This window comes from Pecten maximus, chromosome 1, assembly GCF_902652985.1.
Source record: "Pecten maximus chromosome 1, xPecMax1.1, whole genome shotgun sequence".
Taxonomy (NCBI): domain Eukaryota; kingdom Metazoa; phylum Mollusca; class Bivalvia; order Pectinida; family Pectinidae; genus Pecten; species Pecten maximus.
The window spans coordinates 40,533,559-40,677,737 of record NC_047015.1 but is presented as its reverse complement, the minus strand read 5'-3'; the positions used below and the strand labels follow the sequence as shown (position 1 = coordinate 40,677,737).

Sequence of the window (144,179 nt, the reverse complement as noted above, 5' to 3'; positions counted from 1 at the left end):
GTTTAATTTGGAGGAGCGAGATAGGGGCTTCGATTTCCTGGCGCTTGGAAAGTGATGTGACGGGACCTCATACTCCCCACATATCTGGAAACACCACTGATCACTTTGTAAAATTAAAATGTAAAGAAACACAGGGCTAACCTGCAAAACACTCCCAGATAATACAGAAACTTTAAATCGGCGACGTAGCACTCGGGGGATAGCCTCGTGTTGTCATGTGCGGGACCGACATTGAATTCGAAATTGTTATTTTGTTGTTAAAATCATTTTAATGGCGATGCTGTACAGGTTTTGAGTATAGGTGAGACTTGTCGATCAGCATATAGAGAGAAAGCATCAAGTCTTAGTGTGTTCACAGAACCATCATCGTGGTAGTTTCAGGTGTTTGTCCATGTCATAATTTGATTGTTAGTACAGGGAATACTGAAAAAACGTTGTAACGTCTAGACAGCTGTAAAGGAATACTGTAAAAGTGGTTATTTCCACGAGGATTTAATTTCGTGGTTTCTATACGTAAACTATACTAATATTTCTGCGATCGATTACCTTTATTCTTTTGAACATTTTTTTTTATAAATACAACACACTTTACAAATAAAACGCGTGGGTGAATTTGTTACCCGCGCAAAATTTATCGATTTTGAGTTAGAATTACGATTTCGTTTACGAGTCGTTATTACGTCGTTGTGCATGTAAACTCATGTTATTCTTAATAGGGCCTACTTTTCATTCTTGCTAAATGTTTTCCAAAAAAATATCACTTTAAGGAAGAATTCGATTTAAAATGAAAATCGATTTTCTGATGTAACATTAGTATTTTGTTCAAAAATCGATCTAGATAATTAGTTTGAAGCTTGTTCGTTTGTTTCGTTTTTAGGCGTTTAACTTCCTCGCCACAGCCAGTGTCATAAGAGGACGCGACAACTATAGAAGAAAAATACAGCACAGAAAGACAGAGAAGCGAGCAAAGAAATGAAAGATTTATGATCTTGATTGCTGCAATGGGGACAGAAGATCTATTTTGGTCTCTCCAATATACCCTTAATAAAAAGCAAGGAAAACAATTCCCTGATTCTTCAGGGGTGCCACTTTTAGTCGCCTTAAACGATCGACATGCAATGGGATGCACCGGGCCTTAATCTTATTAGAAGTCTGTGGTCTATATCCGTAAGTGACGTACGTCTATCACAGATCTACATCCGTAAGTGGCGTACGTCTATCAGAGATCTGCATCCGTAAGTGGCGTACGTCTATCAAAGATCTACATCCGTAAGTGGTGTACGTCTATCAGAGATCTACATCCGTAAGTGGCGTACGTCCGTCAGAGATATACGTCCGTAAATGGCGTACGTCTAACAGAGATCTACATCCGTAAGTGGCGTACGTCTATCAGAGATCTGCATCCGTAAGTGGCGTACGTCTATCAGAGATCTGCGTCCGTAAGTGGCGTACGTCCGTCAGAGATCTGCATCCGTAAATGACGTACGTCTATCAGAGATCTGCATCCGTAAGTGGCGTACGTCCGTCAGAGATCTACGTCCGTATGTGGCTTACATCCATCACAGATCTACATCAGTAAGTGGAGGACGTCCGTCAGAGAAGAGATGTACGTCTGTCATAGCCGTAAATCCGTCAGAGTTCTACGTTCGTAAATGACGTATGTCCGTCAGAGATCTGCGTCAATAAATGGCGTACGTCCGACAGAGGTCTACGTCCGTAAATGACGTATGTCCGTCAATGATCTGCGTAAATAAATGGCGTACGTCCGACAGAGGTCTACGCCCGTAAGTGGCGTACGTGCGACAGATGACTACATATACCGGAGGTCTTCGTCCCTCAGAGATCTACGTCTGTCAGGAACAGGTCCATCAGAATTTCTGACGTCCGTCCGTCAAATACTTGAATAGACGACGGACATACTATTAATTCGTATATCGGCAACAAATATAAGTACATGTACATGCAAATAAAAAAAAAACAATGCACCACTGAAATAAAAGCTTTCCGGTTAATTAGAATGCAAATAGTCTAAAACGATCGATATAACCGCCCTGTTCATACAGTTACTGGAAATACATTATAGCAGTTGTGGAAATAAAAAATCAATACAATACATATGTACGTCTGAGTAATGATTTAAAACCAGAGAGCAATTTCTAAAATGTCAAGTCGATTTGGAGAATGGTTGGTTGGCTTGTGACCGCAAGGCGTTTTGAGACACCGCTGGGAGCCTGGCAGATAGATGGGAGTATGTTGTATCACCTTTGGAAGTGCTACCAATCATCACAGTCTGGTGCTTACAGGCGCGAGTCATCAGACACCATGACGAACACTGGGCAGATGAAGGAGATGACAAATACGATGACTGTATATGTCTATCGAGATGGATGGAAGAACCCTAGGACGTACAAAGGCATTGATTGATGGGTAGATAGAGGAAAAGTGTACTGTTGGGAAGTCAGGTGAAGAGATAACGCGCCAGTCTCTACATGGTCTATGCATCAAATACATAAGATGGGATAACATTTCCTACATCATATTTCATAAGACATCAGATATTTTAACTATACACTCGTTTCTTTGTTTCTGTCTAATAGAGACAGTGTTGCGTTGTCATTGTTATATCAAAGTCTACCCAGACAGCTCTAAAAACTTAAAGAGAACTGACTGGATATTCAGTTTACTGTGTATAAAGAGACCGCTCTTTGCCATGCAAACGTTCTTTAATTTAAGGAAGTCTCGTGATGTCCGGTTCCATGTGAAATGTTTATATAATCATTTCTAGTAAGTTTACGCTTATTTCTACAGGTAAAACTTGAGAAAAAGGCTGAAATAGGTGTTGTTCAGAAAACAAACATGACTGTATAAAATGGCCGCCGTGGCTGCAGTGCCGAAGTATTACGAGGCCGAAAACATTTTGTCGGCTTCCTTTCCTTAACATCCCCACAAACTATTAGTTCAATGGCAACAGTGGAACTGGAGAAATTCAAAATGTGTTTTTAAGATGGCGGTTACTTTTGACTTCGGACCGACCCGGAAAAAAACCCCAGGGAAAGAACGAGTACGCAATCATGTTACAAAATGGCCGCCGTGGCTACAGTGTCGAAGTTTTGGACCATCTCAGGATCATTTCATGAATGTCTGCGCTGTGTTTCACTGGTGGAAATTGTGTTTGAAATGTGAAACGTTTATGTATGGTACACGACACACAGCGTAGGGCGCACGGGTCACGGTAACGGACGAAACACGATGGTTATAGGTTATCCTGACCCTCGGGTCTACGAGATAACCTAATGACAACAAACACTTATTTAAATATGTCTATTTAAAAACAATTGTTTCAGTTATTCTATTATTGCAATCTCTCAAAGTTTTAAATTTTGACCATCTTTCAAGAAAAAATACATTCCTCCTATCTATATTCGAGTCAATTGCTGAAACCTACAATATTGCGCGTGTTTGCAATACTCGTGCAGGACTGTTGTTTCCCGGAAGCCATGCGAAACACTACTGTTTTATAGAACACAACACCACATCAATCTCTGTCATACCACCCTTTATTAATACATGCAGGTTCCGGTTGCCCATAAACATGACCATGGCGCCGGACAAACGTAGCATCAGTGTTGCCTTTCAATCTACGCCACGTCTACGCCTTTGACCAGCTCCCTTGGGAATCGACAGGGTTCCACATATGAATGAGATGGCATCCATGTTTTTGTCATTAAATGTTGACTTTGATGTATTTGTGGCAGGGTCTTACAAAGGACTCTGAATGCAGACTTTAATGTTTTTACATGTTTTCCTCGTGTTTGCTAACAAAGACTTCCCGCTGTGTTCCATTTGGAGTCTTATGAATATGGTAGCATGCTTTCTAAATATGCACATAATCATGCATGTATAGCCATTCCATCAACACGATTGACTGTAGATAGGCTTACACGCGTTCAAAAGAATGCCTTATCCTGTGACCGCCCAAGGCTGACTAATTCCGTGTCCTTTGACTGGTCCATGTGCATGTTTGTCAATAAACGCTGGCTCTATACCCTACAGACAAGCTGATTACCAGTCTGTAAATGGGCCCATAAACGTTTCAGTCCAAAATGGGTTGATAAAATATTAATGCAACTATCAAAAATGAAGGAACGCCTGTACTGTAACGTACGTTAAATTGGAACCTGTAACCGTTAAAATAGCAGAGTAAAATACTTACAGTAGAGTTCTGCTATGATAAATGAAAATTAGTTCGGCTGTAATATACAAAACTTTGAGACAAAGGATTTTGTTTCTGTAACTATTTAAATGGAAGTTTGGCAAGAAGTAGAATTAGAGCTCTGAAAAGCACAGGCAATAACGATGCGTTTATTAAGAAAGAAATTTCCACTTTCCAGCTGAATGAAAACCGGAATGAATGTAACAAATGGCAACGGGCATCAAGTTTGTATTCGATACAATGAAAACTTGACTCAGTCTGACTTTAGTTATGCCATATACACATTGTAAACACACATTTTCAGCAACCCTGGTCATTCTACCACAGTGGTCAAACACTCGGCAGTATCAGCCTGGTCGCAGTGATGAATTGACTGCCGGTAATATGAGAGTACCATTATACCTATTCACTATGTGTGTATTAGAGGTGTCAGCCCAATGATGAAATTACGAAAGTTACATGTAATTTATCAATCTGATTAAAATACAGATCATCATTATACACCACTGATTAAAATATAGATCATCATTATACACCACTAATTGAAATACAGATCATCATTATACACTACTGATTAAATTATAGATCATCATTATACACTACTGATTAAAATAAAGATCATCATTATACACAACTAATTGAAATACAGATCATCATTATACACTACTGATTAAAATATAGATCATCATTATACACTACTGATTAAAATAAAGATCATCATTATACACAACTAATTGAAATACAGATCATCATTATGCACTAATTAAAATACAGATCATTATTATACACTACTAATTTATATACAGATCATCATTATACACTACTAATTAATATACAGATCATCATTATACACTACTAATTAAAATACAGATCATCATTATACACTACTAATTTATATACAGATCATTATTATACACTAATACTTAATATACAGATCATCATTATACACCACTAATTAATATACAGATCATCAGTATACACTGCTTATTAAGATATAAATCATCATTATACACTACTAATTAATATACAGATCATTACAATGATGATCTGTATTTTAATCAGAAGATCATCATTATATATTAACGTAATGTATAATGACGATCTGTATTTCAACCAGGTTAGGTAATTCATATAGATAAACAGTTGGTATCATTCACATCTATATGTCATTCCGGTTATATAAAGAGAAGACATACATACGATTTAATTCTATGACGTCGGAATAATTCAGTGAGAAAACTTTAGATGAACTAAGCATTGGATTAAGAAATACCATGTGATAGTATACAGTTATCAAATGGGTATGGGGGCGATAGTAAGTTTGTCAGCCCCGAAGCAACAACTGTTGCACGAGGGCTTTAGCCCGAGGGCAACCGTTGTTGAAGAAGGGCTGACAAAATTGCTATCGCCCGAATTACCCCATTTGATAACTGTTTTATTATACCTTTACGTTTTTTTTTCTCTATGTAGATGTTTGTGCTGGTATGAGAATCTGCTATATAGTCCTCTATTAACTTGACAGACGTTTATTTGACCCTTATAGTGTTTTGGCTATCTCTGTCCGTTAATAATTACTCGATCTCTACGTCTGTGGCGTTTTGAAAACTCGTGTGTTGATCCGTGTTTGACAGTTTCGTGAGAGGAAACAAAATGTTAGGCTACCGTCTGCAACAACAAACAATCTGTGTCAATTAAGCGCTTGCATGTCGTTCTGTCTTTCAAACGTTCTGACGACGTTACAGCAGGGGTGTGACAGTTCGCCGTGTGACAGTTTGCCGTGTGACAGTTTTTTCGAACTGTCACACGGTGTGATAGTCCAGGAAACACATGCGCAATCCTCTCGAGGCTGATAGTCAAATTATCATATTACTTTTATATAGAGAAAAAAACGTAAAGGTATAATAATTATAGTTAAAACTGTGTTAAAATGCATCTTTAAGACCAATGAAAATAATCTCGTTCAAAACAGTTCTTCAAATCGAAAATAGTGCGAAGAAATGCCGTAGAATGTGGAATTGGACAATTGCTGTGAAGGGTCGTGAAGGAATGGCCTAGGCATCTCCTGTAAGTATATAAATCCGGATAGATATGTTGTTACTGCTCTAGCGTTTGTCTGTGTAGATTTAATCAGCATGTCACTATCACCATATCGCTTATGTTTCCTGACATAACCAACTCCTCCGCAGCACGAAAACATTTCTACGGCATACTCTACGGTTGGGATCCAGTCCAACATAAGTGTATTCTATGGGACGGATATACAGGGCCTAATAGTAGCTTCTTTTTTTCTTTTAATGTACCTTTTCCAAATTTTCAAACGCAGTATGAATGACATACTTTAGTGATCTTAATTCTGACATTAACATAAAACTTGTACAGATTGAATATCCTTCTCCATGTAATCTTCTTAAAATAGCAATATCTAAAAGTGATTTGTTTCAACAGGTACAACGCAATCTCATTATACCGTCAATGTTCATTATATTACATTTTGCTGCGGTACAAGAGTGTTTCCGGTTTAAATAAATGTTAGAAATTTGTATTTACATGTAGCACATATTACATGTAAAATATAACAAGAGGCCCATGGCCTTAACGGTCACCTGATTTTTGAAATATTTCAGTAAATTTGATTGACACTTTTTGGCATGACCCATCAGTCTAAGGGATCAGCCAGTGCCAACATTTACATACCATTAAGCAGTCATCCCATGCTGATAATGTTAACAAATTTAGAATGAATTTCAAAGCAAATAAAACAAATGATAGTTAAAAATGTGATTTCCCTACAACTATAGTAAAGTGTATCCCCTCCCTTGGGGCAAACATGGTTAGGAAATTCACAATTATGGTAAAGCACCTTAAGACCCTTCCATCTGTGCAGAGTATTTAATTCTACCTTATTTGGGTTGTAAGAAGAAGACTTTTAAAATTTAAGTTAGAATGCATTCCAATAAAAAAATAAAAAAATTATAGCTATAGTCAAAAATTTCCCTTTATAAACTATAGTAAAGTTTACCCCCTCCCCAGGCGCAAACATGAGACCCCAGGGTATATGAAATTCACAATTTTGGTAAAGCACCTTAAGACCCTTCCATCTATGAAAAGTATTTGATTCGACCATATCTGAGAGTAGAGAAGAAGATTTTTGAAATTTCAGTCAATTTGACCCTTTTTGGCCCCGCCCAACAGCCCCTTGGGGTCAACCAGGGCCAACATGTACATACCATCAAACTGTCATCCTATGCTGATAATTTGAACCAAGTTAGAATGAATTCCAACACAAATCCAACAAATAATAGTCAAAAATGTGATTTCCCTATATAAACTATACTAAAGTTTACCCCCTCCCCAGGGCCAAACGTGAGACCCCAGGGTCATGAAATTCACAATTTTGGTAAAGCACCTTAAGACCCTTTCATCTATGAAGAATGTTTGATTCCACCTTACCTGAGAGTAGAGAAGAAGATATTTGAAGTTTTAGTCAATTTGACCCTTTTTGGCCCCGCCCCTCAGGCCCCTGGGGAATGGGGACCATATAATTCACAATTTTGGTTGACCTTTAGCCATAGAAGCTCCCTGCCAAATTTCATTGAATTTGGTTCAGTGGTTTTGGAGAAGAAGTTGAAAATGTAAATTGTTTACGGACGGACGACGCGCGACGCACGACGGACAAAAGGCGATAAGAATAGGTCACTTGAGACTTTGTCTCAGGTGACCTAAAAAGACAAAGGGATACACACTCTTATATGTCCTTTTACCGCAAATATTTCTACACTACAACTGAACGGACAGTGAATTGATCAATCTTTTCACCTTTAATATGTCACTTGGGAAATATGTCAGCAGATTACATACCTTTAAAAAGTGCCGGGTGCTGTTATTTGAAGTATTCTTGCCAATATTATTGTATGTTTTGACTACAACCATTTTGCTATATAGTGTTTTCTTGTCATATTCTAAGATTCTAAGACGCCGCTTCAAAGCTTAGCTGCGGATATCGAGCCGGAATAAGCTAGCTGTAATTACAATCCTCTTCATAGTCGTTATATATTGGATGTAATAGCCTTCCCCGTGTCATATCCGAAAGAACGAGAAATACGCCCGCCAGGAAAACATTCCAAACGTAGAGTTTTTATTGTATATAAGACATAATCGCCGATTTATAATTATATCCTCTGTAAAGAGTGAAACATCGTCAATTAAGCGGGGGATACCAACATGTAAATGAAACATCGTCAATCAAGCGGGGGATACCAACATGTAAATAGCATCATAATTCACACTTTGAATCTATCAAATTACGGCAACAGGAAGCAAATATAGATTTACATGGAGATCATTGAGAAAGTATCGAGAGAACCAGACCATGTGTTCCGGAAGGGTAACATGCAATATTAGGATAAAGAGATCCCTTAAAGAATTGCTGAAACTGAGTTATGGCTTGTTGTCACCACTTTCTTTGTTATCAAAATCATTGTTGTCTGCACAAGTCATATGACAGTTGGTACTGACACGTTCTGAAAATTTACTACAAAGAGCTCCTGTGAATGGTGGGGAAATAAAAGTGAAATACTGAAATTTGAGGAGGAAACCTACTGTACAACGCTACATTTGTCAAAGAGATGAACCCTAGATTTCAACCCTGGTATTTCTCAAAAGATGATGATACAATTAGGACAAAACAGTTCGGCTTAAACTCCATATAGAAATTTTCATACTGTATAGTTGGTAATTTTTGCGGCCATTAAATATAACGCGAAAATTAATACCCAGTGAAAGCTTTATATGTGAACAAATGTATAGAAGTGTTTACTGCACACTTTTTAGGCGTGGTTGCGCGAAATTTAATACCCGCGAACTAGGTCAGATTGGGACAACCGCTAAATTTTAGCCCCGTGAAATTTAACAACTATACAGTAGATTTAGTTGGCCTTAATCATGGCTAACGTATGATGCTATGGGGTTATCCTAATAAGGACAAATTGAAAGAGATATACCCGGTTTTAATTATTCCAAATAATTCATAGCATTTTTTTTTTTTTTAAGATTTTCCGTCATTACGGTTAGATAATGAACTTTCTTAACTTTTTGTTCCACAAAATAGCTGAAAACCCAAATGATAATGAAAAAGAAACTGTTTCAAGTGTATTTACATTGTAACGGACAGCCAAATTGTCTTTTCGGATTATTATCGAAGATCTAAATACAATCGTTACTAAAAATAAATATTTTTGGAGGATTTCCGCAAAAATGTATACAATGAGTTTAAAGGTCTTGGAGTAGACGTTCAGTCCGCTGAAGCATTTCCAAGTGAAGACGCTGCCAGAAAAAGACATGTACTTTGCCCTAGGTCTATATTAAACGTCACACAATATACCTACAAAGAAACAAGAGCAATATTGATAAATTAACGAAATGACAGTTATATAGCATTCTCTAGTACAGAGGTCGAGAGTAACATAACGCTACATGGTGGTGTAGGCTCCGTGTTTGTATGGGAATACCTCATCGTGTCTCCATCTTATCCACTTACCTATACCACATCACTGGTGTGTGTGTGTGTGGTCCCCGATGAGTTTGGCTCACTTCAGAAAACACCTGTTATCAATGTCATAGCCAAGGAAACCAATCCGCAAGGTCAAAGGTTTATAAATTTGTGTAATTAAAGGGCGGTGATGTAAAGGACATGACGGCCGATAGCTGATAAATGAGGAAATACCTGCAATTGTACATGTTGTGGATTTATAATACAAAAAATGGCCGTGTAGATATATACTCTAGATATACTCTAGTAGTATATTGAACAAATTGTTTTATTCATTAAGAACTAATAATATGCGAAACTTTTTAAAAATTATTTACACAATTTGTAATATCGTCTTTGAAATTCTCTCAATTTGGATTCTACAAGTGCCCCTGGCATTCATGGTCAAAATATTTAACATCATATAACATTGAATATGCATACCTGCGCTTCAGTATGACATTAATAGCCATATCCCCAGGTATTGACATTTATTTAGAATTTACTTGACCGATGCGGCATTTAAATATAACTCGGACTTGTGTCGAAGACACTAGAAATCCGTGTCGTGTGGCAGATTTCATGAGTGAACCATTGAGGCCTTATTTTCCTATTTGATCAAATTATTAGATTTTACACATTTTGGAACGAAATGTTGAACAAACTGTTGCTTTTAACGGACCAATTCCAAAGCAACCCAACCAGAACGATCGGATGGAATACAATGAATTAAAATGGTGTTTATTCCCCACGGCAATCAACAGCAAGCTTTAAATATGGTATTCAATCCCATGTAAACATGGATAATTTATAGAGGTCCGGGAATTTACACAGGACATGGAGGGATTGTGAATTGGGTAGTGGAAACAAAAGGACATCATTCTAAAATAAACAATATGATATGTATAGGACTCGTACTAACATTAAATATGTTTGAGAAAGAGGTAGTTGAAAGAAAAAAAATCAAATTAGTCGAAGGATTTTATAAAGACACGCAATATATAAGCCTCTTTCAAAACAAATTGACCGAATTAAAATACATCATAAAGCTGGTTCGTCCTTCTAGGACTAGTCAGTGATGAAAATGGCCTAAAGTGTTGATCAAAGGACAAAACGACAAAAATACTCGAAATAGGTCGAACGAAATGCCAAATTCTTAATGGGGATGTGCAAATAACTGAAGATTTTCACAAACATTACATCTTCTCTTCGTCTATAGAATGTATTACCTTACACACGGCTGTTTCTGTGAAATTATGAAATATGGATACGTGCAAAAGAACGGCCATAGTTTTCATGTCAAAACGAAGATATATGCATCGTTTATCCTGCCTAAAGCAAGTAAACAAAACCCAGCGATATCTGTCACCAGGTGGCGCTATCCCAATCTTCCCCCATTAGAATATGATAAATGACACCCGAAATGACAATTAGACATGTCAAAATCTCACTTGAGCTACTCTCAGAAAAGAAAACGTATTTCATTGGTGTCCAACTGGGACCCAGCCCAGAAAACATTTCTGTATTAGCCTAGAATTCGAAGATATAGAATTTCACACAGATAAAAGGGATATGTGCACATAATGCTTGTGAAGCCTGACAAAATCACTTATTCCCTTCATTCCACGTAATAAAAAATGGTAAATTTGCGCACGACCCTTTTGAACATGTCAATTTCATTTCCTTTACCAGCTGTGCACAACTTCCGACTACGACTAAGTTACAAAGAAAACCACGAATCATTCACGGAGTTGAAACCTAGCAAGCCGATCATAGAAATATGTTTGAAAAAGGGAAATGATAACGAAGGGATTATGAAGGTTGAATCTGTGAATTATGCATGAACAAACATGCATTATCAAATGAAACAGATAATGTTTTGCACAAGAGACATTATAAAAACTTAATTAGCCTTCAAATCATGAGCGCTTCTTGACAGAAGGAAGTGAAAACCAGTGGATAATTCTCAAAATAATTTGCTGTCAATTTTTTTGAAATTGTATTTCCCGGTTTTGACATTTCTGCAAATAAAAAGAAATCACATTTTCAAGGAAATTTTCGTTAAACAATGACATTTGCATCATTGTCACAGCTATCAAAACGAGCTTAATGATTATCCTGCAATAAGAGTTCACAATACAGCAATGTACACCAAAACTGTAATTACTTCAAAAGTTTTATATCAGCCTTCTTGAAAGAATGACAAAATAACCTTAAGTGCCAACTTCCCATGCAACGATGGACAAGAGTCGTATTGGCCACTGTATTGGTGCAAACGGGTTAAAAATGATTCCTAGTTGTTTGTCCATTTTAGGCCATGTCCTGTGTCTGCTGAGTAAAACCCGTAACTGAAACTGTCTGATGACAGTGACAGCACGTGGACCTCGCGAGATTATGTTACCACCTAACAACTACGAGGTATTCAATGATAACAAACCGATGGAAGCCCCAGAAATATCAGTAAAATCCTGACGGATAAACCCTGGAAAACCGAGCCGGCTCAATTTCATTTTGGATATAAATGGCGACAGATGCTTCTGTTACGTACGAAAACGGAAAAGACAGGAGATCCGCGGGAATTATAGGCAACATTAGCTCTTACGGTTACCATAGCAACAGAGTACATTTGTGAAAATAACCATTATTGGTATTAAATGATTGTTCAATATCAATTCGAAACTTATAAATCTTCCTATTATAATATCACTGATCCATCCGTTTTCTGTAGCACTGTGTCACGCTAGGGTGGGTTATGTGGTGTTATATCATCCGAGCTGATATAACATGATGTCAAGTATTTTCTACCTGAATCCATTGACTATATTGTGCATCGATTGAAATTACGCGGATATTAACAATACACGATCAATTAACTTTGTATCCGTCGACACTGTTACAGGACGTGTTCATTACAACTACCGCCAATGTAATTGGGGGTCTTCATATACTCATATTCATTAGCCAAGGTCTCACAGGAAGTTATTACGCCATGTCTAGCTGTCAAAAACTATGCAACGCCAAATATGATAAAGATACAATGACCAAACGTTAAATTACGGCTCAATCGTCATGTTTTACCTGATATGGATGATTTTGCAGATAATTAAATAAGTATTTATACAATAATCCGATTTTTTATGTTAATGACCGTATCGACTAAACAACAACTGTTCTAAATACATATTGACAACATTAGATGATCTGACCACACGGGAACATTGTACGATGTTTACTTGCCGAAATATAAGCAATTTGATTCCAACCAAACCGCCTGACAGCTTCAGGTCGCCATCTTTGTTGAAATCAAAGCATCTTTCAAACGATCTTGTGATCCAAACTTATAAGATTATAATAGAAACAAAATTTTAATTTTGAAATATTTTAATTAGTTATGCTTAAGGTGAGCGAATCATAGCAAGTATTTACAATGAAACTTTAATTTTGTACTCAATACTGATCACAATATTTTTATTTTGACATTTTTTATTTCTTTCATTTCATTCCCTTTAAAAGATTAAATTATATTGGCAGGAAATGACATTTGATGACGTAACCGGCAGCCCACATGCTATTAGAACGTGACCCGGAAATAATGTTCACCTGTTCCCGATAGAAACATGACGATACTAAAAACAGAAGATTATCGAACATTACCGGATTATCTTCGCACTTGTTGTTGAGACAACAAAGTGCGATAACACAACGGAAGGTAACGCTGATTTAGTTCAGGGCTATTGTATCAAGTAAAAAGAACAGTTATTGCGAAAATAGCAGTATTTGCTTCACCTTGTTGGGCTAGACCTTACTTTTGTTTTACAGTTTACGCACATGGTGACATCATGGTCATATAAATGCTTCTTCTTTTCAACCATAGTCGATCTCAATGCTTACTAGTGGGGTTTTTCTATCAAGAATATTTGTTCTTCTTATGTTCAGTGCATCTTCGTTTAAAATTGACTTTGTCTGATCTGGAATTTGACTACATGTATGCTTGACCACAGGGTCACGTTACTATCATATCCTTTTGCAAACAGTTGGTATGTCTGTGTACCCTATGACTCGAGCTCATAACCTGTCTTTTTACTATATGACTCATAAACTGTCACAGGTTTACTGGTTATTGAGTTATAGGGTAAACAGACATATCAAGTGTGTCACAGGCTAAGTCATAGGTAAACAGACATGTAACAGGAGAAAGAGAAAACGTAAAAGCTAGACTGGGGTTCGAAACCAGGACCCTCCGAATTCAAGACGGACACTCTACCACTGAGCTACATGGTTGCCGATGATCGACCCAATCCAGTTCCGCTACATTCCTCCCTCCTTTTTTCAAGTCTTCGCCCCCAAAGACCACAAGTTCCGATATCCCCTTGCTAAGCTTACTCCCAATGCTTGAAACAAATGCAGTTGCCAGACCGGGGTTCGAACCTGGGACCCTCCGAACTCTAGACGGACACTACTGAGCTATCTGGTCTCCGATGATTGCCCTAATCCAATTCCGCTTCAGACTCATCAAGTGTTTACAAAACAATACAACAATGGTGTGGCCCTGTGCCTGACTGACATTACTTAAGACAATGTGCACAGGGGGTATAGTGTTGTCAATAACATTTTTGCACCCCCCCCCCCCCCCCCCCCCCCCCCAGGGGGAACGGACTACACAATCTTAACAAATATTTGCATTACAGGGGGGGGGGGGGGGGGATGCATGCAAGACTTTTTTAAGGGTCACTCGGGTTAGTACAGACAAAGTTTTTATTGTATTTGGCGGATGTCAGATTAGCACATATTTAATTCAAAATTACATGATCTCATCAATAATTAGTCTCTTTGCTTTTCATTTTAAGGTTACCTGACTCAAACAATTTTCTCCTTGTAGTTTTAATCTAATTGTGACAGTTTGTAATAGAGGATATAATTCCTCTGTGGTGGAAAGGAGGGTCAGAAAGGGCATAATTATAGTCCAAGACAACACCCCTGTTAATTTTTTTTTCTTCCGTATGGCTTACTTGATGATCACAATGTTTTCAAACTTGATCTGGGACATTATTTGGCTGGCCTAATTGTTTAAGAAACTTGGGGCACCCTGCTGGCTCCCAGGGAGGGGGGATGGGGCCCAAAAGGACGATTCTACAATTGAAATGCACATTCTATATCTATAGTTATGGTCCCAAATTATGAATGCTACCTGGTTTGTTTGAATGAATGACCTTAACCTTCATTTGCACACTGGAGCCAGACATGCAAAAACCCTGAAAATCTTCAACTCAATAACCTTGAGGCCAAGGTGAAGTGATACAAAATGTGTTTAAAATGAACGACATCGACGTACATTCAAGGTCACAGCAGTCAAACCTGCTTAAATGTCTAAACACTTTTTTCTCAATATGAAAAATGGTCCAGAGAAGCAGGCGATTCATACAGGCCCATATGGCCTCTTGTTTGGTTGCTGCATAATTCCTCAAGTAATCTTTCAGACTCGGATGTCAAAGGACAAGTCACTATTTCTATCAAATGAAAATCAGCTGCTTCGAACACTACATGTAGCTTCAGATTTGAAAGTCAAATGCTAAGATAATGTAAATATATAAAGAAAAAATAATGCACATATCAATAAAAGACCATGCTTTCCCTAGATGAGAAAGTATTAAATGCTAGCTCACACAATTTTTCATATATTCTTCACGCGGATAGATACGGCAGCATTTTAAATACTTTAATATGTAAATACTTATTACTGGTTAGCTTGTAATATTATTAATAATAATATACACCATCATATTATATAGCGCACTATCTAAATTGCAAACTTACTCTAATGCGTTTCACATAACATAATTATATAACCCCCTTCTTGAATTTGGTCAATGTTTTTGACTTCCCTGTAACAGATGGTAAGCTGTTCCACAAAGTGGGCGCTACCTCTCCAAAGCACCCGTTACCATAAGTCACAGTAAGAGAATTTGGAACGAATAACAAAGATACTGTCTCCGATTGTCGTGATCGTGAATGCTTGTACAGAGTGAGAAGTTCTTGTTAATATTCAAGAGCTGTTTCATTCATTGCCTTGTACGTGTACATCAAAATATCTAACTGTGACCTGAAATGCACAGGTAGCCAATGCAATGAATAAAGCACTGGTGTGATGTGCTCCCTCTTTCGATTGCGGGAAACCAGGCGTGTTGCAGTGTTCTGGACCCTCTGTAGGCGGCTATTAGGTGCATCTGATACACCAAGGAGCACAGAATTACCATAGTCTTATCGAGAAGTAACAAGCAAATGTCTTGCATGTATCTGTGGTGATGAACTACCGGATACACCCAATGTTTCTTACAGCTTGGACTGCCTCAATCATTTGGGTACCAACCTTTAGCTAGAGACTTTAAGTGTGCCGACACTTATGGGAAAAGACTTTCAGCTGTGACCTGATAACCAGGTAGATTTGACGACGACCAATTTCCCCGACTGATTTAGCATAAAGACAGTAGTTTCCCTTGAGGAACCCTAAAGTCTAAGGTTTTGTTGTCCGAAACAGTTAATCCAAAAGCCACGCACTGTCGTCGTTCTTTCAGGTAGGATTGGATCCTGCAAAGTGCATCACCAGTCACCCCATAAGAGTACTCTAGACGCTTCGAAAGTATGACATAATCAATGACGTCAGATCAAGCATGATGAGAACTCTTCTACATTGTTTACCAGTGCGGTAGCTATATCACTGTAGACGCGACGTAGGGCCGCCTCAGTGGACTTTACCGTTCGGTATATTGATTGCAAGTGGTCATGAAGACTGCTTGCATGGCGATAATCCTCTAAACGCTGGAACACAATTTCTCCAAGATCTTGGAAAGGAAGATTTGACACTGGACAGTAATTCTTCCGGCTTTGTTAAATCCAGGCTTTTTCAACAGTGGTCTAACATGAGCCTTCTTGAAAAACAATGGGGCCCTAGACTCAGCTTATGATTTGTTCATGATTGAGGTTATCAAGGGGAGCAGTGCTTCAAGACATTGCTTTAGTAAGACTGTGTGAAGTGGATCCAGTTCACAATATTTCGATTGCGAGTTTGAAGTGATCCTGCGCAACTCATCTCTGGTTGTTGGTGTGAACTTTGTCAAAGGCTCGCAATCGAACTGAATGCCAGTCGCCACGACAGAGATATTGGTGTCAGAAGATGAATTCACAACATCAATCTTTAGTCTGATTGTGTGGATTCTTAATCTAGTCCTTCGCCATTGTTTCTCTGCCTTTCCTCATATCTGTTTTGCATCATGAAGTTGTTCGTTGTACCAAGGAACGTTTGGTCTCACAGTATCCACATTTGTCTTAATAGGGGCATGCTTCTCGATCAAAGCGGCAAGAAAGATGTATATGCTTCGACAAGACAGTCAAGACAGACAGGACGTCAGTGGAGGACTGAAGAAGTATGAATGTCTTTGATGAAATCTAGTACGGAAATTTTCTTTGCACGTTTTGGTTTACAACAGGTAAGTGTGGCATGGTGGCAATATGATCACCAGATGGGTTTCCCTTAGCATCACTCAGACACGGATCTGTCACTAAAACTTCTCCGTGAATAACAGAAGTATGTTCTCTTGTGACAACCACATCCAATGTTTGTCCATGTGTATGGGTAGCTCCCGCCAGATGCTGTATGAGCCCCGGGAATCACGTAACCCGGAGAACGGGAATCTACATTAGCTTTATCATCCAAGTGGAAATCTATGCAACCAGTGCAACACTGTATAGATACACCGGGGAAATAGTTTTAACTAAGAAATAGTTCAAATTCACATAAAATACTTTTATGAAAGGTATTTTTGTTTGTTCTCTTAGTTGGCTAATAACATACCAAAAGTTTGCGAAGCCCCCAATTTTGGTCACTTTGTAATAATAATTACATGATGGTACCATCCAAGGTGTGTCCACTTCAGGATTAAAGGTCACCACTACATTGAAGCGTTGTTGCCGGTTTGGTCAACGTTTAGCGGTCTTTTCCCGTATATATCGTGGAAGGTGTGAATACACAGGTTTTTCCAATCATCGAAAATGAAGACTTTTCAAATTACCTAAAATGTATTCAACTTCCTCGTACATGGGATGACACTTGCATATTGTGCACCCTCCCCCATATACCTAATATTTTTATGATATGTATCTTTACACCGATGTTAGTTTATTTCTCTTCGATTGAACAATATATGCTTCTGCGTGGGGTTTATTTGTTATCAACGAAATACGCTGGCTGTAGGTTGAAAGCCTGTAGCAAGGTCAACTGCCACAAACCGGGAAACATAAAAAAGACATTAAAATTGGTTTAATCTTTATACGGCAGTTCAAATGATAAATTGGTAATGAAAACTAGGATGTTTAATCAATTTTCCAGTTTTATTTAAATGTAGAAACGCCTGGAAAGTGGAATTTTATTTTCTTGAAAAACATCATTGAAAATTCCGTTTTAGCTTTATCTTCTTATGTGTATTGGACACAGAATGTCAGAAATGAAATAAATTGGAACAATATAATGAAGTTTCCATTGAAATTCATTATCAGCTTTTGTTTGACCTTGAATTTATTAGTAAAATACTTGCAGCCAAAGCTCACATTGATTGTAGTTATCGCAACGCGTTCATTTCAGGAATCGTCACACCGGGGGAAGGTATGACTGTCAAAGTAGGTGTTATCAAGCAAAAGTGACTATCTAAAGATAATGTGGACCTGTTTTTTAAGTTTTTGTTTTTGTTTTATTATTATTTATTTATTTACTTATTTCGGAACTTCATCTTTCACACAACAGCCCTAGCTGGTTATAAAACATGGATATCTAGGATGACACCAGGGGAAGAAAACGAGCGAGAAAAATACACGCATGTCACCCTAAATATCCTAGGTATAGCCTAGTGCACCACTAAATCACCATGTCGACATTGTACATATTTAAAATATCTTTTATTGATATAAACAATCACCACGCTCGGGGATAACTCCTTCTCGGCTGATACGGTACTGACAGAGTGTAACGAAGGGAAGTAACTCTGATGCATTAGAATAGGATCATAGGAACAGCTGGTGTACAAATTGTCACATATCATGGGCTTTGCACGAATTCCCAACCCAAGCTGCATGGGCTGAGAATATGTGTATCAAGAGTGGGTAATACACAAGTATATTGAACAAGTGCTTCCAGAATTAATTTGTTTACATTTAACGGGTCGTTAATATCACTTTATCTAATATCAACGACTCATGCCGTAGTATTGAGCCAGATACGACATAAATAATTCGAAAAATAGGTAGATTAGTAGGTAGAAAATTGCCTGTCCATTTCATAGGGGCTAGACAACACTGAAAACCGTGTATTTGTACTCATTCCTTCTAAAGCTCTTAAACGTTCTCAAATTCTTAAACCTTGTTAAGATCGGGAAAATCGAGGTATACAGATGTTACAAGGTTTAAGAATGTTCACTAATGTCATAAAATTTTCAAAATATAATGAATGGTAGCCCGGTCACTGATGGGAAGCAAGTTACTCAAGGCAAATACAGTGATAAGGCGTTTGTGGTGCCGTTAAATTAAACACTAGGTCTGTATTATGTTATGTTTTTTAAGTAATAATTGTATTTCAACTTAAACGGTCAGGCCGCATAAATGGAAAAAAAGGTTCTGACCAATCGTGAAAGTTTCTGCATTTACTTCGGCAAGAGAAGACATATTTTCAACCAATCCCGATATCACACATCATTGTGTTCTGTACTGTATGACGTAGCTTTTTTAAATCGATTAAACGGTTTCACAGGAAATTATATTCGACAAACATCAAAATTTAATGGTGAAATCCTATATACAAAATGTATTGATATTTCGAACAGTTTACAAATCTACTCGCCCGCGGGAACTGAAATTTGATCGTAACAGGCAGATATTAAATGGAGCAAATTCGTAGCAAGTCCGCAATAAAAATCTGAATATATAAATATACTCTATTATAGACTTTAAAAAGCATCGTATTCAGTTTCCTTTACGGTTCGTTTCGTGTAATATAATCTGATTTAGGAATATATAACAACTCTTGTTAGCCATAAAAAAAAAAGAGTGCAGCTTCGTTAAAATCGTGTACAAAGTTTTCTTTAAACAAGTAACTCGTTCATATGACAGCATCTATTGCAAAATACTGGAAAGTTGTAACAATTGTACGAAATATCACTTTAACGCGTAAAAATCTAAGTCGCAATTGTCACTTTGGGGCATGGCGTCATTTTCTGAAATATTTATTGAAATCAAATAAAGGTACATAAATGTATAGCAGAGAAATGAGACATTTGTTATTTGTCGATTACTGATAAAAACACCAGCAAGCTCCCACACAGTTTCTTTTTTAATTTCGTCAAGTAGACACTTATTGCGTGTCCTTATCAGTTTCTGCCACTACTAGTAGGTATGGAGCGAAAAATTCCCTCATCGATTCACTGCTTATCATCCTATCCTAGTAGTAAATTGCGTCATATATTTTCTCCGAAATAGCTCTTTTTATTGACACCATGTTTCAGCTGACAACTCAACGTTTAACGACATTTTGGATTTGTTGGCAATGTAAGCAAAGAAAAGTTGAATTCAGGAAACTAAATGAAATGAAAAGTGTTGGAAATTACTTGTGATTCCGAGTTATTTTGCTTGTGTACAGTATTATATTACACATTACAGAATGAAGCCACGGAAATGGTGAAGTTAGTGCGTTCTAGATCGTCACACATACAGCAACAGCTATAATTAAAAGAGTCGATCTGCGTTGATGTTCATCAACCATATGACTGCCATCTTCAACGGTTCGACCATGGTAGGGCTTGTAGTTTTGTTGAAATAAAAATACAAGAACTTTACACGAATCTCCAACCTCGCGCTTCTCATAAACACAACAGACCGTGTATGCAGGAAATTGTGCTAAGTCCCTGTGCGTCCAATTAAATTTTCCTTACAGGTAAATACCACAGGCGCTTTCATAGAAAATGCGATTTTCAACACAAAAAAATTGATATGACAGTGGTATGTGTAATCTGTTAAGCTCATAACAGATTACACATACCACTGTCATATCAAAAAAAAATGAAAATCATATTTTCTATGCAAGCGCCTGTGGTAAATACTGTCGACAAGTTGGTTGACACGTATCCAATGTTCCCAAACATTCAGCGCTATATGACATCGTTGATACACATAACCCCCAATTATTTTGTTTTAGATGTGATTATCTAGGTAGTACAAGACTTCGAAGGTTCGTACCGTGATCTTTATTATCGAATACCTTATAAGACTACGGTATGTGCTGTCCACCAACAGAGCATCACAGCAGTAGGCGTCAATGTCGTTTGGTCATGGAACAATGAACAGTAGTTTTGGGTTACAGAAGAATTCAGTGGAAACCGTTTCTCGCGTAAAGCAAATCATGAAAGGAATCATTGAGAAATCGTAGAAAATGGAAACATCAACATGCATCTAAACGAATCCTGATCGTAACGTTTGATTCCCCGTCCAAAATGTAATGAGATAGCGGACATGTTTGTTTAACAAGCGAAAATCACCGTGCAGGGAACTCTTGTTTTCTTTGCGGATTAAGCCTATTATAGTTTGCGTCAGAGATTTTCTTGGTTTGAAAATACAGGATGATCGCGTTGGGAGAAAAAATGGGTGCTTGATTCAAACCCCTGTAATCAATTTCATTTTGGCGTGTTTTTATTTAACGTGTTTAAAAAGTGCTATGGAACGACTTGTGAAATCTCGATGTGACATGCTATAATTGTAGCTAGAGCACGTCACGTGCCGACCATCTTTGATCCGGTGACAACAAGCGTCTCCTTGATTAGGATATAATAGGTGAGTAATGACAATGAATGAAAGAGGCGAATCGACCGAAAACTCATCAGCTCGGCCGACCCAGATTTAGTAGGCCGTATTGAATAGATTTTTTTAAGATTATCAGTTGTGATAACGAATTATATAAATAGTTCCACTGAATAAAATAAATTGTTGAGATTGTATGGAAATCGCTTTACAATTAAACTCGTAATAACAAGTCGCTTTACGATTAAACCCGAAATAACAAATTGCTGAATTTGTAAGTCAAAGACTGGGGTAGAAGATGGATACCATTTCATATTAATATGTAATATGTACAATTTGCGATGTCGCCTCATTAAAAAACTATTGCCAAAATCCTTCAATGCTAAAATCAATAGTTATTATGTGTAAACAATATCAAAGAATTAAGTCGTCTAGGCTTTATTTTCAAAGCCAATAGGATCCGATCTGTATCGTACTCCACTTTGTATTTGTTTTACTGTTCTCTGCCAATATTATGTATTGTGTTGTTTATAATATGTACTTATGGGCCTTACGGCCCAGTTAATAAAGAAAATTGAAAATTGATACTCACGGTTGATTGCACTACTCTACGCTACTTAAAATAAGTGATAAGTGTAGCGTAGCGTGGTGCAATCAACCGTGGGTATCCGACGATGATAAGTGTAGCGTAGCGTGGTGCAATCAACCGTGGGTATCCGACGATGATAAGTGTAGCGTAGCGTGGCGCAATCAACCGTGGGTATCCGACGATGATAAGTGTAGCGTAGCGTGGCGCAATCAACCGTGGGTATCCGACGATGATAAGTGTAGCGTAGCGTGGCGCAATCAACCGTGGGTATCCGACGATGATAAGTGTAGCGTAGCGTGGTGCTATCAACCGTGGGTATCCGACGATGATAAGTGTAGTGTAGCGTGGTGCAATCAACCGTGGGTATCCGACGATACTGTTGCAATATGATTTCGGTTACTCGTATATATTTGTTTATGGAATAATATAAAACCAACTTCAATAATAAGACCGCGCTCCCTAGTATGGACCTAAATGCTGAGAGAATTTCTATGTCGTTTTGACTAATGCCGTGTTCTACATGTAGTGGTGCTACATTCTACAGTACAATGGCCATCATTAATCAGGGACAAAGTGCTAACTGAATCAAATTAATCTCGCATTCCTTCAACATCAGTAAATTTCAAAGATACTATATATGACGAGAAATTACTTTAAATTATTGAACATGTACAGATTAGATAAACACATTTCAATTCCAATAGTCAAATATAATGATGGCTCTAATAAACTCACATAAGTTAAATTCTTAAATGCGAAATGCCATTACATTAAACAATAAGCCCGCATAATTCGACCAAATTAATTTTAATCGACTGTATTAAGTATGGACTGTCCTGTGTCTGTTATTTCGTTTGGATCCCAACTGCTCGAGACGGATCTCCCATATATTGTTCATTAAGTTGCAACCAGCTACTACGAAGAAAAAATGACCCTGCCTGTTCATGAGGTGATAAACCCAGCAAATAAAACTTGTAGCATCACCAAGTGTTCTCAACGCAACTTTTAATCCAAGGACAAAGTCGACCCGATTGATATGAGTGCGCTATTATCACGACAATGATCGCTTTTTGAAGGAAGTTTAAATACCGAATTTATCTCTTGAAATCATTGTAGGCGTGCGAGTACCATTTGGATCTTAATCAAATAAAACAATATTACATTTTAGCTTTTTAGAACATAATAACACGGAAACAAGATTTCACATCATACCTCAGATTTGCCCTAAAAGCTGCCATATAAAATCTGTTTGAATACTTGATAACTAACCGCCTTAATCTCCACTATCTGTTATTAACTAGGAACTGTAATTAATGTGTCGGGAGGATTCTGTCTCATTATTCGACCCATTTCAAATGCAACTTCATTTAGTTGCTTTTTATTGGATGGTGGACAGTAGAATAAAAATTGAAACATTTTGTTGTTCATAGTTCAGGATTTTAATTGATGTTGTGTTTTCTAAGTGACAGGGTTTCGAGTTTTGCTTCATTACGTTCAATAATGACACAGGACCCAATATTTTTTTTTCTGATTTTACGTTGTTTTATTTCAATTCCTCCTCAATCGCTACTTCGCTCTTTGATTGTGACGACGGGCAATTCCCCGTTACACTACGGAATAACACGGAGGCAATTCTTGCTGACGTCTAATATCGGAGGAGTATCTGGCAGTGACACAATAAACCATTACAAGAAGATAAAATTGATAGCCATCGTCGTTTTTCTCGCGATTTTTTTTTTTTTTTAATTGTTCCTTTTTTCACATTTTCATCGTCGTTATTTTCAGAAACTTAAGCGCCATCGCCTTCAACTACGTTGCTGCTGTAAATGATCATCTTCATGAGTTTTTCTAACACGAATAGAAAAGTTATTTACTCACTTCACTCTTAAATTGCTGTCATTTTCGCTTTCGTCATCATCATGGCGACGTCGCCCTGTCGTCACATCTTCGCATCGTCGTCATCAACCGTATCGCCGTTGTCGTCCTTCCTACAATCGAACTTTCCAAAATTAACACATTCAAAATCAATACGACCAACTAACACATGCTTCCCCAGCTAAGTTCCTACAGATACCGGGATCTCTTACAGCATGCACTGGTACTGTGAATGAATATTCCGTGCAATATTCTCTGAACATTTACGAAATTGAACCCGCATTTAATCATTTCAGGTGTAATGAAAAACTACCGAAATACCAACTTAACTTGTGCACACTTAAAATGACAAATAATTTCAGATGAACGGGTGGCACAATAAGCTATTTTAAAGAAAATGCTACAACGTTTCAGAGTTTTATTGAGTTACATTTGTCATTCGTCATGTTACCATGTTAACGGTTTCTACATATCTAAAATTAGGTCTCGACACTGCCAGATGACAGAAAGGTGTGTGATCACATAATTGCATTACAAATTACAATCAGTAATTAAATTAGCAGTACTGTATGATGTATGTAGACGGAGTTTTGCAACGAGAAAACAAACGTATCGAACGAGTTCTATTGAATTAATGTTCGCTACAGTTACAATTCTCCCGTACGTCTGTAACGGGCATGCTATCTCTCCTGGAATCCAATAACCATTCCTCGCCCTTTTCCTGGTATCTGTATAAGATGATATGCTGGTTCTGTTCCCTCGTAAGTCTAATTTTAACTACAAATATAAATTTTACTTTACTTGAAGTGCTTTTGAGTTTTTTTAACCAAAGTCAGATGAGCCGGATTTATTGTAAATATTTGTATGCATAGTAGCAACGTTGTCGAGTATTTTCTTTATAGATAGTAGCTTTTGTGATATTTATGGGGCAATCATTCCAAATCGAACCAGATTGTAGATTCATATGCCATATCATAATATAAATTTCTTCTTGACATTAAAGTTATATAATGTAAAAATCGCCAGAGTCTTGTGGAAGGCGCAACCCCTTCCCATATAACATTCCAACGCCTATCCTCTCAACTCTATAGAGATTTATTTTACAGATAATTGCTACTGCATTAAAAAATCAATTGGTAGAAAAAGAGATATACGTAACAGGTATCAGTCTTGGTTAAAAATTAATAAATATAAATATGCTTAATCACAGTTCAAACTTTAAACAACAACAAAAAATCAACTCTAATTCATTTGTAATTGGCATCTATTGTCTTTAATATGGAAAACTAAAAGGTCTGATTCAAAGGAAAGAGCTGAAAGATACGGGTTCAATGACGATACATGATGATTATGATTATGATGTTGCTGATAAGGATGAGTATGATACTAATGACGATGCATGATGATGATGATGATGATGATACATGATGATGATGATGTATGATGATGATGATGATGGCAATGACGATGCATGACAACGACGACGACGACGACGTCGTTCAAATTTGAATTCGTCAAAGAATTCGTCAAGGAATTTGTAAAGAAGAACCCAGTTCCTTATGTGGTTCAAAACCACTTGACGGGCGAGAGTTGCATAAACTTGTGTTTGGTAAGGCAAGAAAGACAACTCTCTTTAAAATTTTGGAATACACACTGAAATTGACCGATTGTCGCTCTTCTAACCCAAAACACAGGCGTCTGTTCTGGTTAGTATGACAAAAAAAAACTATAAGCCCCTATTCCTCCATTTTTCTTTCTTTAAAAGCTTATCAGAACAGACGGCTATGCCCAGAGGGCCTTGGCACAAATGACAGCAGTTCGATAAGTTGGAAAACTCATAAATTGTATCTCTATTTTTTTTCTCTGATGACATTATTCAATGAAGATGTTTTTTCACCATGTTACATATCAAAATAAAAATTCAAAATTTTCCATTCAAACTACTGAACAAATCTGTTTTCGTGCTTGAAAGTGTAAACAAACACAGTAACCAACGAAGAGGAAACGAGCGGGAAAAATGGACATGAATAGCATATTCCTAATACGTCTCAATCATTGGAATAAAATAGTGATATATGCTATGTTTAAGAATAAAGATCTCGTTTTTCAGTAGGCTACATGATCAATTTCTCCCTATTTCAAGATCCAATTTACCTTGTCCCCAGTTTAATGCACTTAACCATTGTATTCACAGTCTGCTACTACGACACGCACAAAGATCTGCTATAGATCTATAATAATGTCTCTTTTGAGATTCTGGTTATGGTTACTGTTAAAATATAATTCATCCTTGCAAGATGTTGTTGTTGTTGTTTCGTTTTATTTACAAGTATGTATCAAGGAAAATATGTACGACAACAGTTCACATTTAACCCCATCACCGGTAGTGAATTGTCGTCAAGACTCCGAGATTTGCACTCTTTTATGCCTTTACAGAATACAGATCTGTATTGGGTATTGTAGTGAATATTAGTATATACTAATGAGTGTGCTGCTAAGCTCCCAAACCGGACAGCACAGTGGTTAATTATATACTCACAGTTACGATGCACGTGCATACGGTTCGGTAGACAGGATGTGAGGCACTTTCCCGCCAATCGATGGAGACCGCATCACGAGCTCATGCGAGAACAGAGTTCCAACAAAGAGAGATAACTCGCCCTCCCTTCCCCCCATTTTCACCAGAGTATTTTATTATGTTGATTGAACAGCTGCCTGACTCAAATTGTGGGTACGGGGTTATATTTTCAATGTACCGCGTTCTTTCAAAGACTTTTAACTGAATAGAGTTTAGGCTTTTTAAACTTTGCGAATACTGTTTTGTTGACAAATTAAAATAAAACAGTCATGATGGGTATTGCTAAAGCGACACATGTCCCCTACCGACACACACACCTCCCCCGGGCTGTCACTAACACCACTCATACCTGAGCCACCAATAACACACCAATCATACCTGGGCCGTCAATAACCTACCAACCAGGTCTGGGCCGACAATAACCTACCAACCAGGTCTGGACTGTCAATAACACACCAATCATACCTGAGTCACCAATAACCTGCCAACCAGGTCTGGACTGTCAATAACCTACTAATCAGATCTGGGCCGTCAATAACCTACAACCAGAGATCTAGGCCGTTAATAACACATCAATCATACCTGGGCCACCAATAACACACCAATCATACCTGGGCCGTCAATGAACTACCAATCATACCTGGGCCGTCAATGAACTACCAATCATACCTGGGCCGTCAATAACACACCAATCATACCGGGGCAACCAATAACCTACTAATCAGATCTGGGCCGTCAATAACCTACAACCAGAGATCTAGGCCGTTAATAACACATCAATCATACCTGGGCCACCAATAACACGTCAATCATACCTGGGCCACCAATAACCTACCAATCATACCTGGGCCGTCAATGAACTACCAATCATACCTGGGCCGTCAATAACACACCAATCATACCGGGGCAACCAATGACCTACCAATCATACCTGGGCCACCGATGACCTACCAATCATACCTGGGCCACCAATAACCTACCAATCATACCTGGGCCACCAATGACCTACCAATCATACCTGGGCCGTCAATAACCTACCAATCAGATCTGGGCCACCAATAACCTACCAACCACGTCTGGACCGTCAATAACACACCAATCAGATCTGGGCCACCAATAACCTATCAACCAGGTCTGGGCCACCAATAACCTACCAACCACGTCTGGACCGTCAATAACCTACCAATCATACCTGGGCCACCAATAACCTACCAATCATACCTGGACCACCAATAACCTACCAACGAGGTATGGGCCGTCAATAACACACCAATCATACCTGGACCACCAATAACCTACCAACCAAATCTGGGCCGTCAATAACCTACCAACCAGGTCTGGACTGTCAATAACCTACCAACCAGGTCTGGGCCGTCAATAACACACCAATCATACCTGGGCCACCAATGACGCACCAAACAGGTCTGGGCCGTCAATAACACACCAATCAGATCTGGGCAGCCAATAACCTACCAACCAGGTCTGGGCCACCAATAACCTATCAACCAGGTCTGGGCCACCAATAACCTACCAACCACGTCTGGACCGTCAATAACCAATAACCCAGGTCTGGACTGTCAATAACCTACTAATCAGATCTGGGCCGTCAATAACCTACAACCAGAGATCTAGGCCGTTAATAACACATCAATCATACCTGGGCCACCAATAACACACCAATCATACCTGGGCCACCAATAACCTACCAATCATACCTGGGCCACCAATGACCTACCAATCATACCTGGGCCACCAATAACCTACCAATCATACCTGGGCCGTCAATGAACTACCAATCATACCTGGGCCGTCAATAACACACCAATCATATCCGGGGCAACCAATGACCTACCAATCATACCTGGGCCACCGATGACCTACCAATCATACCTGGGCCACCAATAACCTACCAATCATACCTGGGCCACCAATGACCTACCAATCATACCTGGGCCGTCAATAACCTACCAATCAGATCTGGGCCACCAATAACCTACCAACCACGTCTGGACCGTCAATAACACACCAATCAGATCTGGGCCACCAATAACCTATCAACCAGGTCTGGGCCACCAATAACCTACCAACCACGTCTGGACCGTCAATAACCTACCAATCATACCTGGGCCACCAATAACCTACCAATCATACCTGGACCACCAATAACCTACCAACGAGGTATGGGCCGTCAATAACACACCAATCATACCTGGACCACCAATAACCTACCAACCAAATCTGGGCCGTCAATAACCTATCAACCAGGTCTGGACTGTCAATAACCTACCAACCAGGTCTGGGCCGTCAATAACACACCAATCATACCTGGACCACCAATAACCTACAACCAGGTATGGGCCACCAATAACCTACAACCAGGTCTGGGCCGTCAATAACACACTAATCATACCTGAGTCACCAATAACCTACCAACCAGGTCTGGGCCGTCAATAACCTACCAATCACACCTGGGCCACCAATAACCTACCAACCGGGTCTGAGCTGTCAATAACCTACCAACCAGGTCAGGGCCACCAATAACCTACCAACCGGGTCTGGACTGTCAGTAACCTACCAATCATACCTGGGCCACCAATAACCTACAACCAGGTCTGGGCCACCAATAACCTACCAATCATACCCGGGCCACCAATGACCTACCAACCAGGTCTGGGCCGTCAATAACACACCAATCATACCTGGGCCGTCAATAACACACCAATCATACCTGGGCCACCAATAACCTACCAACCAGGTCTGGGCCGACAATAACCTACAACAAGGTCTGGGCGTCAATAACACATCAATCATACCTTGGCCACCAATAACCTACAAATCATACCTGGGTCACCAATGACCTACTAACCAGGTCTGGGCCGTCAATAACACATCAATCATACCTTGGCCACCAATAACCTACAAATCATACCTGGGTCACCAATGACCTACCAATCATACCTGGGCTGTCAATAACCTACCAACCATACCTGGGCCACCAATAACACATCAATTATACCTGAGCCACCAATGACCCACTAACCAGGTCTGGGCCCTCAATCAATCAGATAAGGGAGATCAATGACACCAATAGTAAGTCTGGGTCGTCAATGACCCAACCAAACCATTCTGGATTGCCATTGGTACTGGATTCAGGTCTGAAATGTCAATGACCCCACTAGTCAGATCTGGACCGGAAGTGACCCAACTTTCTTGTTTATGCAGCCAATGACCTGGATCAGGTCGTCAATGAAGTCTGGGCCGTCAACGACACTACAATCACTGTCAATGGCCAACCAATCGGGTCTGGACTGTCAATAATCAATCAAATAGGTCTGATAATTTTAATTGCCCACTTATCAGGTCTGGACTGTTAATTACCCACCAATCTGAACTGGACCGTCACTACCCCACCATTCAGCCCCAGGCTGTCAAAGGCCCACAAATCGGGCCTTAGTCGTCAATGACCCCAGTAATGATCCCACCTATCAGGTGTGGGTGTCAATGACCGACCAGTCATGTCCGAGAGGTACAGAGAAACGAGAAACTAGGGGGATGAAGGAGACCCTATAATGGTATTCACATCCTACATCCCTGTGTCAGCTGTTTTATGCTGCCTCCATTTCCTCGTTATGCACCATAACTCCCAAGAGCTGGGTCCACTGGCACCCCTTACCCCTACCTGACCAAATCACAGGGACTTGGCACAATTTATTTCAAATTCCTTTAAAGTTTTATATCCCATTCCCATTCAGAACCTACGTGACATCTCGATGTAACCCACATATTGACTCCATAAGACTATGCCCTTCATTGCAAACATATAACAAACAAAAAAATAAATTCAAATAGTTTTCATGTTTTATTCATTGAGAGATTCAACATGTCTAAAATTATGAATACGTTGATATCTATACATCAATAAATTCATATTTTTACAGTGTTGTTTTAACAAAGGGTAACAAGAACTTGACACAATTTTCAATGTGAAATTTATAACGTATTTAATATTAACTTAAATGATTCTTTAACAATAAGCATGGTCATTTATCTTACAAGTTGATTTTAAATGAGGATGAAAGATGAAGATCTAATGATGATGATATTTGTGAACAAACAGAAGATAAATTAAATGAAGATGAAAATTTGATGATTTAATGCTATAAATAACAACCTCTTGCACAAAGTCACATAGTGTGTACATTACCTAGTACTTCAACATCACAGAATAACACAAAATATTCCCATATTATTTCAAATAATTAATATTCAATTTTTATTTATCAGCAATCTTTTGCAAATATTTTGTGCACTAATTACCATTAAATTTAATAACAGATACTCCATTATCATATTAAAACAAGTCTCACTCCTACTTCTTTTTCCACATTTATCACCAAACGTCCTACCTTTCACTATCCATGTCAATAGGCAAAAACCCTTACTTTCATTTTCAGCGTTTATACTCAAATCTCCTACTTTCATTTTCTATATACTTTATACCAACCCATATACTTTCATTTTCTAGAATGATATACAAACCTATTTAACCAACCCCCTTATTTTCCATCTAGTTATTGCACACATAAGTAACTTTGAACAGATTAAATGGTGATATATACCTGGTAATAACATTAACAAATACAAATGAAAACAAAAATAATCTTACATCACATCCACATGGAAGGACTTATCTGTTGTTTGCCATTTTTAAATTAATAGTTATAAAAAAATTAACTCAATAACAGTTTATTTTCAGCAATAAATTGATATTGTGTAAAATATAAATCTATCTTTAATTGACTACATAGTAGCATGTCGTTAGATGTATCCTCGGATGGACTGGAGTCTCGTACCCTGATCAAACACATAATTTACATGAAGGATATAATTTTCTTAAAATGAAATCATGACGAAGAAGTTCCGAAAGTGGAATAGTTGAAGAATCATAGAGACAAAAAAGTCACTGGTCAGACAGACAACATAGAACTTTGATACAGACTGTATTTCATCCTATCATCCCAGAAATGTATACCATTTGGAATAGTATGTATGAATGGGACATTCCTTATTAAGTTTCAGGGGAGGTAGGATGAATTCTACAAAAGCCCAAATAAATACAAAGTCAGGAGGAAGATAAACTCCTTTCATCGTTCTGGAGCAGAATACATTATTAATTCTCAACAACATCAACCAGATAGCAGGCAATATTATTTGCAGATCTAATAAAATTTAGAAGATTAAGTTTGTGTCTAAATTTCTCCTAAACAATACTACGTATTTACATTATCTACAAATATGTACTAGTTTTCATTTGTTATTAAGCTATAAGTCTGTTATATAACAAAACTAGAAATGTATTTATCTTCTACTGCCAAAGGATTCACTGCAGTTTTTGTAAGATTATGAGATGTTGTTGGAGAACTACACTAAGGGGAGACAATTATACATGACAAGAAAGATTACTTACACCTGGACAACAATAGACAACACAAAAGTTAAAAATGAGAGATCTGGATGATAAATGCATAAGATATGACAATCTTTTCAGCACCAGTTTCATTCTTCTCACACTATCACAATGAGTATTGTATCATTTATCTGTTCTATATAAATTATATATACTGGTGTACAATTTTGTCTTTTACAATTTTCATCATCAAAAAAAAGAAATTCATTAAATGAACCTTGTTTTGAGATTTTTAAGTTATGTTTATAATTTCAAAATTATTATTAATCTTTTATATCTTAAAAATATATGAGCAATTATTAGATCCGTTCCACATTAAAATTATTTGTTATTATTTGAACATTTTGGGCTGGTAGCTACATTTCAGAACAAAACCAAATACTTTCATATATTAATCATTTGCTCTTAAATTAGATTAAAAAAAATGTATAATACAATGCATTTTAGGATTCCATTTCAAAATCAATTTTTAAATATTAAGGACTGGGGAGACCTAACTTAACTGACACCTGACTTAAACAACTTTGTATCACATCTGAAATATTTGTATGCCCCAAAATATCACTTTTGGCTGTCTAACCCCAATTAACCTTATCAAATGACTAAATTATCAACCCTTACCCTAATTGGAAGTGCCAGGTGCCAATGAATATGTTTTCTAAGCTTTAATAATGAAATATAAATATACTCTGCATATTTTTCTATCTCTCTGTGTGCCCACCATACATATAAATATAACGATTCTCTCACACACACATACTCCACATGGTATACTGGCTACGTCCATCCTCCTGATCTGTGACCAGTAATATCAGTCTGTTCCGGGATATAAATACATGATAAGTAGCACTTTAGGTTTTCCTGGAACGATTTCTGAGACACAGGATCAAGTCCGGATGACCAGGATGCCAAACATCCTGGATACCACACTCTGGAATGTCCATTCATATCTTGACCAGCAAGATAAGTTATCTCACAGAGACTTATAACAAATGAGTTTACTGAACACAACTCTGGATTGCAGTACACTCCCTCCCGAAGTCGAAAGACTGATATTTGTAATTTTTTGTGTCCTTTCACATTTCACAACTGTCTTTTGTTCATTTCCTACGCTTGGATTTCCTGTGTAAGACAGGGTTCTGGACTAGTCATAATCCAACCTGTGCTCTGAAAAGACAAAACAGATGACATATTAAATTATATTTAATAATTTTGCAGTGAACATGTGTTTTATGATGTATATATATAAAACACTAATTAAATCTGTAATACGCCAAGGAAAGGGGGCTAACAAGTAAATTTGCTTTCAAAATCAGAGGTGGGCTGTTTGCTAGACAAGGAAGTAGCATTTATTAGCCATTGTATTAGAAATAGAAAGTCTATCACAGTGGACCAGACAGGGACTTATTGTCAGATCATTTTTCAGTAATCATCAACTTAAATATAAACCTATTGATGAATCAAATATTCATTGTAAAAATATCATTATTTCAAATATTTGGTAATTTGAGGAAAATGCAACAGGATTTTATATGAACAACTTACAAAAAGACCAAAAATAAAGTTAAAATTAATAAAGGAGAAATGTATTTATTATCATCAAAAGATACATACTTAAGCTTTTTGTGGCGTTCCTTGTCAAAGCTGGTTTCTGGGGCTTCACATTCATAAGATGCCAGGGAGAGAGCTGTAAGGTCAGAGAATTATATTAAAATACAACACACAAAACAGACGATACAAATCAGGTTAGTCCTATAACCATCGACAGTCTAGAATTTGCTTTTTTTTGGCCTTACAACACCAAATAAACAAACTTGCATTGCAACAGATATGACGAGACCATGAATGCACTGGTTCTCCCTCAGTAACACTATTCTGACAATAGCCTAACAATCAGTAACACTATTCTGACAATAGCCTGACAATCAGTAACACTATTCTGACAATAGCCTGACAATCAGTAACACTATTCTGACAATAGCCTAACAATCAGTAACACTATTCTGACAATAGCCTAACAATCAGTAACACTATTCTGACAATGGCCTAACAATCAGTAACACTATTCTGACAATGGCCTAACAATCAGTAACACTATTCTGACAATAGCCTAACAATCGGTAACACTATTCTGACAATAGCCTAACAATCAGTAACACTATTCTGACGATAGCCTAACAATCAGTAACACTATTCTGACAATAGCCTAACAATCAGTAACACTATTCTGACAATAGCCTAACAATCAGTAACACTATTCTGACAATAGCCTAACAATCAGAAACACTATTCTGACAATAGCCTAACAATCAGTAACACTATTCTGACAATAGCCTAACAATCAGTAACACTATTCTGACAATAGCCTAACAATCCGTAACACTATTCTGACAATAGCCTAACAATCGGTAACACTATTCTGACAATAGCCTGACAATCCTTCTTCTATTTTCAAAACAATATTGTGTTACTTTAAACAATAATCCATAATACTTTCAACAATTTAGGTGTAAACTGCAAACATCTGAGAGGATGACCAATTTGATTTCAAATCAGATTAATAAAAGCTATAGACTGCCATTTTTGAGAAGAGGATGGATAAGTCAAGAAATGGTTAACAAGTATCTGAATACAAACATCTTTTGACCAGATTTTGAATACCTTAAAAAAATTATTGATCACATCTAATATAAACTGATAAACAAAACTTACTTGATTCAGAGAAAACTGTCGTGGTGAGAATGTAGCTGAGGACATCGCCTGATCTCTGGAATGGACACTCGACCTGTTGCCAGCTGATAAAGTCGGAGATATGCTTTGCCAGCTGCCAAAACTTCTCAAAGTTGATGTTCCCATTGGCTAACCTTTAAAACAAAATAAACTATATTTACAAACCATAATCAAACATCAAAAATCATCAAAATCTGGAGGAAGACATCTACCGAAAGAAGAAATATTTACAGATATCTATACAGCTATTAACTTTTTCAATATAAGGCACAGAATATTATAGTCCAATTCAAATGAGGGTTGTCTCCCCTGGACTGAATTACGTCGATATATAAAAATATTCAAGTCTACTTACTTGCTATTGCATCCCTCATTGAGGAAATATATGTCTTTGACAAACAGACTGAAGAAAGGAATGACAATCTAAAAAAAGACAATAATACATTGTAAACAATTTATAATGTACATTACACAGATCAATATTTTCATTTTCAACAAATGATATAACAATTTTAAGACCATTCACGGTTTCTCATAGATCTTGAAAAATTTCAATTAACTAATAAATAAAACATAAGACAAAAGCAATTAGAATAAATTATATTATGTTATATTATATTATTATCATATTAGGAATATAATGTTAAATATATTCCAAATACATCGTATTTCAATAACCTAACATTTCAATTGAAGATAGAGAACAATGGTTAAATTCTTCCAATGAGAAAAGAACAATCAAATACCTTTTCTCTATCAGTGGCAGCACTATCCGATCTCCACATCGCAGCCTTCAAACACGACCTATAACTACCAAAGTTGTTGGAAGGGTCCATTTGGTGCTGTAGGTAGAAAATCAGAACAATATAATCAGCTGACTAACAAAATGTTTGTTTCCATGCTGAGAAACCAAGGAATTTAATTGTGTTTAATTATATCAACAAAATCTAATCAAAGGTTTTTCACTTTCAATATTATCTGACACGGATGATATAAAATATAACTTACCTCTAAGATGTCAAACTTTGACGTGTTCACCTTTGCCCACTGTAGGAGAAAAAAAAAACAGATGATTAAATTGATCATTAGAAATCAGGAAAATTACTGAAACGATTTTCTGATGCAGATTAAATACAAAGTACGTTAAACCACATACTGAAAATTATGTCATCATTGTTTAAATGTTCCTAAAATGTTTTAATACATGTACAATGTATTTTGAATAAAAATCAGTTTCAAATAATCTCGAGAATAGCCTTTATTTCATTTTTCTAAAAATCATGAAAATAACAAAAGCAAAATTTGATGATTTATAATACATGTAGTTATCCTAATGTGTAATATTTACACAATTAGTGAAGGATAACTTACCGTTTTCTTTAACCGTGCGACAGGACTCATGTTCATACCAGCTGTAACGATAAAATATAGTTTAATTAAAAGTTACAAAATAACCAATTGGGTCCTGTCTAAAATAAAACAAACTATTTTTTTGATCTTAAAATATCTTGATATGATATCAGCAATAAAGTTTATAGTTTATTTAAATACTTACCAATAATAGCCATTAATGAGTTAAAGTTGCCAATGTTGATACACTCTTTAGCGACATCTGTGAAATATTCTATCATTTTCACTCGGTTCTTCTTTTTTAAATGCTGAAAAAAGAAAGATTTTAGGTTTATAGTGGAGTTATTAACACATTCGATTTTTATTGAATAAGGTCTGTTTTCAAAATGTTATGAGTTAGCTCCCTTTACTTAATATCTCGCTACATCTAAGACTGAAGATTCAAAAGAGATTCAAACAATGTAGGAAATAAAATACAGATACATAGTGTATTTGATTCTTTTTCTGTGGACAAGAGGTCATTGATGTGTTGACCATTAGGTGGTCATCATCAGGATGTCAGGAGGTCCTAGTTGACCACTAGGTGGTCATCGTCAGGATGTCAGGAAGTGCTATTGAACACTCACTATATTAGTATACTCATTTTTATACTTACTGAGCAAATTTCTGTAGCTACAAAGTAACTGAGCCTGTTAAACCACTGGACATAGGCTTCTAAATTGGACGTTTTCTTCACATCTCTGTACGTCGTCTGTGTAAAGAGAAAACAATCCAGTTATGGGTTGTGACTTCACAGTCAAGGATAGAACATGATGTCTCCATCTTTTTGTTAGAGTTGAAATACTTTAATAGTTTTTAAGATATTGCACACTATGTAATTTATACATACGTTTTCCATATTAAGGTGGTAGAATTTTCATGTTTGATTAATTCATTATGAATGGAGAGATCGAATAATGTCAATTGATTTTTATCAATATTTAATGATAGGGACCACTTTAATGCATCTAGTCAGCTAGTAATTACCTCAGCACTATGAGATTCTTTGGAAAATGCTTGAACAAATTCTTCTGGTCCGATGTACCGTAACCGCTCCAATTCTATGTGTGTGAGTTGTTGAGCAAATTCTAAAGGATTACCACATACCTCTGTTATGTCCGTCTGTAAAATACAAAACAAATCTTTCTACTATCTTCTGCCCTGGTCTATAAGACATTTTCTTGGTTTTAATATAAGTTCCAATAGTTTATTAAAAACTTCACATACATTTGTATCTCTTTTCTTAAAGATATTTTATTGGATAGAATTTCAAAAAAGTCATCTGATGATAATTTCCTGAATATTTGTGTTAATAGGGAAAAATCATCATTGAAGAGCTTAATAGATATCTTGAAAGACAATTATTTTTCTTGCATTCAAAAACCAGCTATGGTTAACCTGTTAAACTGCACCAAACATTTACTAGATGACCAGGAAACAGATAGGTTTTAATTACCGTGGGCACCTCCTGTGATTTGGATTTTTCTAGAGCTTGATCACTCCATTTGGACAATTCTTCCTCATACTTCTGTAAGCCTGCCAACTGTAAATAGAGAGTGGAGTCTAAGATTTATTGTCTACCGGAGAGGTTACAGCACCATCTGCTGAGAAGTTAAAACTGCTAATGGAGAATTGTTTAGTTTAACAGCCAGCTTTCTGTGGCTACATCTGCTGGTATGGGAAGTGGTGCCTGGAAACATGTACAGCTAGTAACACACGGGCGCCTACACAGATACATAATCTTAGGCAGGATCCATTAAATGATTGGCATTTTAATTATGAAACTAGATTTCTTAGCACCGATTCACTCTACAACGGAGCAGTTATTACGAAAGTTTAGAGAGTACAGAGGCAGGACGAGAAATCTATATAAAAACTCAACTTTCTGACCCAATGATTGTGTCAAATTCCTAAAAAATATACATGTATACGCAGTCTAAAAATAGCTTACAACATCATGAAATTTTTTAAGACCTTCTGATTACGTTTGAGTTAAGGCTCAAATTTCCAAGTCACTCCCTCCTATCTAGAATGTTTTCCTCTCCTCCCCAAACCCTTTTATCTGAATCTTTTATTCTCTCCATGTAGCCACATGACTAGAATTTTTGGTAACTCCTTTTTTACAAAAGATTAATGTATCTTTATTTCAGAGTATAGATAATAGCTGCAAAATGTTTATCTCAGACCCATCATACAAGCTTTTCATGATCAACTATGACAGTTCTGTCACCCAAGACTGTCCATACCCATTGGATCTCCCTTATCTGACAGCCACCCCCACGATTTCTTGCCTCCCATGACCTTTCTGACCCTTTATCCTGGACCACTCCCCCTTACAAACATTGCTCCTACGTTCCTCTAATTAGCCTTCACCATTTAAAGTGACTTGGACCTTGCTTTGCCAGACTTTAAATTATACACCTTATTTTTATCTTTAAAACTATATAGCTCAAAGAAAATCCCATCAAATTGGGTTGTCTAAAAAACATTTTGAAAATCACATCTGTGATTTTCAGGAAGTTCCCATTTTGAACACTATCAGTTGTCAAAAAAAAAGAACAATGATGAAATTATCAGCCTTATAAACCACATGGCTGGTGTGAGGTAGATACTGGCCAGCCTTATCAGAAGTCATGACATATCCCTATTAACCTCAGATAGCCACAATTATATAGTGTTATAAATCCAGGGTGGTGACCATCCTAATCACTAAGGTCAAGGTCAAAGGTCATTCTCAATCACCAAGGTCAACATCAGACACAATCTGATATTGAGGTGTTGAAACTAATTACAAGGTCATTGTTAAGGATTAACTGAAACATATCGGAGGTGGCAAAATCGTATACCTACCCTGTTCATTAGGTTGTGTTTGATGTTTGTGACATCGGTACGTAATTCGGGATAAATAGCTACAATTCGTTGTGTGATTTCTTTCAGTTGGTTCATCATCCTATCATCTCGGAAATCGTAAGGAAACATTTCGGCCCACTCACTGTTCAAAGAAACGTAGAGAATGTAAACTATTTGTGCCAATTGCATTACACCTGTATCTGAATGTACAGTGAGGAATCATTTAGATCTCAAACAGGAATACCAGACCCACGCTTTAGTGGAGTCTGGCAGGAGTTCAGTCATCTCTAACATCTATCAGCAAAACGATTGCCTTACAGTGAACAAACGGTGGAGATCATTAAAGCGTTACCTCTACCTGCCAAATGTAACTTAATCAACAGGTGAATTCCAAAGTTATAGCTGAGTGTACTTTGATGGCAATTACTGGTGTTTATGTTGCCTGCTATCCTCGTTCACTAACGAGCGTTCCTCCAAAATATACCAGGAAACTGTTTTTACCAATCTGAATCCCTGACATTTCGGTATTTTTTCCTCTCTAGAAATTCCGACAACAAAATACCTGTGTGTGCCATCATTTTGGTATGTACATATTCTTACTGCGGAGAATGGAATGACAAAGCTTTGTTTTCTTCACAATCTTAGTGCCAAAATAATTCCTCTTAACATGTCTCCAACACTAAATATCTCGTTTGTAAACAACACTAATGCTCTGAAATGTTAATCTTTGACATTTTCTCAGCGAGTGACCTATGGGGAGTTAATTAGGCCCTTCCTTCATCTCCTTGTAGAAATTACCTTAATAACTGGACGATGTTGGGACCAAACTTTCCTAAGTGTTCCCTGTTAGTGTTTGCCTCAGAGAGGTTTTGTTGAAGGCTGCATACCTGTAAGATTAGAAAATTCTTGTTACAACATGCTTCAGGAATTACCTCACAATTTTACTTATCAAATCTATAAAACAAAAAAGGATCTATAAAATAAATGCAAAAATAAAGGTCAAAGTTGTTGTATTCAGAAATATTTAAGACATTAATTCTTGATATTACATTAACACTTTTATAGATTTTAAGTTGTTTATTCTGCAGAAATTCCAGTAAAATATGTTTTTGCTATCAGCAGAATTTATGGCTCTGTGATAAGAGAAGGAAAAGATATATAAGCTTTTTACCTGACAGACTTCGCCTAGCAGGCTGTGTGGACGAATGTAGAGCCGGGAACTCAACAGGAAGGCAAAAACATAGGTTCTCTGGAAAAAAAAACAAAAACAGAACTGTACAGAACAGTGGGATACCAGAATGTCAAGTCAAACTGGCATGGAACATCATTAACACTTCAGCCTCCACCCTAAATGATTCTTCTTTTTTAAATTAAATGTTTGAAAAATTATGACAAATTCTCTGAATACAGAGCTTCCCTGTTAAATGATAATTAAGTTGCACGATGTTTCCTCCAGAGTTGAACTCTGTTTGCCATCAGGATGACAAAAATATTGGCAAGTAGAATATGGTTCTAATTCAGGGAAATAGGTAAATGACTTCTCTACAGGGTACACAAATACATAATCTCCAGGGAACTCCTCAGGAACCCAATCTCCAGGGGAACTCGTCTCGGGACCCCTGATCAGCCCCTACTCCCCTTCATCACCTACTAAATGGCAGACAACTTCATCATGTGCCATCCTCTTAATACTGAAGACATTTTATATTCCTGATTGCTATGCCCTTCTTGGCACACACGTTACCCTAAGCCATTTAAATGCTGATCTCCTACTCAAAGCATCTCCAATATTCAAGGGTTCCACTCTTATAATACTTAACTGTACAATTACGTCATGATGATCGAGATTGAGGGCTTTTTTCAATTAGCAATTTGGTTGTCCTTTAGACAGAGCCTTCAGTTTTGTCACAACACATGTAATCCATGGGACTGGAACCCTTGGATTTGGTAGGTGTACTAAAATTACTTTACTTTGTAATCAAATGCCCTATGCACATACTTAACCACTAGTAAATGGAACATCAATTTTTGAAGTGTCTTTTAATTTTGGAGTATTTGAAGAGGCCTTATACTGGGTCAGCAGACTATCAGAAAACAGGATTATAGATCAATACAACTTCAAACGCTCAGTAAACTGTTTGTGATAAAGATTAAAATCTATGATGGCACAGACTTGTATCCATGGAAACAATAGCTATCAGGCATGTATTGTTATTTAATCTCAGCATCACTTGGACAAATGCCAACAAATATCTTTACTTTAACTATTTATAGTTTTTTTGGGAATTGTTTTACAAAAACAAACGTAGTAGAATTTAACTGAAAGTCATTATAGTATGGCTTTGTAATAAACTTCTACACAAAAGTTCTAATATTAGTGTTTTTCAATGATATAACTGTTTCAGTCATACCACTGTAAACAATTTGGTATATCTCTGCCAAATAACGACCTTGATGTTTACCTACTTGGTAATTTATAAGAAGAAATAAAGCATGACAAGAAAATCAGAAAAACAACCCAAATCTAAAAAAGATTTCTGACTTCTTGCCAGCAGGGCCTTTAGTTTCTCCTTTCTTAATACTCTGCCACTGTAGGCATCATTATCTAAGTTTGACCAGCTTCACAATAAGCTACATAAATCTTTATCAGATATATATCTTGAAAATTTATAATTGAACTTCAAAAGGCGTATGTGTCTTGGATGTAAAATGGTCACTATAATGTAGGAGTTATATAAATAGCCAATATCCTTAAAACATAATTTAAATGCAAAACATTCCGTGAATGCTTGGTTAAGCTTGTCATGCTCGGTGAGGATTTCCGCGCCAGGTCTTTTGATATAGCTCCAGAAGAGATCTGACATATTGTGTTTGTTTACAAAACATCTAAACATTCTGGTCCAGATTCTGGCTCTGTTTATGCTCATAACCTTGTGAATGGGTCAGTAATAGTTTGTGGAGGAGGAGAAATGACAGGCTGGGGAGTTCCAGTATCACGATCTCCTGATCATTTGGGGATACATTTCGACTAGCTTCAGTATGACTGTACTTGTACTGGTTATTTCACAATCGGTAGAAAGTTTGGGTCACCACTTTTAATTGATTATGGTTCAATATTATCTTCAATCACATATGATCGTTATTTTAGAAAGAAAATTATAGCCTTTTAATTGCAACTTCTGAAGAAAATACACCCGCTCTGGTTCAAATTTGGTAAAACCTAGAAAATTTAATTTGAGTCATTGATAAACAAAACCTTATTTAACAATAAACCTATGGTATTCAATATCTTTTAAAGAAATTTTGAAATATATGTCTACATTTACAAGATTTATGCTGGGTACTCCCAGTAGATCCTTAAAACAATTAATTGAGCTACAGATATATATGTCTATTGTAGGTAATGTCACAGTGAACAAAAATAACCACTATCAACCACAACACAGGAAACCATTACCAAATTCTAGCATAGGTGCAGCACAATATTGAACTTTGATCATCAAAAGCATGCATCTGTAACCAGTTATATCTTACCCACACAGATAACCATCAAGTCTGTATTATCCTACTACCACATCCCCTTCAATCCCCCAAAAGCAACCAGGTCGAAAATACCTTGATGTGGTTTGGTTCTAAAGCTGTTCTACACTCAGAAGTGTATAATTTTCCCGATAAAAGGCAGTGAGATAGATATCAGATCTCTATTGTTTAGTAATTCTAAAAACATGGTTTCACATACTATATATATATACATACACTACAAAAATAATAATTGTAAGATAAAATTCTTTCAAATGTCTTGTCAGTAAAAAACATACATCAAATGTTAAGATACCTTAATTTTCCCAAGATTTAGAGAGAAATACAGAAAATCTTCTAATGAATTTTAAATTAAAATGGACAGACAATTTAGATGTGAAATGGATATGTTTACACATACACAAGGCCGACTAATTGGTTTAAACGAGCTGTGTAATATAACCAGATTCAATCTGCTGTGTAGTTCTGCTTCGGGTAATTAATTTTGGAGACTTGGTACTTCAGAGAGCAGACACTTGGATACCAAACCTATAGAAACCAGCCCCCTGGTTCATGTCTATTAACTTGACATGTTTAGATATTGCTGATCGTAATTGGCATCATGTGTAAACAATTCAGATAGCCTACCATTACGTAAACTAATCTAGGTTTTGCTCATCTAATATAAATTTGATGTTATGCATGTCAGTTTAAATTTGTAGCATGTCATACATTTTTACATTTGCTGGCAGCAGGCAAGAATGTCTTAAAACCAACAAATTCTTACATAAGCTTGGCCTAAATGTAATCTGCATCCTAATGAATGGCTAATCAGAAATCAACACAAGACACTAATGCATTAGTCTTGGTAATGAAAAATAACAGATGGCCGCTAAGAATGATCAAGAAAGGAATTCTATGGCTCGAGCTCTTCGTAAATAATTCAGAAGTTTTGATAAAATTATCTAACAGATTATTCCCCCTTATATCCGTACCTGTCCACCAGCCCACTACCTTGAAGGAGTTTCCCTACTTTTTACTTCAAATTATTGCATTAAAATTTTAAATAATTTCTAAATAATGTCTTTATCTTGTTTCAAGATGAAAGGCAAATAACAGGTTTTAAAGACATTTTAACTCCCAACCCCCTCGATCCCCCCAACCCCCCCAACCCCCCAACCCCCTCAATCCCCACATCAACACACTTTCCCCTACATTTCACATTTAAATTTAAGTAATTCGTGGGTGTTGTTGTGTACCATAAACTTGACACAAGATCCTGTTATCCCACGACTATAAACTCAATCCATTTTAATAATCGTCAACTCATTTTAACAACATTTTGAACTTCATAAAAACAATACAATGATGAGTTGGACTATAAACAATATGTCACATTAACCATGATTCACCTACCTGGCATTTAATTTTGAATGTTTCAACAAATCATTCTTTACCTTGTGATATAAATGATTGATATGTATATATTATATAAATATAAATTAATTCTGAAAATCAGTAGGAAGATATTTTATCAATTTCTGATTAAACTTATCATTATTAGAATAGATTTTGTTTTCAGAAACTATTCAAAATGAAAAATAAAATAAAGCAAGCAAACTCAAAATTTCTTACAATATTCCAACATTGTATTGATTTTGGTCTTAAAAAAATATTTATTTATCGAAAAACAAAATCATCAAAGACAGTGGACAGTCAGTGTCAATACTTACATCAGGGTGATAACTTGTGGTTGGCACCAGGTGCTGGATTAGAGCCTCAATAGACCCGGCCATCAGATTGCCGTCTCGGAAAATCAAAGCCTACGATAAGAATGAAACAGGTATTTTTAAGTCAGTAAAATCCAAATGTCAATCCATATTCGTGTATCCCAGGTAAACACAACCACAGTCGTCACCACACATCAGATAATGGCATAACATGTCCGTTAACAGCACCTAAATTTAAATAGTGCCTTGTTTTGATTGGCTAAGTGTATTTTGTTACTCACGGAAGTCCCACATTATAAATATAGAGCCTATGTCCTCGTTTATATATATATATATACAGCCAATTAACGACAGGAAACTTAAAATTGGGTAATACACATTTTGTGATGGTATCCCGTTCCCTCCCAAACTCGTTAAAGAAAATAGGAAAAACAATTTAATGAATTGGTTTGCATAAATATATTAAATGTCATGAAAACAAACTCTGACACATGTCAGAAGCAATATTTCAATAGACCTCAATCATGCAAAAACACAATCAATGTTATTTAAATTCTTCAAGAAAAAAGTCACAAACAAGTTAATTTATATTCCATGTAAATAGTCCATTAAAGTAAACAAGTTGTAAAACCAGCGATACAAATAACAATAAAATAAAGCTTTATAAATACCACAACAAGAGTCCTAACATACCTGTATGAAGGTAGATATTAATATGCTCTCAATCAATAGGTGTATAATCCGTTTTTCTTAGAAAGCACAAAAACACAGTTTAAAACCTCAGTAGAGAAGCAAATCCTTCTCATCGTTTCAACTTTCAGAATAGAAATAACCAGAAACTCCACAACACTGGTTGAGAGTTGAATCACGCGCTGGCTCACTCGACAGGCTGCGCACTTACACAACAGGCCTCAAGCAATATGGCCGTGACTCACTCCAGCAACATGGAGTTTACAGCATCAAGGCTACAATGCTTAGTAATTAGCATCAAGGAAATAATCAATACTGAACCCTATTGTATGACCTCACAAATGATCGTTATTTTAAACCAGTAGATTTTAATAGTGCTTGTATAATTATCACCTGAAAACATCCAAGATCTCACATACCCGTAAATTTTTTTTTTTTTAAGCAGCACGTTTAACGTTTATTTAAAGTTTCTTTCATTAATATATATTGTAATATGTTTTGTAATCAGTTCTCGGAAATTACTATTTTATTGAACTAAATCCAATCATTAACATATTTTCAAATTTGGCATTTAATTTTTGAATGTCAGTCATATTAATTAATATGCATTTCTTTAAATACATAAATCAGTTTTTAATTCTGATATTTAATCAAGGTATTTCCTTTTTAATAAACATTTAATGTTATAAAAATCACATACAACATCTAAATTTAACCTAGTGTGTAATAAATTACTGCAGAGACGTATCTTAACCAATGACCTTTGTAAGGTCAACAGGTAAATGACCCAGGAACAACTGGTGTCTATAAATCTTCTGCTTTCTACATCATTTTGAATTCCATCATGGCCCACAGGGATTTCTGAGAATGCTGGACTGTATTTTGGAAAAATTTTCCCTGAGTCAATGAACCATTGTGTGATGGCAAAACCTTCAACCACTCTACCTTATCTCAAAAACATTTCCAGCCTTATCGCTACCATTCTTTCTCTGACGTAAGAAGACTAGCACCATGTGATAGGCCAACAGTGGAAGGATTATGCGAATATTTGTTTTTTCGATATGTTGATACTGAACAACTACGCAATCATAATCAGTGAGGAAAAGTGGCAGGAAAGTTTCTCTGGCAATGACCTTGACATTTTGCCAAATCATTTTATCCATAAGGATACAATTAAACATTTGTGTATATAAATATGTATGATAACCACAAACAATCTGTAGGTCTTTTTCTTTTTTATCACAGACGAAACTTTTCCAAAGTAGAAAATGACAAATATTCTGTCAAGAGCATTAACATTGGGGAATGTAAACTACTGAGGTCTCGACTACATGAGGCCATGGAAACCTGAATGAATATCTGAGGTTTCACTGAGGGCTCTCAACAATGAAGGCATTTTAGTTTTTTATCACAGTTGATAAGTTATCTACCTCTCACCCCATATTATCACGAGACTGACGTACCACACCGACGTCTGTGGTTAACACTTGTACATTCATTAACCAGGCATAATACTCTGTTGTGTGTATTACAGATTTCTTCTTGTCATCCAAGAAAAGTACTTCAATTGCAAGGAAAAGACAGCCTGCATTCATTGATTATATCTGTATTCAATTCTAAGTAAACAAACTCTATTTTTACTTGTACTTTTCAGCTAATTCACAATTAATCCAAGTAAAATTTAGATGCATGGATATTTGGTTATGTCATTTTTTTTTTAAATTTTTCACATTAGATAAACACATACATCTTTGTTCTGTATTTATTGAGAGGAGAATTGCAAGCCTAGCATGTTAAATATTTCTGAAATAAGCTCGTTCATTGCCTTCTTGGATACCTTAACCTTGGCTAGATACATTCAGTTGAAAAACTTAAAAGTTTATCATGAAATTCTGTTTAGATCACATGATAAAGTTTGGCAATAGTCTCCTATGATTAACCTCATAATACAGTGTAGTTAGTAACGTACAGCAGTGACTACATTCTGAACATCTACATAAATAACACTCTAGCCAGAAAACTCTAACCATATTTAGAGCATGAGGCCAAACAGTTGGGTTTTTCTTTTTTTTTTAAGTATTCAATATTTGACACTCACCTCGTTCTGAGAGAAGCGACCATCTACTTTAGCACTGTAGCCAGCTAGCCGGTGGTCAAACATCTGTGACAGACTGATCATCTGTGGCCCAACACTTTTCTACAAAAAAAAAAAAAAAAAATTAATTAATATTTGCTGATTATAAATACAATTCCTGAGTGGTATCATTTCTAATGCTATTTCTTGACCAGTCTAATGATTACCTTAATTTGACTTCTAACAAGGCTCTCAAATCTCATATGAAGTAAAAGATGAGACACAATGTTGTCATAGCACTATGAATGTAATTTCTTCTGGTAGAGATCATATGTATCATACTGGGAAACCTGAGTTATATATATAAGTCAAAATAATTATCTACATGATCAACACTGCATGTCTTAATAAGTTAGTCTATGTAGACAGCAATAATAGAGCGACTTTCTATCTCCATATACTGGCACAAAGTTAGCATTAACTATAACCTCAACACAACACATCTGTTTTCTTCATACCAAGTCACAATAAAGTATATAAGATTTGTCAGGAACTGACATCTTTTTTCCTTCATATGACAAACTAAACCGTACAAGATTTGCTGGCAAATTTTTACACAAGACATCCTTAACAGTCATCCTTTTGTTCTACAGAGGTCACAAAATAGCATACAAGATTCACCCACATAAGTTTTAATCAGCATCATTAAGATAAATTAGCCAGCACAGTCAGAGTATTATGTAACACTATTTCATTACTACAGTACCTCGAGTCAACTGAAGTTACATAAATATGATACCTTCAAATATCACTGAACTGTCACAAGCTATGGGTGAATGGCTGATTATACTAAAACAGTTTTTTATGCATTATATATAAAGAGTTTTAACTGTTTAAAATTACACTTAATACGTCATGTTTAAAAATGTTTAAAAATAGATTCGATTTTTACCCAGAAAAATACCATAATTAGTTCCCTTTGTGACGTAATGGGAAGTAAGATAAGATTTGAGCACATGAAGCTATTTATACATGTATATACACAGTGCTGAATGAAACTTGTCATTTCCGTGGAAACTCCAGATCACCTCGTGGTGATCACGTCAACATTAACCTTGACCCCAATACTGAAAACAAACTTTACAAAATTCTTTCTGAAAGTATCACTTTTCCCATCCTGGTAAACCCAGATAAATTTAGATCTGTGACAAATTTCTATCAAATCTGTCAAGTGGAAGCAGGCAGAATACATTATAAGACAAGAAATAATATACTACATGGAAAGGGGTACTATTACCAGGGCTTTATACCGAGGGCTTTTAGGGGTCATTAATTGGCCCCATTCCTAGTTGAAATTATTTCATACTTGAGCCAAATTTCCAAAATTTACAGTTAACTCCAGAAAAAATCTTTCCCAATTCACCAATTCTCTTCCCAAAATGAGACAAAAAGGCCCCATCCCAAACCTGTGTAAGTGAGAAAAAAAGGAATTAGTTATGCAAGACCAATATTCAGGCATACAATCAAATATATGCCTTCCTAAAGTTGACTTGCTGAAAGAAAATTCCTAGTTTAATATTTTATTAATAAATGTATTATAAATTTTATGAAATTTTGGTACACGTACTGACAAAAACAATTGGTTGACATTTTGTTCAATGATATCACACAGATATTGTACCAGGTGAATACACATGGATGGTCCAATTCTTCCTTGTTGAAGTGGGTAAAAACCAGGTTTACCTTTGTCCAAGCTGAACATTTACTGCTTTGTAAATAAATCCCTATGTATAGAGACCATTTTCTTCCTGTTTTTTATTTTCAGTTTTTTTAGCATTGTTATAATGTAATGATATCTTTCTAAGTGTTGAGTACCTGAGTAACACTAGCTGTACGAAGGAATGTTCGAATGTTCGTGCGATTGTCGGATAACTTGTATTCAATCTTACTTACAGCACAGCCACACCTACAGAATAGTCCAAAACCTCTTAATGCTCTTTATGAAATGAGCAACTTCACTGAAAATTCCATGCCTAATTGACTTTGGGAATTTGATAAAATTGACATTTGGTCAAATCTTATCATAATAGTGCATGCAAAATTCATCATTTATATGCTACTTCATGACGATGAATCCATTATCTAAATTTACAACATCATTGTGAAATGTACATACTCTAAGTGTACCTATATAGTCATACCGTAAACAGGTTGTTTCTAGATCTCTTTGTAATGTCCTAGATGTGAATGACCTTATACAACAACAGGAATAGGGGACAAAATGTTCAATTAATATACCGAAAACATCTTATGGTACTTGATGTACAATAAGGTTTGGCACCAGACAGGATCACTTCAATAGAAAACTGATACTGTATAAGAACTTAAGCCTCTTTTTAAAGTGAGGTTAAAGGTCATTTGCATATATTCAAATTAGCCTCCTACTATATTGTTTACCAGGAATTCTGTATAACACCATAGAGATTGGATCCACTTCAGTTTAAACATTCCACATCATAACAGGATGTCACTCGGAACCCCTTTCCACTAATCATACTCTCATTTCACTGAATTCACCCTACTACTGTATCTAACTACATGAGCTACTCAACGCTCCTTTGTGCCATGATGTCAGTGCATTATAACAAATACTAGTTTTTTGGAATTGATTTTTTTGTGGACTGATTACAGTTATGAAAGATTTTTTTAACTGTTATTACGTCAAGCAAAGAATAACTTGGTTCCGATTTTTAAAAAAAAACCTATATATTATCTTCTAATTTTTTGATAATTCTTAACTATTTCACTATCAGTACTTGGCACCAATATATCGATATAGTGGTATCATCCCAATCCATCCTTAAACACACCTCAAATACGCAATACACTATCAGTCAATAATCATAGAAACAAAGATTAAAACCTACAACACTGAGGGCAATGAAAAACAACCAAACGAACAAGCCAAAATTAGAGACTAGACGAACAAGCCAAAACTAGAATGAAACTAGACCTCCACGACTGAGGAACATCGTGAAGAAAATCGGCCTAATATTCAGCCAATGTGTCTGTTTCCAAAGCCAAAATCAGTGATATAAACAAGAAAGAATTGTGTTTCCAGGGCCAAAATCATGTCCACTCCTTTATAAACATAGAAAACATTCACCTGCAGCAGCGGAAACCATGTTTACTGTAGGTCACGATTATCTATTAGTGTACGGCCATATGTTTATCATGGCCATGTGGAGACCTCGAGTCTACAGAACACTGGGCCAAGGACCTTCAGGACCAGGAACTGGGTAAAATATCAAAGTGTTATGAGGAGGGAAAACATGACCAATGAAATAAAATACGATCGGGAATTAGGGGTGGAATTTGAAAAAGTTATAATGAGGGTATAGAGAAAAGGATCTCAAAAATTTTCACCTAAAAGTTAGCTCTGACCAGACAATGAAAATAATAAATAATGACAAATAAGTGAAGAAAAAAAATCTAGCAAACAATTGCTTTCCAGGAAATATGAGGTACAAGGTTTTGTAAAAGATTAGAATAAGACTAAATGATATCAAATTGTCAAACTCACCCATGTGGTTTTCACACCTCTGGTAGAAACATCCATTGCCAATATTCTAAATTCTCTCAGGTAGGCCATTCTGACAAAATATTGTCTAGGGAAGAGGAGGGGGCACGGTTAACATAGGGTGTAGGTATAAAAGGATAGGTGTGGAATGTTTCCTTAATTTGACCATCATCACCTTCCATGCTGAAGACATAAATACAGTTGTACCTAGGTATACATACAAACTATCCAACACCCACTCTATGGTCACTATGTGGTCAATTAGTGATATGTGTGGAATAGGGAGTGACATCCAGGTAATCTGGGCAAAACCAACATAGTGTTCATTTGATAATTACCTACTACGGAAAGGTCATTCATTTGCACAGAGTTATGCCATTCTTGTTGACCAAATTTATATATACTTGGGTCCCTGCCTCTCCCACATCCTGGCATTCCAAGAGTCTTAGAGAAACATTCTGGCCAATGATAATGAACAGTAGTAGGAACCCTTGGCCACTCCCACCTGTTCTACCGCAGGAATCACTGGAATTGGTGAGGATGAATGAATGGAGGTGTACTAGAAATTAATGTTATCCTGGGATGGAGAGAGATACCGGATATGTTTCAATACAACTATTTAGGCCAAAGATATATTTAGGTAGGTATAGATATATGTGTACATTGATCTATCATAACAGCTTCCCCCCATCCTCTCAACAGGTGAATGGTGTTTTTGAACTTCATATAGAACTTTAAAGTGTTAGAGATATAGAATATAGATAAAGATACAGGGGGGTAGGAATGAGGGAGAAGACAGGGGCACTGGGGGGGGGGGGGGGGGGCAATAGGGAGAAGAATATGAAGATACTGTTTTGATAATGTGTGTGTGAGGTGGATGTGGGAAGAAGATGAGGGGCACTCAGGGGGATGTTATGGGGGGGGGGGGGGGGGGGGGGGGGTCAAGGACAGGTGCACAATATATATGACACACATGTTTTGGTAACGTTTAATGGGAGGGGGGAAAAAGACAGGGGCACTGTATGGCATGGACTGTGGGGCACTGACTGTGGGGAACTGTGTGACACTGACTGTGGGGCACTGTGGGGCAGTGTGGGGCACTGACTGTGGGGAGCTGTGGGGCACTGACTGTGGGGTAGTGTGGGGCACTGACTGTGGGGAACTGTGGGGCACTGACTGTGGGGAACTGTGTGGCACTGACTGTGGGGCACTGTGGGGCACTGACTGTGGGGTAGTGTGGGGCACTGACTGTGGGGAACTGTGGGGCACTGACTGTGGGGAGCTGTGGGGCACTGACTGTGGGGTAGTGTGGGGCACTGACTGTGGGGAACTGTGGGGCACTGACTGTGGGGAACTGTGTGGCACTGACTGTGGGGCAGTGTGGGGCACTGACTGTGGGGAGCTGTGGGGCACTGACTGTGGGGCAGTGTGGGGCACTGACTGTGGGGAACTGTGGGGCACTGACTGTGGGGCAGTGTGGGGCACTGACTGTGGGGCACTGTGGGGCACTGACTGTGGGGTAGTGTGGGGCACTGACTGTGGGGAACTGTGGGGCACTGACTGTGGGGAACTGTGGGGCACTGACTGTGGGGCAGTGTGGGGCACTGACTGTAGGGAACTGTGTGGCATGGACTGTGGGGAACTGTGGGGCACTGACTGTGGGGAACTGTGTGGCACTGACTGTGGGGCAGTGTGGGGCACTGACTGTGGGGAGCTGTGGGGCACTGACTGTGGGGCAGTGTGGGGCACTGACTGTGGGGAACTGTGGGGCACTGACTGTGGGGCAGTGTGGGGCACTGACTGTGGGGCACTGTTGGGCACTGACTGTGGGGTAGTGTGGGGCACTGACTGTGGGGAACTGTGGGCACTGACTGTGGGGAACTGTGGGGCACTGACTGTGGGGCAGTGTGGGGCACTGACTGTAGGGAGCTGTGGGGCACTGACTGTGGGGAACTGTGGGGCACTGACTGTGGGGCAGTGTGGGGCACTGACTGTGGGGAACTGTGGGGCACTGACTGTGGGGAACTGTGGGGCACTGACTGTGGGGAGCTGTGGGGCACTGACTGTGGGGAACTGTGGGGCACTGACTGTGGGGAACTGTGGGGCACTGACTGTGGGGAACTGTGTGGCATGGACTATGGGGAACTGTGTGGCATGGACTATGGGGAACTGTGGGGCACTTTGTATGGATAGAAGGTTACAGGTACAATCAAAAGAAAAATTGTATGAAATGTAAATACTGTAGAAGCTATATAGTTTTTGCATGATGTTTGAAGGGAACATGTACATGAACATATCATTAAAGTCAGTAAAGGCAGTATACCACATAACAGTATAACATTTGGGGAGAGGGTATATATATACCAGACTGTAGGAGACTAGACAGAAAAAGCTGAGATGTATCTAGATAGGCTAAAGAGAGATGGCACCAGTCAGACCTCGTTATGTCCGATACACATCTTATATAACACCTGAGGTAAAACTGCTACCTGTTTTAAGATGGCTGACGCACAGAGCCTGCTACCATCAATATGTCAGCTCATGAAAATGCCAATTAAAGTCCTAAAAGTTTCCATATATCAATGAACATCTGGATTCCAATACAGCCAAACAGGTTGTTCTTTATGCTGGATTTTTCTGACGTGTTGTAAAACAAGTATACAGGGTATTGTTGAATGGGTAGTGCTAAAGCAATAAATGCCAACCCCCCCCCCCCCCCTTCCGCTAAAAAATGAAAAAAATAGTATCAGTGCATGACCTTGACTTAGACCCTGCAAACCTTGCAACTCAAACCTTAGGTCCCCCAAGTATAATGAAGTTGACATCTTAAGTTACAGAAGTGAGATAATATAATATTTATACCATAAGGACAAAATATATTAAATTATCATTAAATTTGTATTCCTTGTCACATCTGTAAAACATCCATATTAAGTAATACATGAGCATGGGCGGGAACATTTTTCATTCAAGTGCAAGCAAAAGACAATGAGATGAAGTGAGGATTTCCGGTTTCAAAACAAGAGGTTATTTCCTATCAAGGCCCCAATAAACAGTGTTACTCTACATATGTGGGGCGGAAACAAAAATTGTAGAGTAGGCGTAATTAATTCACAGCCGAATTAGCTATGGTTACTGAATGTATCATATATTGAAAATCCTAATTTTTCTTGCAGAAAATTTTGTAATTTCCAGTAATAAACTTTTAAACAGAAAAAGCGAGCATGAAATACATCTGTATATGCAGGTACACCATTGTTTATCGTCAGATCAGTTGATACAGATTTTTTCAAAAATTATAATTCTAGAAATTAAAAAGACAGATATGTCATCTTGAAACAGCCGTACCAAAAACACAGGAGTTTTCTATACCCACGATACATACAATAGATAAGTTTTGCTTGAAATTTTCAATTCCTGATTGAAAACAGACGAAAAAAAAATAAAAAATTCCTTTATGTTATAATCAATGATAACTCATTTACATCATCTCGACTATGAAAGACTTTCTCCCACTAATTAAATTCATTAATCAAATAGATGGAAAAGAATGCTGTTAAGGGTAAAATAGTGCTAGCCTAGAGGCCTCCATAAAGTTGGTCTACCACTTGTGTGAAGGTTGGGTAATCACTTCCATGCTATAAACATGCAAACAATGAGACCATTTATAATGCCAAATCTACTGGAATATTTCAGGAGATAAAATCTTGGCACGCATTATCTATGTTTCCTCCCATCCCAAAGAAACATCTAATTCTTTGTACCTTTTATAATATCCTCCTTCAGCTTGTACATAAAATCTCCATGACTACAAACAATACAAAGCTATTTTATCAAACCTCTTAAGAATTCTAGTGTTTGGCATGCTCCAACTATATTTCAATGTCAAGAATATTATATTTTCTTTAAAAAAAAAACTTTGGAAGTTCTCCATTTAATATATAAAAATCAGTTTATCTACCAGTGTATCCCGACACCATCTCATCTAACATCTTGGGATACTCAAACCAAATTTCTTGCAACTCACAGGGATAAAACATAAATCGTTAAACATGAGAATGTTAACACCTATAAAAAGACTCCATCAAGTACATATATTTTTTTCTTTAAATGAACTTATACACTGGTTGCACTTTCTGAAACAATTTCAACTTGAGAAAAAAAGTTTCAGCCATAGGAATGAAGTTTAAAAAATAATGACCCCCGATATATATGCTCACCCCAACTTTATCTACACAGGCAGCAGTGACATTTAACAAATGAGAAAGAAAACAAAAACTTGAGATGTATGTGAAGGCTTAGTGATGGACTGACTTGGGAACTGTAGTATTTATACAAATCCTTACAGAAACTCTCTAAACAGCCTCATAAACAACTCAAACACTTACTGGTACGTGTGTAATTGTTTTTCAACAAAATTGCCATCAACTGTTTTCCCCGATGCTGATAATTGAAGTAACAAAACAGGCACTTTTCCTAGATCAGGAGGGAAGATACAGACTAGCTTTACTGGTAAAATTAAATTATAAGAATAGATGTATCTTTCGTATAAGGGAGGTAACCAAATTACTTCTGTACAGATATTCATTGTATCAGACACTTAATTAGATTAGGGGCATTGTCAATGGGCTAGAACTTGGCACATGAGGCCTAAACAAGGACACATGGTAAGAGTTAGGGGCCCTGTGTCTCTCCTTAGAGTTTTATCTTGTGAGGTCCTATGACCTGATGACCCTGTAATTATACCCTATGTAGGTCACATCAATGTGAGGTCCCCTTGTTTTAGTGTTTGGGGATTCGATTTGAGGCTATAACAAAAATCTGAGAAATATACATAGGAATTTTCAGAGGTTTAAATAGGAATATTACATCAGTAAAACATATATTATATATCATTGTGAAGGGTGTCACTTCCAGTGCTGAAATTCTGCATTTGAACACGATTCAATCACTAAACCTCCTTATTTTGGTGGAAACTCAAGATTTTTTACCCAATATTTAGATTCAAAACCATATATAGGCAAACATTATGCAGATCATGTGACCTCATATATAGGTTGATATAGGCAGATCATATGACATCATATATAGGTTGATATAGGCAGATCATGTGACATATAGGTTGATATAGGCAGATCATGTGACATATAGGTTGATATAGGCAGATCATGTGACATCATACATAGGTTGATATAAGGCAGATCATGTGACATCATATATATGCTAACATAGGCTGATCATGTGATCATGACCTCATATTATAGAAGCCACAGCAAGCCATGTTTATATGTATATCACCTAATCATAAAAAGCAATGATCTAATGAAATATTTCCACACACAAAAAAAATGTAAATACCAGACCCAACCGATGAAAATTTTGGTAAAAAACATTTGGCCGAAAACCATGAAAAGCCCTCATGTCTTTAGAAGCACCAGCTTGCTTTAATACATTGTAAAATGTGTTGAGTGTTCATCTAAAAATATCTGAACTTGTAACCAACTAATAACGTTATGTTATCTAAACATCCTCTCTAGTAATTACCTTTCCACACTGTCCATCTGGTGAACACAAACATCCTCACCACAACACTAATCTCATTCTCAACTGAGTACATAATCTCAAATTATCTCCCCTTGATTGCCCTCCAGGGCCCCCTTATACCCAGGATCAGTGCATTATACAGCCATGTATGGATGTCCTTTGTTGTCATGGCTACAACCCCTATAAGGCATCCATCTCCCATCATCACCTTGTTCCAAACCCACAGAAAAGAAAAGATTACAACAGATTGCTAATTAATTATTTAGCGTTAAATGAATCTTGAACCTACACCTAGCTAATTAGGATAGATTTGTAGTCACTGATATTTCATATTTCAGTCAATCACCACGGCCACTACTGGGTACACTCCACAAGTCAAATAAAATATCTTGTTGTTGCACACACAGCATAGGGTGCATATATTTATTGAATGGGTGAAAATATCAGATTTTGCCAAAATTTAACACAGACATATATGGGTTGTTGTTTTTTTCTAAAATACTGAATTGTGAATATTAATACTGAGAACTTCCTATATTATAACATGATTCTCTGGTTGATAATTTAATCCCTCTTATGAATATGGCATCAGAAATGTCATATGAAATCCTCTAAATCTGGAGACGAGAAATTGTCACTCCACTGACCTGGTCTGTCAGTCTCTCCAAAATAATAACTATACATTGGGTATATTGGCAGACTAGTGTCTGTGTATATTGTTGACTAAAGTCGGACATTTCTTCATGTTGTACTTAGAAAGAATCCTTCAGTCTGGAGCCAAACCAATTAATTAGCCGCCTCAAAATCATATCGGATCAAACTAACTGTTTTGCTAAATGCAAATTGAGTGTAACACTCTAATTTTCTGTATTTTTCGGGGCATACAGTACAAGTAACAAACAGTTTTACTGACATGCCTAGACAACCACTTGTACATCATAATGCGATTCACAGAATCACACTCCAGACCTCACTCAGAATATCATAACATCAATTATCATACTCAATGAACTTTGGATGATTTTTTCATACTTCTTAGGAGTTTCTTGATAAAATTCCAAGAAGAAATGTGAGAGAGCCTTTCACCTACGAATAAAATATTCTATGAACATCCTTTATATTCTGAGCACTCTACAGTAACTTGAAGCATTAATCATGAACATCCATATTTTTATGAAAGCATACATTTGGTCTGTTAAGTATAATTTCCTTTAACATACAGCATTGCCAAAGAGAGAGGAACCTACTTCAGTGGCAATGTATTATAGCACTGGAGCTAGGCAGTGAAATCCAGTAACATTGAGAAGAAAGTCAATATATTCCTATCTAGATATGAATAACGAAGCTCTATGGTAAAGAAATCAATTGTCACTTACCACCCTGGAATCTTCCTGGGCCGTTTTCTCTTTCGCAATAGTTCCAAATATTGTTGGCTGAAAAATCAAACAAACGTTTCTGATAAATTGCCAGGACTTCTTAACATAATGGTGTTGGTGTCGAGTCATGTAAATCCAAGGAACAATTTGGACACACAAAAGAATGTGGACTAATAATTCGGCAATATATGACACCTATGAAGTCTCTCATTGTCTGTACACAGCAGTAGATTCCAGTACAATAGTCTCTACATAGCCCCTATAATAAACATCTACATAGCTGGCTGTCAGGCTGTCAATGACCAATGCATATTGACATACTTTATCTTTATTCAGCAATTAACACTCAATAACACTGACTAGTAAGGTCCAGTATATATAGGCCAGAGAGCTACACACCTCAAGTGTCCACTTGTCAATCCAAAGCCTCAGAACTGAGGGGCAGTTTATGACCCTTTGTATAACCAATGGATTAGGTAGGTAGGACAGCAGTGATGCAGGGTTAATACACTGAACTGACCACCACAGGTTTAACATACTGAGCTGACCATCACAGGTTTAATACACTGAACTGACCACCACAGGTTTAATATACTCAGATGACCACCACAGGTTTAATACACTCAGCTGACCACCAGCAAAATGTATATATAATACAATTGTTATTATCAGAGATATATCTCATTACTTATATGAGATTTTGAAAGAAATCTTCATATAATGTCAACACCTTTTAAAACTCTATAAATGAATCTAAATACCCAGAGGGAAAATATGGCTATCTCCTGATCTGTGTATATAGCAGGTCACTGTGCAATCTTTAAAATGTCAACAACACTTGAGATTAAGAATTCTGTAAATGACCAGTCCATTCTGACCAGAGGACAAATAAGTAGATCTAGATAGTTATCTATAATGAGTTTATAGGACTCAGTAGAGTAGTGACAGGTCTGTTATAGATATATATATTCACAAACAGGTTCTGTGTCAAAACTGGGTCATAACTGACAACCAGCATTTCATCTCCTGTCAAAATATTGAAATTTTATCCAAACAAACCTGCAGAAGTTAAAATAACTATTATTTTTTATCTATAAATATTTTCATTGCTAAGTTCACACAGGCTTTTTCTTGGTAGTTTATATGCCCATTAATCTACTGTTCATAATGATATATAACATATATTATAGGGGGCATGCAATGTATGTTAATTTTTTTTTAATTTCAAAATGTAGATCAAAGCTTTCAGCTTGAAATGAGTTTTTAATAAGCTATCTGATTGAAATGCTCAAAAGAAATGTGATTTTATGATGTATGACAAATATTTATCTAAAATTTAATCATACAATATTACTACTGTACAGGTGTACAATATTTAATTGTTATCAAATCACATTGTATTACTGTTGTACAGGTACACAATATCTTACTTTTATTCAATCAAATTGTATTACTGTTAATTGTATAGGTATACAATATTGAATTGTTATTCAATCAAATTGTATTACTGTTAATTGTATAGGTATACAATATTGAATTGTTATTCAATCAAATTGTATTACTGTTGTACAGGTATACAATATCTTATTGTTATCAAATCACATTGTATTACTGTTGTACAGGTACACACTATCTTATTGTTATCCAATCAAACTGTACTACTGTTGAACAGGTGTACAATATCTAAATGTTCCAATCACATTGTATTACTGTTGTACAGGTGTACAATATCTAAATGTTCCAATCACATTGTATTACTGTTGTATATAAGTGTGCACTAATTGTTATTTAATCATTGTTTCAGTATATACCCTACTGTTACTGGTGATCATGACCCCATCAACAGAACACTTACCTTAAACACTGACAAGACTTGAGTTATCATTGGTAAGGATTACAGCAACACACAATACACTCCAATCAATAAACAACCACCACTTGACTATACACAGTACAAACTGCAGCATTAATCACAGTGCAATAAACAGCAAGAATTATCCTGGAAATATCCTTTATTATAACACCCCACCAAAGTTATCTGTCATGGAAGGAAGGAATCATTTCCAAACCATTTTCCTGACAGTACTAAAGCTATGGTGGGATATATAGTAGTAGAAGCAATACTGTTGTAGCTCCCAGTTCAAAATCTCAACACTGCTGCTGTAAAGTTCCATTTGGCAGCAGGATGTGGGGGAGATTTCCCAGGCTCATATAGTGGTGGGGGAAAATCTGATGTATTTACATAGGACTAGTCCATTGGCTGTGGGAGGGGGTAAGGGGAGGGATGAAAGGCTAGCAGTGGAGGGAAACTTAGAATGTATTTAGATAGGAGGGGGCCAGAGAGGTCTGATTAGGGCACAAGGTGTCAACCCTATAGGGCACAGTGGTAGTTGGGAAACACTGGGTCAGGAATGTAGGTCATTTAAAAGACAGGTAAAAATTTGGAACTTAAATTTACCTGTACAATCACTTACAGGTATGATATATATTCATGAATAAGCATATAAAGCATCTTTGCAATGGTACCTGTGTTAAGACTATTATCACAGAATAAAATTCTCTGGTTCATGCATCGATCACCTGGCCATGCAGGTCAACGACTGTAATGTTGTGTAATAAACATGTCACATACGTGATTGACATGGATGAAGACTGTCTGGTAGTGTTACACAGTTAATTGTATTACCTATGTATACTATAGAGACTGGCAAGTGAAGACTAAACAGAATTACTGGCCGTCTATACTTTTATAGGAGATAAATTTTAGATAACAGGATTATCTAGTGATTATAGACTGTCTTACGCAATGTACTATTCACCAAATCCTATTTTTAGGCAATATCAACTCAAAATGATTCATACTGAAATGAATCACCAAGTCACACCTTGTCAATACTATACCCCTTATCTCAACCCTACCCTTCCAAGGTCCACAGTACACCTCTGTGTGCATTCACTTACAATCCCTAATGGGTAAAATTAAACAAAATATCTTTATACCAGGTACATTTTTTGCATTATGAAAATATTTTGTTCTAAAGAATTTAATTTCACTATCATATTTATTTATTGTTTTTTATTTAGATTTTTTTTAAACAATTAAACCCTTAATTATTACATGTAAAAAAAAATTAAATGTAAAGTATACAAAATTAACAAATCTCAAAAAAAAATCAATTATCATGAATTACAAATATCAAATGTATGGATTGGTGAAATATAAAAGATGAGAAACAGTACTGATTGTGATTTGCTTTGCTTTGCCTAACCAAACTGTCACCATTGACACATGAAGCCTCTATCACTTTGGGTGCTATAAGTTCGTGAATTATAATCAATGCAGGATAAAGACAAAAGAAAAAAAAAATCAATCTCTCCGTCTTGGGTTTTTACACTGGTGTCACTATCTGGTACAGGAGATGGACAACAAGGCAAGTGGTTGTCCTGATTATCGGAGGAAGAAGATGTAAGGGGATTCACAGAGAAACCAGGAGAAGATGGGATTGATGGAGAAACAGGATTAAAATTAGCTCAGTAATGACACATGTATCCACTCGCTCTATCTCCACACAGATGAAAGATTATACATGTAGAATAAGTAATATCACTTCACAGTTTACTTAACATCCTTAGAAAAATGATTAATTTTTCATTTGAAAAAAATCAGCAGAAAGCAAAGAAGTTGATTTTATGCTTTGTTTTCGGTGATTATGTAATAAAATGATTAATATTCTAACAGAACTTATAAATACAAAAAATAGGAGCATGCAATATTATATACTTGCTTTGTCAACCTTGGAAGTAAAAAATTAGATATTCGTATATTGGAATGTTCGTATTTTGAACTAGTATATGCATATGACATTGACCTTTATTTCTATGACCTTTGTGTTAACCTTTGACATATGACCTTGATTCTTGTATCTTGTTACTATATTCCATCGAATGTCACTCACAACAATTGATAAAGAATTTGAAAACATGAAGCTTGGGAATCAGCTAGGAAATGCACATGTACTTTACTGAGTAATCGGCCGGGACAAATCAACTCTTATGAGAATGGATCTAAAATTAACTCAGCCATGCATCTCTCCGAGGAATCTACCTAATTAAATTTATAAAATGCAATTCAACCTATTTAGTACGATATTGAAAATAGATACAGACGAAGCATCTCCCAGGAATTTTGGTATGCAATTCAATTTGCACAAAATATTCTTGTTTAAGTCTGTATAATAGTGGCGTTATCAGATAATCAGAGTGTCGGGAGGAGGAGGGCTGATAGATACACACTACGCAACAGTTGGCTTGACATCTCAACAGGAAGTGGTGCCAAGCTTCCCTGCTAACACAAAATCTTGAAGTCTTTAAATAGTATATGGCCAAATTGTGTTTATCAGATGGCTGTAAGTATAGAGAAAGACTGGCACACTTCCTTTTAATTGTCGGAACACAGAATAAAAAGAGTATAGATTCAGATGCCAAAATTAACTACAAAAAAGCTTAAGATAGTATCTAGGTCTCTGAGAGAGCAATAAAGAGATTAATTCAGTTCCTTCAAAAAAACAGTATCAAATTTATAAACAAGTTTTACGGCACTACTACAGTACACAAGATAAAAACGAGGAAACATTTTTATATTCCTTATCAGCTGATCTGAACTGTCAGTGGTAAGAAAACAGTATATTAATTCATTCATAGAAACACCACAGACAGCAAATATCACAGAGATTTATTTTATATGTATCAAACCACAGTACAGGAAATGGTATCCCAGGAGTAATGTCTGTTTCATGGTTTCTCTATAGAAACACTACTGATCAAGGCACACACCTGTAGTGTACTGACCTCTCAGATATACACACTGACAGGTTTATAGATATACAAACATCTATTTTATTGTTAACTGACAAAATCTGTTTATTCCACTAAACCTAGCTTAAGTAATAAAGAAAACTTTATCTCAAATGCATTATATAAATATAAACTTGTTTTTTTCAGAATTTTTATAACCAAAATTTCTTAATCAAAAAGTTTAAACCTTGTTCCTGTTTAAACATTAAAAGCTGGCATGAACCTATGTGTTTACAATGTGTAATATTAGTAAATTATGTTACCAGTGACAATAAATACAGCATGTATTTTCACCAGACAGAAATATTTAATATTTTACAAAATCAGATAAAAATCAATCTACATACCCATTTTTTAATTTTGAAGTGTGGATGCAGCATCATAATAGCAACATTTGTTTGTTTAAATCCTCACAGATCCACATGTGTTTAACATCTCAGACTTTTTTAGACTAAAAATGTTATATTTTCCTGTACATGACACTGAGCAGGCCCAACACCCAGAAAACATATAACACTGACAGCAAGCATCCTTGTGTTTGGCAAAGATAGCTTGTTATATGTGTGTTAGGGGGAGGTTCACCTCTCAGCATGAAACATGTACATGTATTTAACATGTACAGGTATACTCTACACAGGTAAGAATCACATATATATTGTGGATATAGCTGCAGGTATGACAGTGACCAAAACATCCCTGGCATAGACCAATGACTTTACCTTGCTATAATCTGTATTTAACCTGTAATGTCAAACTACTTCTCTTTTTATCTTACCTGGATAATTGAGTAAATCCTTAACTTCATCCAGATAATCTATGTGTATGTTGCAGATTTCCGCCTTAAGTCTTGTATCAACTAACAACCTCCATCTACTATGTCTTACATGTACACCTGTTAGGTAAAACTGAGATAGCTAATGTTGCTAGTTTATTAAGGCTTACCTGTGATTGTAAATCCCCCCAGCATGGGGCCTTGTTGAAACCTCACATACATACAAACCATCTTATAGACACATAGGTAGGGGGCCAGGTATGACAAATGTTCATTAGAGCTGTGTGTGTCAAGTTATCAAAACAGGTGAGAACAGGTAAATAAAATTTGTTTTGACAAATACTAAACAAACAAACACACATAGATATATATAGGTGAGAAGTGTTTAAAAGAGGTTCTAATTAGGTGTAAGTGTCATTAATTCAGTTGTTAATTAATTATACAACCATGCACTTACATGGTTTCTTGACTACATTTTCCCCTTTCTCTTAACAATATACAGAAGACATACCTATAATTGTTTGTGTTTTAATCTTTTCCAGAGTAAGTAATTAAAAGTTGGGAATTGATGTAAAATCAAATATCATGCAGTATACAATAACTGTATGTGTTGTATCTGGTGTGATATTTAATCTGTCAGAAAACATATCTATTTCAATATATGTTACATTCAGAGATATTCAATTTCATTTTAAGAGATAAACACAATACAGTATCTATATCTTTCATGTTCGGGAATGTAAACACAATGTGCTGATACATATCTTTGGCAATATATATACTGACAGACAATATAACACATATGTTTAGGTTATATCTTTTATCATTAGGTGTATTTAGCATACAGGCGACTCAATATCTTATTTTCATATTTAAAACTATTAAGCTGTGACACTATAAATTCCCTTCATCCATCCAGACCGACACATATCATAAATCACCTTATTGTAATTCAGGAACAACATAAACTTACTTTTTGTAAAGTGGAATTTTACCTGTAAACCACATATAAGTTTGTTAACAGTGTCACTATCGATCTTTTCAGTTCGAGATTATCAGAAGATCTTGAGTATATTAATTTTCTCTACAGCTACATACAACTGTACCCTCACCAATAACGAGAAATGAAGACATATCAACTGAAAAGGTCAAAATATTCTAACTGACCAGGGAGCTCTATATAGTAACAGTACAGAGGTACTCAACGATGTTACTCGCCGAGCCTGAATAAAATCCTGAATATATTATTCAGTCTAAATACAATCTGTGTGTAGGCAGAGAAGTTTATGGAGATCACTGGCTCTCTTTTTATAAGCAGACATAATGCAAATCCGAACTTTTAGTATAATCTGTCAAACCGCCCGGAAAACTACCATTAAGTGCATTGTGCACACCCATCAATAACAAACGCTCAGAGGACACTGATCAGGAGCAACCATTGGCAGCAATGGATCCAAATACATTTTCACAAGTTATCATCAGTTCCAATTATCCAAATACCTGAACACAAACTTAACTGTACAATTTTCAGATATTTTCAAGTTTCAAGTTTTATTCAAACGTATACATAATGTGTTTAATGTTGCAGACACCTTTACGAAAGAAATTAAATTACCATATTTTTTAGTTTATAATCAGATAAAATTTACCAAAAACAGTGAATACAACTTTTAGGTCTGCAGTCTCAGATGACCTATTGCGACCACCTCTAGTCCGTCGTGGGTCATCCTTCCATAAACAATTTACATTTTTTTCCCGACCTCTTCTCAAGGCCAAGGGGCATGATATTGGGCCAATAGCATGCTAGTATGAAGAGCTACCAAGTTTGTTCAAGTGAACGACATTGGTCTACTTTCAAGGTCATAGGGGACATATATCTTAAAATCTTTTAAACAACTTCTCAATTACCAAGAGACCTGGAGTCATGGTTTTGGGTCAGTAATTAACATATTTCACTCAAATGAATTAATTTAACCTTCTTGCAAGGTCACAGAAGTCAAATGTGTTAAAATCTTTGACTTCTTCTCAATAACCAGGGTCATGATATTGAGCAAAAAGCATGCTGGGATGAAGGGCTACCAAGTTTGTTTGTTCAAATGAATGACCTTGACTTACTTTCAAAGGTCATAGTGCTTACTCTCAAAGGTCATAGTGCTGAGATTTGTTTGATGTTGGTTTATAAGCAAATCATAATCAGAGTACACATCAGTAGTCAGGTAACCGTTAAGGCCCATGGGCCTCTTGTTTTCTTCTGCAGATATACATAAATATTTCATCTTCAATTAAAATTTTCTGATCTTAAGACTATCTAACTTATATTAGTCAAGACTAAGTAAAATGTACAATCAGCAACTTACCCGAGACTTTGGGGTTTGCTTCAGGCCAATGGCTGGTTGACTTCTGGAAGACTACAAAAGAAATAAAAACTAGATTGGTTCATCTTGTCAACAGTCTCGTAATATTAAGGTACAAGGGAAACATGTGAATCTATGTACACAGATTAATTAACCTACTAAAATATACCCTGGTATTCCTCATATATACCAAAGGTCACACATACACATATATCGGTGGGGAGATAAAGTCTCCATGTGCCTTTCCCTTGTGGGACACTGATTCTATACATAACAGGAAAGGAGGCAGCACAACACTGAAACTTAATTATTTTCAAATTGTGTGTAAACAATGATCCTTCACTGAAGATGGAATGTAATGAACATGAGTAAATTGGTTGATTTTACATTGAAAAGATGGCCACCTGGACATTTATAAAACAATTAGTCATGCAGACAATATATTTGATCCTTAAGAATGCTATAGAGGTTCTCTAAAGAATAGATGTTAGGCATGCAAATACTTGTGTAGCTTTTGAATGTTTGTAACTTAGGCGGCTTTCCTCTTAGCTTTCATTGTCGGGTGACAAGCTTGTTATTCACCAAGACCAAACAAATCTCTTCTTTTTCATATTTACTACAGAACATTGAAATGTATAGCTTTACAGAACACCTGGGTTACAGCTAGTCCTATAAACATTGTATACGATACCCCCCAGCAATAACGTAACTTAGGTTAATGGGAAATCTTGCAGATTGAAACTTTTCTTTATAAAAAAAAGATAATATAAATGTAATGTATTAGCTAAAATGTGATGCACCTAAAAAAAATTTCTTCTGTATTTCATTACCAACTGTGCTTTAAAAGATATTATATACTGTATATCATATAACCAAATTGGATACGATTAGGAATCATGACTAGTCGTTTCACTTTCTCTGGATTCTGATCTGACGATAAAGAACCCGCTCAGGCTTTCACTACCTAATAAATTGTGTTTCTATTCAGCATCAAAAGTAAATCGCTTCCATCCAATTTTCTCCATTTTCATAAAGATTGAATTTAAATGTCAATAAGTTGAGTGACCAGTATTTGTGAAGGACTGACTAGCGAGTTAGCAGGTCAGATAATTCAGCCATTCAGGCCCAAGGAAAAGTAAACATAGCTACATCATGAGAAACCAAATAAATCTTCATAAAACAAATTTAATCATACACAGATCAAAGATCAGCTTCAGATTATAATCAGCACTGACCACCGATCTTATTGACATTATGCTCATACATAATGCTGACGGTGCCTAGCTTCTCAATAATATCGCATTTATGTGACAATTACCACCGATAGATCGACAATACCCGTCCTACCTGAAGGTCAGTTTTGAGGTGAATAAGGTCACCTGAATACCAAGTATCATTGTAGGTAAACAACTTCTCAGCGACTGAGTCAACAATTGAGATGATTTTAGTCCTATAATGAAGATTCCATGGGAAAAAGACATTTCTGAACGACCTATTCAAATCAAAGGTTTTGTGGTCCCATATTTACTGGGTGGTCAAAAAGCTTGTTACTGACAGTCAGACGTCGCTAGGTTTTATGCTTTATAAAAAGAAATATGCATAAGCAGATGTATTATAATCTGGTGCGTATCTAGGAGACATTTACACACATATATGTATCAGAACTTATCTGTCTTCAAGGGAATATCAATTTAATTTTTCTGAATACATCAATGCTGATCAAGTACAAAACTATCAAGAAAGTCTATACATGAAAATTGTTCTTGTAGAAAAATACATGTAAGTAATCGTATATGAAGATAATTTGTTTCCATGACCTCACTTTAAAAGAGTTAAAACTTATGTAAAAATGATTCAATCATTTCAGGCATTTGTAGTTAATAATAAGACTTTAAATCACACCATCTGAGAAAGATATTATTTTGTTTCTTAGTAATGTATTTCTAAGTGCACAAAAATTCCCATGGATGAAAACCTAACATCAATTTCTCATTTAGGTGAATATCTTTTAAAATGTCAATGCTAGCGGGGTTCCACCGAATAAGACAAAACATTCCAACAGTTTAAAATGCATTCAACTTTCTGTTGCTTAGGGACTAATAAGTGGGTTGTACACTTTTTAATGATACCACAGAGCACATACATTTACATATCTTTACATAATTAAAGTGCCACACGGCCAAGACAGCAAATATTTGAAATACTTTAAAACACTTTAAACCTATTGTCATTCAAATATCTATAAAATGGGTTCAATGACATTTTATAAAAGTATACATTTTTTTTGTATCTGTAAAATTAAATGAACAAAATGGATAAAAAACAAGTGGGTAAAAAGCATTGAGAAGGTATATCCAACAAAAAAATACCCCAAAAAGAACACTTTCTTTACCAAAATATTGTAGAATGCTATATATAGGTCTGAATAAATGCCACATATCCCCTATTTCAATTATCTAAACTATCCTAAAGCAGTTACATGGTATATTATATACAACTAGGTAGTGGTATATTGGGAAGAATAGCAATTTCTCGAGACACAATGGCAATTTGCATTTTGCTAAAACATCAATCACATTATTTGAGTCCAGAAATAGCATCTATATCTATTTATCTACAACATGCATTAATAATTCATACACACTTATATGCCTTAATGTCTGATATTGATCACTCAGAGATTTCCAAATGTCTATAGCTATAACAGTTTAATAATTAAACAGATATTTATGTTCAGGCCTGCACCTATAAAGTCACAGTTCTGGTGTAGTAGGCTTTCTACAGCAACAAATCCTGTTACTTGTGCAATGTTATATACCGGTAAATATCACAGTCAAATTATCTGTTAGCCTTCTCGTGTACTCTAAATGGTTGTTTTCTGGATGAGATTCTAAATATAATACATACTGATATTTCCAATCAAAATAACAATTACACATTGATGAAAGCTAGACTTCATTGAGAACAAATACACCATTTTACCTTGTATCGGCTGTATTTTCTTTCTTGATGTAAACAGGCTTAGCACTCTTAACGATTTTTACCTGTGGAACGATTTTTACCTGTACTCTTACATGAAATTATGAATTTTTAACAATCGTTCTTGTGACATATGGGACAAAATCAATACTAGAGCTATGATGTATGAGTTAACTGCCAAGCAACATGACGCAACAAAACAATCAAAGATCCGTACACACCTGCAATCAGCACTATTAAAAATCCTATCAGACGTCAATACTACACGGTTTCAGCTGATGAATATCCAACAGGCTGCATGCATGCACATGTATTGCACATGTCACAGGTCCCTAGGGAACAGCACTGATAGGTAATCCCAAAAATCAATAGTTATGTTTCACAGGGTTCACACTTTTTCTTCAAAGGATTTCAAAATCGATAAAACGAATTATCATTTCCGTAGATCTTCCTCTTTCATCAATGCAGCGTTTGAGAAAAAAAGCTTAATATATCAAAATTGTGTATAAATTTTCGTGTGGGAACTTCTGCGGACTAGGGAAGACACACATTGATACGTCACCATGGCGACATTCCAGGTATTCACTCTCTTGTGACAGGCCCTTACCTGTGTATCCTCCGAAATTTATTCATGAAAATATCCATCATGATCGAGTATAGCCTATTTCAAAATTGTGCCCCAACTTTCAATTTCTGTATTGAGGGGTTTACTGAATGGCAATGAATTGCCGACTCCAACAACTTTGCAATAAAATACGGATTAAAGAATTACTGCTACTGATTGAAAATGTTTACAATACAAAATGGAAGATGAAAGAAATTTCATTTTACAGAACTCTTAAGTTAGTAAGGCTCATCAATCATTGGAAAAGTTAGAACTTTTAAACCCCAGAATCACCCTGTTTTTATCTATCAAATCAGACTTTGATCCACTTTTGTACCAAGGACTTAAAAAACAATTGTTTCAAGAGTGAAATGATCATGAGCCCTATTCGTAGCATTATAACACTTTGGTATGCTCTATAGGATCAATATTGCTATCATTTACAACGATACAAGAAACATGTTGGTAAAAAATATTTAGTTGTTCAGGAAATAAAAGCAAACATATATTGACATCAAAGCTGGAATAATTTCTAAATATATTATGAAAATACATACCGTTTTAAAAATCCAATGTTTTACATTTTCAAGAAATTTGAAAATATGCACTCTCAATTCACAATAGATGTACTCCCTGTGTAGTCCTGGGCATATTTGAATTCCGTGGCATGCGGTTAGACATTTAAGTGAGGTATTGTGTGAACGTCCCTCCTACCCCTAAATGTCGCTCACAATGGCGACCTCATTACACCCCAAGTACACCCCAGGTACAGAGAATATGGGATTCCTCACTGATCATTATCTATACATGAAAAAGACGGGCGTTGATAAGTCAACCGCCACACAACACAAGAATTTGTCTCCATAGAAATGAAATTTTGTCACATAAATATGTGGTGGAATTTTTTCACTGTTTATGTACCATGAAGTAAATTAGATCTCAGAAGATAGCTCTACTGGAGAGACAGATATTAAATCGCTGGGATGAACTGTATCTCAGGGTAATAAACTACACATCAGTTCAAAAGCAACTCCACTTAAATGTTAGAAGTTTTATATCAATGCTCGGCTATGAATAAATGCCAAGAATAAAAATCTAATTGTGAGAAAATTTATTTGTGCAGTTAATAAAAATGAAAGGCAATAAAATATGTTTAGATAAAAATATTAAATATGTGATAGTTGGTAGCTGCATATCTTTTGACTCTAAATAGCCGGTATATAGTGTAGTCAATGCGTGGGTAGGTAATCCTAGTCCAATTTTACGGTAATCCTAGTACAATGTTACGTCATTGTTAACTCGAATTCTCGGTAGCTCATGACTCAGTTATTATCTGTACAACACTAACAAACAGGTTAAAATTCTCAGCCAAAATCAAGGACAAATCATGTATTCATTGAAAAAAACGATAAAAAATATCACAAATCCAGTGACCTTGAAATTCTTTCGACCTTACCATAGAAAGCCTTTGTGCTTATGACACTGATACTATCCGACACGTAACACTTTTTCCTAACACTTATTCTGACACGTAAAGGAATAAAAAATTTCAGTCGTGTCGAGTACTACCTCGCTACAATATGCACCATTCTGGTAATGTATACAAAACACAGTGAGGCTCTATTCTGTACATTTTGATAAACAAGATATAAATCAAACATTGGATCAAATTTGACAACAGTGGCATTTTTTAAATCTCAAGAAAAATGCATGTAACTCAAATGCACATTTTACGAAACCATGTATTAGATTGCACGAAATTATAGTAAATGAGATAAACATCAATTGTTTACGTCATATGAGGGTGGGAGTTGGGACTTAAGGTACATTATAGGAAGATGTCATCAACAACACAGAGAGTTAAATCAACATCAACAGGAGGAGATCATGGTCGGGGGGGGGGGGGGGGGGGGGATAACATTTATGTGAGGATAGTAAAATTGACAATGTGAAGTGGGCGTAGGACAATGGTGAGGGTGAGGTGGGTTTAGGACAATTGCGAGGTGGGGTTGGACAAGGGCGAGGTGGGGTTGGACAATGGCAAGGTTGGGTTGGACAATGGCGAGGTGGGGTTGGACAATGGCGCGGTGGGTTTAGGACAATGGTGAGGTGGGTGTAGGACAATGGTGAGGTGGGTGAAGGACAATGGTGAGGTGGGTTTGGACAATGGCGAGGTGGGGTTAAGGACAATGGTGAGGTGGGGTTAGGACAATGGCACGGTGGGTTGTAGGACAATGGTGAGGTGGGTTTAGGACAATGGCGAGGTGGGTGAAGGACAATGGTGAGGTGGGTGAAGGACAATGGCGAGGTGGGGTTGGACAATGGCGAGGTGGGTGTAGGATAATGGCGAGGTGGGTCTAGGACAATGGTGAGGTGGGTGAAGGACAATGGTGAGGTGGGTGTAGGACAATGGTGAGGTGGGTGGAGGATAATGGTGAGGTGGGTGCAGTTGGGAAGGGGTAGTTACGAGTATCATATACATATTACACAGCATGGATGGAGTAGGTCGGAGATGGAGGGAAAAGATCACATTTTTGATTAGGTAAAAAGAACACCTGAATTAAAGGTCCGTTATACAAAGCTAACTGACATGTAAATTGAGACCATTGCCCTTATCAACCTTTTACAAAATGCACTGAAATTGTTCACTCATTTTTTCTTTTCTTTTTTTTTCTTAGATTTGCAGTAAAATTGTCAAAACACATGATAACAGATATCGCCAATCGATCAGTAAGCTGGAGTACATTTAGTGCAAATTTTCCCCAGGCAGCTGGCAAAACTGCATACACTAGAGACATAACACATGCCATCAAAAATCCTGCGACATATAGATACTACAGCTACTTCTGTCCGTGGATGGATCTAAATAAAACACAGACTCTTCCTCATCCTAATGGCTCTCACAGATGCTGTCATTTTGTGGTTCGTACTGCTGAGAAATTAATGAAGTTATACCGAATGTAATGTCATTTGATAAGGTAATTAATGCAGGATTGTATCGTTTATAGACCGAGATAAAGACTAACAGAAACATAGTGTACAGAATATCATACAGCCAAGATTTGTACAAGGAATGCCTTATGTAAGGTCTACATTACTTTCTCCACAGAAACTCATGTCAATATTGTACACAAAAACGTGTGTTCTCAATTGATCTGCCATGCCAAAATAAATTTCAGATATATATACTCGGAAGTAGTACAAGAGAAACCTCTATTTATACAAACTATTAACACCAATTTCACATTTTAATGTGAAATGTCACTCGATCATGCATAATATATCACAGATTGGTAGCATTATACAAGGCCTATCGCACTCCTATGTAATGTCAGTATGGTAAGTAATCATCTAGTTGCTGTTCAGACAGACAAGGTGGGAATCTTAAACATCAATGCATTATGGGATTTATAAACATTTCCGCATGCAATTTCAGAACTTCATTTCCAAAGTTGTCAGTTGCCGTGAATACAAATTGAAGAAACATTATAGAGCCAAAGAACACATTTTAATCAGCACAGATTGTCAAAGTATAATTCTACAAACATAGAATTTGTACTGTTGATTGTACATAGATTCAAGTACAACGAAATTTGCTTCATAATATCATGGTAAAAATAATATTTGAAGCAATTAACCAAGTTTTAGAATGAGATTGGATGATGTCTTTACGATATTAATATTTTTATAGAGTACATGATGATCTATATTGCCAATCTCTGGGTACCTGTCAGAGCCAGTGTACTGTTAATGGCCTGTAGTCTGGGAGGAATACAGCAGGCTGTCACAGACCTTTTGTATAGTAAACTTGTATTAAGCATCCTCAACTTCAAAGTTACACTTAAACTGATGCAAGGGATAAGTTTAAGATTTTGAATGGTTCAATAAAATTCTCAAAAGTTAAAACAATGAAATTCCTAAAGAGATGAAATCAAAACAGAAAATTTACTTAAATTCAAAATGAGTAATTGATGTACTGGAAAAAGTCTATCATTATTGTTTTATCAAGCTGTTATAATCTATCCAAAATTTAAAGAAATGTCATAAATCAGCTATATAGCTAAATGGGCGCTGCATGGTGCTTTAAATGAAAATTTTATTTGAAAATCTATTACCATATAATATATATTTACTTAATTGAAGAAAACTATATATATATACTGGTTTCAACCCGGACCCCAAATATTTACCTTCAATCTGATTCACATCAGCTATATGTCAACAAATTTGTATCTGGTGAACACTCCAGTAGAATACCAGATCATTAAAATCAAACAATGATAAAAGTACTTATATTAGAATAGGTATTGGGCATATGGAATGATATGGATGGAATTTCAGGACATTATCAGGGACGCATAGGGGACATTTGGTGTTTTATTGAAGGAGGGATGATCTAGCTTTGGGCTTCTTAATTAATAACCAAACAGAATCTGTTTTTATCTGGGGAGGAGGGGGCAGACCCTTGTTTTTATTGGGGGAGGAGTGGGGTGGGGCAGACCCTTGTTTTTATTGGGGGAGGAGTACCATGGGGGGTGGCAGACCCTTGTTTTTATAGGGGAGGAGTGGGGGGGGGGGGGGGGGGGGGCAGACCCTTGTTTTCATTGGGGGAGGAAGGGGGGGCAGACCCTTATTTTTATTGGGGGAGGAGTGGGGGGGAGGGAGTGAACCCTTGTTTTTATAGGGGGGGAGGGAGTGAACCCGTGTTATTATTTGGGGAGTGTAAAACAGGTACCTGGTATTAGTGATTAACACAGGAAGAAACAGCTTCCCCTCCATTATTTTATCACTCCTTTATCAGAAATTGATATGGATTTTCTATTGTAAACCTGAATCCCCTCACCCTCTATAACAATAGTTTTGTGGTTGTTTGTAGGATTTTTCAGGTCCATCAACACTGTAAGTGCTCACTGATCCAGGCGATACCCTTTATAACTGTTATTGATAAATTGTTTAATCCTTCAGCCGCAAAATTGCAAATGATCACCCCTTTGACAGGAAACCTGGTCGCACAGTACTGATCAGTTTCCCTGTATTACGGCCAATTAAACCTCATTTTTTAGAACTATCACCAGAAAAGATCAGTAGATCTGTATTTTCTTAATGTTACATATCTCAACACAATTTTAAGTATCTAAAGGGATCAGAAAGGATCGTAGGTATTTAACTCGATGGTCGGGCTCACAATGATTGATAATTATTGAGGTCTTTATCCAACACAACAAATCTTTATAACAAATCTCTGGTCAAGCTACGGACATAGCCATTTATACCACTGACAAAAGGTCGTGAACTCTCCTTTCAATGAACTTTAACCCCCTTGGGAATTCATCTGTGAAATTTTGACAAAAGTCAACATTCAAAGCAGACCAAATTGACACAATGGCCCCTGGGTACAAACGTCAGGTATTCTTCCATACCTGTTCAATGTCAGAGGCTTTTATCTCCAGTCCGCCCATCAAACAAAGACCTCCCTCCTACTCCATGAGGTACATGTCCGATATCAATAAGGCTTGTCTGTCAGATTTTGACACAAACCAACTTTATTTCCAAAACTTTCCATTTCAGATCACTTGTAGCCACAGGGATCTTCTAATAGTTATTTTTGAGTCAAATAAAAACCACATTCACTCAATAAATGTGACTGAAAATGATTTAAATGGACAATATGGTGAACAAGATAGCTATTTGAAGATGACACTGTGCCCTTTGTTCACTGAAAGCATATCACATTTCTACAATTTTAAAATGATGGCTATTTGAGATAAAGTTCCGAGGTAACAAACTTTAAAACAGCATTTATTTCCTTTTAAATTGTCCATATATCATTTTTCAAACTGACTGGTCCTATACTATGGTTCTGTATCTTTTATTTTCACATGGCAAACCAGCAGGAATACAGGACAGTGCTCTAAATCAACTTACTTAGAAAAAGACTTCTACAACTGAATGGATGAAAAAATCTTCAACCCTACATGAAAAAGAAATCAATTAGTTGTTTTTTTCTACATATTCTACTTATTTTATGACCTTTGATAACTTCCTGAATCCATTTCCATGTGGTGAGTTGATAAAAAAAGCCTTGTTATTTATTTATTTATTTATCAAAGTTTTCCATTTTGGCAGCAGACATCTTACTGTAGGTATTGAACAAAACATCATAACCCAGATTACATACAATCATACTATCTATGTTGTATATTGTGAGTCAAAAATATGAAATAAACATTTTCCCCAATATCGCTTGAACTGCAGTAGTCTGAGTGCATCTGTAGGTTTCTGTCAATATGGTAATACATTACACAGAATGCAATGAATCAGACAAAGATGTAAAAAGAAAAAACTAGTACAAACATGGGTGTAAATAAATGTTCCCAGGCCATTTAATGTATGTCAGCATCCCAAGAATGTGACAGTATATAGGCCCAGCCTACTATAAGATGTTCCTTCAAGTATCCAATCTCAAGTGACCAGCTAGCTCCTTATTTTGGCTCTTTAAATCTCACGATTATGTATATCTCCATACACATGAATTAAGATTAGATACACTCTCCTGTCAATTAACAAGCACTTAAGACTTTGTCCATCTTTCAATGGGATATGGTATATTTTTTGTGTCATTTTAGAATTGTAACTGCAGTACCTGGTATTTCAATCTCAATAATTGATCCCTAGCAACAGTTAATGTTCCTATCCCTAATTCCCAGCGGGGTCAATCCTGATGGTCCTGTCCTATTTCCCAGCGGGGTCAATCCTGATGGTCCTGTCCTGATTCCCAGCGGGGTCAATCCTGATGGTCCTGTCCCAATTCCCAGCGGGGTCAATCCTGATGGTCCTGTCCTAATTCCCAGCGGGGTCAATCCTGATGGTCCTGTCCTAATTCCCAGCGGGGTCAATCCTGTTGGTCCTGTACTAATTTCCAGCGGGGTCAATCCTGATGGTCCTGTCCTAATTCCCAGTGGGGTCAATCCTGATGGTCCTGTCCTGATTCCCTGCGGGGTCAATCCTGATGGTCCTGTCCTGATTCCCAGCGGGGTCAATCCTGATGGTCCTGTCCTATTTCCCAGCGGGGTCAATCCTGATGGTCCTGTCCTTATTCCCAGCAAGGTCTATCCTAATGGTCCTGTCCTGATTCCCAGCGGGGTCAATCCTGATGGTCCTGTCCTAATTCCCAGCAGGGTCAATCCTGATGGTCCTGTCCTGATTCCCAGTGGGGTCAATCCTGATGGTCCTGTCCTAATTCCCAGCAGGGTCAATCCTGATGGTCCTGTCCTAATTCCCAGCAGGGTCAATCCTGATGGTCCTGTCCTGATTCCCAGCGGGGTCAATCCTGATGGTCCTGTCCTGATTCCCAGCGGGGTCAATCCTGATGGTCCTGTCCTAATTCCCAGCGGGGTCTATCCTAATGGTCCTGTCCTAATTCCCAGTGAGGTCAATCCTGATGGTCCTGTCCTAATTTCCAGTAAGGTCAATCCTGATGGTCCTGTCCTAATTCCCAGTGAGGTCAATCCTGCAAGTTTTTTTTCTCATATTAGACTTATTAGACTTTTGAACCAAGTCAGGTTTAACATTGACCTTTGACTTACTGTCTGTAGTTAAAGTTGAACTTTGACATGGTTACTATATTTCATTAACAAAAAAATTGGTATACCTTATATGATAGCAATTGTAAACAGCCGTTTGACTGCGGTGATCCAGTCCTCCTAAAATGAACACTTCTTAATGCAAAATTATCACATTTGAGGCAAGACTCTAAAGACTTATAAACTCAATTTTATTAAAAGTTTTAATATTCTTGAGACGAGAGCCAGTCTTAGAGTGAGGCACCAGAGTGATGCCAAAGTTGATGCTAAATGACTACATTTATGCCTGGAAATTTGGCTGAATCATTATCTTTTATCATTTGAGTTACACATAAATACCTTTTATAAGTCTGTATGTAATAATGACAGAAAAAATCTTTATGTTATGAAATTAAAGTCCTTCAAATATGAAAACATTACTTTTTCATGACCTGATAACCAAACACAAAAGCATTTGTATCATTCTTGTAACATATTTATATTGTACGTGTGGGGTTCCTTCATATCTGTCTAAACTTTCAATACCTTAATACATCTTTACCTGGCCTAAGTGAAACGAACTGGAACTGATGGCCATACCTGGGCATTCAACACCATAAATAGGGCAATCTAAATCATAAAATATTCTTTCAGATTAAAAAAATGACATACATGATCGCCGAACCATATAAATAGAACAACTTAACATGTTTTACTTTACTGGCATTTTGAAATTGAGCATAACATATAGCATATATATCACTGATAAAACAGTTTTTTTTTTTTTAAATTAACATATAAGCCAGACAACACAATTAAAAATTTTGCTGTAGAAACAATACCTCCCAATAAAGGACTTAGTTTCTTCAAATTATTAATGATGGGCAATAAAAGCTTGTCCTTAGAATATTCTATCACCAACAATAAATATCACTGCGATGTAGGAATCAAAAGACATTTCTAGACACCTTCAAGTCTGGCAAATCTCATTTTAATTTGTCAAGAGAACATCGTTCGCGCCTTTATTACATTTCATTTCAGGCCGATTTATTTGAACATCAGGAAGCTGCGGGAGAAAAAAACTATCTGTGCTGCAGAATTCCAATTGCACTGATCAAAGACACTCGGCGTGAGTCATCACATCTTTTCCTTCAATCTATCAAACTGGGAAGTAACCCTGACAATTTATAAATTTCACCACACTGAGACCTGGCTTCATTGGCGTACACAAACACACTAGTAGCCATCCTCACATTGAATATAGCTACCTTGGAGTAATTGTCTGCCAAGCCATTCAACATCCAGTCACCAAATATAGAACTAGTATAGGAACCAACATGGACATAACCAATAACACCAAGACGTTTTCATATCTGTTTTTTTTCATTACTGTCAGTGACTGAATCAAACATAAGAAACTGATTTGTAACTGTCACACCTGTCAAGTCTCCAGTCTAAGAACTTGAGTCTAATTCAGTAAACATTGATCGCCAGTACAAAATTTTACACTTAATTTTAAGAGTTTTTTAATGTGAAATTGATAATTTCCTTTAGATGAGATGTTTTCCCTTTGAGATATATTGATTACAGTATATATATGTACATGGTTTGATTTTTAAGCCTGAAAAATGACAATTTTTTTTAGGAAAAAATCCACTGATTTCCAGTTTTGAAAACTTGATCGTCAAATTTGAAACATGTCTAGCTGCCCAGTTTTGACCCCTAAATTAACAGGGATGAATGCCAGAAGATTAACCTATACACAGGTTATCTGGTTTAACTGTACAATAATGCGCAATATGTCTACCAAAGTTCGAGGTGCCATTACTAAATCATTGACATGTATATAACGGATATGAAAGGCATTGTTTTATGATATTGTAGAATATATGCCTTAATTATCTTTAATTAAATCAATTTATAAAGATTGATTGAAGATTTTTAACACATTTCTTGGCAAATCTCCTACAAATTTCAAGCTTCCTTATATTTGTTTTATTGAAGAACAAGGGAGATAATCCAATTAAACAATGAGTCGATACCATGAATGACTAACACGATATGACTCATCGCTAGCATGTGATCACCGATAAATTGACAACAAAACATGAAAATCACCACCTTTCACTTTCGTTTCCTATTATAGGGCAAACGAGGAAGTGAAAAGCATGGTATTCATATAGTGATGAAGACATTTGGATTAAAAATTGATGCTGGATGATGGTGAACTTCCCACAGCAGCCTTTTATAGGAGCCAAGGGAGTCAAATGTGCATACATTATTGATTTCAGGATCTGTCAATTTTTCCCCCCATTACATTTTTCAGAAGACTTGTTTGTTATGTAACACATAAATACATTGTCTTTGTAAATAAGAAATTCAAACAATGTTTAATTATAAACAATACATTCATACATTGTATTTGTGTGTATTACAGTGATATTTTGTATTAATTTGTATGTATAACACATCTATACATTATATTTGTATTAGTAGCATAATGCATTAATAAACCAAATTTGAATATATTCATACATTGTATCTGTATGTATAATGCATTCATACATTGTATCTGTATGTATAATGCATTCATACATTGTATCTGTATGTATAATGCATTCATACATTGTATCTGTATGTATAATGCATTCATACACTGTATCTGTATGTATAATGCATTCATACATTGTATCTGTATGTATAATGCATTCATACAGTACTTGTATTATAATGCGTTCATACATTGTATAATGCATTCATACATTGTATCTGTATGTATAATGCATTCATACATTGTATCTGTACGTATAATGCATTCATACATTGTATCTGTATGCATAATACATTCCTACATTGTATGTATGTATAATGTATTCATACAGTGTATTTATATGTATAATGTATTCCTTTATTGTTTGTGTGTATAATGCATTCATACAATGTTCTTGTATGTATAGCACATACACATATTGTATAAAATTTGCAGTGTAACATATGCATACATTATATTTGTAATATATATCTCACATACAATGTATCTATAACTACCACATTTTTAACTCCTACCTTGTAACATGCCCCAAAACAATATAATTTTACACAGAAGGTAATGTAAGATTAAAAAAAAAAACTCTGAGAAGAAAAACATCAACAGTTTCGTTTGTAAATATTGCATCAGCTTTGGGCCAATAGGAGCCGAGCCAATTAATCGATGGACCAGCATTTCTGACATTTTATTTTCATTTTATTGCCAGTTCCAAGCCTCTATTGTTACAATGGTGAGTCAATTTCCACTAAGTCTGGAAAACAATTGAATAACAAACGAGAGTAAAAAACAAAACCTTGTTATTTTATCCACCAGTATAACAATGTCTTGGTCAAATAATGATCAGAATCGAAAGATACCATAGGCCTTCCGAAAACTCCTTACGTTAGTCATCAATGTGGATCGATTGAGATAAAGTAAACAACACAGTGCTAGTCAAGCCTTAACCGTTTTTTATTCACCTGTTTGTATTCTGTACAAAAATCTTTCGCTCATAAATGATAGTGGCAGGTTTGTATTTACAAAGTGAATGTTCATTTGTAAGTCTTGATAATAATAATTTGGTGTTTTCTTTTATATTTTCCAATTTTGGGGTTGTCAATGAACTCATTTACCGTGAAACCTTCATTTGCCTAGTCAAATATTAAGTCTAGTCATGAATGACACAGAGCTAATTAGGTAATTAATAGGTAATTACTAGTACAAATGGTATGATGGTTTATAAAACGTCTGCTGCTATGCATAGAAAAAAACACTTTTCCTCAAAAGGTGAAAGTCAAAAAGCAGCCACTACTTCCTAGTATACAGGCAGGGCTTTTCCTCACTGGTTTGGGATGGAGCCTTTTTGGGAAGAAAATTCATTACATTTTGGGAATTTGGCTTAAATATGATATGATTTCTATTGGGAATCGGGCCAATTAATGGCCAAAAAATGCCCTCAGAAAAAGCCCTGGCAGGTGACCCTTCATTCCCGGGTCATCATTTTCAAGTTCAAAGGAAACAAAACTACTTAAATGAAGCAGATGCTGTTAACTGCCTAACCATATGTGACAACCTGTCCCCGATGACAACTGGAATCATATATTCTGCCTACCTTATATTTTGCTTACCTGTACATATAAGGTCAACAGGTGTGCAAGGACCGTGACTTATGGTATATGTCATACCAGTGGTTTTTTCTTCTTTTATGATTAAATACACACATGTACAGTACACAACATATCATTAGATCTAAAACAAATCATTTCAATTTGTATCTGTATCATTGATATCTAAACAAAATTCAATTTCAATCAAATTTCATTTTAATTAAATTTTGAAGCAATTTTTAACTGTCTAGAGAATTTTATCTTCCAATGTTTGAAATGTCATCATGAACATCCTTGGTGACATCGCTCACATCTCCCTATTATAAACATCCTTGGTGACACCGCTCACGTCTCCCTATTATAAACATCCTTGGTGACACAGCTCACATGTTTCCCTATTATAAACAATCTACCACTGGTAACATGTGACTACTCATGTATTGCTGATGTTAAATTCATAACCAGGATTCTGGACTCAAAGTGGTAGAGGTAAAAGTATACAAGAAGTCATCCCTTGACACACGGCATACGACACATGACACATGACACGCGACGTTGGTGTGTGGGACAACAGAATCACAACACTCTCCAACAGCTGCTTACATTTATATAATATGTCCAAGCCTTTCTTGACTCAAATTTGTCTAGGTGTTTTAAGAAATATAGGTACATGTTTATATCTGACAATCAATGAAATCTAGCTTATAATTCCCTACAGACTGTCTATATATATTGTATCTCTATATTTGAGCTGTGTCATAGCAGAGCGTCGATATCTACCTTAACGGCCTACTGTATAAAAGTGTGTCGCAATAAAAACACCATCATAATAGTGACAGTGATTACATTCAAACTTACCTGTGTAAAGAATTTGAGATTTTTCGGTTGAAAAAGTCTCGGCAAACATGCACACGTAAAATCCCTCCACTCGCAAAACATTGTCAAGAATTGGAAACAAGTGTCAATTCACATGGTATGGCATTAAATAGCACCTCCACCTACACACAAATCGCTCTGTTAAATTTTCAAGTTGTTGTATGAACTAAACTGTTGTATCATCGTCCCATTGTTCATCCTGTCATTCAAATCTTAGCCAGATAAAAGACCCTTCAACTCAAAACAAACATGGATCTTCCAGCGGCTCATACCTAATGTCATGTATCCAGATCAATAGGCTACCAAAATTTGAAAAGTCCGCCTGCCGGGCAGGAGAATGCTTATATTGATCCCCGATCACAGCCGCCGATCGGGGTGCCCAAAGGGAGGATAATTAACTCCAGCTATTTATTATTCATCGCTAGAAAAGCCATAACAGCTAAGAATAAAGTTTTCACAAGAAACACAAGTTTTCAATTTCTAGCACAACAATTTCAGTTCTGAACAAACTTTCATTTCTGTATGTCAGTATCCTTCTCTATGTAATTTTCTTTTGAATTTGAGGTACCAAACAGGGAAATATAATAAAGGTACATCATTTATAATTAATAGACCCCACAGTAACATCTACGCTGACTTGTGTAATTTCACACTTGAACTAACCACAGAGATAAATACTGTTTGTTGCGAGATCTACAAGGCCTCAACACAACTGTTTTATTAAACGGAATCTATAAACCTCCTACATGTAATCAACTTACTTCATGTGTTTTATTCCAGGAACGTCCGTCATTCGATAATAATTTAATATTTTGTATCCAGTATCTTCCTGTTCTATCTCGCATCTTCAGTTGAGTAATATTTCAGCTACAGTTACCAAGCATATGTCACCAAGTAAAACCTGTTCCCTTATTCCTGCCATATGTGCAGTTGAAACTTTAAACAATTTGGTACTTTCAGAGATTTCTATTATTCTCGGATGATTGACAGGTACAAGGTGTACGTTTCCAACTGACCTAGGGCTGTTTCACTCTCTATAATCTAGCCACTTGATTGGCTATATCTCGCTTCCCAAAGGCAAAACCATGGAAATCACTGCTATCGGCCAGTCTAGAATAGTTACTGATTAGGACCAAAGGCTCCAGTATGAATTGTCTTTAATCATCCGTATATTTCATGACAAAAATTTCATGCCCTTCTTTTGTCCCGGATATTGTTTTTTTAAGCTTGCCTGAACCTTACCAATTATGAGTAAGGCAGGCCAATGACCTAATAATGACTCTATGACAGATTTAATGGGCCTTTCTTTCTCTATGATGAACTTTTCACCCATTAATTATATCTTTCATTGAATCGCGCCTGAAACAAAACCTAATTCACCCTAAAATAGTAACTACAAAATGTACAGCAGATTTAATGAACTAATCTTTTTTCAATTCCACAGATTTAATGGACTTTTTCTCTTTCTATAGCTACTAGAGAAAATTTAATGGACTGTTATCTTAATTTTCTGATCTATTTTATTGTACTGAGTGTAATTTGTGCCAGAGTTTAAGGCTACATGCTAAACATTTTTAAATTCTAAAATTTTATTTTGAGTTAAGGTTATATATTTTTTACACAGGTTTTTTTTCTGAACTTTTATCTTAACTTAAGGCTTTATGCTACTTGTACAGAATTGTTTCTTTTTTTTTTATATTGATTTAAGGTTATATACAAGCTTTACTAAATTTTATATTGAGTTAAGGCTACACGCTACCTTTACACATAATTTTCTGAATTACATACTGAGTTAATAACTTAGGCTATATGCTACCTAACTTACACAGGTATTTTTCTGAATTTTATATTGAGTTAAGGCTATATGCTACATAACCTACACAGGTATTTTTCTGAATTTCATATTGAGTTAAGGCTATATGCTACATAACCTACACAGGTATTTTTCTGAATTTCATATTGAGTTAAGGCTATATGCTACCAAAGTTACATAGGTTTTTCTGAATTTTATACTGAGTACCTTTAACAGTTTTCCTAAAACATGCATTTAGATTTATGATTTTTTAAATCTTTCTTTTCTTAAATTTTTGTTACAGATACCACATGGTACATTTTACATAAACAATGAAACTTAGTCAATTACTTTGACTTTATATGACGTAAATCTAACTAACATATTACAATAATAAGCCATACTTGTGGTGAAGCGTGACTTGTGTCAACAAAAACAAAACAATTCATCATCTTGGTCTGAAATTTGAATGAGTATAAGATCATCAAGTAAATAAATTGTTTCAATAGTTACAAAAAGACATAAATTATATGGTAGTGATTTTATTGTTTAACACGATGTACATTTTCCTCACAGAGTATTTTATTTTTCTGCTGAGTGCAGCTGATAATACTATTTGTATCACAGATGAAGGTCTAAGTAACATCCACAATCAAAAAAACTTCCACATTTAATAAACACAATTAAACACCAGTGATCGGTCTGTTACGTCAATCATGTTCCTGTATATTCCTTTAGTTAGTCAGTACAGCTTGCCCTTATGTCATACAGTGGCTGGCCAAATGTGTATTATTTTTTAAGTTCAGGGTGAGTCAAATTTTCTTTTTCCTACACTGGAGATACTTGAGGATATATCATCATCATGATTTAAGGTCATTTCGAGAGCAGCTGAATTGCATTAAATCCAATTGAATTTGAGTCCCAGATGAGGCTATGACTCAACCTCATGTGAAATAGACACTTGTGGAAAAGGAGAAATTCTGAAATAGACATCACGTAACATTACATGTTACTATATAAAGAATCTCCCCATTAATTTCCCTAGTGACATATGTGTGTATAGATTTATCCTCAGACACCGCCTGGTCTGGATCCTTATAAGGATTTTTTCTCTCTTAACCCACCAATTCAAGTCACATAAACAACAAGAAAGCTAAATATGGCCTATACGTATAACAAATGTGTCGATGGATAGATATTTTTCATTTAATCAATTAATGTTTTCATGAAATCAAATATTGTTATTTTTTATAGACAAGAGGCCATCAAGGGTGCTGTACCTGGACAGTGTAACAATTATGACCAAATATTCTTATTTAAGATTTTATACTGTTATTACAATTTCCTTTTTTATTTTCTTCTAATGTCATTCATCGAGTCCTGCCAGCATTCCCAAATTAACCTCTGACCTGAATAAACCAACAGCAGATGAAAAATTTCAAGTTTTAAACAGATATGATCTGCAAAATTGAAAACAGATAAAGCTTATAATGTCATTTACATGATGAAGTTTTATATCACATACCCCCTTCCAGCAGTTGACATGACCCTGACAAGAAGCTGATAAAACCAAAATTTCTTAAAGTCCAAATTTACCCTTTGAACTTCGTTATTGTTCAAAGTTGACCTTTGAACTTTGACCTAAACACAGTAAAACAAAACCAGAAAAAATGATTCAACTGCAGGCCTTAATATATATACATATATATGTATCCAAGTACCATTACTGTAGATCATAGGATCTTCAATAATCGAAGTTTGATGTTTTTAACATATACCATCCATGTGACCTTGAAAATAATTAAGTCAGGGCCATTTATATGTCAAAACTACAGCTTTCCTATGAGCTGAACACACCAAAACAATATGTCACTCCTCAAAGTTGATACATACCACAAAGTAAGGATGGGACATTTATATCAGTCAATCAATTCTGTATAAAACCTCTATTGTAATGAGCATTTAAACTTGTGTTGGTGTGATATGGTGATCATAAAACTAGAAAGTCTCCCACATGCTGGGGAGCAATCTTGAATGTCTCCGTGGAAACAACCCCTGGGGAAACACCTATGAATCCTATTTCTACTTACAATATCAACTTTATTACCATTCAATAAGTTTAAACCAATTTACAAATTTGTTAACTTTGTTTATGTCACAGGATATTTATAGGGCGATCTACAAATTACCGCAACCACTAGATAAACGCTACCTCGATAAGTATCATTAGTTCTCAACTTCCTGCTCCGCCTTCCACCCACACTCTGATCTGTTTCCTCATGCAGTGACTCAACCGTTACCCATTCAAACATACAGGGTAAACCACAAAACAGATATGCTGTTACCCATTCAAACATACAGGGTAAACCACAAAACAGATATGCTATCTTCTTCAAGTTTCTGAAATTAAAGCTATCAACTTTACATCTGATCATCTGCTAAGTCTGAGAACACTTTATCAAATTAAATAATAGATTCATTTTTCAAATGAGATTTTAACAGAAAATTTTCTGAGCCAAAACTACATCATAGAGTACTATATGAATGAAAAAAGGCAGACACATTCCTGCTGAATTCTGCAACAAGTCTCAAGTGAGAAAATAAGTGGAAGAAGCAATGCTCCATCAGCTGAGTGACAGAGACCATATTTAACCTACATGTACTATAAAGGAATCTTACCCTGGTCTCCGGTGGGATAATCCATGGCTCTCCCAACGGAGCTACAGAAGCATTGTCCACCAGCTGAGAGACACAAGCCACTCCAACCCATTCCCATTTATAAATATTCTTTTACAATGTCCGTGATTGATTCTATTTGATCACCAAACATTGTTACTGTGAGAGGATATATATGTAGCTGTATGTAACATTTATTACTGTACAAATAAAGGCTAATATATTCTAAAATCTGTTTAATGTATACATATCAAAAGCAACCACTAAAACACCAATAATTTTAATGCACTGTCACTCACAAGCAATCTACAAGGTATATATAGAAAATCATAAAATCAATTCAAAATTTGCACAATAGATTAGAAATTCAAAGCAAATAATAAAAAAATTCATTTGAAATCTCCTCTATATGCAGTACATTTTCTATGATTGCTATTTGTCCCTGCGAGACAAAATATTCAACTTATGATTGGCATGAGATTTACCTCCCCTGAAAAATTCAAGTCCATTAAATAACCATTTGAATTTTACCAATTAATAAAATCAATTCAAAACATCCTCCAAATAAGATCCTTTACAAACTTTTAAGTGAAGAGCTCTTTAGGAAAGGAGGTAGAAAAGTGCCACCAAGGCAGCATACAACATTAAAGTGTTGATGACATCACTCCTGATGCTGATTTGATATCTGAATCATTGCTACTTCAAACCTTTGATAATGTCAGTACACACACTTAGAAACTCTGCCATCTAGTTAAGAAAGATGGGTCATTGATTAAGGCTCTTTTGATATCTAACTAGCAAATTCAATTGCAATAAATAATTTTTTCTAGTTTTTCTATTCGAAAATTATAAAAAAAAAAATCATTTGAAAACATATTTTCATCTTCCCAGTACATTTGAAATATCTATCTGAACAGTGCCAAGATAAATATGACATTTCAAATGTAGTCATATTAGCTTGCTAATTATGAAATGCAATTAAAGTCCAAATGTAAGCAGATTCACCATCTATACACATCTATGTATATGTACAGCAGGTTAAAAATCATCAAAAATAGTGATTCCTCTTATTTTGATTCAACCAGACAAAGAGAATTAAAATAAGATAAAAAAAGAACTTCATTAAAAGCTGAATTTTTATATCGAGAAGCAATAAATTCAAAAGAGAAAATATTTGTTCACCTTTTTAAGATGTACCTTGGCGCGGTGGGTACATGGCTTAGGCTTTGGAGTATGTCTAAAATTTCTAAAACAATTTACTAAGCTCATAATTTATGTTGTCGATGTCCACCACTGACTAAATACTGGACACCAATATGACAGGACCATCTTCTATAACCATAAATCTCTCAGCCCTATCCAAACTCGGCTCAGATCCATTCTGTATCCTTCTGTCTAAAACACTACTATTACTACAAAAACGGCCAAGTCGTGCCAACACAGTATGACAGACTACAGATGATTAACATGATCATCGATTCGCATGTTTTTTATGGCATCGGCACCAGAGGGTTTTAGATACATGCTGCAACTGTTGGGAAGTGTTTTCCATACAGACTGCAATTGCATACCAAATCAGATTGCTATGCCTGGCCAGCACGTGTCACGAGAACCATCGGTGACACCACAACCAAACAAAGCCATTGGCCGAGTCCCCCTCCTCTGGAACAACCAGCTCCCCTGAGCTCTGATGATATCACCCAGAAAAACACACTGATGTCAAATGAAATGCATAAATTCTGTCGAAGTTCCATTCCGTGATAACAAAAGACTGTAAATCATGCAAGTCATTCGACACAATGCTAGCTACGATACCAGAACACATAAACCGAGCAGACAATGCAATCATTTCCTAGAAATATTGAATGAGGGACTGGATATTACCTTGAAAAGAGAGCACCTGTTATATTTCTACTGGTTACCTTGGCGACAGTTGTAAGGCAATACCTGTATCACAGGTAAAGTGATACCTTCGTCACATAAAAACAAATATTACATAAACACCTGATTTCAGTCTGTCGCTGACACATGCACACCTGCAGAATTTATATTGAATATTTAATTTAAAGCAGCTTCTGTCATTAAAACGACCAGAAACGACAGAATCAATCTTACAGAATTATTTATACAAATGGCCAAAAAGGCCTGTATCACTCACCTGGTATCCATTGGCTTTGGTAATTTTAGGCATTCAGTAATCAGAAGACATTATATAGAGTTGTCTTAGAAGGATGATTCCTGAGCATGAATCAATTCAAAGGGCACAACTAGGGACTAAGGGTAACCTATATTATGATATCATGTTTGAGAAAAATTCATGCAATACTTCTCCAGAAATAATAACAGAGAGTTTTTACAGGTAAACGATTCAGAATTACACCAAATGTAGCAAGACCACCAACATTTAAAGCTAGTAATGCTGAGAAAACTTATGGTAATATTCCAGACCAAGCAATATTCTCTTTTTGACCAAAAACATTTCAGATTACAGTGAGTTATGTATCCTTCGGGAAATGTACCTCAGTTTCAGAATACATTCAAATTCTATCCATTATCAAACTAAAAAAGTATCTACCTTCAAATCTATAATGTTCATCTGCTTTCTTCCCCTGTTCCACCTTTGTATGTTTTCTGACATTTTCATATTGTATAAAGCTTTATAAAATTCTTTGCCGGAGAACAATATGGTTTCCCAAGTGACGTTTCATCTTAACCTGTAAGTCTTATGTCAGGCGGCTAAGCCTTGCTGGCAAACAGGGTTTGGCAGGGAAACCTTCGCCGTCTAAAATCAATAGTATTGTTTTATTAAAGGTGTATTGGGAGTCTAGGAAACAGTCTTCTTTACTGAGTCACTTTTCTCATGTAGCACAAGTCTTGACATTACATCATGGAATATAGTGGGATAAACGATTCCACCGCGTCAGCGTTACGTGATGTGATGAATGCACTTAACGGTATACAGAGAAACGTAATCTAGTAAACATAGTTCCGGGGACAATACAAAACACTATTACATAGGTAAGGATAGATCGCCGGAGACGAAACTTACAAGTAATGATATATGGCTTTTGAAAACTAGCAAACAAATTCAATTCACCTCACCCTGCTTAAATCCAAAAAAAATGGACTCTCTAACTATACATACCTTAGGAAGGGATGCAACAATCAGCATCCTAAGCATATCTCTGTGACGACAAATTTTCCATGCAAAAAAAGTTTAAGGAGCCTTCAGAAGGGGTATATTTAGTACGTCCTGTTGATCTGATTTGTCCTAGGACTAGGAACACATTTACCAGTATAGCCTATATATAGGTTCAACGTATATATATAATGTTTACTCTATCACAGATATACATATATACTACAATGGTATCAGTAATTCCATGTAAAATACAGTGTTTACAAAAAACTTGAGCTTAGCTATACAAACAAAATCTATTGAATACAATATTTACTTAATAAACATGGTAGATGAAATCGGAACGACTACTAGCACATCTAGCACTTCCTGTAGTATGATACCCCAGGGGTAGGAGTAAGCAGGTGGAAAATATAATCTGAATTTTTTAAACTTGTACAAATAAAGAATAGTTTGTGAGGGATTTACAAAATGTAGTTATGACAGGTTTTGGGAGGAATCACAGTTGTTCTCTAGCTTTGTGCTGGAGGTAATTTCCCCTTATGGCCATTGGTAGGGATGTATAGGCTGGGCATTAAGATAGGGGTTGCTGGTTTAATCCCTATTTAGTCAGAGAATATAAAAACCATACAAGTCCCTACTCACACTTTAATATAATGGAACTAAACACCAAGTCTGATATTAATTTTATCCTATAGATTCTTGCTAAAAAAATACAGAAATTTGAAAATCCAACATTTCATAAATATCACAGCGATATTTACCCTCGACCCTGATTCTAAATATATCATTGGGTTTTATCTGTTTATAAAATGGGGAAACAGAGGGCCAGGCTTGATTATACTCCCTGGCACAACTTTCTTTTAATCTTGCCAACAATACATTTTGTTATGTGATTCAATATGACCTTGACCTCTGACCCCTTGGCTCTGAAAATCAACTGTGTTCTATGTATCATGATCAGGAAACTGTGAGTATGCCAACTTTGACTATCCTCAATGTCATGGTATTCTCCAAATGGTGATGATGACTAATTTTATTAATGTTCCTAGACTAAGTAAGCGTGCCCTTGACATTTGACTCCTGAATCTATAAATTTATAAATATTACCTGGTATGTGGTTCATCATTACTAAAAGTGAACTAGTAGGCTCAGTTTGATTATCAGCACAATGGCTGTACTTAGGTACTTTCTTTCAATCCTGATTGCAACCGATTTTGTTACATCAGGTTAAGTGACCTTGACCTTTTTCTCTTTGGCTCTATTAAAATCAAATTAATTTAACCTCGCCTGAATCTGCCGTAGCATTTTTTTTTCAATCACTGATGCACATGAGTCCTCCTCTCTATGACTTCGATAGTAGTTAAGGTTTCATTTTTATCAAATCACATTTACTCCTTAATATACCTCTGTTTGTAGGACAGCTGATAAGTATCATGACTGAAGCCAGGGGTCAGTGACCTTGAAGCCAGGGGTCAGTGACCTTGAAGTCAGGGGTCAGTGACCTTGAAGCTAGGGGTCAGTGACCTTGAAGCTAGTGGTCAGTGACCTTGAAGCCAGGGTCAGTGACCTTGAAGCCAGGGGTCTGTGACCTTGATGCCAGGGGTCAGTGACCATTCTTTCAGGTTACACAATGATAATGGATGTTTGGACATGATTTGAGCAATACTTCCAGACACTTACTGATTGGTGGAATGCTGTTTATAAATGTTAAACTGATTTACAAATCAATCATAACAGTGATGTAAAAGATAACTGGACAGAAAAGGAATGGGAAAAGGAATGGGAAAAAGATCTGGATGAAGGGTTATGAATGTATGTAAATAAATCTCTTACAATAAACAAACAAGCCCAGGTGTTTACCGAGCTGTTTACATCAACATGCTCCGGCAGGTTTTGTATTTCAACACAAACTACATAATGACTAGGGACAGGTGATGTAGGGGTGGGAAGGAGGATCATAAACAGGGGTGGGAAGGAGGATCATATATATAAACACTAAGTCATTATTTGTCCAACAAAACGAAAGTTGAGCAAGGTCATGGTAAGATCACAGGGACTTGACGCAAATTCTGAATGACTGGTCGATATGTTCATATATATACTGTATAGACCATTGGTTGAAAATCTGTGCCTAATCCCTGAGGGTAAGATACAACTGTAGTATTGGATGGTGGCCTTCAAATGAAGGGTTCTATGACAGTTTTGCTACATAAACACACCCATAGGCATTCTTCCAACTCGATCATCATCTACAACATTCCGTAGGACAAGTGGATGGTGAAACAAGGTCGTCTAGAAAATGTTTTGTTAGGTACATTTAACACCGAAAAGAGTAAACAACTCTTGTCAAGGGTTCCTCCTATTGTTCAAGGGGGCCAACCTAAATAGATATCTCTTACGACTTGTGTTTGGGTCAGAGGACACAAAAAAACAGAGATCTTCCCAACATCTCAAAATGAACAGATCGATGAGGACATCAAGTGATGTGAAGATTTGTTTTATTGTGTGTAACATGGATCAATAATACAAATTGTCAGAAGCTACAGAAAAATATCCTGGAAGGAAACTAACTGCAGGAGAAAAAACTTCCAAAAATTAATAGACAGATGGACAGGGTAATATGCCAAATCACTGGACCGGAAAATCTGTTCATTTCTGTGTTAATGACCCATGAACCTTTATAACAACACTTCCCACATAAACAGGACACATTTATTGACCAGGGGACACATACTGGCTGTAATAAGATGCTATAAATCAAATTCCCATTTTTGCGGTGTTTACTAGGACACTAATGTCACCAAAAAGGTCAAAGAAATCATCTGTACCGTAGAACTCTGACAGTTAGGAACTTATCCTTCACCTTTACATCCTCATTAGCATAAATGACCTAGTTACAGCACTGTATGCTATATACAGTCAACACAGTGATGTTTTTATAAAAACTTCATCAGAAAATATAGGTCATGATACTGATATAGTGACCTATATTTTCAAGTGCATATAAAAAAAGTAACATTGACCTATATTTTTTTTTTATGTTAGTTTGATATTCGACTTTTCTCAAGAATTTATGCATTTTGAATTTACGATTGTTAAAGATTTTATTGAACTCAATCAAGAATTTAAGTTGACGAAAATGCTTTGGACAAAGATAGTTTAAGCTTATTGACAAAATAATATTGACCTATAATTGCAACATACATAATTAGAATTCAGCTCAGTTTGAAAATGTAATTAAAGCATAAGAATTGTAAATTTTATCAAACCTCATTATGTACAGAGTTAATTCTACCTGATAGTAGTTCCAAGATGATAATAGAACAAACCAAAATACAGTAAGTAATCTTAATGTTATCACTGCATGATTCGCAATTAGCCTTTAAAAACAGTTATCCCCAAAACTTAAACAATTTCAAATTGTTTGCTTGTTTGGATTTGTGAACAGCCAACATCATTTTGAGGCTGGGTCTACTTGTAGTAGCTGGTGGCTTTCTCACTGAACAACAAATGCAATTAGGGTAAAGTGTCTTGCCCCAGGAAACAATAGGACATCACAGACAAGCTTTTTCTCAGCTTCCCAAGAAACACAGATGCAACAGGAGTAGGGAGCATCAAACCATACCTCTCAGATATTCACGGTAAGCCTTAAAAGACATCTCAACATTAAAATTATTATCAAGCCCAGATGCTGACACCAACACCAATATATATAGGAATTCAATAGTTACAGAGAAGTAAAGACAAGCTAACAAGAAAACGTTATAGTCACATCATCTTTGCGTTTCCTTTAATATTTAATCACGGGAAATGTGAACAGCACATCGCCAATGTATCTGCTGAGCCACACCCATTTTTAAATTTCTCGATTTGCTCCTGAGAGGAGCATTACAACTATGGCTTCCAATGTAATTACCTCTTTTACTGAAACAAAGTGTCAGTTTCTGTGATGTTTTGTGTGTCAACTGTAAGATGGAAAGTGCCTCCCTCAAGATCTATACAGCTTCGTTTTAAAAGCTGAAGTGTACTACAGTTCGGAGTCATTTCCTAATAAAACCAATATCAGTTTCGTGGAGATGAGCCCTAAAACTCTACTTATCCAAGTCTATATATTTGATCCTCTATTATCAACTTACTGGGTTATAATAGCTTTCCTTGGGTATTGACAGGTTTAATTTAGGCCTGTGACATCTAGAAGCTCAACTTTGTAAAAAAAAAAAAAAAAAATTGCTTTCTCTATTTAATTATTTTGGGTAGTGCTCTTTCATCTAGGTTTGTCAGCTTTACGGACAATATTACTACAAGGTGTACTATATTTGCAGCACAAGAATCAGTCTTTTTATTAGTTATTGGAATACAAAATATTTAATTAGTATACTGTATATTTAAAAATATCACCTTGACTTTTTATCTATCTTTCTAATAAACAACTCATTCATTCTGATAATAACACAAAATTAATACCCTGTGCACAATTTCAAGGCATTTGAATTGTTTTGTTACTTGCCAGAAAAATACTGATAGTAAAGTATTTTTAATTTCTCCTCAGATCAACAGCAAAAACATTTCTCCCGTCCAGATACCCGATAGGATAATGGAAATGTCTAAGACTTATCTCCCTTGAATAATATTTTCTTGTGACATAAGAAATGAATCATAATACCTTAACATCAAGTGAAACATTTGATTAACAACGAAGAAGGTCACATTTGTAAAATTCCCTAATACTGCCACCAATGCCAGACAACGCTATACTAGACAGATGTTACAAAGTAGGGTTAACTCATGGGACAGATAACATTCCAGGCATTTTTTATGATAAAATACCTCAGCATAACTGATTGGATTGTGTGCATCAAAATGGAAGCTCAATTGGTTTAAGCATTGTCAAAAGTTTAGAGGTTCTGGGTTCAAATCCTGTTCCTCCCACATTGCATTTCTCCCTTTAGTTTACAGTGACCAATCCTTGTCTTAAGTACTGTAAACGTGAACATTTTAACACTTGTATCTTATTTTCGAACTTTTGTCCTGAATTAAGGCTGTACTAATTACATTTCATTACCATTTCTTAAGCAACTAACATTACTGCACTAATTCATCATTACACTGATCTGTTTTTGAAAATGTAGTAAAATTTTGGTACACTAAAATTTGTACATATATACATTGTAACATGTGGCATGCACTTGGCAATTAGATATATACAAACCTGGACATTAATTACTGATGCCTTTGGGGTCAAGATTCAGAAAATGTAGATCAAACATCCTAGGTTTTTTAATCAAAGCCCGGCCCTGCATACTTGTCAACTTCTTAGAATGTCCATGGGGATATTGTGCAATTTTTCAATTTTTTTCAGTCTAATGAAATGTACATTTGTATACCTCCTTTTGACAAACTGTCACTCTGAATCCACATACCTAAAGCTGCTCATTGCTACAATTATGAACAATAAAAAAGTTTAACTGATCATTTACGAAAAATTTAGGGTCCAAAATTGAGAGTGTCTATTCCAAATAAGGCCAGTTGGGCTGTATGCTTTAAGTCCTGCTTTACCATCAAAAACACTTGGCTGCCTTTGTCCTAAATTACAACAAAGAATGCAGTATTCCCTTAACTCTTTTTGAACGGTAAACCTGTCTCAATTTCGCAACTTGCCTCAATTTCATCAATCTGTATCAATGTTAATAAACCTCTCTCAATTTTATAAATCTGTACAAACTTCATAAACCTCTCTCATTATGGTTTTACATGATAAAGACAGAACTTCAAGCTATGATCATCAATAATATTTTTCCTGTAGTAAACAACACAAGACATATGAACCAATTCAAGCCCATGAAATAATCAGAGCCAAGATAAATGTTTGTTAGGAAGAGGAAATAAATACATTCTAGCTTCACTCACTCAGCCTTACTGTTTGAACTTAAACAACAAATAAAGATGGATGGTGACCATTTTGTAAAACACTTGACTGAATTGATGAATGGTGACCCTTCAACTAATCAATAAAAAAACGGGACCACAAAGGACTATTAACTCTCACCACAAACCTTTATTTTAGTCAGATTTATGGAGATTTATTTACACTGAAATCATTTAATCAAAATTCCCTTTTTCTTTCTTATAGACATCAATAAACATATGGCATGGCAATCCTTTGACAGAAACATTACATATAAACCTGAGAATGATGAGATATATTCAGAGGATGACAGACAATTTTTTATAGCACAATTGCATTATTTTCCTATAGAGAATTTGAGTTTAGGTATGGTTTTAGGCCTATCAATTTTCACTTTGAATTTACCAAGAAAAAAAACGAGAAGGATGCATACTGATTTCTACATTTAAAGAAGAGTTTCTTGAAGAAAGACTGTCTCCAGAACCCAAAGTCTACCAGACAGGGGCTGGCGAGGTCAGACAAGACTGCATCCATATCAATACCTAAATTATCCACAGACACAAGGAGTTGTATTGTAACTAGAGTTCATTATACCACAACTACCTGCCACACAGTACAGACAACACTCTGATAATTATACTTAGGCAGACACATCCTGACCCAGACAGTTCCCTACAGAACAGGACAGCTTTGTCATAGAAAATGGAACAAGTCACTGTAGCAGATTTGTTAAGTTTTCGGTTTTCAGTGCTTTGTAAAATATCTCTCCCAATGGGCCATACATATATTATCTATGGTCTGGCTGACAGTCTATTTTCCCAAACCTAACTACTGACTATTTCAGACTGTCCACATCAATGATATATTCTCCCAGCCCCCCAACACTACCCACAAATCAATCTGACATTGTTGTAGAGTTTATTTTGAAGGAAAGATTCTATCATGATAATACATACATTGGAACCAATCCTCTACTTCTTTGCTGTCGTCTTGATATGATAAACAACAATATCACCCTTCACCTAGACGACAGGTTAATGGTAGCTGTTATAGATCGGGAGGACCCAGGAGAATTTTACTGAAGCCTGTCAACCCCAGACATTTGGTATAAAATACCAGATCTTAAGGAAACTGGATCATTGGTGATATAGATAAGTTATTTCATTACAGCTTAATGGTTAATTTTATAGATCTGTGTTGATCCCGAATCAATTTCTAATCAATAATTCATTTCTTTTATTTAAAAAGCTCTTAGCAATGATATTTCCAGTCTCTCTCGTTAAGCCAATAGTACAAAGGGAAATAACTCTATGTTCTATGAAATCTGGAGACTATTACAACGATGGAGTTTTTATCAGCTAAATAAGTACAGACAGATAATATAAAACTCTGACTCATTAATTCAATACTCACCCGCTTCTTGTTTGACTTTCGTTTGATGGCCCCCATTGCTGCTGTTTTGTATTCTTGCTCTAACTGAATATACTGCTGTTGGATTCGGCTGAAATAGGAAAAAGGTGCCTACCAGTCTCTTTAAATAATTCATTTCAATATTGCATTGGAAAGTAAATACCCTAATAGACAACACATCAAACAATTTTGGTTAAGCTGAAAATAAAGAAAGAAAGTTGAGAACAATGAGCAGGCCAAAAACAAGCCATCGGTAAATCACATGTAAAAATAATAGGAATTAGTCTATTACTGGAATATATATTCCATGTTTTGATGAGGCCGGAAAAAAAATGTGATTTTTAAATTTAATAAGGTAAATTTATTGAAAAACTAATTAAGTATGTTGTATGATAAATGTGCAAAAAATGAAAAGAGATGAAAACTGAAGCATCATCAAACTAAAATATTACCTGAAAATTTCAATATGTAAATGATCCAACCTTAAGATTTAGAACCTCTGCTAATTTACACCAAAGTACTAATTTACCATACTCTATTATCACCACAGTTTGATATGGTCTCCAAATGCAGACATTTGCTAACCATCAAGTTCAATGTATGCTTGCTAACCCTTTCTTTGTAGTTTCATTTTAAGTTAATATCTTATCAAGATGTCTTATATTTCCCTTGTCTTGAGACCAGTAAATTATTTCATTCTGAAAGTAAGTCACCAAGAAAATTCACCATTTCTTCTAAAATCAAATATCACAACATTCATAAACCGACACAGCTAGGAATCATTTGTACCGAACAAGATGTTACCCATGGAAATGATATAGTAACTTAACAGGTGAAGGGGGTCCATCATCTTCAACATTTACTCAGTAATATAGACTCAACATTTACTCAATAATATAGACTTAACATTTACTCTGTAATATAGACTCAACATTGACTCTGTAATATAGACTCAACATTTACTCCATACTGTAGACTCAACATTTACTCAGTAATGTAGACTTAACATTTACTCAGTAATATAGACTCAACATTTACTCTATAATATAGACTCAACATTTACTCCATAATGTAGACTCAACATTTACTCAGTAACATAGACTCAACATTTACTCAGTAATATAGACTCAACATTGACTCAGTAATGTAGACTCAACATTGACTCAGTAATATAGACTCAACATTTACTGAGTAATATAGACTCAACATTGACTCAGTAATATAGACTCAACATTTACTCTGTAATATAGACTCAACATTTACTCCATAATGTCTGGGACATACATGTTCCTGGTAATGTAGACTCAACATTGACTCTGTAATGTAGACTCAACATTTACTCAGTAATATAGACTCAACATTTACTCCTTAATGTATATATCCCCTTACCTCACATTCATTTCCAGCTGTTGAACTGCTTTCTTCTAAAATGAAAAAAATACATACAAGTTATTATTTTAAACACAAACATATTAAACATACTGACTGAATTTATTCCAATTTTTTTTTTTTTATTTAAATAGGGGTATGTTGTTTACGTCTAGTAGGAGGGGTCTCCTTTACTCATTAAACAGTATTTTGAAGTATAGAAACGTGGGGGTGGGGCGTTATTGGGGGGAGGGAGGAGGTATACTGACTTTACACAAATACCCGTCCCACGGTCCAATATGAATGGCGGTGACAACTTACCCTACGTATCCCCATGTTAGAGTTGTCATGGCTGAGCGTACTGCTAAGTTCTCTCTGCCAAACTTCCAACTTCCGCTTTTCTGCTTCCAACAGTTTGAGAGTGACCTGTAACAGACAAGCACACGTTTTGATGACGAGCCAACAGCCGCGATATCTTTATAATTAAAAGGGGGCTTAGAACATGTGAATTTCAAACTTTGAAAAGAAAATAGAATTATTCTTTGTCACGATTTATAAAACCAACGGCTTTAGGGTAGGCCTACAGGACGTTCGTTTTAGACTTTCCTCTAGGACTAGGTCTAACAGTTAAGTTGCACTCGAGATGATAAAACCACAATCAAAATCCTACGCTTCATAAAAAGTCTACTAGAACACATTTTATGTTACCAGAAATGGATCGATTACCACTGATCTAACGGTAAAAGTCTGGTTCTGTCGACGTAATTGTGTGTATAGAGCATGGCCTTTTCGCGCTCGCAACATCAGGTTAAAGGGGAATAACTCCAGCAATCTTATAACCAAATAAATACGACCAGAATACTAACCCCAGCCACTCTGCTCTGATGGCGAAGTTTTGGTCTGATGACGAAGTTTTGGTATCACGTATTGTAGAATCGTTCACATTATATCAAAGTACCTCAAATAAAGTATTCTCCATCTAATGAAGAATTTTCTTTATGCTAACACTGGTTCATAAGCATTCAGTTTAAATTTTAAAGTAACGATAGGATGATTAATAGTTCAGGTACTAGATTCTGAATGTCCCTTGTCTCATGGGTAGGCAGTTCTCTATGTAAATACGTATTCATAAATTTTCATTACAGGACAACATCTTAAAGCAAGAATAAACTCTGCAATGCTTGCAGTGTATTTATAAGATAAGCTTCGGCAAGATATCGAACGATTAATTTCCATCTAATTAGAGGTACTCCAATCTAAACGACCCGGCCCTTATTACGTCTGACTAGACCGGGAACATAAACAAGCCCGTCATCATCATTAGGGACAACTCGTAACTCTCCAGATCAGCGGCCTGGGTCTGGACCAATAGTTATGGGCAGTGATTGTGTAGGTATATAAGATATATCAGAGGATTCGTACAAGGCTAATTAAGGGCTTTCTGGTAGTCTAGCAGGAACAGCATTGCCAGCTATATATTACTTTTTACTTTTTCTTTCATTTATTCATTCATTCATTTCAAACATATTTTATTGACATAACGAGACAGGGTAAAGAGGATCATTCATATTTATATAAACGGATTATTTATTTATTTATCAATTCTTTTCTATATCTAATCCCATTTTTTAGAAACCATTGACTCTTCCCGTAAGTAAAAGATTCTGACCAGTATAGCCATAGTTTCAGTGATTGATTACCGCGAAACCTTACCGTTCCGCCCATTAAGGTTTCGCCCATGTCATATACGGTACAAAACGATGCCAATACTTTCACACAAAACCACTATAATACACAGTATCGACAAAGATATTATAGGAAACTCGTCCATAGAAAATAGTAATTTTTGCAAACTGTTACTACATGTATACAAGGGGCCCAGAGGGCCTGTATCACTCACTGGATATTTCATTTATCATGGCAGAATACCCTCATAAAAATCATCATTGCAAATATTTTTCTACGTTTTGATCTACCTCTCCCAACAATGGTTAAACCAATTGTGGACGAAATCCTGTCAATCTTAAAGAGAAAGGATTTTAAAGAATTTGCTTTAATTCCCGTACTCGGTCCCACCTCTCTGACCCCAGGGTATAGACACTTCGCATTTATACAACATTGGATCTCATTTGCCCAATAACGCTCCTGACCAAATTTCATCAAAATCTATTCAGTCGTTCAGGATTAGTAGCGATTTCAAGGATTTAGCTCTAATTCCCTATAGGCCCAACTCTACCACCCAGGGGGGAGCCACACCTTCCGTTTAATTAAGTATCATTATAAATACAATGTATTTGGAATTCTCAAGGGATTAAAGACGAATTGAATAACGAATTCAATTTGTGTAGGATGATAACTTTCCAAAAAAGCAGTTTGATACTTAATTGGATCTCCTTTGTCGAAAAATGTTTCTGGCCAAATTTCATCAAAATCCATTCAGTCGTACTGGACTTATAGCGATTTAACCTATATTTCCCCTATTGGCCCCACCTCTCCGGCCCCAGGGGAGCCACATCCTCTGTTTATACAACATCGGATCCCCTTTGCCCAATAATACTCAAGACCATATTTCACCAAAAGGATCGTTTAGTCCTAGTAGCGATAGAAATGTTGACGGATGACAGGTGGACAACGGACGACAGACGTTGCGTCATTAGCCTAAGCTCATCGGCCCTTCGGGAAATTACCCAGTAACAAACTTTACTTGATTAAGTAAACTGAACATTTGTATAAGCCAAGATTTAATTTCTTGACCTCGATCCGGTCTGAATTTTCATACTTTTGGCCGCTAGCAATACTGCAATACAGCTTAACGACACAGTTTGATATTCGTTATTCGATATTTGCTTTATTGATAATTCCTGCCAAAAGACGTCAGTCACTTGCGTGCATTTTCAACAAACCTTTTAAAATAAATGCATTTGAGGACGTAATGCAAAATGTTTTCATTTCAAATACCGTACGAATGACAATATCAGAAGTCTGCATGATTTTCTATGTTCGGTCTATGTACTTCAAGACTCGGGCACCGCAGGCCACAATGATTTAATTATACCAAATCCTCGTACCTATTAAAGTGTTATGGTGAATTATCTGCGGTATGTTTAGATAGAGGCGTCGGGGCAGCATGAAAACCAGAAACATCTGTTATTGATATATCGATGAGTTCCTTTGAATGCAATTGGGGTTCGCCTGTGAAATGGTTTGCTATATAAAAAAAGTATATAAGTATACCCGTATAATTGGATTTCATTTCTATTTAAGTAGCAATGATCTTGAACGCCGAAGAACCATATCCAAAAACGCTTGTCTTTTTTAATATATATTTTATGTATCAATGTCATTGTGCGACATAATATGTTTTCTATAAACAATGACATTGACCCTCTAAGAACCAAACCAATAAGAGCAAGGTATTTTCATGGGAGCTCAAAATACCAGATATAAGTGACCTTGACCTTCCGGTAGCCAAGTCAAAAATCAAAGATTTTTTTTCATACGGTTAAATATACCAGATTTGAGCTTTATGTCATTCCATTGTTCTGGAAATACTAGGAAAGATTATTTGCATATAGATGAAATTCAAATCTTACTAAATGACCTTGACATTTAAATACTCAGTAGTACTTCTCTTCCCCCAAGGCACGTTCATAACGACTCAAGAGTTTTATGCAAATATTTGGACAGTCAGGACAGATTTCGTTTATTTGTTTGTTGTTGATCTTAAATTATGTTTTAACAAAATAAACAAGCTAGTGTTTAAATATGTCGTGTATAATGACTAGGTGTCTTGATGGATTGTCGTACCTACATACCGTGTCACACCCCTATCGTGTCGTGACGTAAAACGCCCTCTGTCGTGTCGTCACTTAAAACGCCCTCTGTCGTGTCGTCACGTAAAACGCCCTCTATCGTATCGTCACGTATACCGCCCTCTATCGTGTGGTCACGTAAAACGCCCTCTATCGTGTCGTCACGTATAACGCCCTCTATCGTGTCGTCACATATACCGCCCTCTATCGTGTCGTAACGTATAACGCCCTCTGTCGTGTCGTCACGTATAATGCCCTCTATCGTGTCGTGACGTAAAACGCCCTCTGTCGTGTCGTCACGTAAAACGCCTTCTGTCGTGTCGTCACGTATAACGCCCTATATCGTGTCGTCACGTAAAACGCCCTCTATCGTGTCGTCACGTAAAACGCCCTCTATCGTGTCGTCACGTATAACGCCCTCTATCGTGTCGTCACGTATAAACGCCCTCTATCGTGTCGTCACGTAAAACGCCCTCTATCGTGTCGTCACGTAAAACGCCCTCTATCGTGTCGTCACGTAAAACGCCCTCTATCGTGTCGTCACGTAAAATGCCTTCTGTCGTGTCGTCACGTAAAACGCCCTCTATCGTGTCGTCACGTAAAACGTCCTCTATCGTGTCGTCACGTAAAACGCTCTCTGTCGTGTCGTCACGTATAACGTCCTCTATCGTGTCGTCACGTATAATGCCCTCTATCGTGTCGTGACGTAAAACGCTCCCTATCGTGTCGTCACGGAAAACGCCCTCTATCGTGTCGTCACGTAAAACGCCCTCTATCGTGTCGTCATGTAAAACGCCCGCTATCGTGTCGTCACGTATAATGTCCTCTTTCATGTCGTCACGTAAAACGCCCTCTATCGTGTCGTCACGTATAACGCCCTCTATCGTGTCGTGACGTAAAACGCCCTCTGTCGTGTCGTCACGTATAACGCCCTCTATCGTGTCGTCACGTAAAACGCCTTCTGTCGTGTTGTCACGTAAAAGGCCCTCTATCGTGTCGTCACGTAAAACGCCCTCTGTCGTGTCGTCACGTTAAACGCCCTGTATCGTGTCGTAACGTAAAACGCCCTCTATCGTGTCGTCACGTATAACGCCCTCTATCGTGTCGTCAAGCAAACGCACTCTATCGTGTCGTCACGTATAACGACCTCTATCGTGTCGTCACATCAGACCGTCAGGGGGTGATAGGTTATCATCACCGACACGGGTCCATGTCTCCACGACATGTTTCCTTACAGCGGAAATCAATTAGCTAGGATTTACTTATAAATAACAGCCAGACTCGATCGACACTTTGGTGGGTGTAATTTGTCTACGATTCCTTTTACTCTTATATTTAGATTTCATTTAGAGTGTAAAATCAAGGGAGGTAACCGTTATAACATTGGAAGAATCGGTAAATTGACGAATATTGTCAGTTTGATTGAGAAAGACACTAAAATCTTCCTTGTGCCATCAAGTTAGGTCTGGGTGTTATTTGATTTCTCTCGATTAAACTCATATCTACAGCTTGGCGTTACTTTTATTTCGCTCGGGAAAACACATTGGTTGCTAGACTTATTCAATGAAGTTCTTCGGCAAGCCAAAGTGAATCTGACGTCCCGTAGGTGTATCGTTTATGACATTTTACTAATGGCTCCTGGGAATTGAAATGCATTTCATAACTCCATTACCTCAAAAGTCGATGTTTGGTATTCATTTGGAATTATTTTACATGAGTTTTGATAGAATCTTACTTGGATGTTAACTCAAATGATTTTCGCTTTTTCTTTATTTTATTGATTCTATACGCGTATTTTACAAGCCATTACAAGTGTTCTTTGAATAGATGGCGATTTCAAGAGTATTTCGAAAGTTTCATGCCTCCGATATTAAAATTAAAATGATAGAATGATCATTAGAAGTAGCCTAAAGGAAGTTACAGGCGTGGACAGCGAGCGGGAACATTACTACTAGAAATAAGTACGATCATATATCGAATGGCTGAGGAAGCATATATACCTAATCCGATGTTCCTGGAGTGTTTTTGCACACGTGATCCCACAAGCCATAATCTACACCAGGCTAGTTTATCTGAAAGTCTATATGTCAATGTATATTTAGGGTTTTAGACAACTTACTGCCGCTAACGTAGCAAAAATGGCTAATCCTAATGGATTGCGCAATTTAAGGCGAGAAAATCTTCAGCTCGAGGGGATTTCACATCACAGCCGAGGCCAAAAACGGAATTATCCCACAGCTCAGAATAATATATCCATCCCGTTCTTAATGGGAACATTACAAATCGATAAGGAACTATACAAGTGTCTTGTCGATCAAATCAGGTCAAGTTCTTCTGAGTTCGATTATTTATGTATGGTTATCGATCTGATACATTACAGCATTGCCCAGAGAATAAAGGGCTCAATTGACTGCACTTTCAACACGTTCAAATATCGAATTTATATGCAATATCAGTCATCATGACTTCAATTCACCAAACAATATCGTTTCGGTTTCAAATTGTGCATACGGTAGCCTTTATGATATTGCCCGTGTAGCTATAGTGTGCTATATAATCTACTATCTAATGTGTGCTCTCTCTCTACTCCCTCCAATCCATGTAGAATATTTTAAAAGAACATTAATTGGTGAAACCATGGATATAACTGATGATCACAAAGTGTTGAGTATAGGTCATCTTACTAGCTCAAACTAGCGGGAATTTCCCTTAAGCCAAGTGGTAGGATGCTAGTTCGAGCCCAGCGCGGCGGGCAGGGTATTTTTCACTACTTCTTATTACAACTCTACAGATTCGTCTATTCGTAAAACGTACTTTTAATATTTCCAATATCGATACTTTTTAAGACGAATGAAATAATGGCGATTTCGATTTCATAATAAATATTTTTACATGTTCGGAATGACACGAGTTCATGATGACAATCAAATTTCGACATCACAATAACAACGAAGGATTTAAGAGTCTGAGATGTAAGTTTGTGAATTTACGGAAAGGCTGCTACGATCACAGCATGGTCTTATTGGTAAACATTCTGGTTTTGTTCGGACTAGCCATGTTCTTATTGTGGGCACGTTGTATTATATGGAGTTGACAATGTTTGCACGGTACTATTTCGAAGGAACTCCAGACGCTTAACCGCCGGAACACCTGGTCTTGTTATCATCATAATCCTTCATATGTTATAGCAGTATTACTTTGGTCTGGCTAAATGATACGTGTTCTGAACAGGTAACTATATCTACATCTGTTACTTGCACCAGGATGCATGTAATCGGTTTAAATGTAATCGAAGTACATCTTTTATGTAAAACTTCTTGTTGTCTACCAAATGCTGATCATAGATATTCCAATGCCAGTTAAGACACTGAGTTGATGTTAAGGCCATGTTTTGTGTCCCACATTGACAGAGAAATCTCGAGCCTGATGGGTGACTTTCGTGGTTGACTAACCGAGACTCTGCCAGGTGTGCCACCCCGAGGGGTGGATATTTCTCAAGTCCTCAATGTAATGGATGATTATTCTTTAAATTATACTATTTTATTTACGCAAGGCCAAGTTGTTCAAATATCAAACAGATGTTGTAATGCAACACAGTGTTGTCGTAACGTCATTGCATTGCTGTCAGCGCATGTTATTTGTCATACAACAGAGAAACCACACCCTACGGGGTAGAAATCTTAAATATACAAAACAACTCGAGGATGTGATAGAGAAATCTCCAATTTGAGGAACGATATCCTAGTTCGTCTAACCAGAGGCTCTCCCGAGAGTTGGAGATATTTCTATCACGTCCTCAAGGAATTGGATGCTTATTTTTCCCCTTCAGATAACAGATCTTTTTAATAACGAAGAATATTGATGTTGGATTGTCGCCGTGACGTCATTGAATTGTTTGTTGCCGTGACGTCATTGTATAGTCTAGGAGTTGACAAAGGTATCACACCTCAGGGGGTGACAGAGAAATCTTGAACAAGTAAAACGGGAAACAAGCCTGTTAATGATGGGAGAATAGTTATCATGAACCATTTCAAGAGTTCTCAGATTCGTTTTTGTTGATATCATATTTTTATATATTTTGAAAACATCACTGTTTCTACAAAACACGTTATCACAGCAATCTTTAGGAGAAACTAAATGTACGTTTACTTTCCGATACAGCAGGCCGGGGATGTTGATCACGTGATGTACCCTATAGGGGTTACTATGATAATACACTACAACAGTACAAAGCCATTATCGTCGAGCTTTGGCAGTGCATGTCGACATGTCTTTCAGCAAACATTTTTTTATTATCAGAAATGTTCAATAACGGCATCTACACTTAAACATCAGACGGATTCAATTCCAACACGAGGTTTTATTTCTTCCTTATTTTTCTGAATCGCCAGGTTCTGTAGATGTAGTTCACAGAATGGTGTACAGTAGAAAGGGGCATGGATTGAAAGGGGAACGCATCTACTATGACAGTTACTTTATTGAAGCGTAACGGTCACAATTCACTGAGTTTTCAAAAGAGTAACCGGATATGTCCTGTTGTACCAATTAAGAGTACATGACATGTTACAATATGAGTAGGTAAAGGTATAGGGATGGGGAGTTTTTCCAAGTCCCTGTGTGAACGCCTGTATGATGTGGGTCGGAGCTTACATATGACGATATATTTTTATGCCTAGTTTAATTTTCTCTCGTAAGAATGAGCTCGCCTTTAGACTAGCCACTAGACAGTTGTTGATGTTTTTTGACACGCTTCATTAATATCATCACTGATAATGGTTTAGACAACACACATCATTGATTTCTGAGACATCCGATATATCACAAGCGCGTGGTGACATATCCTGAAGTGATGGGAAACCATCTATCTAGACTGACCAATGGTAATTCGAGTTACAAAACGCTCACAACGTTAACTAACCCATAGACGATGAACAGATTTCTGATTGGTCGCCCTCGGTACACAATATTAGGCAATACTAACAGGTGGAAATGTCTGATTATTTATCTCTGTCAAAAAAACAACAACACGGAAAACGATAGTTGTTTACAAACTTGTTCTTCCGCCAGGAGCAAATTGGCTATAATATGATATAAATTGACTACATCAATCATGTTTTAACGCTATCATCACCTGTCTAGGTGAACAGATCCGAAGGACGGTTAGATAGCCAGAGGATAGCTAGACCGACACTCAATGTTATCGGGATCGGCTGATAACACTGATACAAGGAGCGCCATTTTAGATAGTCTCGATGAATCAGTGAAATCTCAATGGCTGAATGGTAACATTGTATACCAGAAATGAGGTTATCACTATCTAACGATTATCAATTGTCATTGTATCGTACAGTGTACGGGTCACCTATTTGATGATGCATTAGCTTTGTGAATTTGTTAGTCAATCACATGTTAATCATTTGATGGCAAGTTCAAATGAAATTACACAAACGAAAGTAAATTGTAAATACATGCTTTGAAAACCAACCCTTTTCGCCTCTAGACGTGGTTAAATGAATAAGGAGTATAAAATTCGCTTGTTAAAGAACAGAACAGCGGCCTGATTTCAGAAATTGATATTTATTATCTTTGAATTTCGTGTTATTTCTGTTGAAGAAATCGGTTCTGCCATGTTGATTTCAAGGACATTTGAGGAAGCGACAACATCACAGGCTTTGGGAAGGCTTAGCTTCAATGTTCCTAGAATATTGGGATCGGCCTCTTTATTGCGGTTTTTTGACAAATGTCAAACTGTTTGAGATTCGAGATGGTCGAGATAGCTTCGGTGGATTTTATACTCTAGCTTATTATACGAGGTTTGCCGTACTCCGAATGCCAAGCTTTGATTCATTTGAATAGTGAAACCGTTCAGAATACATGCACACGTGCTTGACGTTCGACTGAAATTCAATATTGAAAAATATTAAATCTATTGCATTATTAGGCTTTGGACCTCTCAATCCAGAATTTGAAATTTCCTTCGACCCATTATGGAGTTTCCTCAGTTTCTTATCATCACTGATGAGTTCATCTTCGGTAACCCACTGTCCTGACGCTCAAGGACAGAGACTGTGTGACGATGGGTAGAGTGAATCTCGTTTCGGCTCTAAAATAGCAACCAATTAAATACCGCCATACATTTTAAACTTCAGAACTCTTTTGTGTGAAACATTTTTGGGGGATTCTCGTCATGGGGGCCGCCATCAAACATGCAACATGCCTTTGATTTACCTGTATCTGGTTATATGTAAATGGATGTTTTTCCACAAGTGTCCTGCCTCACAGTAGTAGACTTTTTCTGGCTGTCCAAAATCGCCGGTTTATATTAAAACAAGACACTGTGATTAAAATGCAGGCATTTTTTTTTGAAAAGAGAACAGCTCATTATAAATTGGAGGCTACATGAAGCTGTATAAACTTAGGACAATATGATTAACTTATCAGTTTGATTTTTCTTTAAACGGGGAAAATTCCTCTCTGTCGGTAGACAGGTTGTAAACATTACCATTACATATAGATCTAAACTTTCTCTAAGCGTAAGGCATAGAACACCATGTTTGTGGTAAGATTCTTGATCTACTTCGGCAAAGCTGTCTCTGTCACGGGAGCATTGTCAGTTTAAATATCATTTTGAATACCATTTCCTATCCCACTATGACCAACAGATGCCTTAGTATTGAAAATAAATTTTGCAAAATAACCATACTTCTACTGATCCATGACATACTCGTGTTGTATCAGGTTGAATTTAGCGAAAGTTTTTATTCTAAATAGATTATCTTCGACCTCAATAACTGCAGCAACTTGTCTTCAATTCATGTTGATATTTCTTTATAAATAATTATAGCGACATTGTGAGCGGGACGTATCAATAGCCGCCATTTCTGAGAGGCAGGAAGTTATGTAATGTTTCCACTTCCTGCTTCAGATATAGTATACACAAAACCCACAAAACCTCTATAACGGCTGGGAACAAAGCTTCCTGACGTTAAAAACACAAATGACAAAGGAAGAATATGTCCGACTCGTGCCCTGACAGGACCTCGAACATACGAACCACTAAGCCAAGACGAAATCGGCAGAACCAAAACTAAATCAAATATCTTATATAGATGCAGTCATCTGGTGCAAAACTTTCGGCGTTTCATGTTTACCTATTTATCTTTTTGAGAACTCGATACATGAATTCTCACGGAGGATAAGAAGACAGACAGAAACCCGAACTACGGACATACATATTACTAATGGCGACGGAGCCATTACCTTGTGTCGAATGCATACGATATGCATCTGATGTGCACCATCTGATGTGCACCACATAATTGGAGCACCCGTTCATGATTTCTTTATAATAGCCTTTGTTTATTGTTAGTTTGTGAATAACAGCTCATTAGGAACACATCTATTTGATATCTGCGATTCATGTTGTTATGTTTACTATGACTGCTTTTCGAATACCGGTACATGCATAAAAGCGTTCGGCAAATAAAACAATAGCTACATCTCCATTGGAATCACAATTAATTAACGCCGACATTGCACCGTAGGTTAGATAGCTATTGTATTGGGTGTAATGTGTATTTCGTCCTGACGTTCATGGGCACATAAACTTCAGGTTGGCACCAGTTCAGTGACCATCCAAAGCATCACATACTCGCTCAGACCACACAAACACACACATCGTATATAACATGTGTGCCTTGTTATATACATATGAGAAACAAATAATAAGGATCTCAAATTCAGAATGTTAAATATAGCTCTGTCTAACGATCGAAATCAAGGGCTATAACTCCGGACCGTCGAAAACGCACAAAACAGAACTGTCAAACTCACAAATACAAAACCAGCAGTCATCGCATTGAAGGATATTAATTTCGGATGCTAATCCGTCTACACATTCCACAATCAGTGATTTTTTTTGTAAACTTGTTTTTTACACCAACATAGACCCTGTAACATTTTCCTATCCACACTCATTAACATTATTTAATTTGTCAATTTTCCAACTGAATTTAAATTCATCTTTACTTATTAGCCCCCCTTGACTCAACTTGATTAATATTTTGAGAGTTAACAAGTTCTAACAAAACAGATCGACAGGAAAACGATACTAGGATGTGCCGTATTATAGTTATACAATGTGATTATACAGAAGCTTTATCGAGTGAATGGGCTTGTTAGAATAATGACCCAGTCTGTCCCAGGCCTATTGTCTCGAGTGCCATATTAAAAGGACAAGGTCTTCCATAAAACCCGCCCTGTAATAGATCTAGTACGGTTATTGTCAGTCCAGCTTGTTGTGACGTACGCCAGTAATTAGCAGTAACAAATATTTTACTAAAACTACAAAGGAAATTAAACTATAACGTTACTGCATTGATAAAATTTTATAAATCATGTTTTTATGTAAGTCCATTTATGGTTCGTCGTTAACTGGCTGCCGCGTTGACAGTTCACGTGACGTACTAGTCGCGTGCAACCGGTCATTAGCCACGGAGGTAAGTACAGAATGTATTTATACGTATCGACGAAATTATTCGTCGTAAAGAAAAAGATCTTTATCAGACAAAGGAGAGTTCCATCAAACCGAAATCTAAGGCTTTAATCTAACATAGGGGAGTTCCATCAAACCGAAATCTAAGGCTTTAATCTAACATAGGAGAGTTCCATCAAACCGAAATCTAAGGCTTTATCCTAACATAGGAGAGTTCCATCACACCGAAATCTAAGGCTTTAATATAACATATGAGAGTTCCATCACACCGAAATCTAAGGCTTTAATCTAACTAGGAGAGTACCATCAAACCGAAAACTAAGGCTTTAATCTTACATAGGAGAGTTCCATCAAATCGAAAACTAAGGCTTTAATCTTACATAGGAGAGTTCCGTCACACCGAAAACTAGGCTTTAATCAAACATAGGAGAGTTCCATCACACCGAAAACTAAGGTTTTCACCCGACACGGGAAATATTCGTCATATCGAAACCTAATGCTTTAATCGGACATGAGAGAGTTTCATCACACCGAAACCCAATGCTTTAATCCGATATGGGAGATGGCCAAAGTCTTAGGCCTGACGTATTTACATGAACCTCATCAGACACGTATAATGGACAGAGATTTACGAATCATCGACCACAACACATATGTCGAGACGGAAACACTTAATTCGTTTCCCGTCCTATTCCCAATTTTCGCGCATTACTTCGTTGTTGATTCATAGAGGTCCATTAAGAACCTTGTTGAAGACAACCACACAGGTCATGGGTTCCAAACCTTATCTAAACTCACTTACATCGACTAGTCCACTAAAGACTGGCAGACATAGACAAATACTAATCAGTGATAATTTCCTAAATGGACGGTTTGTTTTAAATCTGAATATTACGTATTATTTGAAATTGTGACAAAATTCGTATCGTAGTACACTTATTATGTAACTGAATTAAGAAGTATTTTACGTGACTGCTGCATCTGGACAGTCGGATTGAGGACAGCAGGACGGGGGCAGTTGGGAGAGCTACAATGGAGATGTTCCATAGAAAGTGCTTTAGGGTGCAACAGGCAGTAAATCTTTAACAATTTCCTTGTTGTAAGTTGTTTGTGATCGGATAGGGGGCAATATTGACTCGGTGTTTCTAAAGATATAATGCCCTGCAGGTAGGGCGTAATAATTGTACCTGCTGTCCCCATTGCATGATCGTAAAAGGCGACTAAATTTGTGATCTTATCTTTTCTCTTCTTTCTGAACAACTTTCTTCTTCCAAATGTCTCCCTTGACAATGCCTCACTTTTGGGGAAGGCTTTTGGTTCTGTCCCCTAGCCGAGACATACCAGCGTCTTTAAAAATGGTAGTTGCTGCTCCTGCTTAGCGCTCAGCATATTTGGAGTGGAACGACTGGTTCGCCTGTTGTCACTATAATGTGACCGGGTGTCCTGCTGGGGGTCTTCGGCAGTATGCTTCAGTGAGGTAGCACTATAAAGTCGGCATCAGTTCCACGCTATCACAAGGAGACAGACTCAAAATTTAATTATCAGTCGCCTCTTGCTTATCATTACTACCCCCACCCCCTCCCCTTTAATGATCTATCAAAATGACCATGATATCCTGTACAATGTATATATTTTAATATTTTATAGCCCGCCGATCCTTTATTGCCCTTTATTGATATTTCCTCACTGGTAAATCTAGAAAACATATGGATATGTCTCGGTTACGTATGTGCAATGTTTACCTGTCGTTGACAGATGCCGTGATGTTCGCCAGTCGATGTTCCTTGTGTTGACAAAGATGGCGACAGCCTGCGGTCTCATGTGAGTCCCTTTGATCTAGTGACGGAGATGCCTACACGTAAACATGGGACGGGGCTTGGGCTTCAACGTCCCAACACACTAATAGTTTCGACATGTGTTCTACTGATAAGAACTTGTATCGATTTTCATGTTTTGTTAATCCTGGTAGTACTCGATGTATGTGGTACAAATTAATGAATTATATCAAAACCATTTGAACAATCCCATGATAATGATGTAGCTCGATCAAACGAAAAATAGGAAGGCCACAAAAGATAGCTTCTTAAATGTAGGATGATTGGTTTGGTTTATTGACGTCCTATTAACAGCCAGGGTTATTTAAGGACCTGCCAGGTTTTGGAGGTGGAGGAAAGCCAGAGTACCCGGAGAAAAACCACCGACCTACGGCCAGTACCATGGCAACTGCTCCACATGGGTTTCGAACTCGCAACCCAAAGGTGGAGGGCTAGTGATAAAGTGTCGGGACACCTTAACCACTCGGCCACCGCGGCCCCTAAATATAGGATGGTCTGTCAACACAATTCCAGCTTTATTTTGACTTTACTGTAATGACCCCTTTAAACTAGTACGTTATCACTTTTGTTTCGTGTATACTCCGTGATACATATATATAAGTATATTATTATTACGCCACGGATGCTTTTCTCGAATACCTTCCAAGTTATCTATCCATACCGGTATCACCTATATAATGTACACGGATGTCGGCAGTTTCAAGTTTTTCTGATAAGGCCATTAGGATCATTTGATGTGTTTAACATTAAACATTGGATACATCGGTTTTTTCCCTTTAAAAGGTCAGCAAATTGTCTAATGGTGTATATTTCAGAAAAGATCCACAGCAACCAATTCTACGTCGGATCATTGAAATATTCGACCGATTTTGCGTTTTCGCTTTGATATCATAGGAGTTATTCCATTGTCAACCTTGATTGTAGATTGAGTAGGTACGTTTGTTAATATATTTCAGTAAAGACTTTACTTCAGATGTTTAAGATACATTTGTCGAAGTACAAACTCTTCAGAGCTTATGTTACCCATTGCCATGTTCGACGTGAAATAAAGCTTCTTGTATCTTGTATCTTGCATACATACATCACTTGGCAAAACACATGAGAAATAAAATGTATTGTGTAACAAGTTAAAAAATAAAGGTTTGGTTTAGTGTCGTTTAATGGTCATATCAACCGTCATATAAGGACGGCTTCTACTGTGACGAGATACGTACGTGTGGTGAATGTGACGAGCTACATACGTGTGGTGAATGTGACGAGCTACATACGTGTGGTGAGTGTGACGAGATACATACGTGTGGTGAATGTGACGAGCTACATACGTGTGGTGAATGTGACGAGCTACATACGTGTGGTGAATGTGACGAGATACATACGTGTGGTGAATGTGACGAGATACATACGTGTGGTGAATGTGACGAGATAACGTGTGGTGAATGTGACGTGCTACATACGTGTGATGAAGGTGCGTGTGTTTTGGGAGGCTGTGGTATGTTCGTGTTTGTCTCCTTGTGATAGCCCGGAACTTGGCCGACTTATAGTGCTACCTCACTGAAGCATACCGCAGGACATCCTACCCGGTGACATCATACTGCCAATGGACCAAGCAGTTGTCCCACTCCCAAAAAGAAATGCTGATCGTTAAGCAACTACCATTTCAAATGACATGGTATGTCTCGACCAAGGAACACAGCCTTCCTCACAAGGGCGAACGCTCAATTGAAGGCCAAAAGTGAGGCATTGTCTAGGGAGACATAAGGAAGGAGAAAGTTGTTAAGAAAGAAGAGAAAAGATAATATCCTAAACTTAGTCACCTCTTACCACCACTTACGCTCCACCCCTAGAGCAGTTAAAAATGGTATGTGGACGCTTTTTAATGTTGTATGTATCATGGTAATCACAGTAAAAAAACCAATGTTCAATATTGCGATAATAAAGGGATAATACAGTACATACATTGGAAAATCTTATATTTGTTTATTTCAATAATATTTTTACGAATACATTTCCATGGAGCCATGAACTGTCTTTTTTAATTAAACAGATCGAATTATAACGCCACAAAAATCGCTTAAACCCTAAATAATTTGTGATGTGAAAGGTTCATTTCGCAAAAGTGATATTTATTATCCATGAACTACAGAAGTGATTCAATCAGCAGACGATATCCCATACAATTATTATTTTTCATTTTTTTTTTTAAATTTATAGCCCTGTTCATTATATTGTCATCCAACACATGTTATTAATGTGAAAAAGTCCAACCCTGCGAATACATCTTCGTCTTATTTATACACGTGATTGCCTTCTGGGAAGAAATCGAAATCCTAATATTAATGGACGGCAACAGCTCGTTAGCCAAACTGTTGCCGAAGGCTGGAAAGTGAGGACACTTATTTGTCCGATAGTTCAAAGAAGTATATTGACCAGAATCCCGATAGACAATGATTTTTTGTTTTGTTTAAGCGTTCATCCACTCAACCGTTATGATGACCAAAATAACACTGCGTGTTCAAAACTACACGCTTAGGCCTTCAATCTTTAATGTTAATGAAAATTCTGTGCAATGATGCTTAATAAGAATGAACTCAAATCGATAAATTGACAATAACATCAGAGAATACCAACATAATAACGAAACCGTAATTTCTGACTTAAAATCGATGAAACGAGGCCAAAGTGCGAAGAAAAATATAGATTTGCATGTAAACATTTGAAAAAAATACAATAAGAATAAGACAAGGCGTTCCGAGAGAGTAAGCGCCCTCCACTGTATCGACCACACCCACCATGTAAAGTCAAATCCGGGTCAAGTCACCTCATCAGAATAGATACCAGAGTGCAGCAAAGGAACCAATAAACACATCTCACACAATTAATAACCAAGATTTTCTTAAGACGTTTCAATTAACAACAAAATAAATCTCTTGTCGGGTGATTGTTTACGAAGATATTTGTTTGCGAACGTTGGCCTTTGTATGTCAATGAGACAGAAGACGTGTGTAAATAGTCCCACCGAACAGCTGTGAGTCTTGTGTTAGATCTATGAATTATTAAACATATAAGGTATATTTCGTAGGTATTAAATCATACTAGAATTTTTTCTATTTGTTCTCTACCGCCATTGTTTGTTTATCGCCCGTAAGTAGCCAAGGCCATTTTGAGACGGGGTCTCTTTGTAGTAGTTGGTGACTACCTCACTCAACAACATACAGGGACCCGTCGCATGCCATCCAGTGCACTAGGGGTAAAGTGTCTTGCCCAAGGACACAACCACGACAGCACAGACCGGCCAATTTATCGGCTTCCCGAGAAACCAAACCAACACAGTCACGGACGTCGAACCACCTCAGTTATCGCTAGAGGGTTGGCTAATTATTACCGATTTCACCAAAGAATAAAACTGAGCATAGTGACCATGTAATTCTGTCCTATCTTTGTATTTTGTAATGTCCATCTACTGATGGGCATTACGGTTGGAAGTGAAATGAACCACGGTATCTCGTTATCACATTACATAAACGACATGCTTTCTGTACCTAGACGATATCAAATGTGTCAGTTGACTAACTTTTCCCTGGAGTAACTTTGGGGACATTTTTATGTATACATTTTGTAAAGGGACGGGAGAGGCGTGGAGATCCATTACTTTATTAAATATTTCTGAGTGGTATACAATGAAATAATGACACCAAGGTTAACCTATAGTTTCGATATTAATGGATTCTACATACAGACATGTATAAATTGGTCCCCGTCCTCACTGAAATGTAATAAGTCACGTAATCCAAATCAAATCAGTTCGTTCTAAAAAGAATCTTCGATTACTGGATCCAACTTTGATATATGAAGATATCAGCCTCTTTTATCAAGGTTCAAATTGTTCTGGTACAACAGAGTCAGCGTCAATATTTGTCACGAGTCAATATCTGGTAGCATCTGCAAGCCATTCCCGAGTTTCATCAGCTTTTGACCGACATTACAGTATCACTATTTCTCAGTCATAACCTGCCTGGGGATACGGCCGTCTTTTTATAGAATACATGTACATGCTGTATACAATCAACATTAGACGGAAGAAACTTGCTATCGTAACGAAGGTCCTATCACTAAGAGAATTGAAAATGTTTGTTATCAGCACGATTAAGACCGCGAACGTACACCAGGAAGATAGGTAACGTCCATGCTATTGAGACAATGACTGGTAACGAAATCACACACGGAAGTTTCCCAGTAAGATATACAGAAAAAAATCTCTCTACTGTGGTGCCAAGCTCGGATATAGTTCATTTACCACCTCGGCTATTTGTCTATAAGAAAATGGCCCAATTTATTTCTCTGTGCAATTGATAATTTCAAAATAAAACAATTGAACTGTGGTGTACATGTCAATGACCATATTTGACCTTGACATTTTGTCCACACTTCAACATGTACTTTTTTAATAATACTGTTTCCAACTACCTAGCCCGAGTTTCCTCTGGCCCTGACACCATGTGTGGTGTCAGGGCCAGAGGAAACTCGGGCTACCAACTACCATCCCCACAACACCCATATATATCTATACATCGTTTATATACGACATACAGGCTCAACCCCAAGATCCCATATATTGTTGTTTTCTTGAATTATCTCTAAAAGAAGACAATATATATTCATTATCGCGCCACAATCTTCCTGTACCACTCAATCACTCTGGTCGACCCTTAGCTAAAACTGCCGTACTTCGTTCTAACCAAACACGTGATAGCTAATTTTCAGCTTCCTCGTTTCAAAGTCTTATATCGATCAAAAGTTCCGGGGTTAACATTTGAGCATATTCACTAAGGTTGAGTAGATTTGATGCTTTAAGACAAATATAATCTGTAGAAATCTTTGTCTCCTTTTACAAAGAGTCATACATGTATTTCCGTGATCACATCACTGACGGTTCATCACTATGGGGCATTCAGTGCCAAGGTCAAAATTGTGATACGCTTGGACCAAAAGCAATATTTGCCGAGTTCTTCAACGTTCGCGCCTACAGAATTCCAGTATAAATTCGTTGCTTAGCTTAAACTGTATATAAAAGTAAACAGTGATAATTGATCGTAATGGTGCATTACTAGAAAGTGCATTCTCTACGGGGATATAATCGTCATCACAGTGTGCAGTACTTGTCACTGTATATCGATATTTAAATTGCTCCGACCGACATGAAATCAAGTCGTATTTACAATGGGCCGAGTCGGAGCCAGTACGAATTCCCTACCGAAGGTCAGAGACATGCTCTGTGTGTGTGTGTGTGTGTGTGTGTGCATAAGGCTGAAAGATGCGCGAGAGATTACAGTATAGCTTCCTTTTAGATGGGTTTCCAGACCAAAATGTTTAAAAATATATTTGTAGAAAATACGACATGTGCCATTCCCCTTGCATGCGGTGTGAACTTCAATTATGTCAGATAGGTCCGAGTTCGTTACCATTCGTATCCTCAATGCAGAATACAATTACTGCCTCACGTATGGTATTGGTGTAGTGAACTGACGGAGTATCGAATTGGTTGTCTCTGGCATGGCATTTCAGTGGGGTAGCGTTATAATATTTTTCATTTCCATGCTGTCGCAAGGAGATAAATACAACCATGTACGGCTGAAGCATACACTACATTACCAATATGAAAAGCACAGCAGCGTTGCTCTTTTAAACTAAAATGACAACGAAAGATAAGAATTTCAGCAGAATTTGACAAATCCAAAACGCGTATATGCAACAAAAAAAGAGAGACCCCTTATGACCTTTATAGTGTTGATTGGCCGTTAAGCACTTTAACTAACTACAAAATGTAACTACTTGAGTTTGGATACCATGATCACGTAATGGCCACCATACATTAATCAAATTCTGGATTTCCAGTTCAGGACCGCGGAAGCTTCCCGTCTGTGTTCGCGGAAGTTACCGGAAGTCTCGTAGACTTCGGACGTGTCATGCAAGACGATAGTAAAATCTGTCAGCACTTAACACCATCGGAGAATGGAGTCCCCAGACATACGTGTGTGTTACGAAGCTTGGGCAACGGCTTCTGTTGCTCAAAACAGGAAGATTTAACAGATAATTCTAAAATCAATTTAAAGTAAAAAAAATAAATTAAATTAAAAAAACGAGGGGGAGGGTTGGGGGGGGGGGGGGGGGGCAATTCTAACTTGATGTCCATTCTGGTCATGGAACCGACGATGACCTTGATCAATCTAGTTGTTCTTGCTCGATATATCGGCCGCCGCAGTAATGTAATAACTGACAGTGTTAAGTTTAAGTTGCCTTCACAGAAAGTGTTTCCCGACGGATATAACCATTCTGACCAGCGCTCGCAAACTATGATGGTCAGACAGAATACAATACTCGTCGAATTTAGCCATGCGAATGGAATACTAATACCCTCATGGTGATGTCTACGGGAGATGAGTCTCCTACTGGAGAACAGTCTGGGGAGAAAAAGAGATAATAAAATATAATCCAATTGTGTCTGTCGGCCATCTGTATCACGATTCATTGTAAAAAAAGATATCTATATATATAAATGTGTGTGCACTTCGGACGAAGGTCACTATTACAAACGATTGGCGGTTGCAGACTGAGATATTGGCTTCACTGAGGGTCAGACGGTTCGTTATTTTGAAAGCTTATTTTTAGGGTCAAATCTATCCGGATGGAGCACGGGTTGGTGTCTGGTCACGTTAAAGACGTTCGTTATAATTTGTACAAAATCAGAACTCAATACAGTACAACTGAAGACCCGAGACATTGTCTCAGAAATACAAACATCTCTATCATCACAGTACAACTGAAGACAGAAATACAAACGTCTCTATCATCACAGTACAACTGAAGACAGACATTGTCTTAGAAATACAAACCTCTCTATCATCACAGTACAACTGAAGACAGACACATTGTCTCAGAAATACAAACATCTCTGTCATCACAGTACAACTGAAGACAGAAATACAAACATCTCTATCATCACAGTACAACTGAAGACAGAAATACAAACATCTCTATCATCACGGTACAACTGAAGACAGACACATTGTCTCAGAAATACAAACATCTCTGTCATCACAGTACAACTGAAGACAGACATTGTCTCAGAAATACAAACATCTCTATCATCACAGTACAACTGAAGACAGACATTGTCTCAGAAATACAAACATCTCTATCATCACAGTACAACTGAAGACAGACACATTGTCTCAGAAATACAAACATCTCTATCATCACAGTACAACTGAAGACAGACATTGTCTCAGAAATACAAACATCTCTGTCATCACAGTACAACTGAAGACCCCAGACATTGTCTCAGAAATACAAACATCTCTATCATCACAGTACAACTGAAGACAGACATTGTCTCAGAAATACAAACATCTCTATCATCACAGTACAACTGTAGACAGACATACAAACATCTCTATCATCACAGTACAACTGAAGACCCGAGACATTGTCTCAGAAATACAAGCATCTCTATCATCACAGTACAACTGAAGACAGACATTGTCTCAGAAATACAAACCTCTCTATCATCACAGTACAACTGAAGACAGAAATACAAACATCTCTATCATCACAGTACAACTGAAGACAGACACATTGTCTCAGAAATACAAACCTCTCTATCATCACAGTACAACTGAAGACAGACATTGTCTCAGAAATACAAACCTCTCTATCATCACAGTACAACTGTAGACAGAAATACAAACATCTCTATCATCACAGTACAACTGAAGACAGAAATACAAACATCTCTATCATCACAGTACAACTGTAGACAGAAATACAAACATATCTATCATCACAGTACAACTGTAGACAGAAATACAAACATCTCTATCATCACAGTACAACTGTAGACAGAAATACAAACATCTCTATCATCACAGTACAACTGTAGACAGAAATACAAACATCTCTATCATCACAGTACAGCTGAAGACAGACACATTGTCTCAGAAATACAAACCTCTCTATCATCACAGTACAACTGAAGACAGAAATACAAACCTCTCTATCATCACAGTACAACTGAAGACAGACACATTGTCTCAGAAATACAAACATCTCTATCATCACAGTACAACTGTAGACAGAAATACAAACATCTCTATCATCACAGTACAACTGTAGACAGAAATACAAACATCTCTATCATCACAGTACAACTGTAGACAGAAATACAAACATCTCTATCATCACAGTACAACTGTAGACAGAAATACAAACATCTCTATCATCACAGTACAGCTGAAGACAGACACATAGTCTCAGAAATACAAACCTCTCTATCATCACAGTACAACTGAAGACAGAAATACAAACCTCTCTATCATCACAGTACAACTGAAGACAGACACATTGTCTCAGAAATACAAACCTCTCTATCATCACAGTACAACTGAAGACAGAAATACAAACATCTCTATCATCACAGTACAACTGAAGACAGAGGCATTGTCTCAGAAATACAAACATCTCTATCATCACAGTACAACTGTAGACAGAAATACAAACATCTCTATCATCACAGTACAACTGTAGACAGAAATACAAACATCTCTATCAACACAGTACAACTGTAGACCGAAACATTGTCTCAGAAATACAAACATCTCTGTCATCACAGTACAACTGAAGACCCGAGACATTGTCTCAGAAATACAAACATCTCTATCATCACAGTACAACTGAAGACCCGAGACATTGTCTCAGAAATACAAACATCTCTGTCAAAAGCCCGCATATGAGAAGGCAATATATCTATTCAGGAAATGGTGTGTATGTACTCAATAATTACATCCAGACTAATCCTAATTAAAAGATAATGAGATGGAATTAATACGGTTTCCAGGAAATATATAACTTTCCAGCTTATTTCCTTGATGAAAAGGAGAAGAAACCTTTTAACACGTAGTCAATCTTCGTCTGTACGGTTCAGCCGTCCTGGCAGGAAGAACTTTAATCTTTGAAATCATATGATTTAGACTCTGATTATCTTCCGGAAACTGGTATTTATACAGTACCAATATACTAAATACACGTGCTTAGATACTAAATACACGTGCTTAGATACTAAATACAGTACCAATATACTAAATACACGTGCTTCGCTCGTTTAAGAGACAATTAGCAATTACACAGCTTCTTTAATCAAGTCTTTGAGAAAACAAAAGTATAAGGAACTGATCATAGACTAGTTTGTTTGTTTGTTTTTGTTTAAAGTCCTATTAACAGCCAGGGTCATTTAAGGACGTGCCAGGTTTTGGAGGAGGAGGAAAGCCGGAGTACCTGGAGAAAAACCAACGGCCTACGGTCAGTACCTGGCAACTGCCACACGTAGGTTTCGAACTCGCAACCCAGAGGTGGAGGGCTAGTGTTAAAGTGTCGGGACACCTTAACCACTCGGCCACCGCGGCCCCTATGATCATAGACAATGCTCGGATGACTTAATTATTCTATTGTAGAAGTCTTGGTGTAACGACACTTTGATATGATATATTGACAGTTTAACCGTTGTCTTTACATAATTTGTCCTCCATAAGTTATGGTAAAGCAGTGCTGTATCAGCCACAGATGCAATTATAAAATACAAGAGGTCCATGGGCCTTAACGGTCGTCCGACTCTAAAGACCTTTGTTCCATTGTAGTATACATACTTAGTAGCTAGTATAGTGGTACTGTTGGCCATGGCAGCTATCTTGGGTTTTGGACCGACCCGAAAAATAACGACACTTGGTCAGGACCATCACGATTATTCCAGGCAAGTTTCAGCTCAATCCCACATGTGGAACTTGAGAAGAAGTTTGAAATGAGAAAAGTTTACGCACGTCGCATGACGGACGACGGCGGACGAAGCACGATGACTATAGGTCATCCTGTCCCTTCGGGTCAGTTGACCTAAAAACCTATACCTCAGTTTAAAGATGTCTTTGTTTTAAGACTGCGATGTTTTGAAGTCATGTTTAATTTGTATTATTAAAGGGAAATCGCCATACCTCAACCAACAAACTACATGTACGTATACGTAAGTGGCTGTTGATAACACGTGCTCTGGACTGTACACAATTCATCAAAGGCTATATGTTATAGAATTTTTAAGGATAACTGCCATTTAAAAAAAAATTAAATACTTTAACTGACAAAGATACGAGAGTAGAGTCATTTTTGCTAATTTCGCACAACTAATCATAAATTTATTGTTGAAACTGGCAGATGGCACCAGATTGAGTATAAGGAAAGAAAATGTTCACATTGTAATAGTCAACAAATTGGTGATGAATTTCATTATTTACTTGAATGTACAGCATTATCTGCTTATAGAATTTTATATAAAGACAACTATTATTGGTCAAAACTAAATATTAGTACGTTTAACGAACTAATGGATATAACTAATGTTAAAACACTAATTAAAATGTGTATTTTTATCAGAATAATTAATAACATGATCTGTCCTCCTTGATAAAAATGAAAATGATTTGTTGTGAAACAGTGCTGTGTATCAACTACGAACACTACTATAATTGTACATATTATATTGTACATATGTCGTTCTCTATACATGGTGTCAGTATGTGAAAGAGAATAAAATGAATTTGAATTTGAACTGTTATGAGTACATGTGTTACATACATACGTAAGTACCGTATTACGCAATATTTGTCCTACTGGGATCGTCCCTGCTGATTTTCCAATGTCATGAACTATGTCAATTTGTTTGATGTTGGTTTGTTGACGGATGTCTATCACCATGTCCTCACTATTGACATACCCCTTTTCCGACCGTGCCCAAACTCATTATAACCCTTCACATAATTTACTTGAGCTAGGAATTTTAAGTTAAAATTCAAACACTCCCCCGGCTTCCCGTGAGTGCGAAGACGTTAACCTCTTTTATTATGACAATGACACGGATTTTATTCTCATAAACTTATATATACAGGACATACACATACATTGTATATACATACATTTAATAACCAAGGGTACTACTTACACAGAGTTAAGTCGATTACTTATTTGCTCTATGAACTTCACAAGTGAAACCAATTCTTCATGTACTACAAAATTGAAAAGATTATTGAATTTAAAAGCACCGGGTTTCATAACTAGAATCTCGACAACCCGTGTAAATTATTCAGAACAACAGTAACGGAATCGTGGTAAAACAACAATGTGTTTCTGGTAGACCAATGAAAAGGTTGTCTTGTAAGGGCAATGTATATGCCAAAGGGTGTCATCCTGTTTCTCCCAAAACTGAAAAATATATATCCTGTTTCTCCCAAAAACTTATGTAAACAATATAGGGGGAGTGTTGTTTTAACAGTTAAGTTAGCTGCTACCTGTACAGGTAAATCAACGTTCCTGTTACCTGTACAGGTAAATTAAGGTGTCTATTACTGAATTTATCAGTTGACAAATAAATAAAATAAAAGATTTATCCATATATTCACAGATGGTTTGAATTTAAAAATAAAACGTGTAATTTAATAAGAAATAAATAGATAAAAATAAAAAGTTATGTATGTATACATGTATATTTATGATAAATTTATAGAAGTGATTATAATTGACTTCTTTTAGATTTATTCATATATTCATAGATGCTTTGGATTTTAAAATAAACTCGGAATTTAATAAGAAATAAATAAATGAACAATTATGTATATAATTTATAATAAATGTATTGAAGTGATTATAAATGACTTCTTTTAGATTTATCCATATATTCATAGATGGTTTGGATTTTAAAATAAACTCGGAATTTAATAAGAAATAAATAAATGAAAAATTATGTATATAATTTATAATAAATGTATTGAAGTGATTATAAATGACTTCTTTTAGATTTATCCATATATTCATAAATGGTTTGAATTTAAAAATAAAACGTGTAATTTAATAAGATGATAAATTAATTTTTACATTTTTCATATAATTGACTAATTTTTATATGTATCCCCATATTATAAATTATCAACTTCAGGAAAGGTGTCACTATGATTCAGGAGAGATTTTATCTGTACCAATTAAGCTATTCGTTCAACCTCAGAAGAGTATGGTGGCAGGACTCTACTCCAGGTTGGATACCGGGTACATGGTGAAGAACAACTACAGAGACACTACCTACTGGAGATGCTGTAATAAAGACTGCCCTGCAACCATCAACACTACCAAAGACATATATATATCTGTATATATGTCTCTGACACTACCAAGGATATTCCTGTAAAATTCGGTCATCAACACAACCATCCACCTAACCATTTCCAGGGGGAAGTTCAGAAGATAATGAACAGCATCAAGAAGAGGTGTAGGAAGGAACTCAAACCAATACCCGCCAACTACGACGAAGAAGTATCCAAACTATACAGACACAGGACTGGGCAGCTGACAGACCACTACAACGGCGACATCGACTACATCAACTATGGCGACCGAGCAACATATTTATTACATATGGAGTGAAAAACAACATACAAGTACTACATATATGTAGTTACATAAAGTTCTGTTAACAATGTATCATCCTTGCTATAAATTCAACTTTTGTTATACAGTACAAATATTATACAGAGAAAGTAAACTATTGGTTTATTTATGATATAAATAGTGTTCATTGGTAATGTATGTATGTATGTATATATGGTGGTTATTACAGTGTATTTTGAAGATAATATAGTGCTTATTAGTTATCCATTGTATAAGTATCATATCACCAGTAAAAAGTACATATATGTGTGTAATACATTATTTTTAACTTTTTAAAGTTTAGAATATGTTTGAAATATACATGTATATTCACATATATATGATTTTGTCAATGAAATAATATGTAATTTCATATCTCAAAGTATAACATTAAATTGACATTTTTGTAGTTCTAACACCTATCTACCTGTATTTACCTGTATTTACCTGGATTTTGCAATAAATGAATGAGAGAGATAATTACCTTCCGTGTTTACTAAATAATTAGACCCCTGTGTAAACAAATCCAGTCTCTCCCAAACATTTTTTACCTAGATTTTCAGTTTTGGGAGAAACAGGATTAAACCTGCCATAGAAAACACAACGAAATGCGTCTTTGTGGTTTTGTACTAAAACAAGAATCGTGGTAAGTTTGGTTTGGTTTGTTTTTGTCCTATTAACATCCAGGGTCGTGGTAAGAACGTGGCCGTTATATTTCACTATATGTTTTAATGGGGACTAACAGTGTCGGCCTCCAACAGGTCCAGGGGTGGTTTCTCCTATGTCCTCAGCTTAGGGGATATCATACAGACAGCAGACACAAGACCTACTGTATCCCACTGTATGATTGGTAGCAAGTGACTAAATTGATAAAAAAAACACGAGGATAAACTGAAGACACAAGGTCAAACATGTACACACGTAAAGAAGGGAACTTCTATGTTTGTAGTCAGAAGGTATATCTTGTCATTTTCTTCAAAAAGTTCTTCATTGTTATAAAAAAAACGTTTGTAAGGGTTCATCTTGATTATACAAATACTGTACGACATCCCTTGAGCATGTCGATATGATTGAGGGAGTATAACGGACAGCAGCGATACAGATACTAGGATTTTATCATATCTAGATCGACTGCAGAAACTCAAAATACTCTGGGCTACCGAAGAGGGAACATGATTTCCTATGAAAGTATTTCCACAACATTCAAGACTATGATATTCGAAAGAACTACTTTGCCTTTTGAAGTGTAAGAATATGGAGTAATCTTCCGGAAAACGTTGTATAATCACCGAATGTAAGTTTATATATGTTAAAAAAAACCAGAAAGTCCTTTATAATTATAGATCTGAGATAAGTTAATGATTCAAATAATGTCACTACCACTATTCTGTAAGTAAATATTTCAATGAAATTAATGAGTTTGATGCCGGTAAAGAGGATCTTTACAGATCCTGTTCTGTAAATAAACTTAAGGTATATGTATAACGTATTTGTTATGTGTACATTACATATACACCACGTCCACTCAGCCCGGGGGTAACGGTCCACACGTGACGTGCAGATCAAACTATGTTTTCGCTTACTAATTTAACATGCTGGCATGCATGGGTCCGGATAGAGATTTCATACCACATGAAATAGAAATCTGAGCGCCTTTAACAACCCGAGCAGTGTTGTTTGGTTCCAATTAGACAGTTAAGTAGAGTGTAAAAATTGTGTAATTTTCAAACTAGTAAAACATGGAACGGAAGATGAGTTTGGGAGATACGATCAGATTCCTAATTATAAAGAGTGGTTTCACATGTACATTAAACTGAAATTTATACTAATTAAATTCTAAAACATGGACACCGTATATTACGGCTCTGCTCTTCAGTAATGAACCATGAAACCCTTAAGGAACGAGGTAAGTGCTGTTAAACTTCAATGTTTATTCAGATAAGATAATCTCGTTCTCCATTGGCGTCAACGATGCTCATTGGGAGCGCTTCCAATATACTCGGAAATAGAGGAGAAACCTTATTACGATGTTTAGTAGAATAATTGCAAAATGTACACCACAAATAAACCTAATTTATCGCCAAGGATATCGAGTCCAAAACGATACGGCAAGTAAGCAACTCCATTTTCCTAAAATTTTCGCATGTATATGCGCATGCGTGTTGCAACATGCTATAATGACACAATTACCGACATATCTTATGCCGCAGTAATATTGAAATTATGTCTCTAAAAATAGATAGAATCAAGAAAGTTCTAGGTGCATGATTTTTTTATTTCTTAGTCTTTCTCTAAATTTCGATATCAGCCCGAAGGTTTGGAAGCCCGATGCTGATATGGTTCGAGGGTTGATGTGAATTGGATATTTGGGATAAAAAAAACTACACTTCCATTTATATTCCTATATAAACCATCTTTAAACTAAATGTACTGGATGTAGAATGGACGTGTTATGTAGAGCACCTATACTGATTAATATATTGTTCGACAGACATACAACCAGTAAATAGTTATCCCATAAGTCGGGTCCAAATTACGGTTTTCGTAACTCATACACAGGCAAAAATGTCTTGAAGTTAACATGGACATGGGACAAATATTGACCTGAAATTGAACTGAAATTGACTTGAAGACATTTTGCCTGTGTATGCGAAATCAAAGTATTTAACGGGATTATGTGGTCAGTGCACAAATCCTGGAGTCAAAGAGAGAGGAGATGTAAAAGGCACAAGGAAAAGCGTCAAAATGACACTGATCCCATCCTTTTCGGCGTTTTCAAACGCATTACTGAACCTGTAACGGAGATGTAAAGTGTCATTTTAAATGTCAGCGATCCGCTGGAGTTTACAACTTCTCTTTACGTGCGAATATCTATATACATACATGTAGATGGGGCTTTGCGGCATCAATCCGTAAATGTCAATATGTAGGATTTTAAAGTGAAGTTACGCTATAACAGTGATATCAAAGCCGGGCTATCAAGTGTAAATCTTTAGTTTGAACTGATTCATGGATAAATGAGTATACTAGAAATCTACTGTGAAAACCTGGGTATAACGGCCTGGACTATCATGTGAAAATATATCATCTGAATGTGTATACTTGATACATTTGTACTTGTTATAACGACTACAGTTAATGCTTGTAAATATTTTAGTTGTTAGAGTTTACGTAAACAAACTTATTTATAGATAGATAAATGAATAATTCTATCTTTATAAAACGATCGGGATTATACAGATAAAATATACTACATAACTGACCTGTATATAACGGCCGGGAAAATCAAGTGTGGATTAGTTTAGTTCGTAACCTGTATAGAACGGCCACGGTTGACGTATTCGTCGACAGATTTCATACAACTCATCCATCGGTATCAATCGAAACAAATCAGTAACGACACATTGCTATTCTACGTCCTGATATATATAAAAATCACATCAATATGAAAATCTAGAGGAACCAGGCGTTCCATACTACAACTATAAACGAAGCAAGATACTCCAAAACCTCGTTTATTCTACAACCACTGAGAAATCCTTCCTAACTTTAACTGTTGCAAACGGACCTAAGTCAGATGGTTTGCACTAAGTCGTGCGTTCTGCACTTGAACCGGCAAAAAACAGAGTCAGACGACCAATACGTAAACCGAAAGTAGAGCCAGGAGTTCCTAACTATGACCGACCAAGACAGAGCCAGTCGTTCGTCAATCCAACCGTCCGATACTGGACCAGGCGTTCTTCACTGCGACCGCCAGAGATAGAACCAGGCGTTCCGCATTTCAAACGTCCGAGAAAGAACCGGGCGTTCTGTCCTAAGACCACCAGAAATAAAGCCAGACGTTCCGCACTACAAACGTCCGAGAAAGAACCAAGTGTTCCGCACTACAAACGTCCGAGAAAGAACCCGGTGTTCTGCCTTGCGACAATCAGGGACAGAACAAGGCGATCCGCACTGCAACATTCCGAGACAGAACCAAGCATTCCGCAATGAAACTTCCGAGGCGGAACCAGGCGTTCCGCACTACAAACGTTCGAGATACAAACCAGGCGTTCCGTACACCAACCGTTCGGAACAGAGACAGGCGTTCCGCACTACAAACATTAGAGACAGAGTCTGGCGTTCCGCAATACAACCGTCGGAAACAGAGCCAGACGTTTCAGACTAAAAACGCCTGAGGCAGAGTAAGACGCTCAACATTAAAATCGGAAGCATGACAGGCCATCTAAATTAAATCGTCAGAGGGCAGAGCTAGAGACAGACCAAGAACCAGAAATTAACCCGGAAGCGGAATCAGACGTTCCTCACTCAAACCGGATGTAATGTCGGGCATTTCGTTTCCGGCATCATATGTGGCGCAGTCGATACCAGAAGGTTAGGTTTGGGCAGTAGCTGTATTGCTGACCAGTATACCGAGTCATTGACCACTGTGGCTATGTCCAGTAGTCTTTCCAATTATCATTTTCCTTGAATCTGACACCTTATGACGTGTGTAATGAATACTTTAGACAATAGACATACTGACACCACATTATACAGATCAACAGCTATAGGCTGTATTTCATTCAATGCTCCAAAATTAATTAAATCTATATTACGTAATACAGGTGTAAGTTGAGTCTTACCACATTGGACATGTGTTTTGTAAAATAGCATTTTAGAATAATGAAAGTCTGTGTCGTCATGGCCTTACATCTTAAAGAGGTTCAGTGACTCATGTACAGGTGCGAAAGTGTCATGTAGATATGAGTGTCTGATCAACAGGTAAGTAATATATGCGATGGAGATTTTAATCTTATCAGTGCAGTCAATAGTGGTTCATCAGCGATGTAATATATTTCCTCGTCAATTACATTTCCTGTGACATTTTTAAAGGCCACGTTGTCTGGTCACTACATGATCGTGCACAGGGGTTCGGTTTCAGAATTTTGAGTATTTTATGACATTAATTCATAATCTCAAAACTATAAATCCCCGGTATTTTAAACCTTGTATAAGTCGGGGGTATAAACAATTGTTTTAGAAGATCTATAAATACTGAATTTGGAAACTAGGTCCCATGATCATGTGTAACTACCCATTGTATTCTACCGACTTTTTTCTTCGTGTTGTGATTGATGTCATATATTACCCGACATCTCAAAACCAAACCCCTGTGATAATGTGTAACATTTTTCTTCGTTTGACCTCGCACGTGACAGTCTACTTACATACGGCCACAGCACTGTGCTATCTCGACATCAATGACAACTGCCTTTTACGTAAGGCTCACTAGGCCCTTTGATAACATTGTAAGTTCGTACATTGAAATGTTATTAATAAGACGAGACCGTGACATTTTCAAATGGTAGCGAGCCATTGAGGACATTGTAAACGACTGGAGTTTAACCAGATGGCGTTTTAACAATTTTAACCAGATGGTAGATCTACAGACATAAATCATTATTAACCAGTTAATAGTTAATAATCTTCACCTGGAAGGCAGTTACCTGTCAACGCTGTGGTCAGACATGCATCATGTCATAATAGAGTTATTATAATGTCTATATACAACATAGGTTACAAGGCAACTGGCGACCGTCTATACGTACATGTACCTATAATGTACATCTGACTGGGTCCTACCTCAGATCGAGTGTCAACCGACCCTATCGTTTTGTACTATAGATTGCATACCAGTCTTTGTCTGTATTGACGGTCGCTATTTTTATGTTAAGGAAAACAATGAAAAGACACTGAAATATATATAACTCCAATTCTTACAGTATATTTTTGTACCAATAACGTATACTACCATAAGTTATAGCCGTAAGGTTTTTACCTTTATTACCTATATAGATATACAATGATATACATACAGGAACTACACATAAAGTTATCTGTGTGTATTGATCATATCATGCATATAGTACCTATATACGATGTCGTGCGTTTCTTACCCGAGATTAACTTTGTCAAATTAACACAGAGATAGCGGTAGACTATCCCAGACGAGATCAATACAGGTGTATAGAACGATCAGTGTATATTTGTACTACGTAGATCGCGTATCACACACGAAGATTTGATTTAAATAATCTTTACCTGGCGATTAAATTTAATTACAGGTAATTGTACATACCTCTAGTTGAACTCCAAATAAATCTGCATTAGACTCATACTTCATAGCATGGTCGGTTTCACATGCATCACAAATAATCTCCTTTTCTTCCATATCTTCTCATTTCACTTTCAACGCACAGTAACAATGTAACTCCAAGAAACAACTGATACACGAATAGATGATTTACCTCTTTGAAGATTGTTTGCTGATCCAGGTAATGAGTCAATAACTAGCAAACACACACAACAGTAATGAAACGTTAGGTTACGTCAGTAACGGTTGTATTTGAATCAATATAAAACACAAGATTGTTACATTCCAATATACACAGTGATGGAAACATTCTGACGTTTTACCGCACAGCATCGTAGAGGAGATATACAATAGATCTATGTTGAACGCAGAGGGATTCCGTTTGACATATACAGCAGAATAACTCGAACGGTTCCGCTGCCTAACTCGTCTGCTTGTTGAAGAGCAACGGCAGCTGTTGGCTCCATCCAACGTGTGTTGTATAAAAGGATGCACGTTAACATTGAACTGACGGCCGATTAGGCCGCTGGAGATAAAACAAATTATGTTGTCCGTATATGTCTCGTCAGACGGGGTGTTTTGACTGTACACAACCTCAATATTGATACACAGCAATCATAATAGATCACCGAATACCACCGCCTTTGTTCGTCCCTCGCAACTCAAATGCTGTCACCTTTTGTTTACAACCAAGGTAGTTGACTATTTAGAGGGAAGCGTGCAACTCTTTCAGTTCGTGTAACGCCGACACCTCGCTCCTCTATAACGTGTACTTTTAGTATAGCGGGCAGTGTAATACACACTTCATCTAAACTCGCCGGTCTTGTCAAAAGAGCAGTTACACGTTAAAGAGAATGTGTTATTTATGGCACACACTTATGAAGACATCGATAATGCATATATCTATAAATTATCAACAGAATGCATTATCAGACGTACGGGTCCTAGGCTATAGGCCAATCAATAGACAACACACGCGAGGTGCCCTATCACACACGCGAGTCGCTAGACCTTTTGTACCGGGTGTTCGTTTTAATCTTTTTAACCAGTTGTGAGAGTTCAAAGGAGAAAATGTAATTAGATTGCTAAGAATACACTATGTATCTGACACCTTCCATTTACAGCGTTCGTCATAACGGTGCTATTTGAAGAAGTACAAAAATAACGTACGCTCAGAGGTTTTTTTTCAAAGTAGATCTTGTTTACGTTATAGTTGATTTTCTAATACCCAATGAGTTTTAGAAATAATAGTATTTAATGAAAGAGCAATGTCTTTAATCATAACAAACGACTATGTACCAGCCTTAAACAAAGATTGATTGCTTTAATGCGTATTTTCAACAACAGGTGTTTGGCAAATATGGGGCGCCGTTTTATTCCCATTTGGTGATATCACCTTTTCAAATAGGTGATATCACTCATTCGAATAGGTGATATCACTCATTCGAATAGGTGATATCACTTATTGAAACGAATAGGTGATATCACCAATTCGAATAGGTGATATCACTTAAGAATATTTTTAAGTGGTATCACCTATTCCAATTGGTGATATCACCTATTCGAATGAGTGATATCACCTATTCGAATGAGTGATATCACTTATTTGAAAAATGAATTGGTGATATCACTGATTGAATAGGTGATATCACCAAATGGGAATAAATAGTAAAACGGCGCCCCGTAGGCAAAACATATGGACCTAGAGTTGTCCAAAAAAGGATTGACCAATTAAAGACCATGTCCAGTGTCATGGTGGTACGACTCCCAACCAGCTTCCAATGGGGACGCCAGACAGAGTTTCATTTCTCACGTGATCCCAAGTATTCCAATGGGGACGCCAGACAGAGTTTCGTTTCTCACGTGATCCCAAGTATTCCAATGGGGACGCCAGACAGAGTTTCGTTTCTCACGTGATCCCAAGTATTCCAATGGGGACGCCAGACAGAGTTTCGTTTCTCACGTGATCCCAAGTATTCCAATGGGGACGCCAGACAGAGTTTCGTTTCTCACGTGATCCCGAGTATTCCAATGGGGACGCCAGACAGAGTTTCATTTCTCACGTGATCCCGAGTATTCCAATGGGGACGCCAGACAGAGTTTCGTTTCTCACGTGATCCCGAGTATTCCAATGGGGACGCCAGACAGAGTTTCGTTTCTCACGTGATCCCAAGTATTCCAATGGGGACGCCAGACAGAGTTTCATTTCTCACGTGATCCCGAGTATTCCAATGGGGACGCCAGACAGAGTTTCATTTCTCACGTGATCCCAAGTATTCCAATGGGGACGTCAGACAGAGTTTCATTCTCACGTGATCCCATGTATTCCAATGGGGACGCCGCACAGAGTTTCATTTCTCACGTGATCCCAAGTATTCCCATGGGAACGCCAGACAGAGTTTCATTTCTCACGTGATCCCAAGTATTCCAATGGGGACGCCAGACAGAGTTTCATTTCTCACGTGATCCCAAGTATTCCGATGGGGACGTCAGACAGAGTTTCATTCTCACGTGATCCCAAGTATTCCAATGGGGACGCCAGACAGAGTTTCGTTTCTCATTTGATCCCAAAAAGGGCGAACGGAAGACCTCAATAACACAGTCGACGCTCTGACGTCATTAGAGTGGGTATATCATGCTCCGGAATTTCGTTCTGAAATACAAGGAGTTATGTAATTAAATATCGATTTGTATCAATTATAATATTGAATTAATATAGGATAGAATAATATGTGATATTGATCCGTAAAGGTTTATGGTAAGACAAGATTTTGTAGTATACACTATAATCAAAATTCTTATTTATTTTATATCGTACGGTGTAATAAAGACCGATAATTTAGGACAGAATTTACATGTATATTGCTTGGATTGTACGATATCTATTTTATATATAGAACATAATTATATATCGATTTTATAGGTTGAGCATAATTAGATATCGATTTTATTGGTAGAACGTAATTTGATATCGATTTTATTATCAAATATTGATTTTATAGATAGAACACAATAATTGTTTGCTTGGTTTAACTCCCCAGCTGTTGGTGTCTCCATGGCATCCTTCTCCTTGACACGCGTCCTTATATGGCCCTAGCTGATGCTGTCTCCATGACATCCGTCCTCATATGACCATGGCTGTTAGGTGTCTCCTTGACACCCGTCCTCATGTGACCATGGCTGTTGGTGTCTCCTTGACACCCGTCCTCATATGATCCTAGCTGTTGGTGTCTCCATGACATCCGTCCTGATATGATCCTGGCTGTTGGTGTCTCCTTGACACCCGTCCTTATATGACTCTGGCTGTTAGTGTCTCCTTGACACCCGTCCTTATATGGCCATGGCTGTTGGTGTCTCCATGACACCCGTCCTTATATGGCCATGGCTGTTGGTGTCTCCCTGACACCCGTCCTTATATGGCCCTGGCTGTTAGTGTCTCCCTGACACCCGTCCTCATATGGCCATGGCTGTTGGTGTCTCCCTGACACCCGTCCTTATATGGCCATGGCTGTTGGTGTCTCCCTGACACCCGTCCTTATATGACCCTGGCTGTTGGTGTCTCCATGACACCCGTCCTTATATGGCCATGGCTGTTGGTATCTCCCTGACACCCGTCCTCATATGACCCTGGCTGTTGGTGTCTCCCTGACACCCGTCCTTATATACTGCGAGAGCCAGTGAAGAAATGAAATTTAAAAAAAAGTTATCTGAATTCGTGAGAGTGATTTGGGGCAATGTAGGAGGGTATATATGTATATTGTAAATGTTATATCCGTTTCCAATTACATTTAGCACTGGTTTGTAAAACTTCTAATACCAGGATTGAAGTCGGAGACAGCGAGCGCTAAAACTACAAACGTGAAATGATTTCCAAATAGGCAGGGAAAAATAATGTTACCACGCTGGTTTGTGATATTGTTTGCTCAATAAATGAAGCTGAGACAAGACAAGAGAAAAACAAAAAATAAACTGATGTTTTCTTTAATCGCAATGTAATTCCCACAAACGGTACATTCGGTGACAGAGAAGTGGTCACTACGACCGCACGAGCTATCCTTTCGACTCAATATCGGTCTACTGGCCAAAACGTATTAGGGTTGTACTTCATGGAACATCTGTTTAAATTCTAATAAATCTCTATTCGAATGGAAAACAACTTTTCATGCAGACTGGGTTTATCAAGATGTTTTGTTGATGTGACGCCTGCATTGATATCGACTGTCTGACACGAGCACAAAATGAAATGCAAATATCAATGAAGAGAGTATTTCGATCTGTTTTCTATTGACAAACAACAGCAGCAGTAACACCTGGTTCCGCATGGTAGGTCTATTGGTGCAAGTTGTTGCTGCCAATGGCTACCAGATAAATGGATGGCAGATTTTATCGTGTCGTCGTCGTCGTCGTAGTAGTAGTAGTAGTAGTAGTAGTAGTAGTAGTAGTGGTAGTAGTAGTAGTGGTAGTAGTGGTAGTGGTAGTAGTGGTGGTGGTAGTAGTAGTAGTAGTAGTAGTGGTAGTAGTGGTAGTGGTAGTAGTGGTGGTGGTAGTAGTGGTGGTGGTAGTAGTGGTAGTAGTAGTGGTAGTAGTGGTAGTGGTAGTAGTGGTGGTAGTGGTGGTAGTGGTAGTAGTGGTGGTGGTGGTAGTAGTAGTGGTAGTAGTGGTAGTAGTAGTGGTAGTAGTAGTGGTAGTGGTGGTAGTGGTAGTAGTGGTGGGGGGTTAGGTAGTAGTAGTCGAGTGTTCGTGCTTGTAGTAGGGTAAGTAGTGGTCGTCGTCGTGGTCGGTGGTGGTGGTAGTAGTGGTAGTGGTAGTGGTAGTAGTGGTAGTAGTGGTAGTGGTAGTGGTAGTAGTAGTAGTAGTAGTAGTAGTGGTGGTGGGTAGTAGTAGTAGTGGTAGTAGTGGTAGTAGTAGTAGTAGTAGTAGTAGTAGTAGTGGTAGTAGTGGTAGTAGTAGTAGTAGTAGTAGTAGTAGTAGTAGTGGTAGTAGTGGTAGTAGTAGTAGTAGTAGTAGTAGTAGTAGAAGTAGTAGTAGTAGTAGTAGTCGTCGTCGTCGTTGTCGTAGTTGTTGTTGTTTTACCAAGAAGTTTAAGATGTGATGGATTTTTAAATGACCATAAAAGCTAGAAATCAATTACAAAAATAATGACACTGAGATTGAAATACCATCTGGTGACGAGAAAATACCATGTCCGTACTTGTTACACCTGGTGACGAGAAGATACTATGTCCGTACCTGTTACACCTGGTGACGAGAAGATACTATGTCCGTACCTGTTACACCTGGTGACGAGAAGATACTATGTCCGTACCTGTTACACCTGGTGACGAGAAGATACTATGTCCGTACCTGTTACACCTGGTGACGAGAAGATACTATGTCCGTACTTGTTACAGCTGGTGATGAGAAGATACTATGTCCGTACCTGTTACACCTGGTGACGAGAAGATACTATGTCCGTACCTGTTACTGGTGACGAGAAGATACTATGTCCGTACCTGTTACTAGTGACGAGAAGATACTATGTCCGTACCTGTTACTAGTTACGAGAAGATACTATGTCCGTACCTGTTACAACTGGTGACGAGAAGATACTATGTCCGTACCTGTTACACCTGGTGACGAGAAGATACTATGTCCGTACCTGTTACACCTGGTGACGAGAAGATACTATGTCCGTACCTGTTACACCTGGTGACGAGAAGATAATATGTCCGTACCTGTTACTGGTGACGAGAAGATACTATGTCCGTACCTGTTACTAGTGACGAGAAGACACTATGTCCGTACCTGTTACTAGTGACGAGAAGATACTATGTCCGTACCTGTTACTGGTGACGAGAAGATACTATGTCCGTACCTGTTACAACTGGTGACGAGAAGACACTATGTCCGTACCTGTTACACCTGGTGACGAGAAGATACTATGTCCGTACTTGTTACACCTGGTGACGAGAAGATACTATGTCCGTACCTGTTACTGGTGACGAGAAGATACTATGTCCGTACCTGTTACACCTGGTGACGAGAAGATACTATGTCCGTACCTGTTACACCTGGTGACGAGAAGATACTATGTCCGTACCTGTTACACCTGGTGACGAGAAGATACTATGTCCGTACCTGTTACACCTGGTGACGAGAAGATAATATGTCCGTACCTGTTACTGGTGACGAGAAGATACTATGTCCGTACCTGTTACTAGTGACGAGAAGACACTATGTCCGTACCTGTTACTAGTGACGAGAAGATACTATGTCCGTACCTGTTACTGGTGACGAGAAGATACTATGTCCGTACCTGTTACAACTGGTGACGAGAAGACACTATGTCCGTACCTGTTACACCTGGTGACGAGAAGATACTATGTCCGTACTTGTTACACCTGGTGACGAGAAGATACTATGTCCGTACCTGTTACTGGTGACGAGAAGATACTATGTCCGTACCTGTTACACCTGGTGACGAGAAGATACTATGTCCGTACCTGTTACACCTGGTGCGAGAAAATACTATGTCCGTACCTGTTACACCTGATGACGAGAAGATACTATGTCCGTACCTGTTACTAGTGACGAGAAGATACTATGTCCGTACCTGTTACAACTGGTGACGAGAAGATACTATGTCCGTACCTGTTACAACTGGTGACGAAAAGACACTATGTCCGTACCTGTTACACCTGGTGACGAGAAGATACTATGTCCGTACCTGTTACTAGTGACAAGAAGACACTATGTCCGTACCTGTTACTAGTGACGAGAAGATACTATGTCCGTACCTGTTACAACTGGTGACGAGAAGACACTATGTCCGTACCTGTTACACCTGGTGACGAGAAGATACTATGTCCGTACTTGTTACACCTGGTGACGAGAAGATACTATGTCCGTACCTGTTACTGGTGACGAGAAGATACTATGTCCGTACCTGTTACACCTGGTGACGAGAAGATACTATGTCCGTACCTGTTACACCTGGTGCGAGAAGATACTATGTCCGTACCTGTTACACCTGGTGACGAGAAGATACTATGTCCGTACCTGTTACTAGTGACGAGAAGATACTATGTCCGTACCTGTTACAACTGGTGACGAGAAGATACTATGTCCGTACCTGTTACAACTGGTGACGAAAAGACACTATGTCCGTACCTGTTACACCTCGTGACGAGAAGATACTATGTCCGTACCTGTTACACCTGGTGACGAGAAGATACTATGTCCGTACCTGTTACACCTGGTGACGAGAAGATACTATGTCCGTACCTGTTACACCTGGTGCGAGAAGATACTATGTCCGTACCTGTTACACCTGGTGACGAGAAGATACTGTGTCCGTACCTGTTACTAGTGACGAGAAGATACTATGTCCGTACCTGTTACACCTGGTGACGAGAAGATACTATGTCCGTACCTGTTACTAGTGACGAGAAGATACTATGTCCGTACCTGTTACACCTGGTGACGAGAAGATACTATGTCCATACTTGTTACACCTGGTGACGAGAAGATACTATGTCCGTACCTGTTACTGGGGACGAGAAGATACTATGTCGTACCTGTTACACCTGGACCAGAAAATTATTAAGATTGTTGTAAGTTCGCATTTATTATTAAATGAGAAACACTACGATCGATTTAATTATTTGATAAAATATATTTGTTTCCATGATAAGCGAAATGACTGGACAAATATACGAGACTTTTGATCCAACATATTACTTCAGGGATGCTTGAATTCCAACAGTAAGAATTATAAAGAGAGCAGATAATTGTTTAATTTAAAAAAAATCCCGTATGGGCACTTCTTTCTTGACCCTGATGCTCTCTATAAATGGCTCTAGTCCAATGTGATATGGTTAGTCTAGTTCTGTCACTTAACCTTGCAATCGGAACACCTCACCTTCGTCTGCCAACTTAGGTCTAGAAAATGACGAGTGGTTCCTTCCATTTATCCTGAACTCCTCTTCTGTTTTCATTTACTTTTAACTCATCTTACATGACGTAATGGTGATATAAGCATTTTAACATTTTACGACTAGCTTGAAGAATGGAGATACTGGCAACAATGTTATATTGGGATTATATTGTGTATTTGTGCAAGGAAATATTTTGCTAAAGATGTTTTACCCAGATAATTACACCGATGCTTATGGATTTTTATTGCAGCTGTTACTATTTTACCTCTAATCCTTTTTACATCTCTTAATGTTATACAGCTGCTTGTGTCTCAGTCTCTCCATCTTAGTTCTGTACATGTATTTTGAGACGAAATAATAACAGAAAAGTTAAATCTAGCGATTCTGCATGTCGAGTATTCACCAGAACAACATCTGCTTTAACTGGGTTTGATGTATCGCTCAATGTAGTTGTAAAGTCAATGTTAATTAACTCGGCTCGGTATCGCTTACATTGTATTAGATATTCTCTCATTAGTGTGTACTTCTTTTGGTTGACCCGGGAATTATCATGCAGAAGACCTTGGTTCGATTCTGGTAGAGGTACTCGACAAGGTATTCATTTCTCGCTGTGAATTATGTAAAGCCTATAACAGCACTAGTGACAATGGTTTGGAACCAATGAAAACATTAACATAAGGAGGGATTTTGACAATGGTTTTCATGTGGAAGCGAAACCATACGTGAGGGGTATTGACAAGGGTTTTCCGATTAAAGCACAGCCATGCAGCAGGCTTATTGACCATGGGTTTCTGGTAGAAGCGCAACCAATTGTTACGATTTTTGACAATATAATACAACTAATAGCACTCAGTCAAACATTGATTAATTGACAATGGATTGACACCAAAAGAAGCGCCACTTTACAAGATGAGTACAAATCATTGATGAGGGTTAATAACAATAGTGAGGACCCCAACCAATGATGAGGGTTTATGACAATGGTGAGGGCTCCGACCATTGATGAGGGTTTATGACAATGGTGAGGGCTCCGATCATTGATGAGGGTTAATGACAATAGTGAGGGCTCCGACCATTGATGATGGTTTATGACAATGGTGAGGGCTCCGATCATTGATGAGGGTTAATGACAATGGTGAGGGCTCCGACCATTGATGAGGGTTAATAACAAATGTGAGGGCTCCGATCATTGATGAGGGTTAATGACAATGGTGAGGGCTCCGACCATTGATGAGGATTAATGACAATGGTGAGAGCTCCGACCATTGATGAGGGTTAATGACAATGGTGAGGGCTCCGACCATTCATGAGGGTTAATGACAATGGTGAGGGCTCCGACCATTGATGAGGGTTAATAACAATGGTGAGGGCTCCGATCATTTATGATAACAAGCGTCATCAAGTCGTTACTGTTAGAGCAACGAACGGCGACACACCTAAAGGTTTCAGAAGATATAAAATATAGTTTCCTTTTATTTTCTGCGGACTACAGTAACATTTATCGAGATATCTTATATCGAAAATCAATGACGATTCACTTTTTTTGGCGATTTTCAAAATTAGTCACAAATGGTAGAAAATTCTCGACGAATCGAATCCCGAAAAATTGCCGCCTTTTCCTGATGTCATACAACTCGTGTTGGAATTGATTCTCCAGTTCTAGCTTCCGCCTTTTATCAAATTACCAACTCATCAAAGTCCCATTTAATTATATCAGTAAAACGAGGGAGGTTTGATTATCATTGTCAGCACATTTAATGGGACATGCGATTTAAAAACAAAACCCTCGTTCTTCCTAAGGGTAGGGAAACTAAGTTTTACCTTTAATGTCTTTTTCATTGACGACTAAAAAAACATGTCCACAGACTATTTCTAGTTTCAACACGTTGTTACTCTCATATTTGGTTTGATCAAGATCCATTAGTTCTGATTTTAGGCAGTGTGTTGGAATGGACTCCATTACCAGTTTCAAACTTCATTTCAAACGTTAATTATTCACAAGCCCCTGACTTGAGAGAATTAAGGATGCATGGGAGGCAAATTTGAAAATAATTACATTTGTGCTGAGAACGGAAAAAAACTACTTCATATCACGAGATTTGAAATAAACGAAGTAAGACACTAGCGAGTCTTCAACACTTTCACTTTCTAGAATGCATGGCTTATCTACGCTAACGTAACACTAATTACACCGCTGCTCTGCGATAATGAGATAAGATTGGAGACAATTGCCAAATCTTTCAACAAATCACGTGATATACTTAATTTTTCGAGGAACAAATTTACATTAGAGGAAGGTTTTTACGCACTGCATTGCTTCAATTGAATAATTTGCCACTTGAAAATATTTACATACAATGTAGAGGCGACCTTGTGTCTTTAACATCATTTTCAGTTTTTTTGCAGTTGCTTGTAATCGTAGCTGATTTGATATCGATTTCCAGATCTCCTCATTAGTGAAACGTTTGTTGACGTACTTGATCACTGATTACAACACATTTGCCGATGACACCAAACATTGTATTTCCCCACTCGTTGTAAATTTCAGTTTTCGGTGTTTCGTTTTTTGTTTGTTTTTTTTTTGACAGCTGATAATGGGTGAAAATTCCTGTCGAGGTTGTTTGGGCGAAGGGTGAAGGCAGATAATGCTATTACTGTCGAGGTTGTTTGGGCGAAGGTTGAATGCAGATATCGCCATTACTGACGAGGTTGTTTGGGCGAAGGTTGAAGGCAGATATCGCCATTACTGTCGAGGTTGTTTGGGCGAAGGTTGAAGGCAGATATCGCTATTACTGTCGTGGTTGTTTGGGCGAAGGCTGAAGGCAGATATCGCTATTACTGTCGTGGTTGTTTGGGCGAAGGCTGAAGGCAGATATCGCTATTACTGACGAGGTTGTTTGGGTGAAGGGTGAAGGCAGATGTCACTATTACTGACGAGGTTGTTTGGGCGTAGGTTGAAAGCAGATGTCACTATTACTGACGAGGTTGTTTGGGTGAAGGTTGAAGGCAGATATCACTATTACTGTCGTGGTTGTTTAGGCGAAGGTTGAAGACAGATCTCGCTATTACTGTCGAGGTTACTTGTGCGATGGTTGAAGACAGATCTCGCTATTACTGTCGAGGTTGTTTGGGCGAAGGTTGAAGTCAGATGTCACTATTACTGTCGTGGTTGTTTGGGCGAAGGTTGAAGACAGATATCGCTATTACTGACGAGGTTGTTTGGGCGAAGGTTGAAGACAGATATCGCTATTACTGACGAGGTTGTTTGGGCGAAGGTTGAAGACAGATATCGCTATTACTGACGAGGTTGTTTGGGCGAAGGTTGAAGACAGATGTCACTATTACTGACGAGGTTGTTTGGGCGTAGGTTGAAAGCAGATGTCACTATTACTGACGAGGTTGTTTGGGTGAAGGTTGAAGGCAGATATCACTATTACTGTCGTGGTTGTTTAGGCGAAGGTTGAAGACAGATCTCGCTATTACTGTCGAGGTTACTTGTGCGATGGTTGAAGACAGATCTCGCTATTACTGTCGAGGTTGTTTGGGCGAAGGGTGAAGGCAGATATCACTATTACTGTCGTGGTTGTTTGGGTGAAGGCTGAAGGCAGATATCGCTATTACTGTCGTGGTTGTTTGGGTGAAGGCTGAAGGCAGATATCACTATTACTGTCGTGGTTGTTTGGGCGAAGGTTGAAGGCAGATGTCACTATTACTGTCGTGGTTGTTTGGGCGAAGGTTGAAGGCAGATGTCACTATTACTGTCGTGGTTGTTTAGGCGAAGGTTGAAGGCAGATATCGCTATTACTGACGAGGTTGTTTGGGCGAAGGCTGAAGGCAGATCTCGCTATTACTGTCGTGGTTGTTTGGGCGAAGGTTGAAGGCAGATATCGCTATTACTGACGAGGTTGTTTGGGCGAAGGCTGAAGGCAGATATCACTCGTCGCTATTACGTTGTTGGAGCTATTTAAGTCAGATGCACACTCGCTCCCATTCTATCTGCTCGTTTTTATTAACTTGCTGAAGATCGTTGATATGTACACGTAATGTGTAATTATTGATGACCCAGCACCATGTATTATATATATGACAAGAGAATTCCATTCTGCATTAAATGTACTTAGCACACACTACGTTGTTTCTCCTTATACTCTCCTGGAGTTGTATCCGGGAACCTGCAGAATTTACACCATAAACCAGGCCCAGTTAAAAGCAGGTTACGTCGGCAGCTCAATAAAGTAATCCCGACGTTTAAGAAGATTCCATTTCCATTTTGGCAATAAATGAAGGGATTTGTTTAAATAAAAATGAAACAAAAATTAAAAGTGATTGATTTTCACATCTTTCATATCTACTGCCCTTAGTCACACTGTCATATAACTACGTTTTACTACACTAGGTTTGAGAGGTGCTGGTTGATAGAGAAGTAATGGGATTGATCATCGGAAAGTTTGATATTCAACATCATCATCTCATTTGAAAATAATTCTTTGTGTGAAATAAAGTCAGATGTTTTGTTTGATTCTGTAATGTTTAACGTCCTAGTACAATCATATAATGACGGCCTCCCCTGTGTGTCGGCTAACTAGTCGTCCATAGACTCTGCATGGTATGTCTCGGCCAGGGGACAGAACCCAAAGCCTTCCTTATTGTTTTCTACTGGGTAATATGCGGACATATTTTGTTGACATTTCAAAGTCGTGAATGGCTGTGCTCATACATATACTTTACAGTAGATGTTGTTGTACATTTGTAAGTTGGACGTAGATGTGCCTGCGTGCACATAGTTCTCACACTTTGAATAATTATCACCTGGGTACCAGGCAGTACTCAGTATATGTATATATACACTATCTTATCGTCTAACTATAGGTCAGCTGATATCTCCGTGCTTCTAAAGTCATTTTTCACACGAATATAAATATGTAAATACATTATTAGCACTTTAAAGTTAGAGCCGAACTGTACTTATTTGTCGTACTGGTAGGAATGTGTTGTCTTTGTGTGATACAGGGAGGTTGTGTTGTGTAGGTTTTCAGCGGTATTATGTACTGACTGAACTTCAAAGGACAGATAACATGTCTTTGTGTACTGTCATTAGTTATCTCTCGGGCGATACTCATCAATTACCTACAGTTGTTCTGTATACACGGACTGTTTAAACACTCTTATCATATACAATACAGATATTTTACATATTACAATAGTTTCTAAATATGCAACAATTTACACATACATTTGTAAGTGTATATAATCAGTCACGTGATGCTCACTTACCGAGTCCTCATATGACCCTAGCTATTGCCAGAGTACACCCCCAAAATAATCCTGAACATTACCGAAAAAATCATTCATTTGGCTATGAATGTAATACATTCATTTGGCTATGAATGTAATCAATAATACGATGGCAATGCAGATCACAATTCTTATAAGAAAATACTATGTTTCCTTATACAATATGTGTACCGATTTATGTTTGTCTGTA

General features: G+C 37.1%; 1 protein-coding gene and 1 long non-coding RNA gene across 8 annotated transcripts; both read right to left on the bottom strand.

Moving 5' to 3' along the window:
- Nucleotides 1–23,914: 23,914 nt before the first annotated feature.
- On the bottom strand, nt 23,915–26,638 carry LOC117327251. Its single transcript, XR_004532604.1, has 2 exons — nt 26,576–26,638; nt 23,915–24,149 (listed from the first exon to the last, which is right to left on the bottom strand). It is a non-coding gene; the product is annotated as an uncharacterized LOC117327251 (long non-coding RNA).
- A 3,822-nt stretch (nt 26,639–30,460) lies between these two features.
- LOC117333759 (ras-GEF domain-containing family member 1B-like) lies at nt 30,461–131,454 on the bottom strand. Of its 7 annotated transcripts, XM_033893184.1 has the most exons (22): nt 130,764–131,454; nt 98,313–98,417; nt 98,013–98,047; nt 96,627–96,714; nt 65,547–65,597; nt 57,564–57,620; nt 47,088–47,186; nt 44,303–44,392; nt 40,222–40,299; nt 39,849–39,937; nt 39,051–39,192; nt 37,657–37,743; nt 37,188–37,322; nt 36,817–36,912; nt 36,367–36,469; nt 36,183–36,223; nt 35,820–35,858; nt 35,558–35,653; nt 35,167–35,234; nt 34,794–34,945; nt 33,696–33,768; nt 30,461–33,248 (listed from the first exon to the last, which is right to left on the bottom strand). In XM_033893184.1, exons 1-22 carry the CDS (start codon nt 130,854–130,856, stop codon nt 33,230–33,232), a joined length of 1,836 nt encoding a protein of 611 aa, XP_033749075.1. In that variant the 5' UTR covers nt 130,857–131,454; the 3' UTR covers nt 30,461–33,229. The 7 variants fall into 7 exon arrangements, with proteins under 7 accessions (XP_033749075.1, XP_033749090.1, XP_033749096.1 ...); XM_033893199.1 differs by lacking the exons at nt 96,627–96,714; nt 98,013–98,047; nt 98,313–98,417; nt 130,764–131,454 and adding an exon at nt 82,460–82,592; XM_033893205.1 differs by lacking the exons at nt 96,627–96,714; nt 98,013–98,047; nt 98,313–98,417; nt 130,764–131,454 and adding an exon at nt 81,681–81,959.
- Between the last annotated feature and the right edge of the window lie 12,725 nt (nt 131,455–144,179).

Coding starts and splice junctions, on each gene's coding strand:
- LOC117333759 (XM_033893184.1), bottom strand. CDS start 130,856: ATGGAAGAAAAGGAGATTATTTGTGATGCATGTGAAACCGACCATGCT. Junction 96,715..98,012: donor CAGCTGGAAATGAATGTGAG/GTAAGGGGATAT, acceptor TTCCTATTTCAG/CCGAATCCAACAGCAGTATA. Junction 35,235..35,557: donor CTGCCACTGATAGAGAAAAG/GTATTTGATTGT, acceptor GTCTTTTTTTAG/ATTGTCATTCCTTTCTTCAG.